Source organism: Rhinolophus ferrumequinum, chromosome 22 (assembly GCF_004115265.2).
Source record: "Rhinolophus ferrumequinum isolate MPI-CBG mRhiFer1 chromosome 22, mRhiFer1_v1.p, whole genome shotgun sequence".
Classification (NCBI taxonomy): domain Eukaryota; kingdom Metazoa; phylum Chordata; class Mammalia; order Chiroptera; family Rhinolophidae; genus Rhinolophus; species Rhinolophus ferrumequinum.
The window spans coordinates 44,910,577-45,054,755 of NC_046305.1; the positions used below are offsets into that span (position 1 = coordinate 44,910,577).

Sequence of the window (144,179 nt, forward strand, 5' to 3'; positions counted from 1 at the left end):
CTTTGTAACTCTAAGAACCGGCATTGCCTGATATTTGGGGAGCCTCCCTCTGGAATGAGGGAGGCTTATTCCTGAGCCCCTCATGTCCCTTTGTGGGTTTCCTTTTCCCCACCCCGTGACCAGCCTGGTGGTCTAGTGCTTCTGGGGAGACCACCGGTGCCCCATTATCGCAGCAGGCAGAGGCCTGTGCTCCAAAGTTACCCCCCAAGCTGAATTCCCAGTCCCTCAGGGCTGTGGTTATGCCCCCAAATTTTACTAGTTGAAGTGGGAAGTGGGGACAGACGGTAAATGGTATTTTGTGGGAAAAGGGTGACATGGTCAGACGGTTTGGGACATGCCAAGTTACATAAACACAAAGAGATTTCTTTATCACAGTTCTCAGCGTGTTCAATGTGTTAACGAGCGTCTTCCCGAGGGTCATGTTATAGGAAGAACTTCCCAAATTCACTTGACCACAGAACGACTTCCGAATGTGGTTGGGTTTAAAGCAGAAATAGGGACGGGGAGAAAGATACTGTGGAGGTGGGTGGCCGGAGGCTTACAGGAATATCTCAAATGCACGCCAAGGGTTAGCAACTGGCCTTGACTGGAAATCCCGACGTGTGTGTGTGTGTGTGTGTGTGTGTGTGTGTGTGTGTGTCCATGCACCCACACACATAGGCACAATTCCTGGCTATCAGCTCAAAGGCAGGGACCGGATTGAGTTTCATTACTTAGCTTTGAAGGCCTCTCATCGCCTAATGTTTGCTCAGGTCTCTGTGGGGACTCCCCGTTAAATAAGGCATAGCCTGCCTCCCATGGGCTCTGGGTGGTTGAGGAGGGCTAGAGTGGGGTGGGGGAGCTCCTTATCATTCTGAAAAGTCTAGGAAAGAGAAAAAGGCAGTGAAGAGGACACTTGTCCCCTTGAGGCAGGCCCTGAGCCCTGGAGGGCACTCTCTCTGGCCTGCCCCACCTCCTGAGGACATGTTGGAGGGGCCTTTGCAGGGAACGTTTCTCCAACTGACACCCTCTGTTTATTTTTGCACCCCTAATTACCCTTTCAACTTGCCATGGTTTATTTTTAGAGGTTTCCCATCCACCTCATTAACAGCTCGTAAAAGCTCCTGTCTCATATTTTTACCATTTATACCCTTAATTAAACACAGTGGCCTTTGTTATCTCTGATACAGGGCCTTGTTAGAATCTAAATGGGGTGACACACAGTTACTGCCTAACTGCTTTTTAAGCATTCCTTCCCCTCCCTCCAGCCTTTTGGTACCACAGGGCTACCTAGAGCCCTGTCTCTCCAGGACTTTCTCTGTTCCCTTTTGGTTACTGTGTTCTTTTCATAATCAAGGGTTGAATGTGTGGAAGAAGAAAGCTGGCTGCTCTGTGTTGTGGTTTGATTTTGTTTTGTTCATTTCTTTTTTTGGGGGGGCACCCTTGGCCTCCCTCTACCCTCACTCCGAGTTATGAGGGAAGACATTGGTTGGGATTATGTCAAGCTTTGCCATCCAATGTATAAACACAACGGCGAAACTTAATTAAATGCACACCGGGACTCAGGTCTCTGATCCTAAACCTGCTGATTTGCCCACCTCATCAGGGGAATTCGGCCCAAATACCTCCTCCTGCTGGCCCAGTGTATTTTCAAACCTTCTGAGTGGGACTGGCCAAATACTGAAAGCATCCATCATGGGGGGCACCAATCCCAGGTACCACCTGGCAGAGGGAGGAAGGCTGGCATGGGGCAGAAGCAGCGCTTGCAGGCTGGTGACAGTGGCATGGGCCCAGGTTTCCAGGGCATCAAGGAATATGTTTCCTGGGCAGTGTTTGGAGGCCTGTGGAGGAACCTGCACTTGGGGCCTGAAGGGCAGTGGTTTGTCCTCCGTGGCCTGGGCCAGTTGGCTTTGGGGAGCCAAGGAGTGAGATAAGGCATCCTGGAGCTTCAGAAGGGAGGAGGACAATTCCCAGGATGATAAGAAGAGCAGATGTTCAGTAATTAGATGTTTGCCTGGCTCTACAGATAGGTCATAAAAGGTTACCTCTGGTAATAACTCTTATCACGGGCAAGGCCCCCAATTTAGATTTTTCTAGGGAGAGATGCAAGTGTCTCTTAAGCCTTCAGGGTTTCAATTGCCTTCAGCTCAAAATAGTCCACATGCCCAAGTGGCACGTCTTGGGGACGCGATCAACCTGTCTGCCTCTGCGTTTGCTCTGTGGTGACAGAAACAAGGGTGTCGGCATGGGAAGCAGATGGCTCACCCTGCTGTATTAGGGACTGAGCTGCAATATCCTTGGTGGAGGGTGACGTGCAGGGCACTAGGCAGAGCTTCCAGAGTAGGTGCCTTTGCGGACAACACCCCCTCCCTGTTCAGGTGAACCATGTGCTGTCCAGGGGGTTGTCAGACAGGTAGCCAGGGGACAGTAACCCCACCCCAAGACTGTTCATGAGCACAGCCCCTGGGACCACCTCCCTGTGGAATTCAGGACACAAGCACCCCATGAGCGGGCTCTGGGTCAGGGTCTTCTTGGTCAGGAAGAGCTGGCCCACTCCAGGTAAAGACATCTCTAATTCAAGGACCAAATGCTCCTCACTGCGTGGGCCTGGACTTGACTAGAATCAGAATCATCTGCCAGCTTGTTGACATATAGATTCCTAGATTTCAGCCCAGGTCTAGGCCATCCGGATCTCAGAGGGAGCAACTTACATTTTTAACAAGCTTTTCAGGCGGTGCAAATGCCCAGTAAAGTGTGAGAGCCACTGCCGGAGACCGTCCTCAGTGACCATGACGCTTGTTTTTCCTAGGCCCTGTTTTCTGAGCTTCACGCTTGGTATTCTTCACACTTGACTCTGGTCTTGGCTCGTGTGTCTTCCCCCTTTTGGCAGTAGGTGCTTCCTCTCTGGCGGGCTCGCCACGATGGCACCTGGATACGCAGGGCAGCAGAAGGGAGCCAGACCAGACAAGAAAAAGGCTCTGATCCTGGTCACTCACGGAGGACAGGAGCACGTGCATGAAAACAAATAACGAGACAAGGCAACGCACACTGGCATCTCATGAGGGGACTCTACACCAGCAACTGCTTCCCGGGTATGGGAGGGGGAGGGTCGCTCTCCCCTGCAGGGGTCTGGGAAGGCTTTTCCAGATGGAGAGACTTGAGTTAGGTCTTAAAGAATGACTGGAATGGAGGTTTCCCAGGGGAGGGGGGGCCATCCTGCCAATGGACAATCCGCATAAGTAAAGGGGTTGTGTTTGGCTGTGGGAAAGGTGGTGGCGACCCAGGAAGGGTCCCAAACGCCAATTAATCCTTTGCCAGTTTCATGTCAGGCAAAGTCCTCGGTAATTTTTAAAACTTTATGCAAACATGAACCATTCCTTTTCCCCCTCTGGGCAAAGTCCGTAAAGAGTTTTGAGTGCAGTCATGTAGAATACGTGCTAAAGTTCTCAGTCCAGCAGGGACGTGGAGACTGGCTTTTGAGGGTTTGAGAAGTAGCTGTCCAGGGGCCAAGCCTGATTAGGTTGCCTAGCAGGTTTAAAAAACTTTTTTTTTTTAATTTTTTAATATGAATGTCTTTAGACAGCGCTTGTGTCCTCCGGTTCCCACAACATGGCCCTCAGTCTTTGTTTTACAGCCTCACACGTTTATGTCACCCGCTGGGCCCTGCAGGTCTCAGAGTTTTCAATCCCTGGAAGGTAATCCAGGAGGGAAATAATGAGAGTCAGAGAAAGAGTGGGGCCGTGAGACAACACAGAAAAAGAATCAATAAAAACAACGTATTGGCTGATGGAGAGAGAGAAGAGAGTCCAGGATTAAACCAATGGGACAGGGCTTCGGAGTTTCCGAATGCCGAGCGAGCCGCTTGGAGAGAAGTTTGCTTTTGGAAATGCTGGGTTTAGGCTGCAGCAGGACGTCTGAGGGCCTGGCAGATGGCAGTGTCTCCTGGTGCTCGGGACAGTCCTGGCAGCAGCAGCACAGAGGCGGTAGGGGGCGTGGAGGGCGTGGTGGGTGGAATTGTCCGGGGAGGGAGTAGAGAGTTGGGGGAGACGCCAAGCAGTGGGCCTGGGGGCCTTCTGACTTCTAGGGGTGTGTGGATGAGTCGGGGTGGCTGTAGAACTGGATCCCATGAAGGAGACCAGAGTCAGGCAAGGAGAGACCCTCAAGGCGGGAGGCACTGTGGGAGCCATGAAGAGATGCGTTAATGGAACACGTTAATAAGCCGCTGGCTTTGCCTGCTGGTGAGCAGGCCGTGGGGGCAAGTGTTCACGTGGCGTGGCTCTGCTCTAAATGAGGGTACTTAAGTGGTGGAATGTCGGTGTATTTGGCTTCCCCTGAGGGGCTGGCATGGATCCCTGCACCACCGGGCTCTGAACTGGACGGTGGAAGGGTGGCCTCCCCTCTGACATGTCACTGTGCACGCCCTGCACAGCGGGCTTGGCCAAGGCTGAGCTGTTGCCATTTGTCCCACGCTGGCTCCCTCTGTCCCACGCCCCAGGCAGCCTAAACACATGGCCCTTCTCTGCTCCTCAGGCCGGAAGCTGCACTCTGCCGAAGGAGCTGGAGTGGCTGGGACTTCTAAGTCTTCCTCGGCCCCTTCGGCTTCCAGGTTGGTTGAACACCAGCCAGTTTTCCATTCGGGTTTTAGTTGTTCTGCCTCCTCGCGCCCTGTTGCCAGGTCAGATTGGAGAGACTGGCCACACAGCGCTGGCTGAAAGCAGGGAAACTCACTCTGGGGATAAAGACGGGCTTTGAAATGGAAAGCTTTCAGTGCCACTTGGCTGCACATTTTCGCCCAAAGTGAAAAGCTGGCTTGCTACCCCGGTTCGTCGCTGCAGCAGTATCTGGTATTTATTGAGGATGGAACCAAGAGCTCCCAGTGGAAATTCCTGAGCCTGGAGTTCTCTGGAGCAACGAGCTCTTGGCTTGCTCTCTCCCAGTTAGCTGGAGTTCAGCTAAGGTTTTTTTCTTGAAAACTTTCAAGCTCTGAGAAGTTTGAAGAGGCACAAGTGGGAAAGCTACAGGAAAACACACTGTCTTCCTCTTGGTGTGGACACCTTGTGTTTTTATAGTTGATAGGAAGAAGGTGGGTGAAGGGCAAGGAGAATGGGTCTGGGGGGGCGCCCCCCCCAGGAGCAGCTGCAGCACCCCCTGACTCTCAGGGGTGATGGTCATTGTCTCCTGTTCCCGCAGCCTCTGGGACCTCCTGCTTCTGAAATTATGTGCCCGTGCTAACCTAGTGGGCAGAAACCAGAATTGGTGGTTGTTAGCACAAACCTTCCAGCTGCGAGGAAAAGGAATCGTGAGATATTTGACATTTAAAAAGACAGCTGGAATGAGCGAGATATCGACTGACACATTCATTAAATGTCACCACTTTTGTTTCTCCTCCACGCTCAGTGCTTAAATTATTCTAAATTAATTACATAGCCATTTGATTTATGCTTTACAGCCCAGTCCCTGCTCTCTCCCACCCTCTCCAGGCTTAGGAGCCACACAGCAGCTTAGTCCCTTTGTTCTCAAGTTACCCAGTTGTGAAAGGTGAGCAGGCCTTCAAGGAAAGAGGACATCGTGCAGGCAGCAATGCTGTGACACGCTCTCAGGGAGCAGATCAGAAGCTCAGCGCGATCACTGCCACCAAAGCGACTACGCTCCTATTTTACACATGAGTCGAATGAGACTCAGAGAGTTTATGAATTCAGCCCGGGGTACACCGGGGAAGATTGAAGAGCCAGGATGTAGCCCAGAACCTCTGGCTCTAGGCTCTTGAGTTTGCCACATGTACTGGTGTGAAAGAGATGAATCCATCCTCACGTGGCAAATCTGGCAGGAAACAGCATGCCATGTCAGGGGATGTCAAGACCCCTGGGATGAAGAGATTGGAGAATACAGTTCTACCCCCAGCTTCATTGCAGGGAGAGGGTGAGCTGGGAGCATCAGGGCAGCCACAGGTTCAAGACGAGGAGGCAGAGGAAGAACTCTGCACAGCAAGGCACACATATTTGGACCATTTGGGAGAGAAAGTTACTGGTAGTTTAAGGAAGACAGTGTGTGAAGCTCGTCTGGCTCTTTGATTTCACAATCCATTTTAACTGCGGTGCGCCATTGTCAGTAATTTCTCCAGGGAGCTGAAAGACCGTGGTACAAAGGGCCATAGCCCTTTCCACTGTGATTAGCTACTCGTCTGTCATCTCAGGACTCACATATTCCCCCAAACACTTAGAATTTCTAGCTAAGAAATTTTCATTCCTGATTGCCCCATCCCAAAGGGTCCTCACGAACCTGGCTCAGGCACAGGCTGCAAGGTGAACCACAGAGAAAAGAAGAAATTAATATCTCAGAATGCCTGAGGCACCTGCCCACATCGGCGCTCTGTGTGTCTCTGGATAATCCCCGATGTGTCACCAAACGTTCCCAATCTGTGCAGAAGACAGAGGCACCTCAGGGAGAAGAGTCACATATCTCCTCACTCCAACTCCCAGTCCTAATTTACTGCGGATTAGTTGTCATCAGCTGAGACCCCTGCAGGAGGGGAGAGTCACCACCCTGGTACTGAAAGGAAAGAGATGCAAGAAGGCAGGGTTGCTGAGCTAGCCGGGCTGAGTGAATTTGCAGGGTTCCTCTGAACCCTCTGAGCTCTCTGAGGTCTTCTATCTGCCCTCTCCATGGCAGCTTATCATCAGATTTCCCTTTTCATCAAGTCCAATGGCATAAGCTTTGCTCAGAGCTGCATATTGTAGAGGGACGAGCCCTTCTGCCCTAACTAAACTCAACAGTGCTTTCCAGCCAAGCTGCTACGTTACAGCCTGACTTCACTCTTCCTTGTATAGTCCAACATAGAACACGTTTATGGGGCTACTGGCTGCAGTTCGGTGTGTTGGGCAGACTCCACAACTCTTTAGATGTTCCTGGAGGAGTAACTGGTGTAGAGGATCAAATTAGTATGCATGACCCGTGATTCACAAAGAGGTCATTGCAGGGCTCTCTCCAGGAAGGGATAAGGCTGCAGTCTCGGAGGGTATATTTTGGGGTGCCTAAATTTAGGGCTATATGGATAGGTGCTGGGTTAGGCAATTCTTCTCTAGGATGCCTTAAATCTCTGGTATCTATCTAGCACTGCCCTTGCCACATTATAGTTTTTAATTCATGTGTCTCTCTCCTCTTAATTCTGAGCTCCTTGAAAAGCTGTGTTTTGTCAGAAGGCAGCTTAGCCTCACAGTTAAGCATGTGAGCTCTGGGATTTAATTATCTGGGTTCAATTGTGTGAACTTGGACAGGTTTCTTGACCTTTAGAAGTAGAGGGAGAATTAAATAAGATAATGGATGTAAAGCGCTTAGTACAGTGCCTGGCATATATGAAGTGCTGAGTGTATGTTAGTTATCCTCAGCCATACCATGTTACCGGATACACACTCGGTGCTTGACATGTTTGCTGAGTGAATACCTGTGTGCATGCAAAAAAAACCCAAAAATGAGCCTGCATTCACGAGAGTAAGTCCAGCTGAAGTTCTTGAGCGTTCTGGGGCTGTGTAGTGCAGGAGAGAGAAGTTGGGCTGTTGGGTTGAGTTCGGTCGGCAGGTTGGGAGTTGGGCCAGGACATTTGCAGTCATGGGAGACGACGTCCACAGGAAATTGGCAAGAGTTGAGGTTAGTGTAAAGGTCTGGTTAACTGGTCTGCCCTCCATGAAGTGCTTCATCCTGCACCAGGGATCACAACACGTGCTTATCGGTAGGAACCCTGGAGGTAAGGGTGGGTTTGCAGACAGAATGGCAGCAAATGGCACCTTGTGTCCTCAATTGTTGGTCCCTATAAAACTACCCAAAGCAATCTACAAATTCAATGTAATCCCTATAAAAATCCCAATGACCTTTTTTTTTTTTGCAGAAATAGAGTCATCCTAAAATTCATATGGAATCTCAAAAGACCCTGAATAGCCAAAACAATTTTGAAAAGGAACAAAGTTGGAGGATTCACATTTCCTGATTTCAAAACTTACTGCAAAGCTACCATCATCAAAACAGTGAATTACTGGCATAAAGACAGACATACAGACCAAGGGAACAGAATAGAAAGCCTAGAATAAATCGTCACATGTATGTTCAAATGATTTTCAATAGGGTGCCAAGTTCCCTCAATGGGGAAAAGACAGTTTTTGCAACAAATTATGTAGGAAAAGCTGGATAACGACATGCAAAAAAATGAAACTGGACACTTACCTTTTACTGTATACAAAAATTGACACAAAATGGATCAAAGACCTAAGTATAAGAGCTAAACTATAAAACATTTAGAAGAAAACATAGGGAGAAAGCATCATGGCATTGGATTTGGCAATGATTTCTTGGATATGACACCAAAAGCACAGGCAATGAAAAAATAGACAAACTGAACTTCATCAAAATTAAAAACTTTTGTACATCAAAGGACGTGATCAACAGAGTAAAAAGGCAACCCACAGAACGAGAGAAAATATTTGCAAATCATACATCTGATAAGGGATTAATGTCTAGAATACATACAGAACTCCTAAAACTCAGCAGCAACAAAACACCCCAATTCAAAAATGAGCGAAGGACTTGAATGGACATTTTCCAAAGAGGACATACAAATGGCTAATAAATGCATGAAAAGAGGCTCAACATCACTAATCATTAGGGAAATGCAAATCAAACCCACAGTGAGACAACATTTCACACCGATTAGTATGCCTACCATCAAAAACTAAACAAAACCAAAAAAACCCCAGAAAATAACAAATATTGGTGAAGATGTGGAAAAACTGGACCCCTTGTGCACTGCTTGTAGGAATGTAAAATGTGGCAGCCACTATGGAAAACAGTATGGTGGTTCCTCAAAATATCATGAGTAGAATTACCATGTGGTCCAGCAATCCCACTTCTGGTTATACACCCAGAATTGAAAGCGGGGACATGAAGAGATATTTGTACATCCATGTTCATAACAGCATTATTCACAGTAGCTAAATGTCCAACTCAAAAGTCCATTGATGGATGAGTGGAAAATAAAATGTACACACACACACACACACACACACACACACACAGTGGAATATTACTAAGCCTTAAAAAAGAAGGAAATTCTGACACATATTATAAGACGGATGAACCTTAAGGACGTAATGCTAAGTGAAACAGTCTAGACACAAAAGGACAAATTTCATATGCTTCCACTCATATGAGGTACCCAGAGTAATCAAATTCCAACTCATAGAGACAGAAAGCAGTGATGGTTGCCAGGGGCTGGGCGGGGGTGGGGGGAGGAAATGGAGAGCTGCTGTGTAATGTGTAGAGACTTTCACTTTTGTACGATGAGAAAGTTCTGGAGACGGGTGGTGGTGACGATGGCACACCAATGTGAATATATTTAAAGCCATTGAACTAACTGTACTCTAAAATGGCTAAAATGGTAAATTTTATAATATGTTTATGTTACCACAATTTTTTAAAAAGGCGTTCTTTTAAAACGCCTTTTTAAAAAGAACGTAGCCCAGGGGAAAGAAAAAGAGGCGGGCCCCTGCAAATGTGGGTGAAACTAGACTTGGGAAGCGTTTCGTTTCAGCACTTTGGATTCGCTGGTTCTGAAGAATCATTTTACGACGCTCTTGATTGATCTGTTGTTGTTCACCAGCATTTTCATCCGTCAGTTTTGCTTGGGCACACCTCCGTTATTATTCACGTCACTTTCTTTTTCCTTGACCTCTACCTGGTGATGGTTCTCGAAGAACCTCTCTTTGAGACTCTCCTTGTCGCCTTGTACCTGCGTGGCAGTGTCAGCCTCCTGTCTTCACAGCTCACTTTGGTGTGTAGGCTTTCTATAAATGAACATCTCATGTCCGACCTCTCTGCCAAGCCGCATCCTGAATTGTAGCTGTCTGCTAGACATCCCTCCTGCATCTCAAACTCAGTTTGGCCCAAACTGGGCTCATCATTTTTCCCTTTGTTCTGCTGAGTTTCTGGTTTCTATGGAAAGTGCCGTCATTTTTCTGGTGTCTCAAGGGTAAAAACATCCAACACTTTTGAATCCCCGTTCCCTCTCCCTGTCTTCCAGATCGTTCAGCTGTCAGCCCTATTGCCTTTTCTGCCTGTGATCGCCACATCCTGTACAGATGTCCTTGCTTCCCGGTGCACCGCCCATGTCTAGCTCAGCGCTTCATCCCCCCTTGAGGCTCCTGTCTCTCCTTGTGGGCTCGCCACAGCCGTGCTGGGAGTGCAGCTGTGAACCAGCCAGGGAGTGGCCAGCCCAGGTCCCTGTCCTGGGGAGTCAGACATCTGGATAGAGCTCACCTCAGAGGGGAGCAGGACACAGCACGAAATCCCAAATGGCTTGTGGCTGAGCCGTAGCTCCGGGAGGTGAGGCTGGGTACGTGGAGAGGCATGGCTTTTAGACTGATGCTCAAAGTCAGGCAGGTGCTTGTAGTTCCAGGTGATCAGCCCTTTTGGGAGCAGAAGCCAAGCCAGCAATGGAGGGAGGACAGGCAGCAGGTCCATTTCCCAGTGGAGGCAGCTGATAAGAAGTAGGCAGGGTCCAGGTCTGAGGTTCTGGGTAAGGGAAAGGAGGGCTCCTCGTGCAGAAACCCAGAGTTCTGCCTGGGCCGACCCGTGCAAGCAAGGTGGCCGGTATGCTCGAGGGGTTCATTGTTCGTCCTGGATTCAGGGTGCGTCGCAGCCCTGGGAATTCCTCAGCTCTGGGCCTTCACCTGTGTGGACCTGACATCAGCCGGGTGTATGCCTCCTTCTCACAAAGGTTTAGATCAGATACCGCTTCTTTCTCGAAGCCGTCACTCATTCTGCCCAGCTGTGATATTCTGTCTTGGACTCCTAGAGCCTTTTATTTCACCTCCCTTACTGCACTTTCCACTTTCCACCTTGGGCTATAGTTACTTACGTTGCCAACTTACAAGACTAAAAGCATTTTATGGGCTGGAGTCAAGCCTGAGGCTCTCACAGTTGTGTGCCCCAGTGGGTAGTCCCTGATTTCACCCAACAATGGATACACTGCAGTTTCCCTTTATTAGTTTCTCTGAATCGGTCATTCAGTAGCTGTCAGCCTCCACGGGTCTGCTAAGCTCACTGTAGCCTTCCCACATCCTGCTAACCAAATAGTTCCGGTTCTTCTTCCCCTGGGCGCTTGAACCCCTTATGCTTCGAGAGGCCACAGGAGTAGTTCTGCGCAGTGAACTGCGGAGGAAAGTGACGCGTGTTCCCTCGGCCCAGAGCCCTGAGGCCAGCTCGAGACCCTTCCGAGCTCTCTTCCCTCGGGCTTGGCAATTAGCAACATTTGAGATGTTGGCCGCTCTGTCATCCTAAGTCCTCTGAATAAATCCATGAGCAGAGACCCCCTCGCTGACCTGTGATGGACTCCCAGCATGAATGACAAATAAGCCTTTGTTGTTTTTCAGCCACTGAAATCTGAAAGCCGTTATTGCTGCATGACCCAGCCCAGCCGAACAGACACATTTATCCTGATGGTTGATCAGCTCTAGATACAACGAGCACATCACCGAATCCTGCTGGCTGATGGGTGACCGGAGGGGAAGGCGGAAGCAAGGGGCAGCCACGTCTTTAGGTGGCAGAGTGCTTCTGTCAGCAGTGCAGCCCCGTTGGTAGCATCTCACTGTGGAGTGCCAGTAACAGACGCAGACATGCAAGGACGGATGGTACCCTCCACTTTCCTCTCTGTGGGCTGCCTTCTAAATTAATTAAAAGCTGGGGATGAGCAGAGAGGCTATTCTATTAAGTTAGAATGTTCTTTTGAAATTTGCCAGTCTGCAATAGGATTTTCTTATCACTCAGCCAAGGCGTGTTTCATGAGAACTCGCCGGATTCCTCTCCTGGTGGGCAGAAGCGTCACACTTTCCAGGTATGAGTGGATGGCCCATTTGCCTACAGATGCTTTGGCATCTGGAGGGGCTGCTTGTTGAGTCGAACAGCTGAGGAAACAGCAGAACCCCGAGAGCCAAATGCTCTGCGAATCACCAGCCTGACAAAACACAGGTGGCTTCCAGCTCTATGGGGTATTGCAGATATTCCTTGGGCAGAATGAAAAACAGGTGGGACCTTCTGCTGTACCCTCTGATTAAAGGGAAGTCGTTATCTATGTGAAACAAAGATTCAACATAAAAGCTTGGCGGCCTCCTGTGTGTGTGCTGACTGATAAACCTCAGGAACACACGAGGACAAGAGGAATGGGTCAGGACAGAAATTTAATTGAATAAAAACTCCAGGCTGTGACAGGGACGGGAAGATGCGAAGCAGTAATTAACAACATAATTTTTTAAATGATACAATTAATTAACATTCTGAGTATGGGGGGGGTGTGGGTGGGGGTAGGCATCTTTCAGCCCAGAAACACTGCTAAATAAAGAAGGGAACACAGCATTAAAAAAAACACAATAAAAATCTATGTGCAAAGGCACTGATTATTGCGACTTCAGCAAAGCTCTCAAGAGCTACCCAAGAGGTTTCTCATGACAGAGGAAACTAACCAATGAATCAACCATGTGTTTCATTTTATTCAGGAACTTGTAATTCATTTTATTCTCATCTATGGGGGAGAGATATTGGGCTTGATAATGAAGTTGGCACACATTCAAGTTTCGTTCCCGTTTCAGGCTGAGGACCCAGAAAGCCTCCTGAGGTGGGCTCCCGGCCCATGGAAATTTACCACCTTACGGCTGTTGCTGGAGCTGGGGTGGGGGTGGTTGGGTAGGGTAGTGTGGGGGCTGAGCATAATCTGCTCAGGAAATGAATTTCCGAAACCACTGGGAGGGGCTCACTGGTGTGAGAGATGGGCTTGGATAGAAGAGGAATGTCTGAGAACTGTAACTAAGTCCGTGATTCACCGATCACACTCCCTTCTCCAAAAACTGAGAGTGGTCACGCTCGCCTGCCTAAGGGTTTAAAGATGACAGCTGCACAAGAACGTTGAGCTCACTTCTGGAAGAACCTCTTCACACTAATTTTGGGGCTCCTTATAACCCAGGAAACTCAATTGTCCCCTTCATAGATGCAGGACCCACAGCACCTGCTTGGTCATTGAGGTGGCCATCTTGGTGCGGTCAGTCAAGAAAAGTGAAGTGATGTCCTACTGTGAGTCTTGCCATGACCTTGGATTTTTTTCTTGCTCTCGAGAGACTATCTAGCCTCTGGACTGCCTAAGAAGGCACAAGACATCTGGGGAGAAAACTTGTCTTTATGCCAATGGCACAACTGCCCCTAGGCTAAGGCTTAGTACAGGGTGAAGTTGGGGTTTCTCTGCATTTACTTTTCCAAGCCAGAAACTTCTTTTGCCACAACAGCCTGTCACCTCACGCCCAACATGGTCATTTTAGGACTGGAAGGAACTATCCAAAGTTATACCAGAAAAGAAACCTGATAACTTGGCTTAAAATGAAAGTTACTTTATTGAGTTGCATCTCCTAAAGCATGTGACATATAGAAAGAGTAAGACACAGGGTGTGTGAATAGCTTTTACGTTCTTGACCTTCCATCGTTGAAAGAAGGGGTGCTTAGGCAGACTGGCCTCTTGCAAGTCACACACGCAGCTCTGGAAATTAGCATTGTCTGGTTGCAAATGGAAGTGGAAACTCACCTCCACACACATTTACCAGGGCTAAACAGACTGATGAGCAAATCAACCTAGTTAGAGGGGGTTAGTGGGAAGAGCACTATTATCTCAGTAGAAATGCACTATTACAATACAGAATAGTTTAAACATTTTTTTTTTCCACTAAACTGTATTTGGCCTAAGGTAGAAATCTAAAGGAAAAAAAAACAAAAACAAAAAACCCTTCATTACCACTGAAACAAACACATACTGAAGTACTTAGTAATTTATAGAACTAAAGTGTAAGATGAATATTGTCCCAGCATCAAGGGAGGCAGACACAGGCTTAAGCTGACTGCATTTCTATAAACATGGACTCTAACGATTACTTGGATTTCAAAACTCCCCACTCAGAAAAGAACATTTCATCTGGGTTTTTCTTTGATCCGTGCAGGCATTTGGAACAACTGCTGGATACTTTGTGGGGATTAGAAAGCCATGTATAATGCAGAAATCATTCTGGAACGCGTGTACCTCCTTTTCTTTGCCATGAAGGTTACTTTTGAGAACAAAGATCATGTTTTCCAAACAAATACGGCCATGAATTGTGAGGCGCAAGAAAACAGACGGCATGTTTGGTTTCAGCAGAATCGTTCCTAAAGAAAGTGACTAAGTTCTCCTGGGGAATACAGACATTTTCAAATTATGAAGGAAGTCACCGTAGAAGGGGAGAGAGGAACCCTGCACGACCCGCTGAAAAAAGTTCACAGACACCACAGGGCGCTCGTGATTTCAACATGCAACCTGCTAATGTCACATCAGCGAAGAGCCTCAAAGAGTTACAATCAGCCTTGGAAAGGCTCTTGGACTGGTTTGCAGCATTCCTGCAGGCCACGGAGAAAGCAGCCATAGCTCCAGCCTCCTGCCTTCTTCTCCGGGGTAGTAGAGCTCCGTGGAGACACAAAATTGCAGAATTTCAAACCCCTCCCCCCCCAAAGACAACTATGCCACATCGTATTTTATTGAACCAGCTTCTGGGCTGTCTACGCTTTTGTTTTTCCCCCCTCCCCGTACTTTTTTCTTCTTCTTCTTCTTTTCTTGACAGCAGATCCATAAAAAGTTGAAAACCACAAAAAAACATCACCGTGGGAGACAGAAAAGACGAAGACAGATCTGACCACACGACAAGTGTCTCGGCCGTGACCTACACAGGAGCAGTTAAAACTGCAGTGAGCAATGTGCTGCCGGCCGCTGCACAACACTGTTTAGAAGGTTGAACAGTTGAACGAGTGCAAAAAGAACGGTGCTGAGCCCCGACTGTCGCTTGGCCGTGCCGCTCATGGTGTCAGAGGCAGCTTTGGAGAGGGACTCGAGCTCTCGCTGTCTAAGCTGGCAGCTCGGCCCTGCCACTGTGGAGAGGAGAAGAAGCCGGTTATCGATCGCCAGGGGAATTTATAGTTCAACTTCTAAACTTATCTGGCCCATGCACTGAATGTACCTTTCCCAGCTTCTCGTAAGCTTTCTTGACTTTTGCTGTCAGCCATGCAAAAACGTACATAAAACAGCTTTAGGTCTTCTAGGTGGCAATACCTGATTTTTAAAAAAGACATACTGTGGAGATAAAGCTTTCTTCCGTGTGTGTGTGTGTGTGTGTGTGTGTGTGTGTGTGTGTGTGTGTTGTAATGAGATATGGTGACTGGGCCATCTCTGAGTGCTTCCACCATTTTTCACACTGAAAACTGGATTATGTAAGCAGCGAAAGAAGCAGTGTGCAGAGTAGACACCCTTACTGCCAAGAGCCCACGATCATGAATTATTAGCTATTTGTCTGGGAGCTGTTAGTACAGCTCAAAATCTGATACTGCTTTAGCTCTGGGCTCTGGTCTTCAGTCCGAATGCTTCCTAGGGGCGTTCATACTGCACCTGTGAAGAGGTAGGAGGTGCCAGGTGAGGCAGCCCCTCCTCCTCTCAGGTGCCTCCACCTTTGTTCTCCTCAAAGAAGGGGTTCTTCTTTGAAGGGGTTCTTCAAAGAAGAGCTGCCTGCTCTCAGCCCGGCCCTCATCCCTCTGAAGGTGGGCATAACGGAGTGAAGGATAGGGCCGAGGGTGGATGGACCCACGCTTGGACCGTTCAACCCTTCTTTAAACTGAAAAGCCAGTCAGTCACAGCTGGTGCAATGTTTTCTGGGCAAGGAGCTGACCCTGGGGGTGTTCTTGACCCATCTGGGGGCTCTAGGACTTCAAAGAGAGTCAGTGTCCACTGCTCACGCCATCCTTTTTGTAAGCTAAGGAGACCCAGTACTCTCCTAGGTGCCCACGGGACAAGGCTCCAGAGAGAGAGAGAGAGAGAGAGAGAGATTAGGGGGTCAAGATGGCCTTTCTGAACCCGAAGTGCAGCCTCTCCTACTTCATGTGAGCTTCAGGGGTCTCCACGGTGGGGTGGTGGGGCTGAGTAGAAGCTGCACCACGCGTTTGTTCATGTGTGAGGGTGGGGTGGGAAGGGATACAGGTGTCCCCTCAACACAGCTATTTCTAGACAAAGCCGAGCCACCTAAGGAAGAGACCGTTTGCCACCCCGCATCTCCGGTGGAGGAGATGGGACACTCACCACGCTGAGGAGCGCCTTCCTGCTCTAGTTCTAAGGAAAGCCTCTGTTTTCCTTCCCCAGGCTCAGGTCTTCTGGTCCCTTAGTGCTCCCTGTTCAGGCCAACCTGCAGATCTTTACAACTAACCACAGGCCGTAAAACCAGGTAGGGATGACTCCCATTATATGACTTAGACCTGAGCAATCTTAGCATGCCAGACCCGGAGGCAGGCCTGGGAGATGGTCCAGTCAAAAGCTCTTGCCCTTGCAGATAAGAAAACAAAGATACAGAGACCTCAAGACATAGCTAGCAAGGGGCAGAGCCAGGATCCGAAACCAGGTCTCCTAACTCCCAACTCAGGGCTCTTTCCACGCCACCCTGCCACCATCTTGGCATCTGGCCACACCAGGGGAAGAAGGGGACACGAGATGTAATAGACACCTAACCTCTTTGGGTCCATACCAGGTACTTACTCCTAACTCCAGGTGGCAGTCTCTCTGCTTGCAGCATCCACGTGAATGCAATCACAACCGAGGGTTTCCCTGGTGAGATAGTTTAGATAAATAAATGCCTCGCTGTGGAGCCCACTGTGACTTCTGACTCAAGGGTCTCTTAACCAGAAGGTGACATAGGACCATTACTAATGCTGTCACTTAACAGACCTCCGTTGTAGACGTTCTACTTTTTCTGTTACAACCTTTAATGTTGGTAAAAGGTACACTGTAATTACTGCCTTCTCCCCTGGGTTAGCACGCCACTTACACAACCTGATTGATAGGTCCGTTCAGAGGAGAAAAAACAAAATGGCTCTACAGAGTACCTGTTTTCTTTTATATAACAGCCCAAAAAGAAGGCATACGGAGCATAATTGTTTATCCAGGACAAATGAAGAAGGCCCACGGGCTCCCCTGCTAACCCCGAATGTTTCCTATGACAACAAACACAGGGAGGAGATGGGGTTCGTGGACAGTGGGAAGGTGAGTGATTCCGGGGGAGCTTATCACGGTGGCTGTGAAATAGCAGAGAACTGGTCCCCGGCACACAGGAAGATGGTTGTTCCAGGGTGGCTGCATTCCAGTAAGATCTTTTACTGTTCTGAAATGGGTCACATTCCAACAGAGATCTCACATCTCTGGCAGATGATCTGAAGTCGGCCCTTCAGAACAAAACCCTTTGGAGAAGGTCGCTGGCCAACGTGGGCTGTGTGTGTGGTGACAGAGATGACAAGTAACACGGGGCAGCAGCGCCGAGAGGGAAAGGGGCACAGCCGCTGCCACAGAAGGACGCTCCCCGTGGCTTAATCAATTTGTATTCATGGAAATATCCCAGCAGGGAAAAACATCTTCAGTTAATTTGTTCTCCTCAACCTTATTTAAAAACCCCAAACACGCGGCCAAGTAGGGTGCCCTCTGTTCTCATTAACAAAAAAGAAATGATCACAGCACTTGAAACTCTTGTAAAAAAGGTGCAATATAAACACAGAGTGCTTTACGAATACGATGGCATTTATCTTCCCGGGAGCTGGAGAGTAAGATTTCTTCATGTATTATACAAATAGGGAAAACATGTTCCAGCAGCAAGACTCTTGCTCAAGGTCCAGAACAGGACGGAAAAGAAGGCAGGATGTGAGCTCTAAGGATAATTGAGATGACTGTTCAAGTTCAATGCATCCCATGAATACAAAGAACGTTTACTTGATATTAGCCTGGTGGGTTGTTTGATGCATTTTTATAAAGATACTTAAACTGTGGGTGCTAAAGGTGTAAATAATGAATTTTACACACATTTGTACCGAGGAAATCCTAAATTGCCAACACGCATGTCATTTTCAGCTTCTTCAGACAGAGCTGATGATGAGCTGAGCAGAAAATGGCAGGATATGAGTGGGGGAGGGGGGCAGTCTTGGAAGCCTGGGGTTCGAAGTCAGGAAAAAAGCAAAACCCAAAGGATATAAATCAATTTATTCTCCTTTCATTTTCTACGTACGGTTACTTTCCTTTACTGTTTCATCAAATATTCATTTTCAAGGGCTTGATGCTACTTTATCTTTCTTTTGCAGTCTGGACAAGTGAGCCAGACTCACTAAAGAAACAGGATTTGGAATCAATTATTTGGCTTAATTAGGTTGTATTCATCACGAAGGACAGTGTTCAGGGGCCGAGTCTTACCATCTCCCTGCTGTCGGCACCCACCTCCAACCCCAGCGGCTGCTGGTCGGTTACTTCTGGTTTGTGCACAGTCCAGTGATGGGTTATCGCAGAGCCAAGATTAGAAAGGGGATGTAAGGTGCCGGCTCCCCAGCCCAGTCATCGTTTAGGGTCACAGCTGTCTAGAATAGCAGACATGGCAGGTGCCCAACCCCTCATTTGACTGACCAGACAACTGAAGACCAGAATGGGACAGTGAGTTGTCTGAGGCCACACAGCCCATTTGAGGCCTCTTGGCTCCTATTCCATGGTCCTGCACCTAACCCGTCCTGCACATGGTAGCATATTCTATTCTTAAATATCGCCAAAGGATATTAAAAACGGAAAGGGGCACGGCACCAGTGAGGTACACTCAGCGAGGCGCCAGATATTGTCTCCAGGTAGTCTGGAGTTCTGCTCAGTAGCTGCTGCTTGTGCAGGTGGAGGCCAGTTGTGGTACCTCACCCACACTCTTGCAGAGAGAGCCTTCTGGAAAAGAGGGGGCAAAGGCTCCCTGGGGGCTAGGAGCCAGACAGCTAAGGGACTGGCCTCACTCATGAGAGCTCCGCAGCTGTGGTGAAACCACATGGCCACCACAAGATGGAAACGGGAGGCCTCAGATCGACAGGAACTTTGCATCTGTGCCTCACTCCTCCTGGGGGCTCACAGGCCTCACCGCAGGAGCTGTGCAAAGCCACGTGCCTACCTGGGGAGGTAAATCAATTAGCCTGGCTCCGGGGAGGCTTCTCTCCCCCAGGATTCCACGAGTCCAATCCCCTGAGCTCTCTGTCTCTCTCGAGACACCTCACACTGCTAGAAACAGGTGGACACGGGCTTCTCCCCCCTGAGAAGGAGAGGGAGTCTACAGGTCCTCTGGGTTTGCTATCCACACCTTTATACCTTTTCTGTGTGGTGACTCTGCTTGAAAGCTGAGGGGCCATGTGGTGGCTTTAGGTTTTATCAGTAAATTTTCCAATTGTATACAGCTCTCTAGCTTACTGGGCTGGGAGCCTGTTAAGAGGAGTGAATGATCACCTGGCTTTCTAGGAGAGGGACTGGAGTATGAGATATTCAAAATGAGGTTGAAAGCATGCCTGGCCACTGCTATGTCCCAACGCATTTGAGAATAAGTAGGCCTGGGGCCCATCAAGGTGATAAATTACAGAAGTCCGGTGGAGGTGGAACAGACTATACATGTCACTGGAAAGGACATTTTCCTCGCAATTGAGAGAGAAATGACTGGCTCAAGGTTATACAGCAGGTCAGGAGAGGCCAAGTCTGGAGCAGCATCTCGGGACCCCCTCAGACAGTGTACTGTCCGTCACGTCTCTTAGAATCCGGCCAGAAAGTGTGACGCCTTGAAACCCAGCTCTCTTCTCCAACAATGGTGAGAAGCAGCATGCAGGAAAGCAGGCTCTGCTCTCTGGTGAGCTCCCTCCACGCAATGAAAACTGCCCTGACTGCCTGGCTGGAGCCTCAGGGAACTCACTGCTCCAACAAGGGTAGAATTTCTTGCCAAGTTCTGATCTCACCCCCTTTGGGGCCTTCTCCCCAAGGACTGCCTTGGCTCAGGGGCTTGGTGAAAGCATTACGGACCTGGCCTGGGGAGGGGAGCGGGGGCTGCTGGGAAGGCCTCCTCCAAGTTTCTTTTTTCCGTTTAGAATTCAGTGTTGCTTTTGATATGCTCAACGCCAGAGGAGTTTTGTCAGGTGGCTTCCCACCGCCTTCCTCCTTTACCTCCCTGCCTGTTACACTGGGGGAGAAGCACATGGTCCCGCACCCCCCCCGGGGAAGGACCCACAAAGGCAAGGCCTTGCAGCAGCCGACGGCCATGCAGCAAACATGCCAAGGCCAAGTGTGACCTCACCCACCTCTTTGAAGGATTTCTTTACCTCCACCAAGGAGTGCCAGTGTGCGATGGGCTTCCGGGGGTAGGCCAGCATCTCGTTCCAGTGGTCTCTGCCCAGGCCCTCGGCACTGATCCCCACACTGCAGACGCCTATGATCTCATTGTGACCCACTCTGAGGGAGAGACCAAGAGCCGGCATTGGGGACCAGACATGCTCTTAGAAAGGGAGTTCTCAGGGTCTGGGACTCTGCCCAGCGGGGCTAACTCAGAACACTGAGCTCTGAACACAGATGCTTGGCAGGGCCACAGGATGCCCGCGGTGTGACGCCTTGTCCAGCCAGCCTCCTTGGGTAGACACTGGACACAGACAGATGAGCAAAAGGTTAGAAACTCGCTTGGAGTCTCGGGAAATGGTGGGCAGATGGCCTGCTTTGGGGAGTCGGAGAATTTAAGTCTCTTCCCTCACTTGACTTGGCTCGCACATTCCACCCACACTTGAGACATCAGCTTTTGGAAATAAATCAGCCTACTCTGAGCACCATTTCTCCACGCCCCCAGTGGCTGGGATGTGATTTACTCACTCAGCAAGAACATCAATCATCACTCAGATGTGTTCACCGCGCACCTACTATGCCCAAGAACTTGTCCTAAAAATCCTGGACTGAGACTTTGCTGCGTGGTTTCTATCTCCTTCAGCCAAAGTGCCAAGTGGAGAGAGGAGTCACAGTGGTTAGAGCAGTCAGAAAACATTTTTGAGCCGGTCTTGATGGAACAGCAGGGTTTGGATGAGTGGGAGGGAAGAAATCTATCCAAAAAAGGAAAAATCAAGGGTGGACCTGCTGGGTCCAGATTATGGAAGGCATGGAGAATTCAGGGGAAGAGCCATTGATGGTTCTTGGGAAGCACTGGTCCAGGAAGAAACTGGACTTTTCTTAGGAAGGCATGCCTTTAGCAGGTTGGCTGGATTGAGGCAGGGCGTGACAGGGGCAGAGGTCATCAGGGGGCTGCACCACCATCCCCGCCCAGGAGTGGTGGCAGCAGCAGAAATGGAGAGGACGAAGAGGCATTTTAAAGGACCGATGACGGGACTTCATAGCACTTGGTGCCAGATGGAGGAATTGGAATAGTCTGGGGTAATTTCAGGGAAACTAGTGGGTGGAGCTGCCCTGGTGGAAATGGAGCAGCTGGGAAGTGAAGCTTGAGCTTCTGCTTCAGGGAACCCATGCTCTTCCTCAAACTCCTGTACTCTTCTTGGGTGGAGTCAGATTGAGGACCCCCCATGAACCACGAGGTCCAAGGTCAAGGAGCCCTGCACTGCATCAGAGAGGGGTGGGGGGTGGGGACCCGTACCTACCGGTCATAATCCATCACTGAGATGAGCAGGCTGACTTGGTCCATGTTCTCTGGAGGGATGTCAAAGATGATGGCCTCATTGTAGGTGGGATTCAGGGTGTTCTTCTTTATGGTGGTTTTCTTCTTCTTCAGTCTCCGCCCATCACACAGCAGGGACACTTTGACATATGGATCTGTGCCGATGAGGGCCGTGGGAAGGGAAGGGAGTGTGTTAAACACATGTCCTCCAACATCACGGGCAAGAGAGGGACAGAAGCCCCAGACCTCCTGGCGCTCGTCAGATGGTATCCACGGGTCGCAAAAATAAGTAAGCCACCGTGTATTTATGTAGCACACCTGTCTCTGAGGACGCCGTGCTTAATAAACTGAGTCTTTAACGACCTCAGGGTCCTTGGGAGAGCGCTTAATGGGCTTGCACTAACGGGGAAGCAGACCTGACACCTCCCCAGAGGTGTGCCGTTTCATGCCCTAAATCTCAGCTCCATGAGGGGCACTGGCTTCAAAGGGTGGTGAAACCGAACAAATACCTTTCGCTTACTTGGCGTCCTTCTCTCTGGGTACAAAGGACCCGGGGGACAAGGGGTTGTCAGCATTATTAATCAAAGGATAGGGAGCTCAAAATAGAATTCGATGACCCCCCCAAGGAAGAGCAATGCGTCAGAGTAAACGAACAGTGGCAATCAGTGCTGCTCGAGTCCTCCCCGCCTGACAAAAGGACGATGGGTCCCATTGTCCCCAGAAGCTCATTTCCACCTGGCTCCAAGAAGGGGAGTAGTGGCCTTGCTCTCTGCTTCCCCGGGAGCCATTTCCTCCCCACAGGGGAGGAGGAAGCCTGACATTCCGGGCAACCGGTTGACATTTCATTTCTCAGTGGGATCTTGGATTCTCTCCATCCCACGAGAAGACATCTTTTTACTGGACATCCCCGGGGCCGCCCATCTTTGTTTCTTCTTTAGTTTTCTGAATGGGTATTTCCTGGTCATTTTTGTACCCTGAAATTTTCTACTCATCCAAGTGAAGTGACGCCTAGTGTATCGCATAGCACAGGTGTCTCGGTCACCATCATAATTGTTATTTACGCTGCACAACTCAAGAAGTGGGAGGGCGAGTCACAGGTAAGGACAGCTTCTGAGACTCCAATGTGCTGAGACACCTTCTTGCCCAGGAGCGGGGGCTCCTGTGAATCTGTCAGGAGGTGGGGCCCGAGCCACCGCTCCCCAGTTCCTCAATTCACAGGCGTATGGGTCTGTCTCCCAGGCACCCCAGCACCCAGCAGGCCCGCGTGCTCTCTGGGCATCGTTCGGGTGGCAGCTGCGGCACACAGCTATGGGGGAGCTGGAGAGAACCGTGAAACCTGATCAGAAACTCCAAGCCTTAAAGGGATTTCCAAAGACACCCAAATGAGCCACTGACTAACCAATGTGACAGCGGCATCTGTGCCTTAACCATGGGGACTGGGTTTATGGAGGAATTGGGAGACCGGAAGGTGTTTAATCAGTCTGCGATCCCTGAGGACCCATTTGAAAGGGTCCTCTCTCCGGAGGATTTTCAGTGAAAGGGAAGGAGGCATTCTGAGAACCGCTTGGGACAGCTTTTTGGTTCTGCAGGCTCCATTCCCTATGGATATGCCTGGGATAGAGTTCAGGTCTAAGCGGAAGCAGGGAAGCTAGCGCCCAGAGCTGTCGTTAACATGGCAACTTAGAAACTCCTGACGGGGGTGTACTCCTTTGGGAAGTGTCTTCAGGCTGAGACTGCTCTTGTGCTGCCTCGACCCCTGCCACGCCTGTTAACATGCACTTCCACGGCAGACCGAATTCCCATGTCACTGGGCTTGGGAAAATATGGCAGAGCCACCTATCTAATGGGCCACTAAACAAAGGCCTTATTACATGACTGAGAGATCCTCAGCTTCCTTCCCCAACCCTATTCACTGCGATGAGGCATAGCCAGTTTATAGAATCCAGTGGGCAGGCTTCTCTTTGCAGGAACCAATGATGTCACCATCCTCCAAGAGGCTATTCTCTAGGGTTCTCTGAGGCAAAACTTTGCAGCTTTTAGTAGAACGCTGGCTCCAGGCGACCTCCGAGATCCTTTCTTCTCTAACAGCCTGTGCTGTTCTATGCAGCTGAGGGTGGGGGCACGAAGACCAGAAGCGTATTTCAGTCACATTGTCAGAGAGCCACCATGATTTGGTATTTAGTATGTGCGGGCTCTGTGCTAGGAGAGCTACATACATCGTGTCATTTCGATTCCAATTTCATCCCTGTTTTCTAGATAGAGAAACTGAGGTTCAGAGAGATGCAGAAACCTGCCTAAGCGTTGCCCCCTCGTCTGTCTAACTCCAAAGCTCACATTTTAACCACGAGACTCAGAGCAGTACAGACCTTGGGTGGGTCTCCCCACTTACCATCTCTTCGCGGCGTCCTGATCCTTATTACATTTTGTATTATCTTTATTGTTATGTTCCCAGTACATAGGCTTAGAGAACTGATTCACAGCCAGTTTAGATGCAGGAGAGTGGGCAGATCCTTGGTTTTAGAGGTCAACACCACACAAATCAAGAACAATGAATAAGCTCCATTCACTCCCTAGTTTAGTCAAACCTCAAGCCATCTGGGCTGATGGGAACATCAAACTCATCCTCAAAAACAGGAGATGTAGTTTGAGAGGCTCCTGGCATGTATGCTTCCAATGTATCACCCTCTGACAAGGTTCCTTATGCTAGAAATTCATTCATTCATTCATTCAATACACATTTATTCAACGCTTAATGTGCTCTATGCACTGTTCCAGACACTTGATTATATCAGTGAACAAAACAGACAGAAATCCCTGACAAAACGACGACCCCTGAATTTTCAGAATCAAGCTGAGATTTAACACCAGATTCCAAACCCAGGTAGAAAATAGGGGCAATTGTGAGAGGAGGTTAGAGCTTAGCAGGAGAAAATCTCTGGCCCCCAACGATGCGAAACAGCCTTAATGATTACCTCAGTGGCTTCACCACGAGCTCTCTCCCCAGCACCTCAATTTAATTACACCGGAGAAGAGAATGTGGGGACTTGGGCAGCAAAATCCTATTTCTCTCAGCAGCCTTGAGGGTCCTCAGTGAATTTCTGTCCCTGGCACGCACTTATTTTGATATTAAAATGAAATCTACGTTGGCTGTATTTTTGAAGGGCGCTGACTTACTTCTGCCTAAGAGCTTTGCACGTGTTGGCAAGGTTCCTAAGCTCTTCCCCACGTCCCAGTGTGTGGTGGTACCTTCAGAGGGAGGGGAGGCATTGGGCAGGTGCTCTCTGGGGCAGCTTTTGGCCTGGAGGCCAGAGCTTGCAGAGAGAGTAAGGGCTAGGAGCAGAGGCTGAAGGGGTGCCAAGCTGCAACAAACACTTTCAGTACTTGCGCATTTCAGTACTTTCAGTACTTGCGCATTTCCCTGAAACCGCATTTATCACCCTGAAACCTCATTAATCTAGGCCTTTGCCCTCCTGTCCTGTCAACTGCACCAGGTTGCGCCTGGGCCCAGATGTTTTCAGCTGGACCAGCCCCTCCAAGGCAACTGTGATGAAACTAAGGAGTTTTCCAGGAAGAAAAACAATTAATGGAAAAGAGAGAAAATCTTGCAGCTACTCCCATCCAAGTTCAGAGGTACCCCGGGGTTCCTTTACATTGGTAATCTGAGTCATCAGAAGAGCTCCTGGGGTGGGGGTCCAGCGAGAACAGCCAAGCCTTTTCCTACGTGCCCTTCTCTGCTTGCGGCCCAGACTGCTCCACTCCGAGTGCCAGCTCTGTGCCAGGCTCTGCCCCATTTCACTTCTCTGGATAATTTGAGCCCACAGGGCATGGAGGGGCCTGGGACCCAGGTACTCACTCCTCGGTGGTACCAAACCCAGGTACCTTCTCGGGGAGTGACCTGCAGCATCGTGGAAAAGGAGCCAAACTTTCTGACACCACGTCCAGCCTGTGGCCTCTACAGCTGCTCTCAAACTGGCATTTCCTCAGTGGCTAGAGTAGGACTTATTTTTCCTGCGGTTCCCAGCAGCTCTTCTGAGGCTGGGAGTCCTGCAGGAAAAACTGAGATACAGACGCACTGGGCTTTTTAGCAACTTTCCTCCTTTGTCTCTGTAGGAGCTGCACTCTCAAACTCGGTATAACCCTTGAAAGTCCTGGGGCCTCGTATAAACGAGATTTCCTTACTTTTTTCCTCCTATGCATTTACTCTACATATTTACTTCTTATTCTCTCCCTCCTCTAAGAGAAAGAATGATGGTAATGGCTAGTATCTAGCGAGTGCTTATTAATGTGCCTGACAAACTTCTAAGCATTCGTAGGGATTAACTCGTTTATCCTTACAGCAACCTGTGTACATTATATTTTCAGATTAGAAAACCAAAGCATTACACTGCAAGGAAGCGGTAGAATGTAAATTCAGGTGGCTCGCTTCCAGAGCTGACGCCCCTATGCTAAGACCAATTCTTCTGACAATTCTTCCCCCTTCTCTTTCCGAATCCTAATGGCGGAGTGGCTGGGAGTGGCTGGGAAGCCGCGTGCAGGCCACTTGGGGAGGAGAGGTACCTGAGTAGCCTGTGATGTCCATCGCCTTGAGGTTTCCGGCCTTGATCACCGTGAGGGTGAGCCTGCCGCTGTGGGCAGGTAGCAAAGGGAGAACATGATCTCTCCCAAATCCACGCTTTCCTGCAAAGAAGCAGACAAGAGGGCAGATGAGGGGCACACAGCCCCCAGGCAGCTGCTGCGGGGCCTCTCGGGGCCCAGGGCAAAGCCGTGTGAGGCAGAGTGCCATGTCTTTGAGGCCTGAGGGTGTGGCCTCCATGCGGGGGGAACTGGGTGTGAAAGTCAATAAGAACAGTACTTTCTCTTCAGTAGAATTTCTCCCCGTCAGCATCCCTCTCAGACTCTGGTCCTGCTCTTCATCCTCCTGCATTGGCTTGCCCGGCCCTAGGTGAGCTCCTGAGCTGCAGCCTCCGGACTACCAGCCCCCTTGTGGCCCAACCCTTCTGTCCTCCTGCTCACTCTTCTCAGTCACTGGTCCCCTTCATCGCACGCACCACCCTCACCGCCTAGTCTAAGGTCATGACAGTGACCTGCACAGGAAACAATCAGGCCATCACATGTGTCCTCTCCCAGCAGGTCTACTTCTGGCCCTCAGCTCAGGCTCCCTGGCTTGGCCACTTCCTTGCCTCTTCCCAAACATACCTAGTGCTATAAGTCCCAGGCTTCAGTGCGGAGGCACAAGAAATGGTCACTCTGTTCGGGATACGCTGGCCACCTAGGAGACGTACACGCACCATCGTGCCAGGTCTTGGACCTACTTTGTCTTGTCCCGTAAATGTGGTTATCCTTCAAAAAACGTCACCAGCACAGAACACACCCTCTGCCCCCAGAGGCATTACAGCCAAGCGTCCCCAACCTAGGAAGCTTCTGAGCAAGAGGGAACAGGAAACTTCAAGGGTGGTGAGCATGTCCGTTTGTTGAGTTAAAGAGCAGTTTGCCAGACTGTTTCGTCTTCCTGCCCCCCACGTGATGAACTGGAGTGAACAGGGTGCTTTCACTGTGCCATGGAGATGTTTTCCCTCTCTTAGGGCTCGGGGTGGAGGAGGAGGTGGTCTGGGTTTGGGGTGGCTCTGATTTCAGATGGTGCCATCCATTCGTTCATTCAGTCAGTCAACAAACATGAATTGAGTACCCAGTATACGTTAGGTGTCGCTCTGGGTGCTGAAGATACGGGAGAGAACAAGAGGCAAAAATCCCTGCCCTCGTGGAGCTTACGTTTTACTAGGGCAAAGGACAAGAAAATGGGTACATAAATTAGATAGTCAAAAGTATGAAGGAGAAAAAAGGCAAGCAAAGGGGATAGGAAATGCTCGTGGGGGAGGCCATAGTTGTTGAAATGTTAGACAGGGTGACTCCAGAGAGAGAGGAGTCAAGGGTGACACCAAGGTTTTTGTCTCTTCTCCTCACAAAGAACAGTCCTGGACTGGGGACCCTTAGAGACACCTGATACTTGGTCCCATCTGGAGAATAATCCAAGACGGCCCCACCCCTTCCAGAGTATGGGATTCCAGTGTGCTCCTCTAGGTGGCGCTGATACCCACCCTTTCTCTGGCCCAAGAGATTGGTCTTTTTTTTTTTTACCCCACCCCCCCAGTCAAACGCCAGGTGTAGCAGGTGAATCCTTCCAGCCCCCTGGAGGGATGAGGGCAGAGCTGTCCCCGCTGTGCAGCCAGCCCCCTCCCACCCCCTAGCACACAGAGCCAGCCAGCTGAGACCAACCCCCGCGAGTTCCTGAGTTCCTGAACCTCTTCTTCCAACAGCATGTCCACCTGGGCAGCTCACGGCCATTCTGTGAGGCAGGGAATACTGTCATTGTTCCCTCCACTTCACAGACATATAACTCAGTGTCTAAACTCAGGTCTGAGCTCTGCCCAGGCTGATACAGCTCGGGGGAGACACAGCTGGACCCCTCTCTTAGGGAGCGTGCTCCTTGTGCCCGGTCTCTGAGCAACTGCCAGCTCACCCAGGATGCACCTCAAGGTAACCCTGGCTCCTCTAGACCTTAGGCCACAGCTCCATCCATATATCCATTTGTCCGTCCGTTCAGATTTACCGAGAACCTGCTAGAGGCACCACGCTTTGTGGGGAATATACAATCCCCCTCAACACACACACATACAGCCTAGTGGGGTGTGACCAGTTACAGGAAGGCAACAGGATCCTCATCGCCCACAGGTGCGTCTCCTGTCACCGTCGTCCCCTAGTCCAGGGAGGGAGACACAGGAAACGGCCCTGAGACATGGTGGTGTGGGAGGCTGAACGTCCCCTCCGGTGGCAGGAATCAGGTCAGCGGTACACCTGGGTGAACGCTCCATCTCTGACTGAGGCACCGAGGTCCAAGGAGGCCCCCAGGTCCAAGGAGGCCCCCAGCTCCCTTTCTTTCCCTTAGAATCCTCAAGGTTCCATCCTGCCCAGGTTAGAGAAACACTTCCAGACTCGTAACAGCAATAAGAACGAACACTACATATCGCATGCTGACCACATGCTACTTCTGTTGCCAAATCATCTCAGGGAGTTTTACTCCAGTCCTCCGAGGTAGGGGCTCTTAGTATCCCCATTGCAAACAAAAGAAAATGACTGTTCCGTGAGTGAAGTAACTCGCCCAAGGAGGCATGACTGTGAGGGCTCTGGTCTCAAGCTTTCAGAGATCGATGCCACCTTGGCCCCGCTTCCAGAACCAAGGCCCATCTCTTAGCTTGCATTTGGGTACCCGTAACAGCTGGGTCCCGTCTTACCTCCTCACCTGGTTATTTCTCTCTATTCCTCTATGCCAACCCTCTGTTCCACTGGGCAAGTATATCTTTGATCCCTTTTGCCAAAATCCCTCCTCCTTATCTTGCCTGCACAACCCTTTGCATCTCATAGGGCCCTGGGCCACGTCCCCCGCAGGGGTCCTCGCCCAGGGTCCACCCACAGAGACATTCTCTTCCCCGCGTCCCTGCAGCACTTTCTGCCTCGGAGCCGCTCACAGGCATGATGACCAAGCCCCCTTTTGCTGCACTTGTGCCCTCCCACCAGTGCCTACTGACTGCAGGCCCCTTTGGAGCAGGGGGGCTTGGCGTCACACCTACTGGCCCCTCAGAGATGCCAAGAGGACAAGAGGAGCTACACAGATGCCCGCAGAAGTGGATGGCTGCATTTTAGCGAAAAGAACCCTTGAAGGAGTGGTTCTCAGTATCAGTGTTATGATGAAGTTAAGGCCCTGGGAAGGAGTCCGGAAGCTCCTCTGGCCCCTCTGAGGAGTGGACAAAAGGCTGCTGTCACCGTTTTCCCGCCACGGCCCCCCTCCGGACATAGCGTGGAGCTTTCCCAGGATGTCTTGTTGAAGGGTAGTCGGAGCTGATGTTTAGGGACCTGGGGGGCCTGCTGGGGAGATGAGGGCTGCCCTGGGAACTGCTCTCTAGGGACAGCGCCGACCCGGCAGGGCCCCTCTTTTCTGCAGGGGTGCCCTTTCTCCACAGGACTATGAAAGGTGGGGGCATGCGGTGCTGAGCCTGCAGTGTTGGGAGAACCCCCCACCCCACCGAACAGTGGACTCCACCCTCTATTCCTGGGCCCAGACAGGGGGACGCAGTGGGCCAAGGTGTCACTGTGACCTGGAAGCAGAGGGGACTCAGAGGCCAGGGGTCCCAAGGCCGAACCCCAGAACCTTCTGCTCTGCTGCCTGGCCAGATGGCAAGTCGGCTGCTCGTGCCTCAATGGATCCAGGGGGCTATGGTCCCCCTGCCCACACAGGCAGCAGAGGACAGGGTTATTTGATAAAGGAAAATAAATAGGTTGATTCTGAGTAAATAGAGGGATGAGGGCTGAGGAAACAGAGAGTCGGCCTCTCCTGGTAGCCAACTCCTTTTCTGGAAAGCCTGGCCCCAGCTCGCCCCCACGGCTGCCCTCCCCACGTCCTCTCTCTGCCCTGTCTCCATTTCTCAGGAGGTTAAAGGCCCAGAGCTGTGTGCCTTCTTGGCCTTTTATCCTCATTAAGGATATTTGAGACTTTGGCTTCAATAAAACCAGGAGTGTGACCTGGGCTGCAGAATAGCTGGACACTTATTGCTTTCATCTCTAGCTGCTGTCAGGGGAGGCCGCCTTAGGGCCCCTGACTGGTAATAAGCTCGGCAGTGCTGGAGAGGTCACTTCTGTCCAGAAAGCGGCAGAAACCCACGTGGCCCTCTGGACTCCTAACCCAGGGGTTGCTGGGGTGGATCCAAGCCCAGGAGCAGCTGGCTAAGGTCTTGGCTGGTGCTCGGAAGGGGTGGGCCTACTGCCAGGGGAAGGAGAGCCAGGACGGTGGCTCTTGGAGAAATCTGCCGCTTAACATGAAACCTGTCTACCTGGCATCACTGCCCATAGTAGCAGCTGATTCCCCCTGGCGGCCGTGTCTAGGCATCTGGGCAATCAGATTCTGAAAGCCCCGTCCATAGCTCAGCATTGCTTTTGCTGGGCCCCCAGCTGCCCACCTGCAAAGCTCGTGAAAGCACGTCTCTCTCCCCGATGCACTCAGCCCTGGGCATAGAAAATAAATCCCTGCTGCTGAGCTGCCCTGGAAAGCGCGGTGACCACAGAGTCTCTCATCCCTCTGCCACTAACTGGCTTGAGACCTTGGGCACGTCATTTCACATCTCTGGCTCCAGTCTCCAAAATGAAGTTGTACTAGGTGTTCTATCTTTAAGGTCCTTGCCGAGCCATAAAACCAACGATTCAAACTGGGGAATCTATCACCAACTGAGATGGCACAAGGATGCCTGACTTGTGTCTATTGCCTGCCTCAAGGAATCGAGCAACTTGGTTTTGAAATCCAAATGCTGTCTCATTCTCGCAGTCCCCACTGCCCCCCAGTGTTTTGTCCTTCTCCAGGGCTAGCTTTCTTCCTCCTAAACAGGCAAGAAATGGCATCACTGCCTCCACCTCTGTCTTGGGAATCCAGGCTGAGCGAAGCCAGAACGATGCTTCTCCATCTCTTAGAGAACACTTCTAGTCTCTTAATCATTAAGTGGCTTGTCTGATTCTCTCATCATCAGCAGAGAAGCATCTGCTACACTTTCAGGGAAGCCACAGGAGACCTAAAAGGATCTAGAAGCCCTGGGCAGGAAGTGCTGTTAGTTACCCTGGGGCGGGGGGCCTGGAAGACAGACGATGGAAGCCAATTTGGCTCCAGTGGATAAAGAAACATTCAGTGAGCTGTGGTCTGTGTAAGCCTGGGACTTGGAATTGGGGGTGGATGTGTGTCAGACGTGCAGGTGGGACACTGGGGCTGGGGCGACTCCCCTGACGTCCACCCACACAGCACCACGACCTCCTCTCCAAAGCCCAGGCCACAACCATAACTGTGACATTGATTGTGGGGATTATATGATGAATGCTGTGTTCTCACTAGATGATAGGCTCTTTGAAGGCGGGGATGGGGTCTGGTCTCACTCATCATTATACTTCTCGTGTTCAGCCAGGTGCTTGAGGCATAGTACGTGCTCAGTAAATACCAGCTGATGAGTGAATGGTGGAGAATATAGATTTGGGGTCAGGCGCTCTGGGTCAAGCTCCAGCTCTGATGTTTATGAGTGTGACTTACTTAACCTTTCATAGTCTTGGTTTCCTAATCTGTAAAATGGGGCTAATAACAGTATCTACCTCTTAGAGTTGTTGCAAACATTAAATGAAGTAATTTGTGCAAAGCACTTAGCATAGCTCCTGGCACAGAGTAAGCGCTCAGTAAGGATTAGCTGCTATTATAATTATTACCACGATATTTAACACTATAATAAAGAGCTCATGGTCTTGGGGCATGGGCATGGGGGCGAGAAGGGGGCATGTAATTAAATGATACTGTTTGGTTTGATCAGTGCTGTCAGAGAGGTGTAGACAAGATATGAAGGAGCAGAGGAGGGAATAATAAATTCTGCCAGGGGTTTCAGGGAAGGCTTCCTGGAAGAGGTGATATTCGCTAGGATCTGACAAGGTGAGTAAACGGAGTTTGCTAGCAGAGAAAAATAAGCAAGGCCTCAGTGGGCGCATAAAGACACAGAAGGAGGGGATGTGAGAGGTTCCACAGGGCTGGAGGGTGAGAGCCCCTCACCCCAGAGCACCCAGATGAGGCTGGGAACAGGACACAGCCCAGCCTCGTCTGCCTCACGGGCCATTCTTAGAAGCGTGCCGTTCATTTGTTACCCACCTACTAAATGTTCACAAATGTGGGGAGACAGTAGTGATAGGACAGACGAAATCCCAGCCCTCCAGGAGCTTGTATTCTAGGAGAGGGAGACAAAAATAAATGAATCAAGAATATCCGAGGGTGGCAAGTGAACCAGGGACCTGAGAGAGGAGCCCCGTGGGTGTGGCACACACCCCGGGAAGTGAGGGGTGACGGCAGTGCTGCAGTGCAGAGGGGAAGGGTGAGGGGAGGGAGGGGGGCGTCACGGGAGGCAGGGTCAGGTCTCGGGGGCTTGGATTTTACTCCCTGTGAAAAGCAGAGTGGTTTGGAGACCTCAGCAGGCTTGTAGAGAACGGATGGCAGGGGCAAGAGTAGAAGCCAGAAGGATCCTTGATTGTTCTCCCTCCTGTAGCTTCCACATCTAGTCAGTCACCCAGCCATGCTGTTCTGCCTTCTAAGCGTCCCCAGACTCTGACGCTGTCTCTTTCCCTCCCCTCTACTCTACCTTAGCTCCGACCCACACCCCCTCCCGCCTGGGCCTCGGAACTTTCTAACACCCCTCCGCCTCACCCCTCCAACCTAGCCTCCTTGCTGGAAGTAGGGGGTGCTCTCCGCTTCAAATCCTTGAGTGGTTCCCCTATTTTCACCTGTTCTGTAATTGGAAAACCTCTTCTTCAAGCGAACTATTATCCAGAAACCAAATATATACACCTTGATGAAAAGTGGCTCAGAGACAGGGCCAAAGCTCCTACCTTCCACCCCATCAGCCTACCTCCTTGGCGCTTCGAGGGGTCAGCTTGAAAATCACTTTCCCCCAGAATCAAGTGGCAGTCAGGTGTCTCCAGGATTTGACCTTTCCCTTTCTTGCTGGCCATTTTGTCCAGGTGCCCTATACTTCAGCCATAACTGTTAACATTTATGGGGTGTTTGCTACGTGCCACCCTGTCCTAAGTGCTTATGCATATTAAGTCGCATAAGCTTCACACAACCTTTATGGGATGAGCACTATTGTTACCCCCATTTTCTACATGGCGACACTGAAGTACAGAGAGGTTATGCAACTGGCCCGAGGACACACAGCTACTAAATGGCAGAGCTGGGATGTGAATCCGTGCAGCCAGTCTGGAGAGTCCACAGTTGAAGCCACTATACCGCCCTGGTTCTCCGTGAGTCCCCCGACCCCAAACCCTCCAAGTTCTTTTGTACCTCCATCCCGCCCTGTTCTTCCACTGCCTGAAGTCACCTCTCCCTACCTCTGCCTGTCCTGGATTGCACTGTTTCCTCCTGTTGGGTCACCTACCCTCACTCCCTTGGTCTGATTTGGGGGTGAGCTTCTGTTGCCCCCTGGATCCAAAGGCCTAGGGACAAGTGTTACAAGCACCCTGGAACAAAGGCAAGGCATATCTGGGACAAAATCTGCAGGATCTGGTGACCTCCTGAATAAGGGGGCTGCCGTGGAGGAGAGGAGATTGACACTCTGCCCGCCCCGCGCCCCCACGCTGGCTCAGCTCTCATGGGCCCAGGGTCATGGGCGCTCCTTCTTGGGGTGCTGAGAGCACCTGGCCTGGCTGATGTGGGCTGGTTCCCTGCTTCTCAGGCCAGACTTTTCAGGGCTGGGGATGGCCGAGGTGGAAGGGCGGGAAGTGTCTGTTGTGATGCTCCAGCTCCCTGCTGGGTTCTGTTTGTTCTGACTTCCATGCCTGCTTTTCCTCTCAAGTGCTGTCTGCCCCAAGGGCTTTGCAACGTTATGAATAAATGATCGAGGAGAACTGAGGCAACTTCTACAAACTCTATAGACTCCAGCAGCAGCCTGAGGTGTGGATACTGAGAGCTCGGGCACCCCATGGAGAAGACGCACACCCTCCAGCTCGCTTGGAGCTGGGAGGAGTGGGAGGAAGTGGGTGAGATCCTTCTGTCTGGGTTTGGTCTCAGGGGACCGTTGAGAGACTAAAGCACATCAGTGGGAGGCAAATGTTTCTGTATCTGAGCATCTTTGGAGAAACAGATAGTTGTATTCAGGAAACTTTTTCTCAGCCTCTCATTTGTAAGCCTTGTCCTTGAAAAAGGTTTAGTATCTCACATGCCCCATTACTTTTGGGCAAATATCCATGAGTCAGAATCACACTGGGAGGTACAGATCTCTTCCTAATCACTTTTTAAAAGGTGGGTGGACAGGGAGAGGGGTTGGGGTGGGGGGTGAGGTGGAAGGAGCTTGAGAAGAGCGGAGTTGGGAGAAGTTCTGGAGGAGATGGAGGCAATGTCTGGTCAAGCTGGAAAGTCCGCACATGGACATTCCACCCACTGGCACCTTGATTAATGACAGAGAGGAGTAAATGGCACATTAGTTACGTTAACGGTCAGAATCCGTCTTCATCTCTTGCCTCAAAGTTGTCCTGCCATCCTGCCATGTGGCTGTCAGTTTCCCTGGGGATAGTCGTGGGCATCTGACCTATGCCCCATGCAGGGCTGCGGCAGCAGTGGTTCTCAGCAGGGAAAGCTGAGGAATGTGTCTGCCAACAGGTGACCTGGGGGAGGCTAAACAGGCAGGGCTTTGGTTTCAGCCACGGGCACGCACTTGAACAGCCAGTGGCAGTGGCTTTAGGTTCATCGTTTCTTTGCTGCCCCGCAGGTCTTCACCCACCTCCCGCTCCAGACTCGCCAGAATCTCTTGGTGAGGCTGCTCTGTAAGAGCCTCTTTACAACCTTTCATAGAGTTGACCTCCTGCTCTTGAAACATCCACTTCCGTTCTCTTCCCACGTCTCCGGCTGCTCCTTCCCGGTCTTTGCTAGGTCCTCCTCCTTGTCCCTGTCTCTGCACAGTGGAATTCATCAGGACTCAGATCCGGGCCCTTTTCTCTCCTCACTCATCCATAACGTTAATACCCTGCTTCATGGTCACGACTCCAAATTTATGGCCCCTCCACAGACCCGTCTCTAGACTCCAGATGCATATATCCAACACGTGTCACGGTGGACATCGTGAAGTCTAACACTTCTCAGATGCTCAAAGGTGAAGCTTGATCTTCCCTTTACCTTCTCTTGTTTCCCCAACTCAGGAAATGGCCCCTCCATCCACCTAGTTGCTCAAGTGAGAAACGAGACTTCATGGCTGACGCCTGCCGTCCTCTCTCTCCTTCGCAGTTAATTCATCACCAGGTCCTTTCAATGCTATAATATCTCCAAATTCCATCTCTCGTCTACCCACTTCTCTCCACCTCAGTGGCCACCCACAGGGCCATCTCCACTGTCACCTGCCCACAGGCAACCACCCTGCACCGACCTCCCTGCTTTCCTTTGTTCTCCTGCCTCATTTACCACACAGCAGCCAAAGTACTCTTTCAAAATTGTAAGACAGATCACACCCCTCCTCTGTTGAAAACCCTCCAATGGCTTCCCCTCGCACTAGGAATAAAACCCAAACCCTTACCGAGACCAAAAGGCCCTACGTGATTGGGGCCCAGCTCTTCACCCTCGCTCCTGTCTCAGCCCCCTTGCCACAGTGCAGCCACTTAGATTTCCTTTCAGCTCATTCAGTGTTCCAGGTTCTTCCTTCTCCAAAGCTGAGAGACTGTTTCCTTGGCCTTCTAAAGTTTCCAGGCATTTTGGCCTCATCCAGACCCACGATAGTCATCAATAAAGAACTTTCAGTTGAGAGCCTGGTGGGAAACTGGGGTTTTGGCTCTTCATCCAACCAGTGGGAAGGGATCACAAGTCTGCTGCAAGGGAATAGTACAAACAGCCCCAACGGGGGATGCATGAGTTTGGGGGCGGAACCCGGGGTTCACATCCTGCCCTACAGCGTTCCAGGGGCATGATCGTGAAAGTCATTGAACTTCCCTGACCCTCTTTGACAAAGCATCAGGCGCCCTCGAGGTGGCCCCTATCGGGCAGCTGCTCTAAGCCCCTGATTTGCAGGCACATGAGGACAGCACGAGGAAGACTTTTCCAGCCGCGAGTCAGAAAACCAAGACGCACATAGAGCGAGCATGCAACCTGTTTGTAAGCCTCCCTCTCTCCTGACATCCTGGGGCCAGTGGTGGCCCTGAACCCACGGGGTGTGCTGTCCAAAGTCCACCAGGGCGTGACCCGGGGATGTCCAAGTCAGCAAGAGGATAAGGAGGAACAGCTGCCATGGGTGTGTCCCTGAGTGAGGACATCTTCCAGCCCAGGTTTCAGAGGCCACAGCTGCTGGCTTTAGGGCCCATGGGAAGCTGAGCTGGTTTGTGGGTTACCTCTTTCTTCCCTGCAGCCCTGAGCCCCACCCATCAACACTTTTAGCGAATGGGGTGAGGGAAGGCATCTTGTGGGTCTGCTCAGGCTCCAGGCTCCGGCTCCGGTGTTTGTAGCAACAGGATAAACGTAGGGCTAACGCTGAACTTAGAGCCAGGGGGCCTGGGTTCGAATCCCATCTCTGCTGCTAACGGTGGAATGAACGAGGACATGTCGTGGTGCCTCCCTGGGCCGTGGCTTCCTCAGCTGTGAAGTGACAGTATCTGCCAGACGACCTCACGCTCTCGTCAATAAAACAGGGCTAACCATGAGAACGAATGAATGTGTGCACTTAACCCCTTGCTTAATGTCGAGTACAAAGCACTCTTCAGACGTTCCCTTAAACGCTGAGGCCCCTTCCTGCTTTGTCCTGTCTGTGGAGCTGTGTCTGGCGACTGACTGGGTTGGCTTCAGCCATTGCCACACTGCGTTGTGACAATGCACCACTGGAAGGAGAAGCAGGCGGTGAGAGGGGAGGCTAAGGGGCCAGGGAGCATGGCTCCACCTCGCCTAGAGGTGGCCGGGGAAATACCGATCTCTGTGCGAGGAGGTTGTTCGGTACCAGGCCCCAGGCCTCCCTTCCCCCTCTGCTTACCCAGGAGCACGAAGATGAAACACCAAATTAGCTCCATTATTGTAACTCCTCCAAAAATTATAGGCCGCATGTTCTGCCAGAGGCAGCTAATGTCTCCCACTGGTGAGCAGATGACACTAATGGTTATTTCCTCTCTTCCAGGCACCGAGTGCAGAATGGCAGCCACACGGAGACTCAGGCCAGGAGGCGGCCCCGGGGGTGGAGAGGGGAGGGACCCACGGAGCCGCGGCTCCTGCCTGTCCCTGTCCCAGAGCCATGGCTCGGGCTGCCTGAGCTCCACAGCAGCAGTTCTGCCAGGTCCTGCCTACCCTCTCTTAGAGGGACTGCCTCTTGGCACTGACTGAGCCTGGAGGAGCCCAGTCTGGCATCAAGGCAAGGCCACACCCCAGACCCCGAGGCTGGGCGTCCCCAGGGTTCCTGCCACTGCTGATGTTGCTTTGCCGAGGGGCCTGCTGTCCCCTGGGTCTCACACCTCTCAGGCTCCTTCACCAAGGCACTGCCCAGCGTTTGCTTCCCTCCCACACAGCAGCCAGGGGTTCCTCTCTCACCTCTTCCTTCCTCCCTCACCCCCATTTGCCTCTCCGGTAACACCAGACAGAACCATCGCCTGTCTGTGTCAGCTTCCTCAAGGGAGTAGGCCCCAGATAGGAGTGGAAACAGCCCGTTCCCAGACAGACCCAGGCCCCTTCCTGCTGGGCCGGGGCAGTGGGAAGTCAGACTCCAAGCCCTGGGGCAGCTCCTGTAAACCCAGCTCAGTTTTTGGAAAGGTTGTCCAAGGGAATCATGTTCATGACACACACTACCCAATGTTTGGGTTTCCCCAAACGGTTCTGGAACCCTGATTAAGTAGCATGGGACAGTGCTTTATGTATGTTATCTCAGTAACTCGTTTGTATACATCTTTTTAGAAGAATCTCATTTGTCACCACAAATTTATGAACTAGGTTTTATAATTACCCCCACTTTGCAGATGAAGAAACTGAGGCTTAGAGGTGTTAGAAGTCTTGACCTAATGCTTAAGGTCAGATGTGTGCCTCCTCTGGGCTGTGTCAGGACGGCAGGGCACACAGGTTGGCCTCTCCTAACTGCATGTGACTTTCTCTCATGCATCCTTTTGCCACATTTGTATGATGATTTAAACTTATTTTTGATCGTGTTATAGGTCTTGTGTGCTAGCTACATCCTTTTTGGAGCAACACAAAGTGACAGACAAAAATAAACGAAAGTTTTGATTACTTGCTGTGCAACCTGCACAGTTCACTTAGTCTCTCTGAGCCTAGTTGTCTCTATCTGCAATATTAGGATGATGCCCCCACAAAGACTTGCTGAGGGTAAAGTGAGACACTGTGCACAAACGGCTCTGTCAATTCAATAGCTACATAAAGGCAGAGTGGACCTGTCAGTAATATGGTTATTAACAGGAAGATGGGTCCCTGTCCCTGGGACACCTGCACCATGAGTGGTGGGATTCAGGGATTGGTGAGGAGGGCCTGGCGGGCTGGGACCCAGTCCTACGTATTAGGAAGATACCCAGGGCTGCTGATAGGTGTGTCAGAATGGCCCAGGTCAGCCCTGGTTGGGGAACAGAGCTCTGCCAGACCTCATACTTCCCACAACTGAGGCAGAGCCTTACTTGAAGCTGCTTCTGCTGCACTCCCCTCCGGGGAGCCAACTGGCTGAAGAAGGAGAGGTGGTGACCCAAGGGCCACCCGGGGCCTCAGCAGAAGGTCAACAGTTCACTGTGAGGGCTCCCCAGAGTGTCTTCCAGTCTCCACCTCATCACCTGGCAGAAGAGACCAGCAGCGCCTCTCATTCCTCACGTCTCAGGGAACTCAGGGACTCACTGATGACAGATCAGCTGTGGCCGTGGCCTGTGGGGAGATGACAGGCCCAGGGTCCACCAGATCCGTGAGTCTGCACGCCTAACAGTCACCTTCCTCCTGCTTCCCACACAGATCCTTCCCTTCTTTCCAGCATTCCTCCAGAATCACTTAATCCCAGAAACTCCCAGGCCAAAGCAACAATCCCCTCCCCGTCTCCAGAGTGTCCCTGCCCCCTCACTGAATTCACGTGATTTTTCTAAGCAAGGGGCAAACTCTGGATTTCATCACAATGGTAATGGTGGTTATCTTGGGATAACTGGCTTACAGTAGATGGTATTTCTTTCTCTGTGTGGCTTTCTGCATTTTCCAAAATATCTAAAACAAGAATGTAATACTTTGCCTTGAGGCAAGGAAGGGTAAACTATATTATAGATATATAGGTTTTAAAGAAAAGCATCTCAGTTTTGGTTCTCTGTTCCATCGCTTTAAAACTGGGACTCTAGGGAATTTCCACAGTTTGCCTTGCCTATAAAATTGAAAAACTAATTTCTTACTGTGTTGAGAGGGTTAAATGAGATACTGTACTTGGAAAGTGCTTTATAAACACGCTGGGTATTACTGTTGTTAGAATCAGGGGCAATAAACTGTGACAAGAACTTCTGAAGGCCCTTTCTCACTGCTATTTTATTATATCCTCTTCACAATCTTGTGAAATACAGGTTGTTTTCCACATTTTACTAATGAGGAAACAGAGAGGTGATGTGACTTGTCTGAGGCCACACAGCAGGGGCAGGATTCAAACCCTACTCTCCTGACTTACTTGCAGGTTCTCCAGGGCGGGCACCCTGTCTGCCAAATGCCTTGCAGATAATGACTGACAGACCAGAGCTGACCTGTGGCCCTGAACAGCTTTACTCCCTTATCAGTGCCTCAGTTTCCCCATAAGTAAAACAAAGAGATAATCTTTCCCCTCCTTTCTCAACATGTGGGAGACACAACCTGAAGTGGAAGCAATTGTGCGTTTAATTCTAACCACTCATATGGGTGTCTAATAAGTTGCATAATCTTCAGGACACAAGGTCTTCTGGAAATTATTTTCCACATGCAGTTTCTTAGGGCAAAGAGGGTCCCACACTGGGAGCTGGAGTCCTCTCGGAAAGGGGAAGTGACAAAAAGCCAATCAAATGAGCTTGTGTCGGGGCCCCATTGAGTGTGTGTGTGTGTGTGTGTGTGTGTGTGTGTATGTGTGCGCGTGCGAGCTAGGGCACAGGCTGACTCCAGCTGGCTAGACTCAGGTGGGTGGGAACTCTGCTGAGATTCGCCCCTCCTGTGTCATGGAAGAGGAAACAATCGCTACCCGGCATTTCTCCGGTAAAGAACATCACTCAAATAGAGTTGGGGAAAGTAATTTTCCTTAGGGATCACTCACTCTCTTTAGAGAGCGAGGTGTCTGCCCAGTCTTAGATAGGATTTACTAAGACTGGGACGAAAAGAAAAAAAAAAGTCCTGAAAAAAGCCTTGTCAGCAGGAATTGGAATTACAGCGATGCTGGATGCTTGCCTTTTCCCCTGGCCTCTTTTGGCCACCTCTCCCCAGACCAACCAAAAAGGCCCAAAAGCAAGAAGAAAGTTTGGTCCCCTGGCTTCCCCCCTTGAAATTCACCTCAGAGCCCTAACCCCCACCTTCAAAATGCCCATCCAGGGTCTGCCCTCCCAGGACACCTTGCCAGTTCCAGAATTCTCCCGAATTACACTGCCCTTACCCCACGGCCCTCTAGGCACTCAAAACTTCGCTGTTCTGCGTCCCTGTCTTCCTGCTTCTTCATGTCTGGGCCAAGTCACAGTTAATCAGATGTATTGATTTTGCGGAGATGGTAAGGAGGGCTCCTTCAAGTGTCACTCTAGGAGGGCCGTCAGGGAGTGACTCAGGTGGAGATCAGTTCTGACACTGGGGGAGGCATTTGCATGCAGGTGCCTCCAGTCACAAAGCCAGCCTGTCCCCAACTTCTCAATCAAGGAAACGCTTATCATGGTTTCATGACACATCATGCGAGCTGTTTTTCTCCCTGGAAGTCGGACTGTTCCGAGTGCGTGGTCCAATGTGTCATTACAGAGATGTGAGTCAACCAAAGGCCCGTGGAGGAAATGGACACACTCAGGGCCCTAGGGAAGGGGCCCCACACCAGTCTGTCCTGGGGACAGCCTCTCCCCACCCCTCCCCCACAAAGACCTGGCTCCCTTATTCGGAGTAGCTGCCTTCCTGAGGGCCGTAGAGAGGGGCTCTGGAGGGAGTTTGCCAGGCGGGGAGGGGGCAGAAGCAGTAGCGCCTGAGTTTCCCCATCAGGTTCCTCCCCTGGTGACTCTTTGAAATCACCACAGACAGTGCGAAGGGCACATAGCTAGAAGACCCTGGGAGTCTCTCATCACTGGGCTCCAGCCTGGAGAGCCTGGGACAATGTCACAGGCCTCTCCCCTCCCTGGGTTTTTCCCTGGTAGCTCCCTGCCCATTTCTCGGGAGTGGCATCCTCTCATTTCTCCATATCGTGGTTTCCTGAGACCCCGGGTCCTTCCTGGTTAAGACTCCATCCAATACTTCCACAGGTCTGGGGCCTCCCACTTCGGCCTCACTTTGGTGGGAAGGGCTGTTTTAGTCTCCGCCCACTGGCAGGACTGGAAGAGTGAGGCTGGAAAGTGGCTCCCCCCATCTCAGGTGGTAAGTCCACCTGTCCCTCTCAGGCAGGGCTTCTTCCACATCTACAGGGATGGCCCTACCTGCCCCTTTATGGGCTCACAGAACGCCAGGGGCCTTGGAAGTTCTTAGGTAACAAGAGAAAACAAATACCATTGGCCACAATTAAAACCACAATTGTCTTCTCTGGAGGGGAGAGCTTAGCAAAGGCAATAGGCCAGCCTCAGGGCTCCACTTTTCCCGGAGACGATGGCCCTGTTACCCAATGGAACACCTTGTTGGGTTCTGCACGTTCAGAGATGGGGCTGGAGAGAACTCAACTGCCCAGGGCAAGGTAAAGAGGGACACTGGTTGTTTGTTTGTGATTGAGCCTTGGCATCTGGGGGGCGGTGGAGAGGAGCCAAGAGGATGATGGGGGCTGGCACTCTATGGGAGGCGTGGTGGGGAGAAGCCCTGGGGCAGGCGGCCACGGGAGGCTCTTCACTGGGCAGTGGGAGGGTCAATACCCAGTTCCCATGACAACACACCTCCAACGAAGCCCTACCACTCACTTCGTGTTGCATGGGGTGCGGGGCGGGGGGGTGGGGTGTGGAGCTGAGCTTGTGTCCGGTGACTGGGTCAGTGAAAGAAGAGCCACCAGAGGCTGAGAAGAAAAGACGGGAAAACAGAGCCAGGGGCAGCAGGAAACCACCTGCTCTCCCCATCCCAGGAGAAGCAGGACCTTGGGCAGAGCCTTCTGGACCAGCTCCTGAGATGCAGCAAGGAGAAGAGTCAGGAGCGTATGCGGTGAAGCCAACTCACCCGGGTCTGCCTCCTGGCTCTGCCTCTCACGGCTTTGTGACCTTGAGCAGGTTGCCTGAGTTTCGTCCTCTGAAAACTGGCAATAATAATGGTAGCCAGCCTCAGGGGGGTGGTGAGCATTCCGTGTAAGCCACGGCATTTAGAGCCAGCGCACAGGAGGCAGACGGGCCCCAGCTGACACCTCACTCACATCTGCAAGCGGAGCTCTGCACAAAGACAGCGACTGAGTCTCGTTCTCTCATCCATTCCCCATCTCACGTCCACTCCCTCCCACCCCACACGTACTCCGACATCTGAGTTCTGACCACAATATAAAACAGCTCCCAGAGAAGCTAGTCTCATAGCCAAGGATGTAGATGCCCTCCCTGAATTCCAAGCTGTGCCAAGGCCAGCAGGGTAGAGCTCTACCCCGACAGACAGGGAGGTCTTCTGAAGCAATCACTAGTATTTCCCAGGCCATCAAGACCGAGAACAATGCCAGCCTGCTCTAGCCAGAGAGGAATACACATTTAAACACCTTGCCCAGCCCCTCCCATTCCAGGGGCTGTCTCCCTACTCTAATTCCCTCATCCCAAGACCAAGTGGAAAGCGGACTCCATGGAAAACCCTCCATCCCAAGTTTCACTGCAGCCCTAGAGAGACCCTCAAGGTCTCTCTTTGTCTAGAAAGGAAGGCATTAAATATTCATGGGGAATAAGTGGGCGTCAATTCAGACATAAGAGAAAAATGTGGCTACAGGGGACGACTGATAAGTATGGATGAGGGCCAGATGGGTACAGGGTTGGCAGGGGAGTGGGGTGGACAGAGGCTGACTGCTGGAGACGGCACCTTTTTCTACATTGCTGCTGACACTAAAACATCACAACAATATGCTAGCAACTGGACAATGCTGACCCGACTCTACAGTTAGCCTTGTTTCCTTCCTCCTCCAAGGTACACATAGTTAGGTGCAACAGGGAGGCTTTGAGGTCAGGGGTTAGTTGGCTTAGGGGCAGAGACACTTTGACAAAGGCCTCTCGTTCCTCTTTGGCTTTCTGGCTGACGTTCCTTGCTGGTTTGCTTATCTCCAGGCTCTGTAGGGACAGGAAGTCTCTTGCACGGAAGGGACTGACCCTTGGCAGAGAGAATGTCATCTTTGCTTTGTGCCTTTCGACACTTCATGCCTTGGACTCCAGGTGTTCCCTTGGCCCTCTTCCCTACGGGACAGAGAGGCTCACCGGCCCAGAGTGAAGGCAGTGAGTAGGTAGTGGTCTAGGAAAGGAAGTGGGAGGAGGGAGTAAAAAAAACAGGGCAAGAGAATTCCCTGTAAAAACCTAAAGACAAGGAAGGCAGTAGGCAGAGCATAGGACTGGGTCTCAGGAGATCTGGGTTTGGGGTCCAGGTTTCCATGGACTCACTGAGCCACCCCAGATAGGTGCGATTCTGGTCTTAACTTGCTCATTTGTGGCAAGAGGACACTGAGCCAAATCACCTCCAAGTCCCTTTCCAGCTCTGACCTTCCCCAAATCCATGAGAACATGGAGTCACAACACTGTGGTCTGCAGGAGATTAGAAAACCCGCAGGGGCTGCCTTAGTTCTCCCGGGGCGGTTGCTTTCTGGTCATAGTTGCACCCTGTAACCCCAATCTCTGAACTGCTGCTGAGCCAGGGGACCCATTGCAATCCCTTCCTCCTGAGTGAATCCTGGAGTTGGACCGTCCTTGACAGTGTCCAGAGGGGATGTTTGGCGGTTGCTTCCCTTGTGACCAAATACTCTCTCTCCAGGAGGAAATGTCACTGCGGGTTATCAGGTGATAGAAGCCATAAGACAAGTACATACGCTCTGCACAGCAAGGCGGGGAGAGTGCACCAGTGTTAGAGGAATAGATTTGTTCATGCATGAGCTTGTTGACTAATGGTTTCCCGTTCATTCTCATGCGAGGGAAAGATTAGCTATTTATACGATTGAGGTGCATGCACCACAGACTAATGAGGGCGCATGGGGCCAGGGCAGGGCAGGCAGGGTCGGCTGGCCCAGCCAGCCTCAAGCTGCAGCACGCTGTGAGCGGAGGAGGAAGGCAGAACAGGGCCTGAGGTCTGGTTGCACTGGGAGCTGGGTTCTGCAGGAAGCCGGCCAGAGTGGGCAGTGGGGCTGTCTGGATGCTAGGAATTTAGTAAAGGTGAGAAATGAACTGTCTCCACTGTTCTGAGCCTCCGGCAGAGTCTTTGGCCATTTCCTGTGAAGATGCAGGGAAGGACCGGTTGTGAAAGGCTGAGTTTAGAAATGACTTCAAGGAGAGCACCCGAGGCCAGTCTGCTTGCATCCAGGTCAGAGCCCTGTCTGGGCCAATTAGCTTTGTTTTCTAGCACCACACCAGCAACCTTTAACCTCCTGTACCCAAGAATGGCCACTGGTCCTAACAGCCCAAGTGAGAGGGCGTGAAAGGGTCAGTGTCCACCTATCACCTCTGCTGCAGGGTGAGTGCATCTCACCTACGGTGCAGGGGCCGTGTTGCCACTCTGGGAGTGGGCGCCCCGTCTCCGGAGCTGACGTGCTGCCTGTGGGATGGGGCTCAGACCCGACACCCCACCGCTCCCCCTTCTGGGTTCTTAATGGATTTTCAGCCATCATTTTCTGAAGGAGCCTTGACGCTTTGGGTAGCCCCGGAAAAGTGAAGTCCTATTGGCTTCAGAACCTGAGGCCTGCCAGGGGGAGCCACATTCTCAGGACCTGAGCTTTGAGCAGGGAGGGACCCCTTGGGGCACCTGCTCCGATTTCTTCCCCGTCATTGTAGGACATGCGCCCTGAGGGCAGGGCTGCAGTTCTTACTCGGAAGCAGGAAAAGCAGCTCTTGGCGTCAATGTTCCCATCTGATCAACACATCCTTCCAGAGAGGTGACCAGGCCCTTCGCCTCCTCCTCTCTTCAGGGAGGAAAGCAAAGGAAAGATCCCACCCAGTTCGCCCTCTGCACGGGCAGCTGTGGAAGCAATAGACTGGCGGGGGTGGGAGGGGGTTGGCCTGGACATTCCACCCACAGGCCTGAGGGTAGAAATGCAGGAGGAGTGCTCAGATTCTGGAGGCTCAGGATAACAAGTCCAGGCCCGAGGGAGTGTGGTAGTAAAGGAACTTTAGTAGAGACAAGCAGGCCAGAGGCAGCTCCCGCTGAGCAGCAAGTAAACAGGGAGGCTTGTAGCCCTGTTGGGACCCAGGCGGTTTCTGACTCAAGTGGTGGGTCAGGCAGCCGGGCGGGCATGGCCGGAGCTCCCTCGTGCCAGGTCGCTTAAGGCCAGAGCTTCATACATTATTCAGTGTGGCCCCTGCTGACGGGCTGGGGAGCAGTCTTCATAGGTCTGGGCAGGCAGCCCAGGCCCAGCCTTGCTGCCTTCCCACCTCTTGGGGCGTCTGTGCGACCCAGATCTGCCCTGCAGACCTATTCTGGAAAGCTCTTCCTGTCTGCTTCTACCCCAGCTGGGCTGTGCCTGCGAGAGTCCAGGCACTTGGGACTTTAAGGCAGGATTCTAGGGATACTGAGCCCCAGCTACAAATTCCAGATGGAATGTGTTGTCTCGGCCTGGGTTACTCTGAGTGGGCTGGGGCTCTCACCTACTCCCCCACCACCCTCCCACCTTTTCCCCAAGGTATGGCCCATACCTGGACCCGGTCTGTGGCACCCTGCAAAGCCAGCTTTCCTAGTCCTTTCATTCTCATTTCAAGGACTCCCCACTTAAGAAAGTTTCCCTAAAATGAAACTAGAAAAGGAAGTGGGAAGTGTCCCAATCTTCCACAAATGATCTTGCCCCAAGTTGGGCTCCAGCAAAATGGCTCTTGTCGAGGCTCATTCTGGACAAAACAGTCACGACTCAGCCTGCATCTTACTCGATCCATGACGGTGGCTGTTACGGTTGATCTTCCCTCTCTCCTCCTGGAAACACGTTTCCCAGAACACTGCACTTTTCTTGGTTTTCCTCTTATTTCACTGGCTGCTGGTTGTCAGTCTCCTTTGCTGATTTTTCCTCATGGTCCCCACGTCTAAAGAGTAGAGGATCCCAAGGCTCACTCTTGGGTCCTCTTTTCTCCTCGAAACTTGGGATTTCAACTAGTCTCATGGCTTTTAACACCACGTATGTGCTGACATCTCTTAAATTTATTTATTTTTTTTAGCCAAGGCCTCTCTCCTGGACTCTAGACTCTATATCCAAGTTCTTAGTCAATGTCTCCACATGGATGTCCCAAAGGTGTCTCAAATAGAGCACATCCAAATCTGAGCTCCTGATCTTCCTCCCCAAATGGGTGCTTGCTCCAGAATTCCCAACTCCATGCACAGCGATTCACTCCTGAGTTCAGGCTGAAAACCGTGATTCTCATCTTTCTGTACACCCTAGACCCTCTACCCAATCTGGCAGAAATACTGTTCATGCTACTTTCAAAATAGATCCAGCATCAGCCACATCTTACATAGCCACCACTACCCTTGTTCAAGCCACTGTCGTCTCTTTTTTACGGCAATAACCTCCCACCTGATTTCCATGGCTTTGCCCTGGTGGTCGTCTATTTCCAGCCTGTCAGCTACAGCGATCCTTTAAACGTTTTGCTTGTGGAACCCCATTCGCCTTTCCTGCCCCTTTACCTTTCCCACCTCGTTTTTACTCTCTCCGCTCCCCGCCCCATTTCTACTTCAGCCACCTTGGCTGTTCTGGAACAAGCCAGGCGCCCTCCCACCTCAAGGTCTTTGCATATGGCTTTCTCTCTGCCTGACCGCTCTTCTTGCAGATGACTGCACGGTTCTCTCCCTGTCATCTTTCAGGCCTCCTCTTAGGGACGTCCCCCAGACCACCCACTTTTACCCTCCCACACTCCCCAGCCCCACACTCCTCCCTCAGCACTTCCCGGCCTCATGTTTTCCATGCCACTTATCACTCTCAGACATACTGTTCATCTCACTTACCCGTTTGTCTTCTCCCGTGAGAGCGTAAGCTCCGCGAGAGCAGGGCCTTCATTTCGAACCATCCCTCCTTTCACTTCCCCAGCTCGCTTCTCTTGGCTCATTCCTGCGCGGTACCCTTTGCTGGTCCCTGTTCTCATCCTTCTTGACTGTGGGTGTTCCCCAAAGCCCAGTTTTTGTTCCCTAATTCTCCAGACATCTGCATCCCCCATCCCACTCACCGGGACTCTCCCAGCTTCAATAATCACCTTTATCTCCCCCTTTTTCCTTTTAACGCAGTTAAATAACTGTGTTCTGTTGGTAACACTTTTACTTTCTCTGAAACTTCCATTCAACTGTCAGTTCCTTGAAAGCAAGGACTATGTTTGTCCCTTCTATCCCCAGCTGTTCTAGGACCCAGATATGGTCTTCGAGGGATCACCGAAGACATGCTGAATGGATGAAGATTCACTATGCTTCCCTCTGGCTCCTGCCTGCCTCCCAGCCAGGACAGAGCTGGCGGCTGAGGTCCAGGGTGGGCATTCTGAAGGCACTGGTTCTCCATCATTTTCCTGGGTGACACTGGGTGAGTCACTTAACCTGGAAGCTTCTTTTTTTAATTTACATACGGGGATGATAACAGGGATGCGGTGAGGATGAAATGTGATAAAGTTGGTTGTGCTCTTGGCTCCTGGTAGAAGCTCAAGTAATAACCCACACAGCCCCAGTAGATGGAGGACTTGAAGGGAGACGGGGGGAGGGGGCTGAGCCCTGGCTGTGCCTCGTGGGGAAAGGAGGAAGCTTGTTGGTGGGGCCTTCCTTGTGGCAGGAACCTCCTAGAGGACATTTCCCAGAGGCTTGAAGGGAGGACTGATTCCTACTGACATTTAAATGGGGAGAGGGGGTTTGTCTGGAAATTCTGCCCAGTGGCCTATAGTCCTGGGGGTTAGAGGGTTACGCCTCTGCTATGGACACCTCCCTCCAGGACTGAGCACCTCAGCTCTGCGAAAGTGACAGAGCCAGGCACTTCTCTATAGGAGAAGCTGAGAAGCTCAGAATCTCAGGACTCTGCAGCTGGTTTAATACTGAGGAACTGCAGCCCAGAGAGGGGAAGTCACTTTTCCAAGGTCACACAGAGAACACATGGCATAGTAGGAAAAGAAATAAAATAGGAATAATAATAAGCATCGACCAGCCAGGACAGGTGGTCAGGACCAAAGCTGGGAGTCAGACAGGCAGCGGTACAAACTGTGACCCACAGGCTGAGCCAGAGGGAAAAGGGGCTCAGGGGGCTGCTCTGTGACAGTGCTGTCCTAGGCATCTTGTGTGTTTTACTGAATTTACTACATAGGATACCACTAGGCACTATAGACCACTATAACCATTCCCATTTTGCTGATGTGGAAACTGAGGCATGGTTTAGCTAATGTCCCCAAAAGCTAGAAAGTGCAGAAGCTAGAATGCAGCACCGAAGCCTGAGCTCTTTGTACACAGCTCTGCTCACCTCCAGCTGGAGACTCTCTGGGGAGACACTCAAGCAGTTAGCATCATAAGGCCTCCCTTCCTCCCTGCGGACTCTGATCCAGGTTTCCTGGAAGTATACAGAGCGCTCCACTACCCCCAACACAGCCCACACATGCACACGGACCTGGCAGGGACCTGGCAAGGCAGAAAGATGGCTGCATCCATTAACAGCACCAAGCACAACACATATTTATGGCTCCAATTACGGCATTCACCTCCCGCCACCACCAAGGAGCTGGAATAGCGACAGGAATAGTGTGTGCACTGGGGTCTGAGGCCTCTGTAGCAATAACTGCAAGATTACAGAGACGTTAGCAAACCCCGGTGACGGCAGCTCTATTATAATGATAAATCTGCAGCTTTATGTAGAAATAATGAGACTGGGGGCAGAAGACGGGGGGGGGGGGGGGGGGGGGGGGGGGGGGGGGGGAAGGGAAGAGCAGGGTGATTTCAGCCAATCGAAGTTCTGGGTGGAGAGAACCCGGCAAGCTGCTGGGAACGCTCAGAAGACCACCAGGGAACCTTAGCCAAGCCAGGCAGGAGGGGGAGTATCAGAGCGTCCCTGTCTGGGATGGAGTGGAGGTAATGGACTCCCACGATTCTTTCCCAAGCCTGGGCATATTGACGAGGTGGAACAGCAGGGGCCTCCAGGGGCCCTGGCCTTCTGGTTTGCCTACTGCTCACCCTGGGGGATATAGTAGCTTATTGCTGCGAGGCTTACCCAGACATGGAGACCAGCGTCCAAGGAAGTTTCACATTTGCAATTCGCGACGAGCTAGACTCCCTGGATGTACACTCCCCTTCACTAGTTCAGTGGTTGGGAGAAACAACACGGACGCTGCAGGCTTTGCTACTTCAAACCAACTGGGGCACTGAGGCAGCGACCGGAACAAGGGACACGCCCAGTTCCACTTGCCAGGGCTGGATCTGATTCTTTGACACAAGCGCGTGGAACCGCAAGGAGACAGCATTCTTGGTCTCCGGTGACCTCAGAGACCCCTGTTCTCACAGTGCCTTCTGTCCAGCCTGTGGGTCACTTTAGTCCAGACTACCCGATCCGAATAGTTAATCTCTGCCACTGGAGACATAAACCATCTGCGTGAACCATACCTCTGAAGGAACGCACAGGCTGGGTCTTTCCCCGCCAAGCCTGGCTCTACCCATGTTCAAAGTACTACCTGACCTTCTCCAGGAAGCCTTCCTAGGTCCACGGCCCCCAACTCCATTGCTTCTTTAATAACCCTTTCCTTGTGCACCAATGCAGACGGTCCCTGACTTATGATGGTTAGATTTACGACTTTTCAACTTTATCATGGTATGTATCAAAGCTATACGCATTCAGTAGTAACTGTACTTCGAATTTTGATCATTTCCTGGGCTAGTGGTACGCACACCGTACGATCCTCTCCCGTGAAGCAGGGCAGTGGTAGCAAGCCACACTGCTTCCAGTCAGGCATGCGATCACAAAGGTACACAACTGACACTTTACATGGTGTGAGGTGATTTTGCCCAACTGTAGGCTCATCATGTAAGTTCTGAGCACGTTTAAGCATCCCTAGGATGCTTGGGAGGTTAGGTGTATTAAGTGTATTGTCAACTTAACGATATTTTCAACTTACAATGGGTTTTTCGGGACAAGATGCGTCTGTCTATAGTTGTGATTGAATTAACTAAGCCATTGGTCATTCAACAAGAATGTGCTGAGTTCTTACATGGGCACAAAACGACATGCTCAGCCCTGAGGAAAAGAATACGAGAAAGCCAAATGTGGGACACGAGCCGTTCCTGAGCCACTAGGAGGACTTTGCAAGACAGAATATGACTCAGGATACAACCGAGGGGCACAGACAATAAATCCGGAGGAACGGCTGCTGTGAGAGCAGAAGGACTTCAGGGAAGCTGTGAAAGGTGGATTGGTCTGGGCCAGACAGCGAGGAAGGGAAAAGGCCTGACTGACACGGGAGACCTGCAAAGGCAAGAGGCAGGAATGTCAGGCATGGTCGGGGACCAGCTTGCGGGGCAGAGCAGCTGCTGGAGTTCCAAATCCAGGGCCAAAACGCAGCTCTAGGAGGGGGATTGGCAGGCAGGAGAGATGGCAGCTGGCTGTGCTCATCTGTACCGACCCTCCCCCCGCCCCCGCACCACCATCACCACCATGCTGGCTGCAAGATTGCACATGCACTGAGTGCTCAGTCCTTCCTGGTGACTGTGATTTGGGCTCTCTGGCCCCCAAATAATTAGTCTTAGAGTCAGCACCAAAAAGTAGGTAAAAGCACCAGTCTTCTTATGTGCCTTTCCCCTCCTTTGCCTGATTCCTTGCCTGCTGGAGAGGTGCCCAGGGGCCTCCAGGACATCCAACTCAGAAAGACTGCAAACAAGACGGGGTGGGGGGGTGGGGGCGTGTGAGCCTGGTCAGCCGATCCTCAGCTTTGGAAACTCCTGGGCCTAGGCTCACTCTGTTCCCGGCCAGACCGCTTCCCCTTCGTCTTTGTTTGTCAAGCTATGTAGACCAGATCCTCCCCACCTAGCTTAATCCCCCTCATTCCGGAAACCTTTTCTGCTGTCCTGACTCAGGTCGTGCAACCTCACACAGTGTATATAGCATTTGCTACTTTGCATCGCTAGCTACTGCATGGACATTTCCGGTCTCGGTAATTAGATTATACATTTCTGTGGGGTGAAGAGGCTGGCTTCTATCCCAGCCCGCCTCACTCTCCAGTGCCTGGCAGTGATCTGCTTGGAAGGAGGATAATAGGGATGGTGGTAGTGTGTCCAGTGCCTTCTGGGTGATCTGCTTTTTCTAAAGCCGGGCTGAGGAAGGGGGGTGGGACGAGAGCAGGGACAGCCAAGGAGCTCTAGGATCCAGGGTCTTAGCATCCAGGTAAGGGGTGCACTTGGGGAGACTGCCTACTCCAGGACTGGGGCTTCCAGTCATGGCTGGAGCTAAAGTCCCAGGAAAGGGAACCCTCTGCTAAGAAGGGAGGCTCCTCAGATGTCTGAGGTGAGCTCTGCTCCCCCCAGCCCCTGGCCCTCACCTCTGCCTCTCTGAGGCCCTGGGTCTCAGCCTCAGTGTGGCGAGGACTGAGATGATTTCTCTACCTGTACAGTCACTCTAATCAAGCTGCTGCCTTATAAGATCACAAGGGAGGAGCTGTGTCAGATGTAAACTTCAGAGTGATTTATGGAGCAGAGCTCTTATTGCAGCCCTCCCCGTCTGCCCACCCCATTTGCTAGCCCTGCTGTTGGGGCTGTTCTTGGGGATGACATTTCAGGAAAGTAAAGGTTGGGGAGGCACTGGCACATTGGACTGGACTGGTCAAAGTCAGTACCAGTTATGAGAATGGGGTGTCCCAGAGGCCCTCCCCGTAGCAAAAGCAGGGCCCACCAAGCTTTCTTTCTTTGAACAAATCAAGATTCTTGCCCTTTTCTCACCAGAGCAGGGCTGATTTTCCCAGCCTCTCTCCTTACAAATTCAACACAGAGATATTGTGTATTGACTGGGAGGGTCTACAGTCTGAGCCAGGTCACCTCCACCCCAGAGAAATGGTCTCTGCCCCAGAGAAATATCTACGGAGACCGTCAAGCAGTTAGCACTCCAGACCCCAGTGCAAGGTCATTGTTACACTGTGGAACCGCCCCTGCCTGGGAGGGCTACGAGAGAGGCACTCCATCTACACCTGTAGGATGCAATTACACAGCTTTCTCAACACCTACCCAGTAGGCTGGAGTACTCCATCTAGACCACACCCAAGAGCTATAGATGCGGCCTTTCCCATTGTCTGTGCCAGGGCTGTCCTCCCTCCTCTTAAAAGCCAACTGAGCCTCAGCTTCTTGAAACTTTCTGGGTTAATTCCAGTTGAGTGTGAACAGCCCCCCCCCCCCCATTCCCATGTGTGGGTTAACCAGGTCTCCGGTCAGGCCATCTTTCCCCACCTCCCACACTGGCCTGGGCAGGCAGTGCCTAAGAGAAGGCTGTGCTGTGAGGTGGTCATTGAGTACTTCCAGTTCTCCTGGCACAAGGTCAGATTGTTTTGCCTTTTCCCCTTAATGTTAGGAGCTGACACATGTCTTGCTTTGGCTAATGAAATGTGAGTGGAAGTGACATGTGCCACTTCTGCGTGGACGCTTTAAGAAATAGTGCATGATTTGCCACATCCCCTTCCTTCTGATGTGGTAACTGGGAGCCCAAGTCGAGATGGAGCCTCTGTCAGCTCGGATCCCTGGGTAACAAGGTAGAGTAGAGCCCCAGCAAGGCTGCCAAGCACGTGTAATGTGAATGGAAACTAAAGCTTCGTTGTGCTATGCATCAGACCCTAAGATTGTTTGTTGCTGCAGCATAACCTGGCTCATCCTGATTAATGTGGCCTGTTCTTGATTGCCTTTTCCACGCTGCTAGTACACACCAGCGCCCATGGCAGATGCTGCTGTCTGACTCAGTCTATGAGCCTGGCCCAATCCTTACCCATGACCAAAGAGACATACAACATTCTTTGAGAGGTGGTAAACCTAAGGCCTAGTAGGTAGAGAGACCCACCCAGCACATGTGATCAGAAGCAACAGATAACAAATTCCCTTCCCTTCTCACCCACATGGGGGCTCTGCTGCCCCCCACCCCAACCTGGGGCTGATTGCAAGGATTTCCCTGGTCAGTTTCCAAGTCTCCCCTTCCCTTGCTGAAGGGCAAAGGCCCATTTGTCCCTAGGGGTGCGGGGAATGAGGACGGCCCACTCAACCCGGAACTACTGCTCCCCACGAAGCCCAGAGGGCAGGGCTGTACTCACACTCGTGGCGTACTGGATGTCCTTCCAGATGGAGGTTTCCCGGGACAGGTCGGAGGCCTCAAAGAGGTTGTCCAGGATGACCTCCCCGATCATGTCGTGGCGGGAGAAGCGGTCGAAGTCAAAGACGCTGAGGTGGAGCTTGCGGTCGGCCAGCTCCTCGTAGGGCACCGGGAAGTGGAAGTTCTCGTCGAAGGTGGGGTTCAGGGTCTTGCGGTGCACGCGGGTCTGCAGCTTGCATTTGCGGTCGGGCAGGAGGTAGATCTTGACGTAAGGGTCGGAGCTGCCGCAAAAGTCCTTGGCGGGGAGGTCGAAGGCCTTCAGGATGCGGACGATCAGGGTCTCGCTCTCGTAGTCGTAGCGCAGGCTGAAGTTGATCTTCCCGCAGCTCTTGGCCGCCTCAGATTTGGCGTCGTCCCCATCCACCGACTTCTGCTTGTAGAGCTCGGGCTTGATGCGGCCGATGCTCGTGGGCTGCTCGGCCTCCGGCGGCAGCTCGTTGCCGTAGTCCACGCTGGACACGTGCATCTGCCGGGGCAGGTGGCGCTTGAAGGACGTGTGCCTGGCGGAGGGCGGGAGGGGGTGCGGTTAGGGGGAGCCGAGCGGGACGCAGGCGGACACACCTCAGCGGCCGTGGCTCATCCTACCCACTGTGGGGCGCCCTTTTCCTCCCATTTGTTACCCGCTTCCCCTCTGCATACGCTTTGCGCGCAGGTTTTTGTGCGCCATCACATGTCTTAACATATGTAAAGTAGTTGGAATCGGGCCTGGTCTACAGTAAGCGGATAAATGGTCCCCATCGCTGTCATCACCATTTTCCCTGCTTCTCTACTATTTGCTTTCTAGGTTTCTCTCCTAGGAGACATGACTCTGGTTCCCCCATTAAACCATGAGGTTCTGAAGGCGGAAGACCATCCTTTCTTACCCTGGGTGTGGCTCCCCCTCCATTATCATCACCGCCACTACCGCCCTCACTGTAGGTAACAGTTACTGGGCTTTGTAGCCAGACGGCATAGGTTAATTTTGGCTCTGCCATTGTCTAGTTATGTGACCTTGGGCAAGTTATTTAACGTCTCTGTGCTATCAAATGAGAATAATATAAGTAGCAATTGCATCGGATTCTCGTGAGGATGAAATTAACACACGTGCATAAAATCCTTAGAACAGGGTCAGGTGTATGATAAGCCATCTATGGTTGTTAGCTCTCATTATCACATGGTTTCGTCAGAGCAACCTTGTGCATCATTAGCCCGATGTTACAGGTGGGAAAAGTGAGGCTTAGGAAATGTGAGCAACTCGCCTGTGCTCATACAATAAAGCTCTGTCAATGTGACCCCAGCATTTTCATTCCTGACCTCCTGGCCTTTGGTTGGTCCCCTGGGCACCGGAGGAGAGACTGCAGGGACCCAGGAATCCACAGGAGTCCTAGGTTTTGAATAAACACAATGCCTCACGCCTGCATGCATCATTGCTTTTAAAAGTGTTTCTGAATTTAGAGTATGTTTTTGCCATTACGTGGTGGGTGTCACTGTTGTTTGTTCAGTTAAAGAACGCTGTGCATTTAATTGCTGTCACTCAGGGGACTCTGCCACTGGTTGTAAACAAAATCTTCATTGTCACAATGATAGGAATTCTTGCCTTATCTCCCGTGCACTGCAGACTGTGAGGCTTTGTTGACATATCCCCCTAGACACCCATGCACTTTTATGCCTCCGGGCCTTTGCATACTCTCTTCCCTTTGCCTGAAGTCTTTCCCTCCCTCCAAACACCTAACACCTGCCACCCACACACATCCCAGTGAACAGCACCCCATCTCAAAGGCTCCCCTTTGCTGAAGTGTTTCCTGGTGCCCGCCTCCTAGTTGATCACGCACCATGGACCCCATCATGAGATATGTTCTCCAAACAAAGTTCACGCGTTATTATTTCTGGTCTCTGGTCCTCACAGGCTGGAATCTCATGATTGAATAAGGGAACATGGAGGAGTGGGGTTAGGGAAGGGAGCGGTCCACCCCTCACCTGGTGGATGATGCTGGCTCTGTGGTCTGTCGCTGCAGCCGCGTGTGACGCATGATGTGTTCTTTCACTGACATCTGCACCTCGGCCGGAATATCTGGGGACGTATGGCTGATCTTCACGGCTGCCTCCAGGAAGCCCAGGGTATGGGGGTCCTTCAGCTTGTCGGCCATGTTGCCTCTGGAGCTGGGGCTCTGGAGGGCTTCCGGGAGGACGTTAGCAGAAGAGGGACTGGAGGCCTCCTTGCTCCTCCAGGGCGTCCAGCACAGCTTCCAAAAAAGAAAGAGAAAAACTGCCACCAGGGCCACGCCACACACAATAAATACCACTGAGAGGAGGCTGACAGAGGTGCCTGCCAGCAGGGAGGGACAGAGACAGACAGAGGCGGGAGAAGCCGGGAAGGGTGTTGGGAGAGGGAACACACAGAAGGGACAAAGACGGGAGAAGAGAAAAGAATGGTTATGAGAAAGCCGCCCAGGGGGAGGAGAGATGGTTTTAGGGTTGGTGCTCTGTAGTCCACTTTGTAAAACATCTTCAGGCTTGCCTTCACCTCCGTCTGGTTTCTCTGGCTCTGTCCCACCCACCCCTGCCAGCTTGGGGAACACCTGGGCTCCCCTACTGCCTACTGGTATGAGCACAGGGAACAGAAAGTAATTTAAATAGCAGCCTAAGCAAATGTGCAAATTTGCCAAGCATTCACATTCGAATTGCTATTAGAGCTGTTACTATGGCCAGACTTATAGCAGAGTCATTTTTGTGTACAGCTGTCTTCCTCAGCAGGCCATGAGGCTTTGAGGACCAGAGGCTCGGCTAACTTAACCCAACCTCTTCCCTTAACCCAACCCCACTGAGCCCCAAGCAAAAGCTCAAGAGTTGAGTTGACTTGAAGTGAATGAGATGGAGTGTCACTTCCTTGAGGGCCAAGATTAGGTCTAACGCTTCTTCCATACTCAGAACTCTGCACATAGTAGGCTCAATAAATACTTGAACTAAGTTGGAATCTGATCCACACAGTTTATTTTGAAGCTAGATACAAATGATTCCCACAGTTGTCTTTTTCCCATTTCTGTGGCTATTTGAGCGCTGTGCTGTGAAACTGGTATGTTTGAATGTTGTGGTCGGTTCAGAGGTGGGCGCTCACTGCCCTATCACCAGTCCACCCCCCAGTAGGATGCCCACTATTCCAGGAGAGCTGTGAGGATGCCTCCCTTTGGGAGAAATGGTTAAGCCAACCTCCCACCCCACCTTTGAGGCCAAGGCCTCTTCTTATTCTGAGTAGAGAGGTCAGAAGGCTCGGAACCAATGGTACACCTGCCAGGTGTGCACAAAGACCTCTTATGGACAAGCCAGCAGTGGCGTCTTGTACAGCTTGCATGATGATTGGAAAGTTAAGAAATCCTACCACCGTCATCATCACACCAGATTTTGGTTACTCTGGAAAAGGCCAGATGACTTGGTATCTGGACTTACGCGTGGTGGGAACAGTGACTCCCTTTGGAGGAGTGTGTTCTCACCTGTTCCACTCCCTGTTACCGGCCTGGCCCCTGCAGGTCTGTGAGTTTGAAGTCTCTGGATTATCCTGTTCTAATGCCTTATGAATGTTAGGATTTGAGGTGAGAAACGACCTTATAAGTACTGAGGCCAGGCTGTGCTTTTACAAATGGGAACAATGGTCCGGAGAATGGATCACAGCTCAGAGACAGAGCCTGGACCAGGGTTCAGATATCTACTGCCCAGCCTGGAGCTCTTTCCACTGTCTCAGCCTGTTTGTCCCTGATTAAACTGTCGCTACTATAACCCTGTGTATTTATACTTGTCTGACTCAGGGCCTAGCCCAGAAAGTGGCCCATGAGGATGAATGGGTGAATGGGACATAAAAGAGCTGTAATTATCTCCCAACCAACATTTACTGAGCATTTGCCAGGTGCCAGGTGCTAAACTCTGCTTGGAGTGCAGAGATGCTAGGTCCCTCCTGGGGGGGATCCAGAGTCCTCTCCCAGCACACGGGCCCCAAGGAAAACTGTCCCCCAGGGATGTGAGAAGGAGGCGAGAACATCAGCCACTGACTGTCTCTGAGGCACCAGCACTGCCTCTGACTTCCTGGCTGAGGGTACTGGGCTTGATCAGCCACCACTCTCATGAATAAGGAACAATAGCAGAGACCCCTCCAGTCCTTAGCTTCCTACCCCAACCCCCGGGCCCCTGCACAGAGACACAGGAGCCTTTCCCTGGCCAAAGGAGCTGCCAGGGACCAGAAAAGCTGATTCTAAGTTAACTTCTAGACTCAAGATCTACAGTGTGGTGTGCTTGCGTCCGGAGGCACAAGAGAACAAAATATCAGATTGTTTTCGTATTTATTTATTATCTTAAAAAGAAGAAATCAAAAATTTAATATACATATAGGTTAATAGAAGTGATAGCATAAATAAACATATATTCTTTATAAATAAAAATATATTGGAGGTTTTAAATCAAAATAACTTTTGCGGTTCCGAGTCCATGACTTAAAGGGTTTGGGGGCTGTTTCTTTAGGCTCTTATGGCCCTGGGGTTCACGAGGAAAGCAACCACAGATAGACATACCCTTATCTAAGTATCTGGCCATCTCTAGGCCCTTCACAGCTGCTCTCTGTTACAGCTGTTCTGGAAGCCTTCTCTGCAATAACTCACCTTAAAACAAAAGGTATTTCTAAGGCTTTGCTTTCCTTTAATCATACATCTTACTTGCTCTGGTAATAATTAGAATTTTAATGAGGAATGAGGAAGGGGGAGAAATGGGGGAATCCAGAGAGCATAGAGTGCATTTAAATGTTCAGCCTGACCAAAAAACACACACACACAAAAAAAACCAAAAAAAAAAAAAAAAAACGAATTCATAAATGAAAAGAGAGGTGGGAGGAGGAGGTGGGCCGAGGGAATCTATTTATCCTCGGTGTGGTTGCTATTTCGAATGTTCTCCACGTGACCCCGACTGTTGTTCCCTCCAGGCAGTGATTAGGGGAGACAAAGTTAGGATTATTGGGAGCCAGCACCTGGCACTCAATACTGGTTATGTAAGGACCAGGAGGCGCTTCCTCGGCCTGGAGAATCTTTTTCCAGGCACTTCACAAGCGGGCAATGCAAGGAGAATCGGGTCGCGATGTTGAGTGGGCGCATCCTCACAGGGGATACAGGCGGTGAGCAAGACGGGTAAGAGCAGCATTAGGCCAGGGCCAGGGGTGATTGTACAGGAATTAGCCCTTTCAGATCACCATGTGTGGCCTTGAATTGAGCCAGCCCACAGAGCCTCGCTAAAGGTGCATAAGGCCGGGAAGCGTGGGCTCCTGGATGGCCTGAGGACTGTGCAAAGACCCAGAGCCCCTAAGATATGTGCCTTCCTACCCTGGGCATGCTGGGGCCAACCCACCCACGAGCGGTGCCCTCTGGAAAACCACAGGTGCACAAGTAGCCTTCAGAGCCTTTTTACCCACTCATGTCTTGTTTGAACCTCAACCCTGGGAGGCAGATAGAATTTTGACGGTCAGCTCAGCCACTTTTGAGTCCTGATCCAGTGCTCTTCATGTTCATACCATGCATTAGCTTCATGACAAGAGAGAGAGAACCTTCCAGGAAGGGTGAAAGCCCTTACCGCAGCACTGGGAAAGAGAAAGTATTTGTATTCTTCCTCCCTTTCTTCTTCCTTCTTTAGCTCCTATTCAGCCTTGAGAGAAGATTCATGGCCCAGGAGTCAGACAGGGCTCATTCAATGTCCATCCCCACTGGCTCTAAACTGTGTGACTTTGTCAAGCTACTTAATCTCAGGCTCAGTTTCTTCATCTGTAAAATGGGTACAATCACAGTATGTACCTCATAGTGTCATTGTGAGGTTTCAATGAGATCAAATGTGCTAAGGACAGTGCCTGGAATGTAGTAAGCAATATAATAAATATCACCTATTTCTCTTAGAAGTACCTAGTTCTGACCAGTCTAGTTTTAAATATACCCTAGTTTTGAAATTTGTAGTGGGTAGAATACCTGCAAGCCATGAACACTAATAAATAGGGATTGTTTTAACTTTATCATTACAAACCAGGAACAAACTTACTAGCAGAAATAATGTACTTCACATGTACTTAGGTCTCTCTATATCCCAAGACATAATGTGTACTCTATTAAAAATCTCACATCTCTAAGTTTTTCTGTCGATACTCATTTGCTTGCTACTTGTCCATTTTTTGTTGTTGTTGTTAGCATCAACAGTCAGCTGGTGAACAGGAGTGGGCTCCAAAGGACAATCGCGGAAGAGAAATCAACAATGAAGAATGTGCTATGCTTTTGCAAAATTGTCTTGGGAATTGGAAAAAAGAAGTCCATTACTCAATATGAGATGTGAAACATCCTCACTTAGGTGTCAGAGAAGTCCAGTATTCCATGGGTACTTGGTTTGGAAAAACATCTTGGCCAATTACCCAGCAACCTCAGGGGGAGCAAAATAGGCTTTCGGAAACACACCCAGTGACCTGGCATTGTGCAGGGACACATGACTTCCAGTCCAGCCCTGGCTGGGGAAGTGGACTTCACCAGGGCTCAGACACCGGGTGGACGTCTCAGGTGAGCCCCAGCTCCAGAATGACCACAGAGCACATCCATCCACATTGCTAATTGTGTGACCGAGAGCAAATTATTTAACTTCTCCGAACCTTGGTTTCTTCTTTGATTTCATGGGGATTCTAATTATCCGTACTTCACAAAATCACTGTGAGTATTAAATAAGACACAGGACAGTGCCTGGCCCATGGTGAATGTTCCCGAATGGACTCTGATATTCTTCTTCATGCTTTGCTTTTTCGGTGGGGATGATAGTTTACTGTGTACAGAATGGATCCAAAGCGGGGCCCTCTGAGGCAGGGAATGGGGACACCAGACCAGAGGCAATGCATCTGAGAGACCTCAGGGCCCTTCTTCTCTCCTGGGAAGTTAAGATCTTCCTGAACACCATCAGGGCAGGACCTGCTTGTCACCTTAAGTGAGACTGTCTACGAGGGGTGATGGTTCATTGCCTCCCTCTCTCCCTGGAAAATGCTAGGTTATTAATTAACAACCCAGGGCTTTTTTATCTCCCCAACTGACACTTCTTTCTCCAAAGACAGAGCCCTGGTGCTCCCTCCTCTCCTCTCCACCCATAGTGAGGATTCATCAGCAGTTCTTATCACTTGCTATTGTTCCTGTTTCTCTAATGGGCTTCCATGTCAGGAAAACCTATTTTGTAACAGTAACAGGCATTTTCACTAACAGATTGTAATTGAAAAGATAAACCGAGGAGAGGAAGTGAAAAGAAAGGGCCATTTTCCCGGCTCCCCCCAAAGCTGGAGAAGCCTGGCTGCAAGGCCTGGGGTTGATGCTGGACCCCCAGAAATGGGAAGTGCTGGGGGGCTGTGCAGAGAAGGAGGTGCCTCGGCTGAGGGGTTCTCATTCAGACACTGACGAAGACATATACAAGCATAACCCAGAGACCAGGCAGCGAGAAACGCAGAGGTCCAAGAGCCTGGAAAGAACAGTGCCTGGTCTGGGAAGGGAAAGGACTCTGGGCATTCTTACGACAATATGAATACAAGTAACATTATTTGTTACTTATTTCTATGTGGTCAGCATTGCACCCCTTACGTTATCTCATGTACTCTTTAAAGCCTTCCTAGGAAATGAGTATGCACCTCTCAAAGACAAATTAACTCAATGCAGAGATGTTAACGAAGTAACTTGTTCAAAGGTACATTGCATTAAGTGGAAGAGCTTGGATTTGAACTTGGGACTTTCTGATGCCAAAGTCCAGGCTCTTGAGCCAAGTCTCTGGGCGGCTTGGAGGCTGAACTGAACTGTGAAGTTGAAGGCTTGGGCAGAGACACTGGGGAGGCATTTCTTTGCCATAATCAGGAGGGGCGGGCGCATCCCCTTTGGCCTGACCCCCGGAACCTGGGCAGAACCCTGGAGACTAGGATTATGACCAACCTCCTCATCCCGCATCCTTTCTGCTTCCCTGGAAAGTGCAGACACTGAAGCTTAGCCACCAGCCACCGGGCAAATAACCAGTGACCCCTGAAAAGTCTCATGCAGAGATGTGCCTGACAAATACGTGTGTGTATATGTGTCTCTCTCTGTCTCTGTCTCTGTCTCTGTGTGTGTGTGTGTGTGTGTGTGTGTGTGTGTTGGAGGGACAGGGGCTCCTCTGTTCTGAGGCTCACAGACATGGTCCATTAATAATGAGCTCTGCCGTGGCTTGTAAATTTATTAAGAAAACCTGGTGTAATTAAAATTCGGGTTAGCAGGAGGGGGAGCAGAGAGCCCTTGCTTCCTTTCCTTCTTTCAGAGATCCAGGCCAAACTACCGATGGGGATAATTAGCAGAGTCCAAACAGAGAAGGAATTAATGCTCCTGAAAAAGCAGCAATGGGGAGAGACAATGCTGGGCTAATTATGACCGCACCAAGCTTTATGACTGGGCACTGCTTCCACCTTCATTAAGGGATTCAGAGATAAATCGGAGAGTGATGTGGCGTGTTATCGCTAACACAGCTCTGGCATTAATTTAGCAATTATTAGCATTATTGTTCTGGCAGATGGTGACTGGAACTTTCTGCCTGATTGGTCCGGCATGCGGTCCCTCTGAATGTGGTGGTCAAAGCCGTGGGGATGGGGTAGGGGCCGGTGGAGGGCCACAAACCTTCTCTACCCTTTACCAGCTCTTCCTGCTTATACTTGCAACGAGTCAGAGGAAAAGTCTGTCTGGGTTCACGTGCAAGAAAAACATATCAGCAGTAGAGAGAAGGGAGGGAGGAGATAGTATCACATACCTGGAGCGACCAGAGCTAGGTGCCCTGCTCACCTCTACTTTCAAAGGCCCCTCTGATTTCGCTTCCTAAGGGTGGCCCAGTCCTTCGGTCCTTAGAGGTCTCTTTTCCTAAAGCAGAACCAACAGGGGTGCCACCTGTTGTCCCCCATTCCAGAGAGCCCAGCACAGACCCTAAAGAAACCTGGTCTGATCCAGATGCCTCAATCTTAGTCCTACTTATTTGCAGCCACAGGCTATACTCCCACCGTGTGGACAGGAGGACAGAGTAACATTAGAACAGCCAGAAGAGAACACATCTTTTGTACAGAGCTTGGAGGGATGGAGTATTATGGATCTAAGATCCCCACTCTTGAAGTTCCCACAGTCAGAGAGAGAAGAGAACTTCTAGAACTGTAAATCCAAGGGCTCTGCCACTCCTACATACTAGATCCTCGTTTTAGAATCATGCATCTCAAGACACACCAGGGACTCAATGTATTGCCACCATGGGTTCTAACAGATCATGCAAGGATCCTCACAGGAAGGCAAAATCTGCACAATTCCTTCCTTCCAGCAAAGAGGGGGAGAGTGACTGATTATTCAGTCATAGAAAACAGGACTTTTGTGTTTTGATGAAATGCAATGCATTTATTTAATTTGCCATCACAAGGTGGAAAAATATTGCCTGTGATGCAAAAGGCCAACTTCAAAGCCAGGTGGCTGAATTACAGAACATCTCCAGAGTTATTAGGGAAGTGAACAAACATCACATACATCTCATGGCCATATGTAAGCAGGAGAATAATCTTTCCTGGCTGCCAGCCTGGGAGGGGCAGGGCAGCTGGTTCTCCCATCAGCTTCCTGCATTTTCTGGAACACCTCGGAACCTCTGCTTACTACCTCAAATCCAGAGCCCATGCAACTTGGCCTGTGGAAAAAGTTGAAAGAAAGAAAGGTGGAGAACTGCCCATCAGTGTCCCCTTGCAGGGTTGGGGATAGGGGGAGTGTATTAAAGGGGATAGCAGACCCTTTGCCTTTAGAGTTTTTAAAGAAAAAGGGGAACTTGCTTTTAGCTGAGACAGTTCATGTAGTGGTGTTTCCAAGTTGGTGCCTGATTGAGATTTCCTGTGCAATTCCTAGCACAGACCCTGGCATAGAGGAGGGTCCCAGTAAATGATAGTAGAGTCTGAATCTCAATTGTTGAATCTCAGAGTGTTACTAGAAATCCCATGAGCAAGAGACTGAGAGCAGGAGGAAACAGGGGGAAACATACAATGGTGAAGGGAACTGGGCATGCTCTAGCCACTTAGGTTTTTCATGAAACTGCAAATGAAAAGACCCAACATTCTCTGACTGAAGAATCTGGGATACAGGGAGTAGGCTGGGAGGTAGGATACCTGGGGGACTGTCCTGAACGCCACAGCATCTCCCCAGACACTGTACTCACCTAAACCCTGAAATCCCAAAGCCCCTCTCTGTCTCTGTCTTTCTTTTGCTATGATCAAGGGCCTCCTTCTGCCTCCCCCATCCCTTTCAGCCCCCAGGCTGGCCCCCGGGGCTTCCTGAGGCTTGTGACTCAGCAGCAGGAGTTACAGTCTCCCAGGGCTGACAACTCAAACTCACTTTCTGAAGCAGCCTGCGGTGAACGCATACTGAATCATCTGGGCCCGCTGGCTCTCACTCCTAAGCCTTCTCTCAGCCTCAGCCTGGCGTCCCGGTACCTGTCATTCCAGACTATGCGGTGTACCTCTCCAGTCAGAACACCAGGGCCTCCAGGTATCAGGGATGAGCTGCCCACATACGTCCCCCCCTCACCGCCAGCATTTCTGCTCAGGACAGACAGGAGGGGCAGCCTCCATCGCAGGTGGAACTCGACAGGTGTGTCCTCACCTTGAATTGTCCCCTTTAGGGTTTGAGGGTTCAGGATCAGCATTAAGGGGGCCCCGTTGGTGATGGATCATTGGAGGAAGGGAGGAAGGGTGCTGGGGAGGCAGGCAGGAGACTTCCTGACTTGGGGACAATTGTGTGTGGGGTGGTTATGGGGAGCTCGGTGGTGTAGGAAGTGATGGCACCAGAGAACCAAAGTCTAATTATACTTGCTGTGCCTAATCTATTCTGAGATTCTTCAAGAGGGAGAATCAACCTCTCCATCTCTGTACCACCTTCTAAAAGTTGTTCTTTACGTCTAACCTCAGTCCCTTCTGCTGTAGTAATCAACCCATTGATTAAGCATTGCCCAGGTGGAGGGTGGGGGGTGGGAACATCTCCCCTAGAGCCCCCACAGAGTTGAGGTGGGCTCCAAGTCCCCCAAGGCTGGACACAACCCCTCACACGCACAAGCCACCACTTGGCCCACTACCCTCCGCTCTCTCCTCTCGGCCCTCCCCCAGCGGCCCTTACGCAGGACCTACCTAGATCTCTGATCTTTAACCTCAAGTGAAAACAGAGCCTTGGAACCTGCGGCCTCTGGGAGGCTTACACCACCTGCACCCGCTTCCGGAATCGCAGCTCAGCTCCAGTCCCCGGCTTTTGATCCCAGGAGAAGCGCGTGGAGGCGAAATTCCCGCCTCTCACAGCCCCTTCCTCCCTTTCCCACGGCGCTGATGTGGAGCCCCGGAGCAACCCCTCTGGGCGTACCCCTAGGCCCAGAGCCACCGGGTCAGGGTAGGGGGACAAGGAGGGGTGGAGTCTGCAGAGCCGAAGAACCCCGGCTCGTTGGTTCCCGCAGGATCTCCCCACCCCCGCTCTGCATTCTCTCGAGGCCTCGCACTGCCCCCCGTCGCTCCCCCCGGAGGGAACGCAACCCGGTATTCCCTCCAGCTCAGGACGCTCCAGACATCGGGACCGGACAAAGAAGCCCGGCTGCAGCGGGCGAGCGAGTGGCCACACAGCGCTGATGTGGCAGGTAAATACTGGGGGCCGCTGGCCACCACGCTGCCCATCCTCCCGCGGCTCCCGCCGCCAGGGCGCGACACGCCATTCCCGCTGTCGCGACTCCCGGGAGACGCCGCAGCCGCTCGCCGGGCCCGGGGCCCGCGGGGCTCCGGCTCCAGACTCACCGTCTCCGGCGAGCTAGATTTGGTTCGGGCTCCCGCCAGGGCTCGGCGGCCGCCCCAGACTGCGTCGGGCGCAGGGGCCGCGCTGTTCGACCGCTTGGCAAAGTCGGCGAGAGGTACCGCTCAGTCGCGCACCGGCCCCGAGTCCCAGTGAGTCAGAGAGAGACCGAGGGAGCGAGTTATAGGGGCGGGGGGTGGGGAAGGATGCCGCGACACCCTCCCCCACCCCGCCCCCCGCTCCCCAGAGGAGACGCAGAAAGCCACTCGCAGTCCGAGGCACCCGGACACAAAGACCTCGCGCCAGCCAGCCGCATACCCAAGTTTCTCTCTGAGAGACCCAGGGGGTTCCGGCTGCGTTCCTCGAGAGAACAAACGGACGGACAGACCGACACACTGGCCCTGGGACTTCGACACCCCTGAAGAGACGAGTTATTTCCTCCGCCGAAGTGTCCCAGCTCCCTGCTCGCTCCACGGATCCCTCCCTTGGCGATCGCCCGCACGCAGGACGAGCGGACAGATGAGAGGGAAACTGAGGCCCCGAGGGGTGTCACATCCCGGGAACCTGGATTTCCTCGGGTCCCCGCAGAGTCACAAGGGAGGGGGCAGAGGGATTCTCTCCTCCCGGGTCCCCTTCTTGTCTCTCCGCTTGCCCTACGGGCCGTGGGCCAGGGCACTGGCCAAGGGTGGTTGCGAATGCAGAATCCTGAGCCGAAGTTCTCTCTCTAGGTTCCGAGGCTCCAGAGGCCAGAGCTTTTTGGGGGGTAGGGGCAGCCAGGGCGAGAATTCAGGGAGGAAAGGGGCCTCGGGTTTCGCGTTACCTGCGTCGACCGCGCTCGGACTCCGCTCTGGGGTCTGTAGCTCGAAGCTCTGACAAGTCTCCAAGTCCAGCCCGAGAGGGGGCGGCCGGGCCCGGCACAGCGAGGCCAGGACCGCGAGCGCCGCCTGGCACCGAGGCCCCTCGGTCCCCCACACCCCGCTCATGCCCCGGACACCCCGGCTCTCCGAGCAGCCGCCGGAACCGCGCCGTGGCCGGACTGGGGAGGGGCAAGGAGGACCCAAGAAGACCCTCCCCGCAGCGGCCCCCTGCGGCTCCGCTGGCTTTTAATCACTACCCCGCAGGGTCTCCGCCCCTCACGTGGCATCCCACAGCAGCTGGCAAGTCTGGCGCCTCACGGCCGCCCCCTCTACACTCAGGGACTGGTCTGAGTCCCGGTGGGTTCGAGGAGATGGAACCCAGTTGTCCCGCACCCTGGGGGGTGCAAGGCCCGGAGGTCTGGCTCCACGTTCACTGCCTTGTGTGACCTTGGGCCTCTGAGCCTCAGTTTCCCTCTCTGTAAAAGGAGAATAATGATTGCGAGTGCTTCACGGGCTGCCTGAGGATACAAAGATAGTGTTTGTGAAAATACTGGGTAAATCGCCACTTGCTACACAAGTGGCAACGAAATAGATAAACCCGTTACAGAGAGAAGGACGACCCAGCTGGGGGGACGTCCTGGGTGGGAGGACCTTGGCAAATGTTCCTGGTGGGAGAAGTTAGTTAGACTTGCCCCGAGTCGCAGTTTCGGAGGCAGAAGACCCTAAGACTGCGCGGCAATGCGAACTGCAAAGACTTCCTGAGCCCCGCAATCCTGCGGTCCGCGGTACCCGCACGTTACTATGGCGACGGGAGGCAGCGGCCGTCTCTCTCCATGGCAACGGGAGGGGAAAGTTTCTGGCGAATAGGAATCGGGGGCATTTCAAGAGGGCGCTCCGTTCCCGCCAGACCCACCTCCCCGCATCCGTGCAATATCACAGGGATAATGTGTTTTGCAGTTAAGCATAACAAGGGCCAGAAAGAACAAAACTAAACGGAGGATTGAAGCTAGACTTGAGGCAGAACTCCCCTCCGGGAACTGTGGCATGAGGTTCAGTAGCAGGTTGGCGGAGGGCCTCTGAGGCGCCTCACTCAGGCCTGGAGAACTATGGGCCGCCACCAGGCGCGGCCTCGCTGGGACCCTGTCACAAACGTCCCACCCACATCCTCGGTTTGTCCGTGGGTGGGCCCCTTCCTGTGTGGGGCTCACCCGGAGCTCCAGGCTCGGGTCCCTTTGCCTTCCGGAGCTGGGAAGGATACTTTAGCTGGAGCCTCCGGAAGTCAACAGGGCTGGTATGAACCGTGGTGGTGGGTTGGGGCGGAGGGTCTTTCTTCCTAACTAACACGCTAATTGGAGGTGACTCACGTTCCAGGGGGAGGAGATTCGGAGCCCCAGCTCCTGGCGGTCTCCGCCATGCACCATCTGCGCCAGCCGCACTAGCCCGCCCTTGGACTTGAGAGCCGCGGGCAGCTAGTACCCCCCAGGGACAAAGGGCCAAGGGAGGTCTGAGGGGCCCCTGGCCCAACCAGGCTGTTTTTCCTGTAGGGACGCCCTCCTTGGCTCTGTCCACGGTGCTGAAGACCCAGTTAGTGGAACCGTCGCGTGGGAACGGCGTTAGAGAAGAGGTGGGCTGAGCAATTGCAGCTTCCACCCTGGACCTATGGGGCCCGCAATAGGAGAGGGCTGGGACCGCAGGCGCGAGCGACTGAGCAGGTGTGATCCCAGCGACATTATGCAATCCAGGCCGCCTGCCTGCGGTAGATGTTCAGTTGCTGTTCCAAGAACAGGTGAGGCTGTGGAGTCCCCATTCGCCTCCCAGTGTGCTTCTAGAACCCATCTGAGGAGCCCAGAGGTCCTGCCACCTTCCCCTCCCACCCATTGCAAAGCTCAGCACCGGTGAGAGACAGGAGCGTGGAGGCCCCTTATTACACGCTCATTGGCAGTTTCTGAGGAGATAGGTTAGTGTTTATGTAAAATACAAACGGAGAAAAACCGCTCTCTGCCCATGTTTATGGCAACTCTGTCACTCCGCGGCGATTTCGCCCTCCCCCTCTCGAGTTCCTGGGGAAATTCGCAGAACAAAGCGCCTTGTTTTGCCTTTGCAGAGAATGAAAACACACAGGACCGTTTCAAGGGCCCAGGCCCGTGATGCAGGGAAATCAGTATTTTGCTTACAACGAGTGGGGGAATTTACATCTAAACGGAAGGCAAAGGAGCCTGTTCGGAGCAGAGCAGGTGGCAGGAACCGAGAATTAGCAGATAATTTCTCATTGTTCCTGGATTCAGCCTCCACACTCGGCAGGCGGTTCTGCAGCGTCTCTGACGCCCCGGCAGCAGCTCTGGACCTGGCATTTCTCAGCGGAACAACGAGAAGGAAGTTCTGCTCTGACAGGACTGAGGGAAGGGTCTGGGGCTCCGGAGTCCGTCAATAACTATTGAATTTGGAGTGTTTGAGTGAGTGCGTGTGAGAGACACAGAGAAAGAAACAGAGACAAAGACAGAGACAGGGAGACACAGAGACAGAGAGGCAGAGACACAGACGGAGAACAGAGAAAGAAGGCAGAAGGACCGACACACATAAGAAGGAGCATATGAGGGAACACTCACTGACTCACTGAGACAGAGAGAAAAGAGAAACGTATTTTTTTTTCTTACATTAAGAAAAAGCTTCACCCTAGTTGTCCTCTTTATTGCCCCCCTCCACCCCAGTCCAATTGCTGATACCTGTAGTCACATATCCAGTCACAAAGCAGGGGAAAAATATCCTCATGTAAAGATGGGAACTTTTCTTCTCTAGAATCCCTTTCTCCCATAAACCCACTCTTTTTTTTTTTTTTTAATGTTTCCTGTCTACAAGCTTTTATTTTTTATTTATTTATTTTTTTTAAATTGGGGAATACTGGGGAACAATGTTTTCCCAGGACCCATCAGCTCCATGTCAAATCGCTGTTTTCACCAGCCATGTGGGGCGCAGCTCAGCTCCAGGTCAAGTCGTCGTTTTAAAGCTAGTGGTGGAGGGTGCCGCTCACTGGCCCACGTGGGAACCAAACCGGAGGCCTTGGTGTTGTGAGGAGCACTGTGCCCCAACCACTGAGCCAACCGGCCGCCCCAAACCCACTCTTAAAACACATCTATTTCTTCCTATATGAGGAGACCACATTCAGACTCCCAGGGTCCTTCCCAGACCTGGGGTGGAGGGAAGGAGAGGACAGAAGTGGAATTATTACGTGACAACACTGTCTCTCAGACAAAGACCATTCTGAGTTTTGGTTTAGCAGTGGGAGGAAAGGAGGGGCAGAGACGGCATGGCAAAGTGGCAAACAAGGGTACAGGAAAGAGCACCAGCAGGCTGGGTTCCAGGGCTGGTGCACCACACCAGCCATGAGGCAGTCAGATCCCACGTCAGGCCATCGATGTCCTTTTCTGCAAGATGATGAGCTTGAATGAGGAGTTTTTTGAGGCTCCTTCCAGTAGCAACACTAGAATTTTACATGAGGGAAAGGGAGGAGCCTCAGGGGGGAAAAGGAGGTAGAAACTGAAACACAGTTTTTCCTGATTCTGAAGAAGAGGGTGGTGTTACAGATGTCTTGGCTCGCTTTGGGCTTCCCCTCCCCCTTTGCTTTCATCTCATCTATGACCATATCGGAAGCATCTTGAGTCTGGGACCCCCCGCCCCTGCCCCAACCAGGCCTGACTGCTCAGAAGCAGAGAGGGGAATTGGATGTGGGGTGTGAGACAGAATGAGAGGAGGTTGGAGGCAGAAACCAGCAGCCTCCTACTCCTACTCCTTGCCCTCCTCTCCTCAGAAACAGTCCAAATGCACACCTCCTACCCTCCACCCCAGTTCTCTTAGGTAGACACCTGACTGCCCTTGGACAGGTTCCCCTCCTGCTCTGAGCAGCAATGTCTTGTTGAATTAGGCTACAAATAAAATAAGTGAAAACAAAATAATAATTTCTTAAAAAAAAAAAAACCCTGCAACCTCGGTAGGAAATTGCTAACGCTGTAGGCGGGAAGAATGAGCTCTTTTGACATGAGCTGATGTGTCATATTGTCTTTCCATCTCAATGCAGTTTCTAAATAAGGAGCCCTTTCCCCATTTCCTCCTCCCCTCCAAGCCCCCAGCAGAGATGTAAAGGGAGCAATCTGACATACATGACTGGATTGTCTGACGTACAGGGAGAGACACCAAAAAATAGACACAAGCGACACATTGTTTTGCCAAGAGGATTGGAGGCAAGAGGAATCTAAGTCAACTTTACAGACCTCTGATCTTCCTTTCCCCACTGCCCCCATCTCCTGCTTACTGAGGCACATGGCCATTTTCTGCAGAGGTTTTGAATTTACTCTAAGAAAGCAGACATCAGTGAAACCTGTTCTACTGCTGGTGGAGAATTAAGTTGATGTCCTATATTGGGGAGTGGGAATAACTACACCATTATTTGGAATAAACTCTGCTATGGAATCTCTATGGGGTTTCCGCCAGAACAGCTTCATCAGTATTTCCAGCAGATGTCACCCTGTGTCCCCCACCCCCACACCAAATAGCAACTCTAGCCGAAGCTGGGTGACTAATGCAAACCGTACCATTCCAAGCCATCATCAGAGTTTTCAGGAATTCCTCCTTGCCTGAAAAGGTGCAGAAGACATTGCAGAGCCCTGAGTCAATGCCCAGTTGTTTTTGAGAGTTCAGTCTTATTTTCATTCTAGGAAAGATCCTTAGCAATTCAAACTCCCTGAGCCAGGGGTATATTTGCCTCTTTCTCATTTCTTCCCCATTTCAGAGGTCTCACCTCTGTTCTGCGCTCTGTGCTCAAGTATACAGTGTTCCAGATCAGACTTGGGAGGACAGGACAAGATTTGCTGCTTGCAGGCATCTGGGGTCTGGGGAAGCAGAGACAGGAGCAAGGTCAGAAGGCAACATCATCCCTGAAACAGCTTTAGAACTGGACCTGACCATGGTGGGTCCAGGACTCTCCCTGCATTATTTAAGAAGTGAGAATGATGGCCAGCCCGGTGGCTCAGGAGATTGGAGCTCCGTGCTCCTAACGCCAAAGGCTGCTGGTTCGATTCCCACATGGGCCAGTGCCAGATGGCTCAGTTGGTTGGAGTGTGGGCTCTCAACCACAAGGTTGTCAGTTTGACTCCCGCAAGGGATGGTGGGCTGCGACCCCTGCAACTAGCAATGGCAACTGGACCTGGAGCTGAATGGCGCCCTCCACAACTAAGATTGAAAGGACTACAACTTGACTTGGAAAAGTCCTGGAAGTGCACACTGTTCCCCAATAAAGTCCTGTTCCCCTTCCCGAAATAAAAATAAATAAATAAATTAATTAATTAATTAAAAATTTTTAAAAAAAGAAGTGAGAACGATATTGGAGGGGAAGGGCTAGAAAGAAAGCCAAGTGCACTTCTCTTCACACTGATCTTATGTAGAAGAAAGAGTGCAAGTTTTGGAGTCAGACCTATATTCAAATCCTGGCTCTATCACTTACTTTAGGCACTATCACTTACTTTAGCTTTCTGAACCTCAACTTCCTCATCTGTAAAATGGGACATATGAGGCCTGCTTTATAGTGTACATGGATTCTATGTTCGGTAATTGCAATTTTTGCAATTATTTTTAACCATTTAAGCTGCAATTACTTTTGCATCAACCTAGTACTGTGACTGATTCATGGCAGGTGTTAAACGACAGCTCCTGGCCTCTTTCTTTCATCTCTCAGATCACAGAGGGACATCCAGCAGGCACACCGTCCAGAGGTTAACCCTGACTCTTCCATCGGGCAAGCCCCTGAAGATTACCAAGAGGTAACGTTTCTCATTTAATCTTATAAAAAGCTCGAGAGAGAATGGGTGAATTTTATAGTCCGACAGACTAGGACATGGCAGAGATTTGTAATCTAAGCCTTCTGATCCCTGGTTAGTACCGTTTCCTTCTACTGGGAAGGATGGTGAGGATGTGAATAATTTTATTTCTTTTACGAAAAAAGTTATCATATTTTAAAAATTGACTTTATAATAAATAAATAAGTATTTGGAAAGAAATGATAGAGCAGTGAAAGATTTACTCCTGGGTCTCTTCACAAAGCTCTTGGCCCTCTGACCTGAACCATTCCAATTGCCTCTTGGACCCAATTGCTGATCTAGAGAAAAGATGGTGTCATTGATAAAACACAGCGCTGGGGCCAGACAGCTTCGTGTCTCAGGCCATGCTTGGCTGATTCACTCTTGACAGAGATAGGACTCCTCCAAGGGCAGCTTAGGGAGTCTCTGTTGCATCTGGGTTGTGTCCTGCAGTCAGAGCCCAGCTTCCAGGAAAGGGCCAAACCCAGATTCTTATAAAACCAAAACTCCAAAGACTGGAATTCTCTCCAAGGAGCCTGCAGAGAGTTTGCAATCTCAGAATTCTGGCTGTTGCACTAATGAAAAGAAACCAGACAAAATGCCCAAACTAATTAAAGTGACAAATCTGAAAAGGCCCTGTCAAAACTAGGAAGTCTTAATCCTTGATTTCAACAGAACCCAAGCAGGAAGAATCAACAGAGCATGTTTTCGGTCAGGGGCCTGCAGCCCCCTGTGGAAATGAGGGGTTGGAGCCCCTGGAGAGAACAAATTTGTCTCCCAAATTTTGGCCTCCTTCCATTCAGTGGAATACAAATCCTTTGCACCTCAGCCTCCAAGCTTAATCTACATTTCTGCTGTTTGGTAGAGGTACAGTAAATGATTTCAGTGAGTCAGCCCCCAACCTGTGTTAATACTCCTGTACGTTTGTAAAGCGTGGTACTGTTTACACAACACTCACATACAGCATCTCATTTCATAGTCACAGCAGCCCTGACAAATGGATGTCATTATCCTCATCTCACTAGTGAGGTCTCAGAGAGGCGAAAAATAACTGACTGGGGATTACAGTTGGCAAGTGGCAGAGCCTGAACCTGAGCCTGTCGTTTCACGTCATTCATTCATTCATTCATTCATTCAGCATTTATAAGGTCCTGTACCAGGCACGTGTGACACAGTCCTCCGTCATTCCCCCTGCACACTGACCATCACACACAATGGGCAGAGCCCTAAGAGCACAGTTTCTGTCCTGGGGGGTTGCACATAATCGGTTGTAGAGAGAGGCCACACGTGAAACTGGGTTAAATTGAGTTCTTTGACGTCTTTGCTGCAGAGTTGACCACACCCACATCCACTGGGAAATTCTCTTCTATGACGTGATTCATCTGGATTTTCCTCCCTGCCTGATTCTCTCACTCTTTCCTCTGCCTCCTCCAAACCCTTCCGTTTTCTGCAGGGTTCATCTCTCATCCCTTCTTTCTTCCGTCTCTGCACCTTCTCTCAGGATGATCTCATCCACTCCTGGAGCGTCTACCACTAAATAATGCTAAGGGGAATAGTAATACTACTAAACATTTACTGAGCACTTACTCTGCCCCGGGATCTCTGCTGCTTGCTTCGTGCGGATGAAGATCATTTAATTCTGACTGCGCCCCTATAACCATCTGCACTTTGCAGGTACCAAGTGACAGAGGCAGAATTTGAATCCAGGCAGTCTCTCCCTCCAGAGCCCAGAGTCTCAGGACTCCTGATTCTGTTTCTCTAACTTGTCTCTCCCCTGGATCTGCACATACATTTCCACATTCCTGTTCTGAACTTTACCCCTGACCTCCTAACTAACATGACCTCCATAGAATTCACATCTCCCTTCCCAAACCTGCCCGCCTCCTCAAAGGACATTAACCCAAATTAAACCCATCGTCTCAGGACCCTCCTTGATTCTTTCCTCTCTCGTGTCCACCCACATTCAGTCTGTCACAGAATCCTCTTGTATCTCCAGCATGTTTGAACCCCTGTCCTCCTCACCACTGTCACTGCCCGAGCTCAGACACTCAACATCTCATGGCTGTCACCTCAAGGGATAATACTATTATGTCATTATGTCGTAGACTTCCTGGGGCCCTCAAGATGAGGTCGACCCTCTGGGGCGTAGCATACAAGGCTTTTCCAGGCCTAGCCTCTGTCCACCTACCTGACACTCCTGGTGTCCCTGTAGGTGGCCTGTGCTGTGGTCACACAGTGCTAATTCCTGTCTCACGTCCTCACACTCCACCCATGCTTCTATGCTTTTGCTACTTGTTCCTGCGGTTCATTTTCTCCTCTGCCTGTGCCCTCTCTAGATTCTAGACCTTGGCAATGGCTTGTTTCTCTGCCCTGAGCACCTTTCCTTTCTTTCTCATCATTCAGGTGGTTCCTACAGGATGTAGTGGGGCACAGAGGTTGAGAGTGTGAGCTTTGGAGCCAGGCTGCTTGGGTTCAAATCTTAAATCTGTCATGGAGTAGCTGTGTGACCTTGGGCAAGTTACTAAGCCTCTCTGTGCCTCAATGTTCTTGTCTATAAAATGGAGATGATAATAGTTGTACCTCTCTCATCAGTTCACTGACAGTTTTAAATGAGTTGATATGCATAGAGCACCCAGAACAGGCCCTTCCCTGACTTCCAAATCTGTCTCAGACGTCCTCTTTCTTGTCAGCGCATTGCACCTAATGTTTCCCTTTGTCATCGAGTTTAGCAACAGGACACTGTTGATTGTTACTAGACTGTGAGCACCTTGGCCTTGGGGTCTGTATCTTATTCTTCTTTATATCCTCAGTGCCTCACACCACGGCCACGGTCAGTGAGTGTCTATTGCTCTGAAGAGAGCTGGATGTGTGAATGTGCGAGTGCTGGAAGAATCCCAGAGTGAGTAAAAGGGGCCAAATCAAGGAAGGCTTCCTGGAGAAGGAGAATTTTGAGTTTTTTGGGTAGGTGAGACAGGAAGGAATGGGAAACCCATTCATTCCAGGCTGCAGGGAGAGCCTGTGACAAGGTTTTCTGGCCTAAATAAGAACTTCCTGTGAAAGGGGAGTGAGGAGATTTCCTTGGCTAGAACACAGATGACGGACAAGGTGTGACAGGACTGTCAGCTGCCAGGCATCCCCATAGGCACTGCTCGGATGCTGTCCCATGCAGTTGGATTTCCATGGCGAGCCTACGTTGTCCCCTCCAGTCAGAAGGCAAGTGGAGGAAGACCCAGGCCTCGCCCTCAAGGAGATTGTGACGAAGCTGCAGGAAGCTGGGAGGAACCAGCTCCAAACTCTGTGAACACACCAGAGTCTGGGTCATGACAAGTTTCTTTAAGAGAAGAAATTGCTCATTTTTCTCACATGCCAAGCCATCGCTGTGAAGTGTGTGTGTCTGCTGGGACAGCTGACTGTTTTCCAGGATAAATTTCTGATAATAACACAGAGTCATTACTGAGCAATTAGTGCTGTTGATGGGGAATGTAGTTTCTTTCCTCCCTCCCTGCCTCCCTCCCTTTTTACCTCTCTCCCCTCTTCCTCACCCCTGCACACACATTCTTCTCTGACCTCTCCCTTCCAACCTCTAGCTGGCTGTGGGAAGGTGGGGGTGTCAGCGTGTGGATTTTCCCCGCTCACACCTCCCAAATTAACAAAATGCCTGCGGAGCTGAGAGGGGGTGGAGGACAAAAGGTGAATGAAGAGCAGGGAGAGGCTGAACATCTGTAAATTGAAAAGGGGGTGCCCAGTAGCCTGTGGGGGCAACTTGCCCTTCAGGGTGGGGAGCGGCGATCAGCCACCCTAGGGACCCTGTCTAATGCCCTGGTAATGGGGGATTAGCCCCAGCATTGGGGAGACTGCCCCATACTGACGCCAGGAACTGGCTGTGTGGGGGTGACGTTGTATTTGTTTAGGCTGCTGGGAGGAACAGCAGCTAAGCTCAATGGGAACATATTTTGTTTCATTCTGAGTAATTATGGGCCCTACACACACACACGCACATACACACACTCAGCCACACAGACATACATGCATAGGCCACGTTCAGACACGTCCCTGGGGATATTTTTCAGACATGCTCCTGAAAGCACCTGACAGATTCTCTGACAGACTCTCTGGGAGGCTACTGAGTTTTCATGAAACCTCAGTAATCTTTGCAGGATGAAGAGGGGCAATTTTGAAACTGCCGAGAAAATCGTGGAGGGGAGGCCTGGAGCCCACAGAGGCTTCTGTTCCTGAGGGGGCTTTTCACAGTGGGTTGGAAGACTGCCCACTGACCTGGCCAGCGGAAATCAACTGTGGCTGAGGGAGTCTGACCCCATTGCCCAGGGAAGAGGTTGGGCAGAAGGGGAAAGGAGGAGAATCAGGAAGGAGGAGGAAAACGGGGCAGGAGGTTGCTGCAGTGGGGACTGGATGCTGAGGAAACTTCCAGCTAAAGCAGGCGTGGTGGGGGGGGGGGTCTGGCTGCCGCTCCACAGCTCAGAGAAGCCGCACAGAGCCTGCACGAGTGTCTCCAGCCCCAGCAGGAGGCGACTTGGATGGCCTGGCTTGTCCCAAATCCAATTCTTCATGATGCTTGTGCATGAAAACTGCCAAATACCCCACAGCTGTACTCACCTGGGGTGGGGGGGTGGGGAGGGTGGCGGGGGCTTTTCATTATTCACTGGATTAACGTGTGAGAGCCAAACAGCCCGACAAAGGGAGGTCAGTTGCTTTCTCGGGAAGCTCATCTGATTGTCAGCTGAGCAGGTCAGTGAGCTGTTGTTTTGGAGGCTCACGGAAGCTTCATGCGGCTTCTGGTTTGTGAGTGGAACTTTCCTCAGGCAGTGCTTCCCGCGGTCCCCTCTGGCTGCCCTCAAACCCTGCTCAGTTCCTTAGTGCCATGCGGGATCTGTGGTCCCTCTCCCCGTAGGATACGGCAAGGCCAAAAAGGAACACCAATGGAGCCATGGATGGGGCGTTCATACCACTATAGTCTCGCTGGCGGCTGTGTTGGAGATACAGGAAACAGGAGCTACATGATGCGCAATCCGTAGTCCGCTTCTCTGCCAACCAACCCCACCAACCAACCTCCTAGCATAGCCATGGCAGTTATGTTAGTGGCTAATAGCTAACCAGTAATAGCTGATGGCCACCCAGCCACAGTGGATGGCCATCTGATCACAGCTGATGGCCATCTAATAACCGAGCCAGCACCTTTCCACATGAGGCCGAGAGCCTGGAAACTGCTCTCTGGATCTCTGTCCCCACACTTGGCTAGGAGAGCATTGCCCGTGTGCCTCCCTCACTGTGCACTCTCAGGCCCCCATGAGGCTAAGCACCCCAAACATGGAGCTTTGCCTCATTTTGAGCATCTTCTTTGGGAGGAAGGTCCCATGTTCTTAATCAGGATTAGAACTCCTAGAGCGCTGTAGTTCTCTGTCTCAACAGCCTTCAGACTTTATAGTAATTACTTTTTTAAAGATAGACCACAGGCAGTGTGAGGGCAAGCTGTGTATCTGTCTGTTCACTTTGGTATTCTTGCTTAGTGTCTGTTACCTAGTAGATGTTCCATGAATTTTAATCAAATGAATTGACTGAGATAGGAAGTTCAAAATTGGCATTGGTGTGGAGTTGTTTCTGATCTGATCGATTCCTCCTTGCCAGGGAGGGAAGGAATAGCCGCGAAATATCTGAAGACACAGGGAAGGTTTGCAGCCCACAGAATGGGACATGGGTAAGTCCTCAATTTGAAATTCCTAAAATCAGCCGCATAGTGAGAACACTGCTTTGAAGATTTACTGGCTAAAGTTTTGAGATCTTCCCAGAGCCTCAGTCACCTGAACAAGGGCCAATGTTGACCCTCCGGGGAAGCCTCAGTCTCCTTTCTCTGATCTCCCTGGGACTGAGATTAGGTGCCTCCAGAGGAGAAGGGCAGGGCAGGAGCTACCTGACTGGCTCCCCGTCCTGGCATTCCTCTTCCATGAACCAGGCACCTCATCTCTTCCCTTGTTTCACCTGGAAGCTGTTGCTGAATCTACCTGCCATCTCCAAGTTCTGTTTCCAGGGGGCAGGGCTCCATCCCCTAGTGTTCCTGCCCAAGGGAAAACTTGGTTCTTTTCCATGTACAATGCCAACCAACAATTTGAAAAAGAACCTTAAGAACTACTAAGGAAGGCCCAGAGATCCAAGATGGTGGAGTAGACAAACACTGCGCCTGTGTCCTTCTGTGAACACATTAACACTACAACTAAATTATAGAACAATCAACCTGGAAAACCATCTGAAGTCTGGCTGAACAGAAGCTTTATAACTAAGGATAAAAAGAGGAAGTCACAGCAAGACTGGCAGGAGGGGCAAAGATGCAAAATGGGCTGGTCACAAAACTCCATGTGGCAGATGAAAATTGGGAGGGATACCTCCACGGCAGAGGTTTCCCCCAGGAGGAGCAAAGGACCCCAACCCTACTCCAGGCTCCCCAGCCTAGAGTACTTGTGCCAAGAAGAGGAGCCCCCACAATATCTGGCTGTGAAAAACAGTGAGGATTCCAACCATCCAGCTGGGACCGAAGGCTGTAGGAAACCCAGACGTCCTCTTAAACAGCCCGGGTACAGACTCGCGTGCTCTTAGGCACTCACCTTGGGCTCCAGTGGAGAGACGGTGACTTGGGGGGGGGGCATCAGAAGCATATGGGGAACAGACTGAGGTGTGTGGCTACACGGCCAGGGCTGGAGGACAGTCCCATTTTCTCTGTGAGGGGTCCTGCTCCCATGCAGCTGGCGGGCGCCATCTTTAATATGTTGAGCCCTCCCCCTACACTTCCAGCTAAATCTGAATCTGATTCACCTGCTGAGCTCTACTTCCTCCATCCTGCTGACTCACTGGGACCCCACCCCACTCAACTTACCCAACACCAGAGGCACTTTCTCTGAGAGCAGCCAGCCCCACCGGAATTGCAGTCTTTCTTGAAAAACGATTGGCGTCCACGGGCCCCAGGGGAGTGACGACTGGCGTCAGTGTGCTCTGAGACTTTTGCTGAGTAGCTCCAGGCTCAGCACTGGCACCAAACCAGAGTCTACATTAACCTAGTGACCATAAGGCTTCCTACTGTAGTGACTTCCTGAGACCCTGCCTCATACAACATGCATACCGCATGAGGCTTTATCAGTGGCTGAACTTTAAGGGAGCCAGCAGGTGGCAGCAGGACTTGGGGTGTCCTGGCTTTTTCCAGAGCTACCCCAGGCCTGGTACTAGTGGCAGACATCCTTGGTTTGCAGCGTGGCCTCTCCCATGTGCCTCCAGGTTTGCATAGGCAGCAAAAACCATGGATCTCTTTGTAGCTCCTATCAGGTAGTCCACAGCTGGTCAAAGGCAGTGGGTGACCTGGACCTGTACCAGAGCCCCTCCCAAGAGGCCCCAGAACCAACATACCTGGAGGTTGGCTTCAGACCAAGGGTTCTTTACCCAGCAAGGCTATCATCTAAAATTGAAGGACAGAAAAAGTGCTTCCCAGACAAGAAAAAGCTAAAGGAGTTTATCACCACCAAACCAATATGACAAGAAATATTAGAGGGACTTCTTTAAGACGGGAAGGAGGAGGGGAACGGGAGATCAAAATTATGAATAATAAAATAGCAAAAGCTACATATCTATCAACAATTACTTTCAATTTAAATGGATTAAATGTTCCAATCAAAAGACATAGGTGGGTTGAATGGATAAGAAAACAAAACCCTTACATATGCTGCCTACAAGAGAATCACTTCAGATTGAAAGAGACTCAAAGTAAAGAGATGGAAAAAGATATTTCATGAAAATGGAAACAAAACAACAACAACAAAAAGCTGGGGTATCCATACTTATATGGACAAAATAGACTTTTTAAAAAAGGCTATAACAAGAGACAAAGAAGGACTCAGTAATCCCACTTCTGGATATTTATTCTAAGAAACCATTTTGGGTTTCAAAAAGCTACTTCGAGGGAATGTGAGCATCCATATGTTCATTGCAGCATTGTTTACAAGATGTGGAGGCAGCCTGGGTGTCTGTCGATGGAAGAATAGATAAACAGGAGGTGGTACATATATACAATGGAATATTGCTTGGCCATGGAAGGGAATGGGTTCTTGCCATCTGTGGTGGCATAGATGGACCTAGAGGGTATTGTGCTGAGTGGAATATGTCAGACAGAGAAAGACAGATGTAATATGATTTTGCTTATATATGGAATCTAAAAAACAAAATAAACCAACAAAACAGAAACACACTCACAGAGAGAAAAACGTTTTGATGGTTGCCAGATGGGAGGGCTTTGGGAGTGTGGGTGAAAAAAAGGGGAAGGGATTAAGAAGCACAAATCGATTGTTACAAAGTAGTCATGGAGATGTAGGGTATAGTATACGGAATATAGTCAATAATATTGTAATAACTAAGTATGGTGTCAGATGGGTACTAGATTTGTTGGGGTGATAGATGGGAGGGATGGGGGCAGAGTGAAAAAGGCGAAGGGATTAAGGAGTACAAATTGGTAGTTATAAAACAGTCATGGGGATGTAAAATAAAACATAGGGAATATAGTCAATGATATGGTAATAACTATGTATCGTGCTGGGTGGGTACTAGACTAGTCAGGGGGAATCACTTCTTAAATTATGTAAATGTCTAACCATCATGCTGTACACCTGAAATTAATATAAAGTAATATTGAATGTTAACTGTAATTGAACAATTAAAAAGGGAAGGGGGGAAAGGTGGAGGGCAACAAGTGGTCCAAATTTCCAGGTATAAAACAAATAAGTCATGGGGATGTAATGTACAGCATGGGGAATATAGTCAATAATATGGTGATAGCCTGGTACTGTGTCAGATGGTTGCTGGACTTATCAGGGTGATCACCTCTTTCGGTATGTAAGTGTTGAATAACTATGGTGTACTCCTGAAACTCATATAATATTGTGTTAACTATATTTTTAATAAAAATCTTTAAAAAAAAAGAGAACTACTAAAGAAGGAATTATAGATCGTATAAAAAGATTTTGGATAGTTCAAGTCTCAAAGCACAGCCATTGATCAGGGAGTCACCGCAGTCAAGCCAGAAAGAGCAGGTGAATGTCACAGGTACCTCACTGGGGTCCTAGCCTGGTGAAGTGGAGCCATTAGGGTGGGGCTGGAACTGAGTTCTCAAGAGTCACCAACTAAATGGCAGGAACGAGCGGTCCTGACATTCACCATAAGCTCGGCAGCTGCAGCCAAGTGGTCGCTTGTACAAGACCAGAGAGACCAAAGCTAAAGGCCACCAGAACTGGGAGCGGAAGCTGAGGTCCCAGCTGCAGACCCGGAATGTCAGAGGCCAGCAGGGATGGTGTCAGAACAAGATGAAAGAACTTGCAGCAGAGCAGAAAGCTTCCTTTCCTTCCAGCCACTGCCAGTCTTCAGATGAGCTAGTCAAACCATGCCGACCTCTCTGATAAAAACAGGAACTAAGATCACAGTAAACCGTTACCCAGAGATGTGGACGACCCTCATTTTTAGCCCAAGATGATTGTCAATGGGCACAACCCAGGGCAGAGTGAGAGCATGGTCTTTGGCATTAGTCAGAGGTGGATACGAATCCTGGGGATCTGATTAGTTCAATATCTAGAACCCAACCCCCCTCAGCAGCCATTTCTTCATCTGTAAAAGGGGAGAATATGGCCATTCGTTAGAGGTGTCAGGAGGATAAAATGTGGTAATACCTAAAAAAGACCTAGCAAATAGTAAGTGCTTAATAAATGGTAGCTCTGTGATTATTGTGGACTAGATAAGAGATTACTGAGTGACCTTGAATATAAGGGGATGACCTTGATAAAGTCCCCGAGTATAGGCCCTCAGCGGAACACCTTAACCTTGGAAGAACAGTCACGCACCCACAACAGATTGCTCTTAGCTTCAACAGGCATGATCTGCCCCCAGGGAAGTAGGCAGGTGTCTTTGCTGGTCTGGAAATCTCCAGATGGCCCCTTTTCCTCAATGCTAAGGTGGGCACTAGTGGAGAGGGTGAGGGGGGGTTTGCTGGTCCAATCGAGCCATTTAGACATAAATTATGAATCAGTGACCTTTTCTAGCTTAATTACTCCCACTGCTGGGAGGTCTGGGCTCTGGCACTAGGCCCCGGGGGGGAAAATTCTGCTCACAGTCAGCCAAGCCCAGGGCCCAGAGCTTCTGCTTTCATCCACTATGGTTTGTGTGGCTATTTCTGTGGCAGGAAAGTTCTCTCACTGTGAGAAAGGGCGCGCCCTCAACCAGGCGCTGGCCCCCTTTGGACTCTCCTAATCCCTGTGACCTTTGCAGAATCACCTCATCCTTCTTTTAAGCTTGATATCATTGCCAGCATTTTTTTTAAATTGAACCTGAAGGTAACTAATAAAGCTGTCTGACTAATAATCTGTGGGTTGAACTGAAACATAGAAATATACACATTCACACCAAAAGACCACAGGGCACGTCCCGAAGGGGTGACTCTCTGGGGTCTGAGGCAGAGTTTTTTAGTTTGCAGTCTCAAGAAAGGAGAATCCAAGACTGACTTTTTTTTGTATTAATAGAAATTTCAAACATGTATAAAAGTAGAGAGAGTAAAATGAATTCCCAGGTACCTATCACCTAACTTCAAAAATTACCATTTCTTACTAATCTTATTTTATCTTTTCCCTCATCCCTTTATTTTCTTAAAGTACTTTAAAATTTTTTTTTGGGGGGGAACAGTGTGTTTTTCCAGGACCCATCAGCTCCAAGGCAAGTCATTGTTTTTAATCTAGTTGTGGAGCCCGCAATTCATGGGCCCATGTGGGAATCGAACCAGCAATCTTGTTAAAAGCTCACGCTCTAACCAACTGAGCCATCTGGCCACCCCTTTCCTAAAGTATTTTAAAGCAAATTCCAGATATTATATCATTTCACCTGTCAATTCTTCTACAGGCACTTCTAACTGCTAAAAACTTTAACTACATATACATAGGGTGCCAAAAAAATGCACACACATTTTAAGAAAGGAAAAAACTGTATTAACTGTAATACTCAATATATACGTACTGATAACACAAGATGAATACAAGTCACATTTGACTTCTGCAATTACAAGAGGTGTTCAAAATGGTTACCATCCGTGTCCAGCGTCCAGACACTTCTGATTAGGGAGAGCTACTGCTTGAGCATAGATAACAGCTCTTAAAATGTGTATACATTTTCTTGGCACACAAGTTTATATATATACAAACTTACATAAGTATTTATCACCCTGTGGGGACAGAACCAGGAGTGCAGTTTCCAGGCTCTTGGCCTCAAGTGGAAAGGTGCTGGCTCAGGTAGTAAATGGCCATCAAAGATGATTGGATGGCCATCAGCTGTGGCTAGTTGGCCGTCAGCTGTAACCAGTGACGATTAGAGCGGTTGGCCACTAATATAACTGCCGTGGCTACGCTAGCAGTAAATGGGGGCTAGCAAGGGCGAATTGTGGATTACAGATTGCAGAGAGGTGGACTGCAACCAAGTGAGGTTGGTTGGCAGAGACAAGTAGATGGCAGGTTGCGGACAGTGTGGCTCCTGCTTCCTGTGTCTCCAACCCAGCCGCCAGCGAGAATATAGTGGTATGACTCCCGTATCTATGGCTCCATGGATGTTCCTGTTTGGCCTCACCATATCCTGCGTTCCTATGTGGGGAACGGGACCAGAGATCCCGCATGACACCCTGCATGACACACCCTTAATAAAAATAACAAAATAATAGTTCTCTAATATTACCTGGTCCATATTCAAATTACTGAGTTGTCTGAAAAACGTGTTTTTAGAGTTGGCGCGTTTCAATTAAGAGCCAAAGTGGTTAGCTTTTAATAGTAGCTTCTGGCTTTTTCTATCCAAGTTGCTGACTGGGAATGACCTGGAGGGCAGCCAGACATGGGGAGTCATTAGTGTAGGGTGGGGATGGGGACATAGGAAAAAAACTTACATTTTCCAAAGGCAAGGCCTGAGCCCCAGAAAATCATTTTAAGCTTGGGATGTGCCTTGGCGTCTTGGGTATAGCGCTATCCCTTTGGCGTAGTATATTAGCCAACCTCTGGGATAGGTTCCACGTGATCACTGCAAGGCGGGGCTTGGGGCTTTACCCGGGCCTTTGCGCTGCTCCTGCCTCCGAAGTTGTGGCTGTCTCTGCCATTCATGGATTTAAGGAACAGGTACTGGGCGTCTGTGCTGAGCTGAGAGCTGGGGCCAGGAGCACACACAGGCGGCATGCTGCAGGAGCTTGCCTGCAGACATCTCTTAAGCCCATTGTCCAGTGTGTGCAAAGGGCAGCAGAAGCCAGAGGGGGGAGCCACTGAGTCTGCTGGGAGCCAGGGAGGGCTTCCAGAAGAGGCCACATTTTGAACAGTTTGTGGAGGTGTGGGGGCTTCCGAGGGGCCATTGAATCAGATCTACAGATTTTAAAACCAGAAACAGACACAGAAATCAGAGAGGGAGGCAGGTAGGGAAGGAGGGGGAGAGAGAGAGAGAGAGAGAGAGAGAGAGAGAGAGAGAGAGAGAGAGAGAGAGAGAGAGGAAACATCTGCTTTATTATAGGTGAAGCTGAATTGGAAAAAACCACTTAGACTCAAGGCCCAAAGAGGCTCCCTGCTCCTCATCCTGAGAGATTTTAAATTAAATGCAATGGAGAAGCTTAGAGGATGCAGACAACAAAATGCAACACTAAAAAAACACCAGACCATTTGTAATGTTATTGTGAACAGGTCAGAGCTTCATTAGAGTGAATCCTGGAGAGCGACGTTGAGAAATTTGTCTTAGCCAGCGGGGGTCCAGAGCAGCGGTGGATCAGGTCAGAGGGGCCTCACAGGTGACGAGAGAGGCAGACTTCCTGTCTAGTCTGTGGCCTCCATGTCCTTGCTCAGGTGTTCTCTCGGCTTAGGGACCCTGCCTAAATCCTCTCAACCATCTTGTGTCCTTCACGTGCTTTCCTTCAGGACATCTTCTCTTCCATCACTTTTAGTTCGCCATGTCAGTCTTTGCAGACCTGTCCACCCCCACCACACTCAGACGTAGTGGAGGCCCCAGCACCCCACGCAGGCCCTTTCACATTATACAGATATTTGCTACTGATGCCACATCATCTCCTGTGGACTTCTGGATGTAGATCCCTGCCTTGGGTTTCTTCTGTATCCCCACGATGCTTAGCGTAAGTGCTTACTTTTGGCCAGAATCTGTTTCATTAATTAATTGATTGATTCAAGTAACAATCAAACTACTACATTAGCACAGGAGAACAAACTCTCCACCCTATGAAGCTTATAAACTAACAGAGGAGATGGATAAAGAACAAATAAACAAGTATTGTAGCAGGAAGTGCCAAAAGGGAAAATTAAGTACAGGAAAGAAAATGGAGAGTAATAGACCCTTTATTGGTAGGGTGTTCAGAAAAACTTTTCTGACATGATATTCGACCAGAAGGAAGACATTTGAATGTGCAGGGGAAGTACATTTCAGAGAGACAGAGAGGCAAGTGCAAAGGTCATGAGGTGAGAACATGCTTAAATTGTTCAAGGAGCATCAGGAAGACCCATCTAGCTGGAGCCAAGTGAGAAGAAAAAGAAGTGGGAAGCTTAGTCAGAGAGGATGTAGACTGCGCTGTCCAATATGGCAGGCTCTAGCTACCCATGGTTATTTAAGGTTAAATTCATTCAAATGGAATCAACTTTACAATTCAGTTTCTAGCTGCTGCAGCCACAGTTCAAGCGCTCAATAGCCACAACTGGCCTGTGGCCGCCATATTGGACAGCACACATGGGCCATCTCCATCATTGCAGAAAGCTCCATTGGACAGAGCTGACAGAGAGCCTTGAAGATCTTGGTGAGGATTTAGGGTTTCATTCTAAGAGCGATGGGAAGCTCTGGGAGGTTTGGGCAAGAGTAGTCATGATCTGATTTACATTTTAGAGAATCATTCTGGCTGTGTGGAGAATACGGTATAGAGGGCAAGGGTGGACGTGGAGGGACCAGTTAGGAGATCACTACAATATTCCAAGAGAGTTGATGGCAGTATGGACCAGGATGGTAGTGGTGGAGGTGGTGGGACTTAGTTGGATTTTAACGGTGGAATCATAAGAACTTGCTGATTGGTTAGATGTGGGGTGTGTGTGTGAGAGAGGAGTCAATAGTGACTCTCAGGTGTGTGACCTGAGACACCTGAGGCAGTGCTGGAGAAGATGGTGGTATCGGGGGCTACTTTTATTTTTACGATGAGCACTGTTACCACATGTTTGTACGCTGACAAGTATGACCCAGTAGAGAGGGAAAGTGATGACACAGAAGATAGAGGAGCTAGTGCGGGAGCAATGACCTTGAGTAAGGGAGGGGAGGAGTTCCAGTGCTGAGGGTTTGGCCCTTTGACAACAGCGTGGACACCTCGTTCCTTGTAACAGGAGGGAGGTGGGCTCTGTGGATTCAATGTGCAGGCAGATCGATGGATAGGGCAGTGGGAATTTCTATTTTCTCAGTGAAATAACAGGCTAGGTCCTCAGTTAAGAGTGAGGAGGGGATCATAGAGCGGTTTGAGGAGAGAGGAGAGAGTGTGAAATGGTCCTCTTGGAGAGTGAATTAACTCGGTGAGTGTCGAAGCACTGCCCGGCAGCACTGAGGGCTCACTTGAGGTTTGTGGTCATGAATTTAAAATGAGACAAATAAGTGTGTATTTTTTTTTCAGCCATGATGGTTGCACGTGAGAAGTAGGCAGAGTGGGATTTAATCGGGATCGGAATTTTGCCAAGCAAATACCAAGAATGAGACAAGGGCGAGGTCGTTTATTATAATAATGGAAGGCAGCGATTCTGTGGATGGATGTCGGACTCTAAAAAGGGTAAGGAGGGAGGCGGGACATGAGCAGAGGAGTGGAGAGTGGGGGGTAACCAAGTCAGTGGTTTGGAGGTCCTGATACGTGCAAAATGACATTGTAAGTAAAGACGAATGATGGGAGCAGGTGGCTAAGGAGTAGGAGGACAGGATGGGGGCAGTGAGCAATTTAAGGAACTGAGCAGCACGGGAAGTTTGTAATGGTTGTGGAAGTCATGAAGAATCCTGAGCAGTCGAGAGAAAAACAGTAAACCAGGTAATTAAGCAGTTAGTGAATGAAGAGTCTTCAGGAGGAAAGTAGACAGCCGCAAAAAAAGAGAGGACACTGGGTGGCATAGTCTGACAGCCTTCCAAGCAGCTGAGGACTTCTAGGGAGGAAGGAGAGAAAAATCGTGTGCAAGTGGCCAAAAGGACTGAGAACTCCGACCATACGTCCAGGTCCAGTGACGGACCCGTGGTGTGGGACTCCCGGTGCTAAGATAAGCTGTGACCCAGGCAGAGAAAGACTCTGATTTTATGGAGATTGTATTTCATTTGAGGAAGACAGATAATGTACAAGTAAATAAACATACAAGACAAGGTCAGATAATGAGACGTGTTATGATGAAAACGAACAGGGTAATGTTATTGATCTTGTCTGGCTATGAGAGTGGAGGTGGAGCTGTCTTAGTTCAGGTGGTCTCAAGGAGTTGGCCGTAGGGATCATGTCCCAGGCAGAGGGAAAAGCAAGTGCAAAGGCAAGTTCAAAAGCATGGTGTGCTTGAAGCAAGATCAGGAAAGATCAGGATTCCTCCAGACTTAGGGCACTGGGCTCCCAGTCTGAAAGAGGAACTCGGCTGAACAAAGCCCCCAAGAAACCAGGATCTGAACTGAAATCGTTTGTTCACAGCACCTAAGGATATATTAGAACTGAAAATACCATTCTAGATGAATCTCTTTGTAGCTCAGAAAAGTTACAATATTCCCAATACCGGGTTTTTTATAAAGTTTCTTTTTTCTTTTTCTTTTGCCTTTGACCAAATGTTTCTCCCTTTGTCTAAAATCGAAGAACATTTTTCATTCTGTTTGCATTGTTGGCTGAACAGTACGTCTTGGTTTTTCTCTCTCTCTTGTTCTCATTTTTTATTTTATTGTTATTCTGTGCAAAACAAAAAGCTATGATCAGAAAAAGACAATAGAGGGATGGCTGGAAAAAGCTTGTTGAAATAACCTCCTGGTGAATAGTTTTGCTTTTGCTCACCCCTAAGACTTTCGTATGCATAAAAAGGCCAGAAATTTATCACAAAATGTCAGAAAATTGCATTCCATTAATTTCAGAACCTTTGGCTCCGACAGCTCAATCTTCAAGAGCAGTCGCTTCTAGGATGTTCAAGAAAACAGAGCACATTGGAATAAAAGCTATTTTGCTTATCTGTTCCATATCTTAAAACAATATATTTCAGTACATTATCCAGAGAGATTTTTGCTCAGAATAGTATGGGTTTATTTAGAATCAGCTGGCCTGCACAAGCCCTTGACTTCAAAAGCTTAGAAACTGTGGCTGAGACTGGTGAAACAGAAGTTCTTCTGGGAACCAAATTCAGAAAAGTGAAATGCCTTTCCAAATGAATGAAATTACTCGAGACATAGACTGAAAAGAAAACTCCTACCCTTAGAATTATTACCGCTGGTATTTGTTTATTCAGCCTTTTCTTGGATTTGTCTAGTGACAAGAAACTCACTACCAACAAAGACAGACTTCCATGTTGAAGCAGTTTTGACTGGGGGAAAATTCTCTCTGTGTACGGACCGAAACGGACTCTGCAACACCCACCTCTTGGTCCTAGCTCCACCCTCCAGATTCTTTTGCACACAACAAGTCTTCCTGTATCACCAGGCAACCTTCCTGTCTCCCTTGGGACCAACATCTCTGATTCCTTCTCTTTGGGATTGCCACTTTCCAACATCGCTTCTGCTGTCCATGGCCTTCTAAAATCCAAAACGATAAAACTCCAAGATTGCAACTCATCTTCAGACATGTGTTTATTTCATTGTGTTTAGGAGACATCGGGCAGAATGACAAATGACCTGCAGAAACTAAGGGCCTGGAAGTGACTGTTCACCACTCAGTATCTCCAGCAGATGGATGGTGCTGCCCTATATAACCAGAACTTACTTATTACTTCCGTCCCTTCTCCTCCACTAGGGCTAAGGCCAAACGTTATACAAGCACGTGGATTACTTACGCTTTGGGGGAGTCATGAATCATTTTGAAAAGCTGATAAAAAGCTATGGGCACCCTCTCCAGAAAAATGAACATGCACATAAAATATTGCATTCAATTCCGTCAGATTTACCCATCCCACCCGGAATCCCATGTATGAACGACCCCTCGCACAGGTGCATTGACTCCAAGTCCAGTGCATAGACGCAGATGCAAACCAAGCGTACACAGCCCAGCACTGGGTCCTCCACAGATTTCAAAAGGGTTTTAAGTTGAGGACTTGAAGTGAGTCACCTTATCCACTCATCCACTCAATAAAATACACCAGGTATGTGTGATGTGTCACACACCAGGAGATGGCACCGAACAAGACTGCAGTCTCTATTCTCAGAGAGTTTACCTCCAGGGGCAGAAAGCGAGTAAGCAAAGGTGCTTTACACAATGATGCTGTTATAATGACCGGCATGCACAGAGTGGGGGGGGGGCACTAAGCCTGGGGGTTTCCGGGAAGACTTTTGAAAAGAGATGGCTGTATCCCGAAAACGTTTCACATTTATATATATATATATATATATATTTATTTATTTATTATTTTTTTTTTTTTAAATTCCAACTTTGGTACTAATTCAATAGGCCAACTGGCCACAGTCAGCAGAGCAGAACTCTTCACAGCAGACTCCTCGTCTGCTCCGGAGGCTGCCACCCCCTCCCCTCACAGTAAATGCTCCAAGAGCCACTTCTTGCCCATCACGCTGTCTCTTCCCTGGGACACGCAGCGGTGACCTCCCACAGCTGCTGTTCCTTCCAATCACCACTGGCCCCCAGGCAGGTACAGCTGGGACATGACTCCAGCTGCTAACGAAGAGATGATGTTTCTCTAATGAAAACAGGACGTGGTGCTGGGAGCCCACTACCGATGAGTAATTACCTCCTAATTAAACACTGCCTTTTGTTTCCCACTCATTTATTCAGGATTAAATGTGAATGAAGTTTGCTTCATGTGAGACTCAGCTCTGACACATTCCTAGGAAGTCCCCAAGAAGATATTTCTCCCCTGGTGCTTGTTATACCACTGGTGCTCTTTTTAAACACCGTGATGTATATATAACATGTGCAGGTGGAAAACTTCCCTGTAACTGTAGGTTCTCTTCAGTCAGTGGATCTGCACTGGAATTTTTTCCTGAACGAGCCTCGCTCCCAGGTTCTTCTTGGCACGCTCCTCTCCACTGATTAAATCCATTCTTCAGAATGCGATAATGCTCAGCTTCATTTATTCTTCATGCCACTGCAGCCAGGAGGGAAAGGGAAGATGTCCTTAGCTCAGTCCTTGGAGAACGCGAAGAGGGGATGCAGTCGTTTCCTGGTACCGGATAGGGCCGACTTGGGAGAGTGAAGCACAATTTTCAAGGCCTTGTAGGTTATTTCTTCATGGTTTGACTTTATCTTCTGTTCAAAAGCTTTGCAATTTCTCCAAATATTAGACATCCTCATCTTCAAATGCATTTCAGAGCTCAGATGGGATTTTTTTCGGAGCGACACAGGCTTATCTGGGCAGCTTCCTCTGGCAGAGAACATCAAGGGCTGTCTGTAGTTTGCAATGATCATGACCCCAGATGGGCCGGAGACAGCAGGACTGGTGAAAAGAAAGGAGTCAGGAGTCGTGGCAGTCATGAGTCCCATTTATCAGGTGCCACTTCCAGGTCTCCTGATGTTTGGGACCACATGATGGGTTTGGGCCAATGAGTTGTGAACAATAGTAACAAAACATGTCACCTTCTCAGACTGGAGCATTTAATTGCTGTTGTGGGAGCCTGCAGAGTGGGGAGTGTTTGAGCTCATGAAAGCTCCATCAACAAGGGTCCATGGGCACCTGCAATGAACAGACTGTCCCCTTCTACACGAGTTATATACAGGTACCGCCATAATTAGCTCACACCTCAAGGTCCCAAGAGGGATGTACTTCCCTAATGAAATGAACGTAAACCCACATTTCAAAACATGTTTCTGATCATTTCAGTTTCCTTTTGCTTTCTCTTTTTCCTTTGTTTCCCCCCAGTGTCTTGTCACATCAGATTAGGTCATCATTGTTTTACTGCATAATGTGGCAGATGCAAAACTCATATTGGGAGCAGAAATGTCAGTTCTGGCTCTTTCTTATTGCTCACTCAGGCTTATATTACTGGTGTTAACTTCAGACCACAGGAATCCTTTTAAACCATTTGTCTATTTTATGAGGGCTATTTTAGTTCAAACGAGATAACGTGCTATCGAACTCAATAAAAACTAAAGATTTTGGGAAGATTAAAAAAAAGTGCTTTGGTAAGTGAGGATGCCACATTAGCCCCTCTGGGGACAGGGCCCCCCCCCGCACCCCCCACTTTTGCCTCTGAATCTCTCTGGACCATACACAGTTCCGAACCAGCCAATGTATGGACCAAGCCAGGGCTCCGGTATCATTAAAGTATTAAATAATGCTAAATGTAATAGTTTCTTTCTTAGTTTTTAAATGATAAACTACAAATACTGCAGTTTATTGATTCAAAGGCATTCATTGTGTCACATTGTAGTATCTCTGAAATTAGGATGCATCTTACAATTGATAGCATGTCCATAGTTCAACTGGTAGTTTTCTGAAATTTTTTCTAATGTACATAACATAATGGTAATCCATGGCATCTTCAGTAAATAAAATATGGTAAATAGAAAGTCTAGCATCATCTTCTCTTGACCCACATGGTTTGTTTTATGACCACTGACTGCTCTGGATTCTTACTACTCAAAGTGTGGTTTTTGGACCAACACTGTGGACATCTCCTGGGCATGTGTTAGAGCAGCAGAATCTCAGGCCCTGCCCCAGGCCTCCCAAATCAGACCTGCGTGTTAACAAGCTCCCAACGTAATTCGTGTGCATGTTAAGGTTTGAGAAGCCCTGCTCTAGAAGCGGTGAAATTTGGGACTTGTCTCGTGGGAGTTCATACTGCCCTTGATGAGAGCAGACTTGGCTGAGAAAGACTCAAAGTCGATGGAAGGGGCTGTGAGCCGAGGAGTGTGGCTGCCTCTAAAGCTGGAAAAGGCAAGAAGACAGGTTCTCCGTCAGAGTCTCCAGAAAGGAATGCGATTTTAGTGGGATCACCGCGATTTTAGTGGGATCACCGCGATTTTAGTGGGATCCATTTTGAACTTCTGACCTCCAGAGCTATAAGAGAACACGTTCGTGTTACCTTAAATAACGAAGTCCGTGGGAATTTGCTACAGCAGCCACAGAAAACCAATACAGTCTGTCTCTCCTTATAGATTAGTGGTTCTTACTGTTGGCTGTGCACTGAAATCACTGAACTATTTAAAAGTTATAGATGCTGACGTCATCATGGCCTACACACTAGGATTTTTAAAAGCATCCCAGAGGGCAGGAGGGTACACTGGGCCCCTGACTCTGTGATCTGAGATCTTGTTAGAAACGTGGACTCTCAGGCACTCACTCAGATCTACAGAATCAAACTCTGCATTTGCACAAGATCCCAAATGACTCGTGCGAACATGAAATTTGAGGGGCACGACTCTAGCTCGTGAGCGTTTCTGGGACAGGGGCTGTCTTTCTCACCTGGCATCCCAAGCACCCAGCACGGTGGCTGGCACAGAGTAGGCATTAAGAAAATATTAAGTGAATGGATTACTGAGTTCTTCACAAACAGCTTGAATGCTAGAGTGACAGAGAAATAAACTGGTGGTTTCGGAAAGATTTAAATGATGGTTTTCAAACGTTTTTTTGAAGTAAAGGAGCTTTTTATTTTTAATTGATGTCTTATGTAGCACTTGAGTATATAATACAGATAAAAGTGACACCAATAGATTTCCCTGGCTCAGCCTGTCCCCTGGTTTCTGGAGCCCCTCCACGGGTGGCACCCTGGAGCTCAGAGAACACAGCACAACACTCTGGTTAGGGACAGGGAATGCCTAAGCAGGGTGCTGGGGACAGAAGGTCCAGAGCAAGAGCAGACGAGGTGGCAGTGTGACCCATAGCAAGTGTCGCTTCCAAGGGGTAGTTGTACAGATAAAAAGCACTTAAAGTTTCCTGGATTCCAGGGTGTCAGGTCTAACAGACCAAAGAGGCCCGGTGCAAAGTAAGCTAAGGCCAAGGTGTAGAGGTGACAACTGGGTACCGTGAGGAAAGCGGACGCAGAATCCAAACACCCAGGCAGGGCCCAGACAAGGCAAGATGGAAGGGCCCTGCCTACGTGCCTCCATCCACTAGGGTTCCCATTCACAGCTATTCTAGTCCAAATTCAAGGTCCAGGAAAAGGAGTCTATCGGCCCCAAACCATACCCAGCAGATAGTTGGGTATCTAGTGCTGATGGCAGTCAGTAGTCAAAACCAGCATGTGTCCATGACAGGCATGTAGTGTCATCTCCATTTCTCAGATAAGAAATTGAGGTTCAGGTTGGTTAGAAAACATGCCCCATGTTTCTACAGATGGTAAGTGAGGGCCCTGGGGTTTGAACCCAGGGTGGTCTCGTGCGGAAGCTGGTCCTCTCTGCAGGACAACATGTTGTCTGCTAAGAGTCTAGTGTCTGGAACTGAGGCATATTGACAGGGCAAGACCAGAAGCAAGGCCGACCAGCGGGGTGACTTAGGAGTCCCCGTGTCCCCTCTGCCAGGACAGGATCCAGGCTGAGGTCACACATGGGGCTGTGGGGACAGGGGAGGCGGCAGGGAGGGGCCAGCAAGTCAGGGCAGATGGGAGGACAGTCCTCACCACCAGGTAGCCCTGCTGATCCCAACGACCTCTGTTGTAACCAGCTGCCTTAGTTTGCAGGAGCTCAGGGGCTCCAAAACAAAGTATCAGATGGTGCCTGGGCTCCATAACAAAGTATCAGACTGTGTGGCTGCAACAACAGAAAAAGATTGTTCTCACAGTTCTGGAGGCTAGAAGTCCAAAATCAAGGTGTCAGTAGGGTTGATTTCTTCTGTGGGCTGCGAGGAAAGGATCTATTTCCGGCCTCTCCTCTTGGCTTGTGGATGGCCAGCTTCTCCCTGCATCTCTTCACGTTCTCTTCCTTCTGTGAATGCCTCTGCGTCCCAATTTCCTCTTTTTATAAGGACACCAGTCATGCTGGATTAGGGCCCACTCTAATGACCTCATTTTAACTTAAGTATCTCTATAAAGCACCTTATTTTCAAATAAGGTCACATTTTGAGTTATTGGAGGTTATGATGGCAACATACGAATTTTGAGGGGACACAATCAAACCCATAATAACCCCTTTCTTGGTGCCAGAAGAAAATTACTAGCTGGCGTATGCTTCTTCTTGACTTCAGACAGCACTGTACACAGGGTGTGTTATTCCTAGACACTTTTGGAACATCTTCTGTGCCTGGCAGGGAATTCCTGCCCTCACAGAACTGACAGGCTGGTGAGCAAGGAAGATGTGTAAATCGACTGTTCTACAAGGCATTTGGTGGCATGGTAAACACAATTTAACCAAGCGGTTAGGAGTCCAGAATCTGCCATCAGATTGCGTTTAAATGCTGGTTCTTCCACTTACAAGCTGTGTGACCTTGAGCAAGTGGCACAGTCTTTCTGTGCCTTTTCCTCACTTACGAAACAGGCAATAATATTAGTAATTACCTTATTGGTTATTACGAGGATTCGATGAGTAAATAGTCCTAAACGTGCCAGCAAGCACTGTATAAGTGTTTGTTAAATAAAACCATTAAAAGGGAGACCAGGGTGCTAAGAAAACACAGAGAAGAGATACCCAAACCAGATTTAGAAGGGACAGTCAGGGAGGCTTCCTGGAGTCTGCAGTTGTAACCTGATGGAGGCTGTTGAGAGGACAAAAGGTCAGGCATTTGTAGCAGGCATGTCATTAGAGAGGGTGTGGGGGTGATAGGATGGGGGCTTCGGCCCCTCTCTAACGTACCCTCACTCTTCCTCCAGGCACAGCAGGGGGTGCCCTCAGTTCCTGGATGGGGAAATGTCAACAGAAAAAGCACAGCCCAGCCTGAGCTCCTGTGACGCCTTCTTATTGCTGGAAGTAGGCTGGCCTGTCTCTTGATAACACACAAGTCAAGTGCAGAATTTTCATCCAGGTCCAGCTACCTGTGATCACCAAGTACAGATCTGAGTTGCATCTTCCTATGAGTCTGTGTACATCCAAGGGATAATTGGATAACCACGTGCAAAAGAATGAAACTGGACTGCTATCTGTCACCATGTACCAAAATTAATTCAAAATGGATCAAAGACTTAAGCATAAGACCTGACACAATAAACTGCATAGAAGAAAACATAGGTACTAAACTAATGGACCTTGGGTTCAAAGAGCATTTTATGAATTTGACTCCAAAGGCAAGGGAAGTAAAAGCGAAAATAAACGAATGGGACTATCTGAAACTTAAAAGCTTCTGCACAGCAAAAGAAACAAACCATCGACAAAATAAAGAGGCAACCAACTGAATGGGAGAAAATTTTTGCAAACAGTGCCTCTGATAAGGGGCTAATATCCAAAATATACAAGGAACTCATGAAACTCAACAACAAAAAAACAAACAACACAATTGAAAAATGGGCAGACGACCTGAAGAGACATTTCTCCAAAGAAGACATACAAATGGCAAATAGACATATGAAAAAATGCTCAACATCACTAATCATCAGAGAAATGCAAATAAAAACCACAATGAGGTATCACCTCACCCCAGTCAGAATGGCTATCATCAACAAGACAAATAGTAACAAGTGTTGGAGAGGCTGTGGAGAAAAGGAACCCTCATACACTGTTGGTGGGAATGCAGACTGGTGCAGCCGCTATGGAAGGCAGTGTGGAGGTTCCTCAAAAAATTACGAATAGAATTACCATATGACCCAGCAATCCCTCTCCTGGGTATCTACCCAAAAAATCTGAAAACATTTATACATAAAGAAATGTGTGCTCCAATGTTCATTGCAGTTTTGTTTACGGTGGCCAAGACATGGAAACAACCAAAATGTCCTTCGATAGATGAATGGATAAAGAAGTTGTGGTATATATACACAATGGAATACTATTCAGTGGTAAGAAAAGATGATATAGGAGCATTTGTGACAACATGGATGGATCTTGAGAGTATAATGCTAAGCGAAATAAGTCAGACAGAAAAAGCAAAGAACCATATGATTTCACTGATATGTGGTATATAAACCTAAAACAACAAAAGAACAAGACAAATAAGTGAGAAACAAAAACTCATAGACACAGACAATAGTTTAGTGGTTACCAGAGGGTAAGGGCGGGAGGGGGGTGGGAGATGAGGGTAAGGGGGATCAAATATATGGTGATGGAAGGAGAACTGACTCTGGGTGGTGAACACACAATGGGATTTATAGATGATGTAATGCAGAATTGTACACCTGAAACCTATGTAATTTTACTAACAATTGTCACCCCAATAAATTAAAAAAAAAAATCAACAAGCTAAGACGGGTGAGAAAACCCAGCCTTTCTGTAACCCTCTTCCAACCACCACGACCACCTCCCACCACTGAAATTATTTTTAATCATCCTTCTACAGCCTTCTACAGTCAGGCAGTCATTTCTAGATAAACCGCAATGCAAACAATTGTCCGTGCCCCAAGGACCGCACCCCCGAGGTCACGGATTATCAAAGGCAGCCTCAGTCTTGCAAATGGCAACCAGAGCCTCCTTTAATGTCAATCTCTCATGCCTTAATGAGTTCTTTTGCTGACAGGTGGAGAGAGGGCCACAGACACAGAGTCAGAGGCACTGTCTGCCAAAGGGGGGGTGGGGACGCTCTTTAAAAGGTTTCTCTCTGGGGTCTGCAGTCAGAAACAAAAGCCGGGGGCTCACATATGACCAAGCCGCCCCTGAATCTCGCGGTCCATGCAGAACCATTGTTACTGCTCTCTTCCCAAGTGCTCCAAGGAGTATCGATCTGTTATTGAGGCCTCTCGTTATTTCCATTTCTCAGTTTGTTTAGAATTTGTCTCTTGGTTGTGCAGCCGCAGAAATCAGGAAGTGGGCTGGCAGGGAGAGTGCCTCCCCCCACCGCCACCCCCAGCCTCTACCCATGATTTACCAGGAGGTGACATGTTGAGAAAGACCTCCCAGCCTGGAGGGGGGTGGTTCCCTCTTGGTATGTCACATGACCACGGCCTTAATGAGGCTGATGTGCAGTGAATAAGAAAATTAGTTTCTCGCCGTGTGTTGTTACTGGTGAAAGCTTGCCTATTGCTACATCGAAACTTCCACAGAGCAGCCCTTAGGTGGCTTGCATCAGGAGGTAACCACACTCTGGAGTGGCAGGTGGGAGGAGGGCTGGGGACAGTTTGTGGGGGCATCAAAGTCGCCAGCCCTACAGAACCCACGAACGTGTGGCTTCTCACACTCTCCCTGCCACCCATCCATACCCCAGAGAGGAGCAGGCAGTGCACCAGAGAGGGGTGAATTTGCATTAAAGCGATGAGGCAGCAAATGCTTGGCTTTAGCATACTTTCCCTCCTTTGCTGGAAGCTTTGCAAGAGCCAGGGATGTGTCTTTTATTTCCCCTGAAGCTGGTGTCCCACCTGATGCCCTGCCCTACCTCTGTTGGATTCAGGGCCCCGAAGGCCACCAGAGATGGCGAGACAGGGTGAAGATGGCAGTGTCAGGGATAATACTGTCACTTCCCTTTGCTGAGTGCTGACTCAGCGGGGCAGGCAGTATTAAGCACAACCCACAACTCAGGGGAGCACAATTCTTTAAGGATCCCAGTCATGAGGGTCCTCCCCGCTCAAAGTGGGGAAGGGGAACAAGCCAGGCCGTGGTGCCTGGATGTCCCGCTTCAGGCTGCAGGGGGCGTTCCGATACACATGCATTAGGATGTTTTCATTTAGTCTCTGCAGCAACCCTCAGGGGTAGGAACTATTATTATTCCCAACTTTCACGTGAGAAAACTGAAGCTGACAGAAGTAAGGAGTTTGATGAATAGCTGGTAAAGTGTAGCTCTCTGCCTGCCTACAAATCTGGGGCGCGCAAGTCTCTCCCCACAGAGATCCATGCAGGAGAGGCCCAAACACAAAGAAGGCACTGGGGTGCAGGAAAAAAGCAGACTCCAGGGTATGTTCCATCCCTGAGGGTTCTCTGGAGCTCGATAACTTTCTCTGCTGGTCAAAAATCATTATGCAAGTATGTGAGAGCCATGCTATTATATCTGTTCTATTCAAAAAGTATACAATTCCCCAAATTGGGTGCTTTAAGTATTATTAGCAACAAGTTATTTACAGCAGCCTGCACAATCGTGTAACTTACGCCTCAGTGATTCTCAAAGTAAGTGGTGCATCTGAAGCAGGTTCCTGGCCCCGCCCCACGGATTCTTATCCTGTCAGCCTGGGGCGGGCCCTGGACACCTGCCTGTTAAACAAATGTCCCAGGCGATTCTGAAGCCTATTGGTCCACAGGCCCCACTCAGAAGAACACTCCCTACAATATGCTGGGTCCATAGTCCTGGGTTCTAACCTCAGCCAGCTGATCCCATCTGTGTGGCCTTTGGCTGGTCTCTCTGACCTCAGTTTCCTCCCAGGTACTGGACTGGAGGGGAGGCTCTCTGAAGCTCCCTCCAGTTCTGTGAGTGGAGGCTTCTTGAGGTAGAGCCCCATCCAGTCCAGCCCATTGGAAGCAGAGCTGTGGCTTTCTTAAAGGCAGAGAAGAAGGCAGGGAGCTGGAGAAGCAGCTGAGGAGGGAGGAGGGTTAATGGACAGACATGGTCCTGCCACCCAGTGAGCAAGGTCCCGTGGACAGGGCTGCACCAAGATGTTTCAGAGCAGTTGAGTCACCCAGACCTGGATTCCTGGACGCTGGGTGCAACCCAGCCCAAGGAGAAGCTCACTCATTAGGGCCCCACCACTTCTGCCAACAGAGTTCAGGCAGAAGATTCTAGACCGTTCAGGTCCTCGGAAGGGAGTCTATGCAGTGGAAGCACGTGATGGCAGCAGAAGCCCTGGGTTCCCCTCGCTGGCAGTAACCCTGTGTCCTTTCCTGAGTTCCTTTATGTCTTTGGGTTTCGGGTCCAGCCACATCTTAAAATGCAGCTCTGGGATTAGACCAATTTCCGCGGCTCCTTCTCAGTCTATGATTTGATGATTTTGAGGGCGGCATCAGTCCTACCCTACAGAGACCTGTGTGTTGTAGATTATGTCACAGGCGCCAAGCGGTTGGTGACAGCCCACGCTGTTCCACAAACCAAAGGTGAATGGAGACCGAGAAGGGAGGAAGCTGTTACAGACACAATTCTCTACACATAAAATATCTAAGCTCAGAATTTCCACTTGTACCTCTGCACACGCTCAAAATTAATGTGCCATCTCTACCTGACTGCCTGTTCTTAATACTGCCGCCAAAGTCACTTTGCTTCTGAAGGCACATCAGGAGGGAGCAAAACACACTGCCAGCTGTGCCTGTGAAAATGGCTTCATGTTGGAAGGAAAATCCCCTTCATAGGCCGTGAATCTGTTCTGCAGAGAAACCGAGGGGATAGAGACAGTGTGACAGAGAGGCAAGGGTTTGAAGGGGGGCCGAGCAGCCCTCTCACCTTGGTTCAGTGGACTTGCCCCATCCCAGGCCGCTCAGCCAGCTGTGGAGGGGAGGGAAGGGATAGTGGAAGCTGTGTTGGGTCAGGTGCTCATGTCCTGTCTTGTCCTGGCTGAGCCCTGCCTGTTGGCCCTGCAGCCTTGGGGGCAAGAGCCATGAAGAAATGGGGGATCTTTCTGTCCATGTAGCACCCATTTACTGTGGGCTACAGAAGGAACAAGCTCTGTGCTAAGTGTAAGGGATGCAGAAACGTTAAACCAGGACCTGATGGGAGCAGAGAGGGGCCCAGCTCCAGGCCCGGAAGCTCTGGCCTCAGCTAAGCTCCCTGTGTGTGAGCCTGGCACAGGCACAGCAGAACCACTGCCTGACGTGCCAGCGAGCATCGGCTCCAGGAGCCCTTTGTTGATGCTGCTCCATCCTGAGCCCCCAGGGTCCTGCTCTGGGTCATACCTCAGGACATTGTCATAACTGGAAGGAGGGAGAGCCAGATCAGGAGGAACTCTCAGGTAGGGTTTCCAGGTGGGAATTCCCACCCGTTCTCAGAAATTTTTTTCACTTCCCCATTCCTGAATCCCGAGAAAAGTTGGTAGGGACATCAGGAAAATCAGCTCCTTAAACCCAGGTGGTTGGTAGTATCGGCTGTCATTTTGTGGAAACAATTCATCGTGGAGAACAGAAAACAGTTTATATCTCGGGATTCAGAAATGAGAAAGCGAAAAAAATTCCTGAGAATGGGCGGGAATTCCTGCCTGGAAACCCTACTCCCAGGGATGAGAAGGTGAATTTTCCATTAGCCTGGTGGGTGGGTGGCTCAGGTTCAGAGTCAATGATTTTAAGAAAATAAGGTAACTCCACAGTTCTTGCACATCCAATTTGGAATTTAAATTCTTGCCCATTAACCTTGATAATTCTTGATTTGCCCACAGAAATCTTTTTAAACACATCATCTATACTAACAACTGTTGGGATTGTTGATCGTTGGATCACGTTTGGGGAAATTCTGACTTCAGAACATTAGCCTCCACATCTAGGACTTCACCACCCAAGAATAATGGGTCAACCAGACCAGGTAAGAAAGACAAGAGGGGCAGAGAGAAGGAGGGGAGAGTGGGAGAGGGAGTTGGAGAGAGCACGGGAGTTGGAGTTAGAGAACAATGGGAAGAAAGGGTCCAAGAAGAGAGGAGAGAGAGAGATTAGAGGGGAGGGGACGCGTGTTCTGCTGCAGAACCCCTGGGCCAGGGCAGCACCCCACCTTACCGGTGAGTGAGGCAGACCCGAGGAGTTTACAACACCAGAAGGACGTTCTGTGAGAGTGAGGGGAGGGCTGGATGCGTGGTTGAGAAGAGGCCCAGCTCAGTTTTGAGAACAGAATCCTATCAGAGAAGAAGTGCATTACAGAACTGAGAGACCCCTCTGGACGCTCAGCGGGGGGCAGAGTCTTTAAGAGCAGACAGCAGTGAAGGAAGGACAAGGCAAAGCTGACAGCGCCCTTCCGTGAGCTCCCCTCCCTCCTCTGCCCCTTTCCTTCTTCGGAATCACTTCTCCCGCCTCCCTTCCAGGCACCCGCAGAGAAGAAGTCTTATAAACCCATCCTCATCAAGTGTCTTAATCTGTTATCTCTCCCAAAAGTCTGAGAATGTGGGGAAGGAGCAAGGAAAATATCTCTGGCTGTGGAATTTTCACATGCATTGCCTAGACAATGGGAGAGATGCTTGGAAGGAAGGGGATTGAGGATTTGGGCCAAATTCACTCTACGTCTGCTTAGGGCAAGACCGGTGACTTGCTAAAGATGCAAACTCTGACCACGGAGCTGAATAGTGACGTGAACAGAGAATCAGGAGACTAGATGTACATCTGCCTTGGCCAATGGCTGTGGGACCCAGGGCTGGTCATCAATGCAGTGCTCCTTCTGTCCACAGGGGTTGGGACTCAAAGGTTCAGTCCAGACACTCCCAACTCTAACATTCTACAGTTCCATAAATGGAGTTTAATGTAAAATACCAAGTGAAGCTTAGAACCAAATCAAGCCAGTACAGATAAGGGATGGCCATAGTTGTTTGTGAGTTCTCTAAGTAAATGGTTAGCAGTTCATTCAAGGAGCTGTACTTCGTGGTACTTTTTCTTCCAGAACAAGTGTTTCTGGGGTCACATGCACATCGGTGGAGCAGGGAGGGAGGGGAAAGTAGAGTCCGTGGGCTCTGTCTCCACCAGCACCACCACCCCACCACCGCACCACCGCACACACACAGAGAAGGGGGAGGTCTCTGGTTTCTAGGGCTTTGGGGCTGATGACTGAGACCCAGCCTGCCTCAGCCTCATTCTAGGGGAGACACCGTGACCCAGCCTTAAATCCTTTCACAGGCATTATTCCCACAACAACCCTGAGATCGTATGCTAGTCAAGACTTCTAGTTCTGAATGTCAGGAACTCAACTCAGACTAGTTTAAATTAAAAAAAGAGAATTTATTGGCTCACATAACTGGGGAATCCAGAGGTACATCTGCTTGCAGACACAGCTGGAGCCAGGAATCAAGTGATTGCATAAGGCTCTCTCTTTTCTAACCTCTGCTTATTTCTACTAGGCTCCATTGTTCAGACAGCCTATTCCCACATGGTAAGATAGATGGCGACCGCACCTCCATACTCTGATTCTCCCAGTTAGCAGGTCCAGAAGGAAAAAAAAAAATGGTCTTTCTCAATAGTCCCACCAGAAAGCTCTGATTGGTCAGTTTGAGTCAGATGCTCCTCCCTGAATCAAACTCAGTAGCCAGGGGGATGAAATTCTCTGAGTGGACAGACCAGGGTCACATGTTGCCCCTGTGACTGTGAAGATGAAGTGGGAGGTGGGCCCCAGTTGAACCCCATGGAATGGATTACCTACAGGAAAGAAAGGGATAAAGAAGGGATTCTAGACAGATAAAAAACATCAGGTTTCTTCAAATAGATTTTACAGAGGATTTTACATCCATTTTACAGAGGAGAAAATTGAGGATTGGATTGGTCAAATGACTCACCCTAGTTCACAAAACTAGGAGGTCACAGAGCTTGGCCTTGAAGCTACATTTGTTTGTCTACAAAGTGCATGCTTTTTAACTACTAAACTCTACTAGCTACACCAGGAGCTCCATTACCCCAACTCCAAATACCTGGGGCTTGTCATTCAGGGCTCCCTGAATAACTGAAGTTGCAGGTATCCTGACAATAAATTCAAGACCCTTGGACCCTCAAGGAACTTGCTGCTCTGCTCTGTTCCTCTTCCTCTGCCTTTCTCCAACTGCAAGGAAGGAACTGGAAACCACAAACATGCCGCTGATAACCGCTTCCAAGGTTGAATACACACTGTGTGGAATAGGCTGAGCCTCACCATTTAAGGCAAAAGTTCTCAACCACAGAGTGTTCACACGGGGATGGTGAATCATTTTAAATTGTCGTGCAAGCAGTTTGTTTTATTAATAGTTAACATATGGAGTTTGCAAATGATTTACCTTAAAAAAAAATAAATAAACCAGAGAAAATTCAAGGTTATCCCTATAACAACACCTAGTGCATTCACTCGTATTTTATGCTTTCTCGAGTGAGAGAGAGGTGAAGTTAAAACAAGCAGGCATGATTTTGTCATTACCCTGGCATTGGCCCTGGGAAATTTTCTTGTTTCTGTGCCCTACTGGAAAAATGGCTGGGAATTATTGATTTAAGGGAGGACTTCTGCCCACAAATATCTTCTTAATACCGACTTTCAATTCCATCAAGTAGAGATATGTGAGTTTTAAAAGCTAATGCTGGATAGGGAGACTGATCAATAGTCACTTGCATATTAGTGTGAATTATAGGACATCCTTGCTCAAGAATAAAGTATTCTAGAGATTCCAGATGAATGGAGACATTTCTGAGCACTTTCAGATAAGAAAAACTTCTGAAGGACTGAAAAAAAGACAAAGTCAAACTTTAAAGTGGAGCTTTAAATAGAGTTGAAAGCTTTGAGTTAATAGATAATTTTATGCAAAATACCTTTCACACTGGCAAGCAGCTTCCAGAGTGAGTGACAAAGTAGGCAGCAAAATTTTTTTTCGCTATTGTGGCAAAAGTGGAGCTTTCCCCTTTCAGTTCTTTTTGCTTTCTGGATATTTTTAATGTACTTGTACCATAAGACAGAGCCCGATTGCACAGCCGTATTCATTGAAGCAGCGTCATTCACAATAGCCAAGAGCTGGAAGCAACCAAAATGCCCATCGACAGATGAATGGATGAACAAAATGTGGTCTGTCCATACAGTGGAATATTACTCAGCCTTAAAAAGGAAGGAAATCCTATCACATGTTACACTGTGGATGAATCTTGCAGGTATTATACTAAGTGAAGTAAGCCAGTCACAAAACACAAATACTGTATGATTCTGCTTATACGAGGTACCTAAGTAGTCAAGTTCATAGGAACAGAAAGTTACAATGGTGGTTGCCAGGGGTTCGAAGGACGGGGGAGATGGGGCAGGTGTTTAATAGTTCTCTAGCGTTTCATATTTGCACGATGAAAATTTCTACAGATCTATGACACCACAATGTGTGTATAGTTGACACTACTGAACTGTACATTTAACAATGGTTAAGATGGTACATTTTATGGTATGTCTTTTTAAAACATTTTTTAAATGTTAAAGAAAAAAAAGGAAGAGCCAGAAAACTGGATCTGAGCTATTCAATCATTTGCGGGGGGCAGGGGGGCAGAAAGAGGGAGTGGACGGCTGTAACTAATCCCTGAACCTGATTCTTAGAACCTTTGGAAGTCAAAAGTGACAGCGATTTCCTCGTTGGTAGCATAAATGTCAAAAGAAAAATCTACACGAAGTAATTTATTCCAAAAAAGGAACCCTCAGAAGTAGGAAGAAGAGGGGAAAGGAAGGGAAAGGAGTAGTGAGAAACAAGACTACGAGGATTTGTCGTCTAAAAAAAGAATTATTTTCAATAATACACACACACACACACACACAATCATGCAGCAGTGTCATTCCCAGCATTGTACAGAGTATAAAAGTGTTGCCCCAGCTGTCACCAAACCCTCCATGCTGCTAGCAAGGAAGGAGTGCTTCTGACTAATCAAATACAATCTCACCAGTCATAATGGTGAAGTTTTGGGAGTTTAATCAGGTTGCTTTCCCCACACCTAGCATAAGAACATGGAATGGACATAAGGATAATTTGAAGGCATGGACCCCTATGAAGATAAACAGGCCAAAGCCAGGGATTCTGGGTCATCACGGGGGATTTGTGGAGATGAGAACAAAAGGGAGGTAAGAAGACAGCCACAGACCAATTTTATCAGTAGGGAAAAAAAATTTTGCCAAACATTGATTCTGCCTTCTCTCTTCCTAGAAACGAAATAGTGTTTACTTAGATTTTATGAGTCCCTGCCTTCTTCCCTTCTTCACCCTCACAGACACCGAAGGGTTGAGACAAGGCAAAGACAGACCTGCTTTGGGCAGCTGGCTCAGTAGCAGCACTGGAGCTTCCAGGGGCTGCCCGAGGCGAGCCACAAAGCACAGGCAGGAATGTGCTGGCTTATCGATGCCATGAGGTGATGACACAAAGGCAGCTTGGTGGAAACTCTGTCACACAGATGGCTACAAGAAAGCCAGCCTGGCCAGCGGCCACTGTCATTTTAATGTGTACCTTTTCTGGGCTTGGAGAAGGCTGGCTCAGGCAGAATTCCCTGAGGGAGGCTGTTTCTTGCCTGGCCCACTCTGGACACCGGGATCCTGTCAGCAGCGGTTAGTTGGTGCTCAGCTCCCGGTGAGATTCCATTTATGAAGATACTTGGAAGTGTTCTTTAATTTAGACTTCAATTAAGGTAAGACCAAGGTTAACGGAGAATGGCCGAGTCTCACGTTAGTACCTAAAGTTTACTGCACTGTTCACTTGGGAAAACTGCAGCTGGGTTCTGAGGCGATTTCCACTCCTTCCAAAGTAAGGAGCTGATGCGTTCGTTGATGTGATGTTACCCAGGTGATCTGCTTCTTCTGTTCCACCTAATTCTTTGTTCATACTGGTCAGGGTTCAGGTAATTGTCTCTTGTATCGAGGCTCTTGTTACTAATCTTTACATCTGTAATCTCTCCAAGTTCAGATTTTAAATAACAAAGGACGTATCAATTGATATCTAGGGAGGTCACCTTTTCCAATGTGTTCCACAAAATGCCTGCGCCAGATATTTGTAACCCACCAAAGGCCCCTTTCTCTACTTGCAATGTGCTCTTCTCCATTGTCACCATCTGCTTGCCTCTACTCCGCTGCCTCTGTGGTGAGCAGGGCTGGGAACGGGCTCCTTTTGGTAGCAAACATTACTTCCAGGCGGAATCTGATCTTCCCCTTTAGCGAAGAAATACAGATTCTGGGACATATCTTGAACAAACCCATTCAACAGCCCTCTTGGGCTTCAAATGGTTTAGGGTTTTACTCTTTAAGTATTTCATGTTTGTAGATGAGGGCAAGAAATAACTTAAAGACTGGGCCGCAGTGTATGGATGCGAGTTTATTCACTGCACAAAGGTGCCCAGCCAAGGAGGCAAGTAGGGCTGAATTCCAGTCCTGTAGGAAGGGATGCCTGTGTTTTGTTTTTGTTGTTGGTTTTTTTTTTTTGCACAAAAGCAACAGCTTCCCACCAAGCCATATGCTGGCAGAGTGCATCCATGTGTCCACACAGAAGGGTATCTATCCCTTTAGAATTTACACACGTTATAGGTTGGCAGCAGCCTTCCCTGAAGCAGGTGACGTAGAATGGGGAAACTGGATTTTTAAGGAGCCTAAAGAAAAGTTTACCAGGTTTGTGAATGCGGCAAAAGTCAGCACGACCATCCCCCAAATGAAAGTCAGTGATGTTCAGTCAAAAGACCAAAGATTAAAAGTCTAAAGCTCAGCTCCGTAGTGGACTCTCCACTGGGGCATTCTTCCCTCTCCCAGCCTAACTCCTTCCCCTCCCCACTACATTATTTCGAAACAGTATGAGCTGATTGTTCTGTGTGACATTGGGAGGATGAGGGCTGAAATAATGCAACAAGTACCACAGAGCGTAGTAGCCAGTTCAAAAATGCCATAACCCCACATACATATCCACTTAGCCCTGGAGGGATACTTAGATGGCTAGGGGCCCAGGAACCTGGCTGACACTCAGCGAAAGAGAGCTGTGTTCAGTGTGGCGATGGCTACCCTCAAATCTGGCTTCTCCAGCCTCAGTTCCTCCTCTTTGGCACATCGTCGCTGCTCGTGCTCTGGAATCCTCGCTGCCTCCCGGACACTGTGGTTTGCTCTGATGGATGCTCTTTCTTCTCTTCGTGTAAGTGGAGCACTGGTGAACAGAATAATATAGTCTACTCCACTCACTCCTTTGTCCCTACGTTCACTGCTCGGGCATAGCAATAAATGTGGGAACAGCCATTTTTGAGCACCTACTGCATACCAGTCATGATCCAGGATCCCAGGCCCTGGGAATACAGTGCGGTTCAAAACAGCTGTAAGTTCATGCTCACATGGAACCCATGTTCCAGAGGTGCTGGACGGTGGGGGGCAGAGGTGGGGTGGGGAAGAGCTAGGCAATAAACAATATAAGTAAAATGTGTGGTGTGTTAGGTGGTGACAAGTGTTAAAGAGAAAAACAAAGCAGGAGCACATGGAGGTGGGGGGTGCCATTTTCTACAGGGTGACCAAGAAGGCCCTCAATGAGAAGATGACATTTGACTGAAGATTTGAAGGAGTGAGACAACCGTGATGTGTCTGAGGGAAGAACTCACGTGATTCTTTTATCATTCTCACACTTCTGATTGTCTACACTAGGTTAATATTTCACTAACTCACACTAAGTGTATTAGTTATCGGTTGCTATGTATGTGACAAATCACCCCCAAACTTAATGACTTAACACAAGGTTTTTATTATGTCGCAGTTGCTGTGAATCGGGAATCTGAGTATGGCTTGGCTGGGTCCCTCTGCTTCAGAGTTTCTCACAAGGCTGCAACGAAGGTGTCAGCCAGGGCTGCAGACATCCCGAGGTTCAGCTGGAAGAGGTCCCACTTCCAAGACTAGGCTGGATGTTAGCAGGTGTCAGGTCCTCATTGGCTGTCAACTGAAGATATCAGCTCCTTTCGCTTAGAGCAAGCCAGCAAGAGTGTGAGCAAGACAGAACCTAATCTTAGAAGTGACCTCTCATCCTTTTTGCCATGTTATATTGGATGGAAGCGAGTCAGTAGGTCCAGCCTATGTTCAAGGGGAGGAGATTACAGAAGGGAGTGAATATCAGGAGGCAGACATCATTGAGAGCATCTTAGACTAGGTTGCCTACCTCTCCAAGAATAGAACAAAGGCGAGCACATCCTTTAATAGTCACCTGGACTCCACCTCCCAGTTTTCCCTAGAGCAGCCAGAGTGGTCCTTATAGGCAAGAGCATATTACTAACCTCTGCAAACCCTCTGTCACATCTTAGAGCAGCATTTACATTTGATGCCCTGCCTCAGCCTCACTCTCCCTCCCCTGACCCCACCACCCACCTGACTCATGCCACTATACACACAGGAGCCTCCATGCTCTTGCTGCAATATGCCCGACCCATTCCTGCCCTTTGCCCTGGCTGTTCCTCCTGCCTCAAACCCTTCCCGCATGGTCCTCTTTCTTCCCATTACTTGGATCTTACTCAGCTGTCCCCTCCTCAGTGGGGCTCTTCCTGACCACCCCCATCTCAAACATCCATCTATGCCTCCTAGTCTACTTTCTTCTCCTCCGATCACTTATCACTAACTAAAATTGTATATTTTTCATTTGTTTGTCTATTGTCTGTTTCCCTGACTAGAAGGTAAGATCCATGAGGGCAGGTGTTTTCATCTATTTTGTTCACGGCTATATTCTCAGTGCCTGGGATTTATTCTTTTGCCGGAATAAATGAATGAATTCATTTATGGCATTTGAGTGTATGTAAAGAGGAAATCATCTCTACCACGGCAATAATAATATTTTCCACGGGGGTGGGGGAGGGTTATTATATCCTCCGCAATTTACGAACATAATTTCATTCAATCCTTACGAAGATCCATGACGTAGGTCCTATCATTATTGGCAAGACCGAGACACTTCCCAGAAGACACCCAGTAAAAGGAAGAGCTGAGCTCTAAAAGCAGGACTGCCTGCACTCTCACCACTGAGGTATGTTGTTGCCACAGCAACAAAGCAGCAGACCACACACGGAGCCCCTGCAGGGTGTGGCCCCTGGCCCCTGAGGATGACAGCCTGAGACTATTGCTGAAACTGCTCCCTGGGAACTCCTCATGCACAGCCTGAGGTTGAGAACCCTTTCGCTGAAGAATTATACCTTACACTTCAAGACCCAGTAAAAATAATAACATAGTACCTACCTCCATCCATAATGTAACAGGACATTTATTTAATCTCACGCCAGCTTTAGGCAAAACTGTGACATTTCGCTTGCGGCTACCCAGAGATGCAACCGAGCCTCAGGCATCCCTGGCCTCTGGCCTCCTCACCCACATTTGCCCATACTGTGGTCTACTGCCTCAGGGTTCTGTGCCAGCCCTTGGGGATGCTGAGAGGACAGGCCAGGACCGCCCCCCAATACAGACTTTGCTCAGCCTCCGCTGCTGCCGCTGGCTACAGTCATGTGAACAAATGGGCTCTGACACCTCGTTTTATCCTCACCTGCCTTCTCAGCACAGCCCACAGCAACTTCACCGTGAGTGGAGCACCCCGCCCCCAGCATTCCTTGCTCCCGCCACACTGCATTTCTTTCAGTGCCTGAACTTGTCATGCTCTCTCACCTACTGGTTTAGGCCATGCTTGTGCCTGTATTTGGAACAAATTTTCCCTCTTATCATCTGGTTAAAGCCTAGTCATGCCTCCGGTCTCAGTGTAAATTCCACTTCCTCCAGGAAGACTTCCCTAACCACCTCACGTCCTGTCTGAGGTAAATATGGCTCAGCTCTACTGGCACCCAGGATTTCCTCTACAACAGGGGAACGCCACCTTGAATTCACAATTACCTGGTACTTCTGGAGAGGCTCCCTGAGGTCAGGGACTGTGCCCGTCGGGCACCTGCTGTTTCAGCGCAGCATTTGTTTCCCCTCCTTTGAGAAATTGTTGATCCAATTTACTTTGGGAAACCCCTTCCCTCCCCATTTCAGCCATGTGAGTTGTGTGGGATTGACACCAGTGCCCAGATCCTGCCATGGAGCTTAAACTAACCAGCACGCCTACCTCCATCTCCCTGTCACATTGACTGATTCAGGTTTGACATGTGACTCAGGCTGGTCCAATCAGACTGAACCTCAGGGCTCTGCCTGGAATGATGCACCCTGGCCTTTCTCCCTACTGGACATGATGTATCCTCTTAGGCTACTGGACACCACCCAGGACTGATGGGGCTGAGGCATGGGGTGGCAGAAGCTGGCCAGCCATGGAGTCAAGCAGAACTAAGAAACAGAGAGAAAGAAATGGAGTTCTGCTCACATTTGTTGAGCTCCTGGATCAAGCATTGCCTGAAATTAGAGCTCACTCTAGACTTGTCAGTTACATGGACCATAAATTCCCTTTATATTTAAACAAATCTGAAGGGTTTGTTGTTGTTGTTGTTACTTGCAACTAAGAAACAGCCTAATTTCAAATTCTGCCTTTATCACCACCATATTCCTCAGCCCTCAGCACAGTGCCTTCTACTTAGTTTGAGCAAATGAAGATGTTTCTTCATTCTTCTGGGAGATAAATCTGGGGCGTGGAAACTAGGGGAGGGCTGACACAGGGCAGGCACTGGAAGCACTCAGCTCTCTCTAGTCTGGTACCTGGCAAGGATGCTTCTACTCCTTTCTCCCTGGTACCTACTCAAAGGCGGGGAAGACCTCCCTCCCTCAGCAGCTCTGGGCCCTGCAGACCCAGGAGCCCTTCTTTCTGGCTGAGACACAAGCCCCAAGTCCTGCTCCCACCTGCAGACAGGTTCATTCAAGCCCCCAACCTGCCTTAGTGGGTCTAGTAACTCAGAGCTGGTCAGGGACCATGGGGCCACGCGAAGCACAGATTTAGGGCATTGTCCAGTTGCCTTCTAAAAAAAAATCCCAGCTGCGATTTCTTTTTCTACTCACACACTGAATAAATTCTGTGCCCTGTCTTGTCTCAGCAGCCTGTTTCTATTCCTGTCGCGAGGATCACAGAAGTTGAGAAGGAAACACAGAGGCCATCGGATTCTAGCCCAGTGCCGGGGTAGCTGTTATCACGACCACATCTCCCGCTGGGGTCTAGCCTGCCTTGGCTTGAACAAGACCAAGGACCGGCTGCGCCATCCTTTGCAAAGCAGGCATATTGTCAGACAGCTCAGATAGTTAGAAAGTTCTTCCTGAAACTGAGCTGGAATCTGCTTCCTTGTCATTCCACCTAGTCCTGAATCTGCCATCTGGAATCCCTGGCGTCAGCTTGATCCTTCCCCCACATGGCAGCCATTGGGATATATGAGGACAGCTCACATGTCCCTAACATCTGCTTGACGCCAGGCACAGTGTACCTTGTGCTCTCACTCAGTCTTCATCTGACTTAGTCTCCTCATTCTGCACCAGCTCTGGATGGACTCTAATTGGTGGTCATCCCGCTGAAATGATGGCTCCTTGAAGAGACCTCAATGGTCTAGATATGGTCTGGCCAGCACCAAGTACAGCAGAACCATCCTGAACCTGGGTTTGGACTCACCACACCTGTCCATCATGGCATATATGTTTCCAATGCCATTTTCACAGCCTCAGCATACTACTGGCTCAATGTAATGTAATCAAGAAAGAAAAAAAATTGGATTTGCCACATTTGAGTTCTACATGGACTTCCCCTAAATCTTATCTTGTGAAGTTTAGATTGGGTAGAATCACTAAGGTGACCATATCATTTATCGTCCAAATCAGGATACTTCTGAGAGTGAAAAGGGTGCTATTATTGCTATTAACCATCACATTCAGACAACAGACATAACCAAGACTGACCCAGACAACCCTGGACATAAGCCACCCTCCGCACAGTGGTTAGGACAACAGAGTCCAAGTTCAAATCCCATACGATCATTTACCAGCTCTACTTAATCTCTCAAAGTTTCTGTTTTTCCATCTTGGAAAGGGAGAGAGTATTCCTACATCAGAGGATTATCGTAAGCATTAAATGAGATTGTGTATGGAAAGCATTTAACCCAGAGCCTGGCTTACATTAAGTGCTTAGAAAATATCACCTGTTATTTTTAGCTTCTTGAGATCTTTTTGAATTTGACCAGCTATCTTGTTCAGTATTGTGTCATCTTTAAATCCGAAAAGTATGGCTTCCACAGCTTTGTCGGAATTATTGCTCAAAATAACCGAGGGCAGTGTCTAAGACAGAGCCCTGTGACATGTCACTGGTGTTCTCCTTGCAAGTCGATAATGATGCATTGGTCACTCTTCTCTGAACGTGGCTGTTAAGCCAGCTAACCCAGTGCATTAGAGGAAAGCGGGTGCAGTATCCAGTCCCCACAGCAACGCAGAGGCTTAGCAGACATGCGTGTTTATTTCTCCCTTATATAACAGTCTGGAGGTGCCCCACTTCAGCAGGAGGCCAACAGTCAGGGACCTAGGCTGAGGGCAGCGCTTTCATCTTCAGCATGTGGCCCCTTGTTGCTTTGCTGGTCACGCTTCTAGCCAACAGAAAAGGCAAGAGTTTGGAGGAGTGCGTGGGAAGGCTGGGCCTGGAAGTGGCGAGCACCACCTCTGCTCACATACCAGGGGAGAGAATCAGACACCAGGTGCCCCTTGCTGTACCAAAGGGGGGAAATGCAGTGCAGCTGGGCAGCTGGGTGCCATCCCCACGTCTTTCCCATGAAGAGGGGAGAAGGGGATTTGGTGGACCGCTAGCAATCTCCACCTCCACCACACTCCTAATGATCTCATGCATTATCATTTGGCCACATTTTCCATCTTGTTCTCAAGGAAATAAAGTGAGACTCTACCAACAATTGCCATCGGAGATCAAAGGCTTCCAGCATTCTGCTCTGCTATTGGCCTAGGAACCCTATTAAGAAAAGAAATCCCTTCTCGGGCCTTGTAAGAAGATGGCACACGGGTGGCCTGCACTGTCTCTGAAAAATGGTTTCATATTTGGGACACTGAAATCATTTAATCCTTCCATTAATCTATGTGAGGAAGAACACAGTGGAATTTAAAGTGAAATTGCAAGACTAAGAGCTTTAGGGAAGGGTCACGCACAGAAATTAAAAATTTACATAAAAATTAAAGTAATCTCATGGATTGTTCAACATTCCTCCAGGGAGCTCCTTGAACGAGGTTGCAGGACCCCGATTTCTGAGGTGAGTAACACATGCATTATGTTCAAGCTCTGAAATGTCAGCCTGGAGTTATTAAAGTCTGTGGCTCTGCTGGTCGCCCTTCCAGCTAACAGGAAGGGCAAGAGCTCGGGAGGGGCTTATGGGTGGGGCATCATTCTGTGCCCCTCGAAACTGGAGGCCTGAAAGACAAAGTATTTGGCTCTTGTTGGAAGGAGAGTTGTGTGTGGGGGGCTAGCCTTTCTCAAACTCTGTGGCATATGAGAACGACGGAGGGAAGTGGTTAAAATGCAAAGGACCAGGGACCACCATCAGACCCTCTGAATTCACATGGGGCAGGGGAGCCGAGGGGGTCCCAGAAGTCTGCGCTGTTAACAACTCCCCAGAGGATTCTGGTGCAGGAGGTGTGAGGGCCACACTTTGAGAGACTCTGCCTTCGAGAGTAGAAGGGAATGTGAAGACAGAGCAGGGAAATATGAAGACGGTGACGGGAAACGGGGAGGCCAGGGAAGAGAGGAGGATTATAGAGGAAACCGTAACCCAGATCACAAACAGCCTCCCCTGGGGTGTGGAGGCTGAAGGAAGGAAAGTGGGGAGGAGGCAGGAAATGCTCTCAACTAAATATCCAGACTCAGAACTCTCTGCCGAACGCCATGGATCAGAGGGCTTTTAATAAGATGTGATGATGATGATGATGGTGGTGGTGACGGTGATGGTGGAGGCCAGTAGGCTTCGTTAACCAGCCATACAGGGCTGGTAGGAAGCAGAGCCATCTGGTGCATATTCGGCACATTGCAGAATCTATTTTGCTCTCGCTAGTGCTGCTCAGCCAAATTTATATCTGTTTCTGGCTGCAAAATGTGCCTGGTATTGGACTAAGCCCTGAGCTCTGAGCAGGAAGCATCCCATGCCAAGGACGTGATCAGTTTCTCCCGAGCCCAGGGCATGTCTACATCTCTGAGCCTTCCTGGAATTTGAGCCCTTATTCCAGAAGGTGGGAACCCAGGAACGTCTGGTGTCACCAAACCCTCTGTCTCCTCCCACAAGAGAGGGCCGCTTTGGTCCCGGCCTCACTGCTTTTTCACATCCCCATCTCTGTTAGTCTATAGCTTCTGGGGGTTTTTGTTCATCTTTTCAGGCCAGTGCCTATTCCGTGGGAGCTACTCAGTGAGGGCCTACTAGGTGTGTGGGAGGATGAGGCAGGCAGGTGATGGCAACACACAGAGTGCGGGAGATACCGTTAGGGCTGGCCCCACTGAGGCAGATACAGACAGGAGTGATTGGCCAGCGGTAGAGGGAGGGTGGCTGAAGGTTAGGGGCCAAATACCCAGAGAGTTACCCTCCTTGAGGAGGAAAATGAATCTGCTTAAAGCTACATAGTGAATTAATAATAACACTAAAAACAAACAAGCAAAAAGAAACAAACCTGACAAATGCTCCTCCCTGCCATGATTACTCCCCAGAACAAAATAAGACAATTTGCAGGCGAGCAGGGGACGATGAGGTGTGTGTGGGCTGCTGTAAGAGGCTTTGGGGAGAGCATTTGTCTCTTTGTCATCTTTCCACTTATTTCTCCCCAGCAGTTCCAAGACCCCCTGGGGCAGAATTTCTCCTCCCCAGGCTGGGACACAGGACATCGCTAAACCTCTGCTGGGTCCTGGTGTGCGAGTTTCACATGCCCGATTTTCCCCATTTAAACTTCCTCGTCAGAAATCCTTCCTTCCACCCTGACATCTCAGACTCCCCGCTCGGCTCTTCAGCCCTGCTTGCCTTGCATCCCCGCAGCTCAGCTCAGACAGATGAGATGCTGGATAAAACCTCTCGGTGCATGGGGCAGGGACCTTGTCTTTATGTCTCATAAAATGCCGTGTGCACCTGCAGTGCTTTGTAAATAATAAATGGCCATAACAAAGAAGCTGCCTCTTTGGGGTCAAGGGTACATGTTTGCAGGAAAACAGCGCCCCTCCCCCACCAGATCTGGGTCCTCCTGGCGGGCCTGTCACCAGATCCTAAACTGCACTGCCTGGAGATTTCCAAAGGGACATGTGACCCGAAAACTTAGGGTTCCCAACAGAATAAAAGGCACGATGCCAGGATTTCTTGGCCAAGGGAGGTCAGAGAGCAGCCTGCTGACATACTATGTACTTGAAAAATAAATGTACCGTGGAAAGGCAAGATGTCATTATTATCACTTCCAGTTTTAGTGTTCTGCTTAATCTGGCATTTACAAATTACAACACCACAGGCCTTTTTAGCCAAGTACATAATCATAATAATTTACTATTGAAAGAGAGATTGACTGGAAATAACAGGTATTATTACTACAATAATGACTTGCCGACTTAGTATAAAGGAGAAGGGAGATCTCTTTCAAATGGATGAACAAGCTGAAATAGACAAAAAGGGTCTCACTAGGGGGACAATGGGAAGGACGGGGCATGATTATCACATGTCACTCACTGTGATAACCCCATGTCACCAATGCTGGGGACAGGTGGCTGGAGACAGGTGTGGGTCTCTCTCTAGAACTAAGAAACGACAGTTCACCTTCTTGACAATGCCCAGCTAAAATCTCCCCTCCTTATTTCCTGTTACAGAGCATTATCAGGGCAAGAAAAGGCCTAGCATGATGTGCCTGTCTGTCACATATTTTGGCTGCAGAAACTTGAGCACCTTCTTCATAACAATAGCAGCCTTACTGTGTGCCCAGCACTGCTTGTCACCTCCTTTAATCGTCTCCGCCTACCCTCTAAAGTCAATCTTCTTATTGTCCATTAGGCTCAAGGTATGAGAGAGAGAACATATGCTCAGCGTCTGGGGCCCAGTGTCGTGAGGACTCAAATAGTCATATTTGAATCCAGCGCCCAAGATCTCAACTGCTACGATCCACTACCTCTACAGCCATTTGGAAAATTCTCTGTGGTGTAAATAATTTACTCAGCCTAAGTGACTCAGCCTTGACAGCTCTAGTCAAAAGGGAATAATTTGCCCTCATGGGAACTGACGGACAGGACAGCACTGGCCTGGAGAATCCTGACGCGCAGACACCCAGGAAATCATTTGGATTTGGCTCAGGACGGCCTCGCGGGGATAGCTGGCAGCACACTGGTTTTCTGATTGATGTTTTTTTCCCAGGCAGGTATTCAAAATAGCCCCTGGTCTCTAAGAGGACTCTGGGTGAGTAGGAGAAGGGAGGAACTGCTGTGCATGAAACTTTCTACCACAGAAAATCCGTAAAGTTGATCATCAACGTTGATTAAATTTGCTCTTTCTAATTAGTAGAGCTGAGAGGTTGTAGCTCCTTCATACCTCTGAGACTTTATTTTCACTTTTTTTTTTTTTTAAATGAGGAAAGCGGAGGGAAAATAGAAGGGTGGATTCTTCAAATTTCCTATTGTCTCTGCCTGACCGTCTGCCCAGACTCGATTCATTCCAGGTTGTGAGCCAGGTTAAGGTGCAAGAAGGGAGAAGGCCTCAGTGCAAGGCTTGCTCTGGATCAAAGTTATTGCTTCACAAACCTTTCACCAACTTTTTATGAATCCTCTGATTCATCCCAGAACCCTGGCTCAAGCATATGAGGTTGGACAATTAAGTTTGTGAACTCATCCCAGAAAAAGTGCTACACACCTCATTGCTGAATATCACTACGGTCACCTTCAAAGTACTCCCCTTGGGAAGTTATGCACTGATGCCAGCACCTAGTCTACCTTTCAAAGCAATTTTGGAACTCTTTTTCTGGAATGGCCATCAGAGCTGTCATTGTATTACCCTTGATGTCCTGAATGTCATCAAAATGTCTTCCTTTCAATATTTCCTTTATCTTCGGGTAAAGGAAGAAGTCACTGGGAGCCAGATCAGGTGAGTAGGGAGGGTGTTCCAATACAGTTATTTGTTTACTGGCTAAAAACTCCCTCACACACAGTGCTGTGTGAGCTAGTGCCTTGTCATGATGCAAGAGCCAGGAATTGTTGGTGAAAAGTTCAGGTCGTTTTTGTCGAACTTTTTCACGCAGCATTTTCAGCACTTCCAAATAGTAAACCTGGTTAACTATTGTCCAGTTGGTATAAATTCATAATGAATAATCCCTCTGATATCAAAAGAGTTTAGCAACATCGTTGCAACACAGTTCGCGAACTTAATTGGCAGACCTCGTATTCTGCCTCTACTCTGCCCTCCTCACAAGCAGGAAGCAAGACGACTGGGGCAGCTTCGGTGCCTGTTGTGACAGGAAATATAGGCAGGTCAGCGTACAAAACTTGAGTGTAGAGGACTGCAAAGAGGGGAATTGTGGAGGAGAAGGTGTGTGTGTGTGTATGGGGGGCTATGGCTGTGGTGGTATGACGGTGATGGTGTGTGTGTGTGTGTGTGTGTGTATAAAAAGAGACAGAGTGAGTGTGAAGGCATCTCTAACAAAATAAGCTGTTTAATAAAGGAGTTTTTCTATTCCCTAGAAATTTGCCAGAATAACTTCTTTTCTGACTAAAGCTTCTGTTCAGAGGGTCTCTGAAGCTCTGGATAAAAAAGAGCAAGCTGGATCTCAACCCAACTAAATGAGTGTTAAAGATATTTTGGGGAAAAGAATGAAAAAACAAAAAAACAGTGCTAACAATGCAGCGGTTTCAGTTTCCTTCCACTGGGTGAGAAGGAATATTTAATTTTAAAACGAGTAGAGCCTCAGGCACGACAGCGGGAAGGAAATGAAACAAGTTCACACCGCCCTCTTTGTAGACTCCTCTCAGCTCCCGTGGTAGCTTCTGTTTGCCAGGTCATGGGTGGGATGCAATTCCCTGTGTGGAATATTAAGAAGGACTATGGGTCTCCTACGATTTGGAATGAATCCTGCAGAAACCATTAAAGTCACCCTGATATGGAGGTGCCATCTAGGGGCAGGAAGGGGTGGAAGGGTTGTGTCACGCTGCACACTGGCTTTCTGGAACTGAGGTCCTCCTCAGGGAAGCGTCATAGAAAGGGATCATCCAGGTGACTCCAGCAGCTTCAGAAAAGGGTAAAGGGGGGCAAATATATGGTGACGGAGGGAGACTGGACTTTGGGTGGTGAGCACACACTGGTGTATGCAGATGTTATAGTATAAAGCTGTACATAATGTTATTAACCAATGTTACCCCCACTAAATTTAATTTTAAAAAGAAGTATTTCCACTGACAGGTGTTTCCTCAAACCAAATTCCCCTGCACAGAGGTATTCCAGAGAAATGAAAATGAGGCAAATACAAGGAAAGAAGCGGAACTTCACAAGTCACAAGGAAATGCAAATGCAAACAATCAATCAATAAAGACTTGGCAAAGGTTTTAAAAATGATCATTCCAGGGTACTCTCCTATGCTGCTGGAAGAAATGTAAATTAGCGTAACCCTTCTGGAAAGCCATTTGGCAATACAAGAGCCTTAAAAACGTTTCTACCCTTTGACCCAGTTGCTAAGAAGTTATTCTAAAGAACTCACCAGAGCATAAAGATGTCTTTGCAAAGATGTCCATTGCAGTGTTAGTTATAAATGTGAAGAATTCGTGTTAACTTTAATGTCCAAAATAGGGAAGTTTTAAAATGAATGGTGGAACAACCACATGATGGAATGCTGTATAACTATTAAAAATCATATTTTTGGACACTACCAAAAGACATAGGGAAATAGTGAAGTAGAATGTGAAGTGAAAAAAAGCTTCATGCAAAAAAGTATGTGTAGATATACATGTAGAAAAACGGGTTGGAAGGATGTACATCAAACTATTAATAGCTGTTTTCTTTGAGGAAAGATTATGTAATTTTTTTTCTTTTCTGTATTTTCCATCATTTATACATTGAACATGAAGTATAATAATATAATAATATGTGTAATTGAAAAATTAAATTGCTATGAACAACAATCACAAAAACAGTAAAAGAATTCCTTTTAGTTCGAGGGAAAAGTGTTAATAGGACAATTAAGTTCGTGAACTTGTTGCAACGATGTTGCTAACCTTTTTTGATATCAGAGGGATTATTCATTATGAATTTATACCAACTGGACAGACAGTTAACCAAGTTTACTATGTGGAAGTGCTGGAAAGGCTGCATGAAAAAGTTAGATGAAAACGACCTGAACTTTCCGCCAACAATTCATGGCTCTTGCATCATGACAATGCACCAGCTCACACAGCACTGTCTGTGAGAGAGTTTTTAGCCAGTAAACAAACAACTGTATTGGAACACCCTCCCTGTTCACCTGATCTGGCCCCCAATGACTTCTTTCTTTGCCTGAATATAAAGGAAATATTGAAAGGAAGACATTTTGATGACATTCAGGACATCAAGTGTAATACGATGACAGCTCTGATGGCCATTCCAGAAAAAGAGTTCCAAAATTGCTTTGAAGGGTCGACTAGGTGCTGGCATCGGTGCACAGTTTCCCAAGGGGAGTACTTTGAAGGTGACCGTAGTGATATTCAGCAATGAGGTATGTAGCACTTTTTCTAGGATGAGTTCACGAACTTGATTGTCAGACCTCGTATTTATACTTTTCTCCTATGTGCCAGGCCCTGTGCTTGTCTCGCCTCTGTTAATCCTCACAACAGACTTGGGAGGGATGTCTCTCCTCATGCCTCCAACACCTGTCCCCTCCCCTCCCTTTTAGCCTGTGGCTTGCTTCCCATTTCACCGAGAAAATTGAACCAATAAGAAGAGAACATCCACAATCTCCTGCCACCACCTACCCTCCTACCTGCATCTGAGCGCACGAATCTGCTCTCTTCCTACTTACAAAGCCCTCACCTGTGCTCCTGTCTAAGGCCTGCCTCTACACCTGTGTTCTGAATCAACCTCCTTTCACCTGCTCAAGAACTGTTCTCCCGCCATTCCTCCCTATTTCGCAGCACCCATTTGCCCTATGTGTTGGACCATCCTATCAGGATATAAACATGCTGTATCATCTCCCACATTAAAAAACAAAAACAGAAATGTAATCAACCTCTGTTGACCGACAGCCCTTCCAGTTACATTCTCCCCGTTCTACATCCAGGTTTGCACCCAGCCCCTCCAAAGACTCGTCAATATTCGCTGACTACGCTTCCTCCTGTTCTCTCTTAACCCTCCAAAGTCAAGCTGTCAGTCACCCCACCCCGTTCCATTGGAACTGTTCTTATCAAGCTCGCCGTGGACTTCCATATTATTAAATAATGGTCCATTCTCAGTCCTCACCTTGCTCAGTCTCTCACAGGTTTTGACGTCGTTGAAAGGGTTAACGCTTCTTGAAAGAGTACCTTCATTTGACCCTGTTGTCTGCACTCACCTGGTTTCCTCCTACTCCACAGGCCACTCATTCATTCCCAGTCGCTTGCTCTGCTCTCTCCACAGTAGTTTCCTGGCTGCTCCCAGGACACACCAGGCATGGTTCTAGAACACACCTGCCTGACTTGCTTCCTCTTACCCTCAGGCGCCTGCTCAAATATCACTTTCCCAGTGAGACTTTCCCTGATCATCCTATTTAAAATTGCAATTTTCCCCCACGTCTCCCTTCCCTGCCTCATTGTCTCCGTAGCATTGATTGCCGTCTGATGTACTTTGTCCTTTACCTTTTAACTTCTTTGTTGTCTAGAATGCCAACTCCATGAGGACAGTCTGTTGTCTGCTTTGTTGTTTACTGGTATATCCCCAATACCTAGATCAGTGCCTGGCATAGAACAGGCGCTTAGTGAACATTTGTTGAATGAAGGAGTGAATGAATGAATGAATGAATGAACTCTCTGTGATTGAAAAGGACTTAACACCCTACTCAGTGCTTTAAAAATGTGCTACTAATTACAGGAACAGAAAGGAAATTGGCCATGAGTATTTCTTTTCGGTTCCCATCAGAACCTCTAATGAAACTGCATGCTTGCGTTATTCCAAAGGTAGCAGCTTTCCAGTGTTTAGCAACATGCTAAATGCTTTTACTATTTGTTTCCATTCCTTTTTCCCTAATGGGGGAGGGGATTGCTTGCTCATTTCCCCACCCTAAACACCACCAAGAGGCTGGTTTTCCCTTTGGCATTTGACTTTCCCTCTTCTTGGATTCAGCCCATCACTTGGTCAGCCGATAACATTTTTTGAGCACCTACTATGTACTTTGTGTATGGCTCTCTAGTTCTCTATCTGAATTGCAAGTCTGTTGCACAGCACAAAACATAAACCAAACATTTGTGCCACGATCTTGGTCATTTCCACTCCTAGGAATTTTTGTGCTCAGCATCTTCAGGGATAAGCATATCTTTCATTAGGAGGGCTTAATACAGCATGGAGGTGATGTACTGGTTCCCAGACTTTTCCGTAGAACCCTACATCAATGTCAAAAAATTCTCGCCCTCTCCACAGGATAGTGGTCATATATGCATTGGTTGAGGTTGAGGAATGCCCTTACTGTACACTTAGATTCATGCACCTCTTACAATAACTGAAACTGCCCGGGTCCACAGACGCACGTCACTGGAAAGAGCATTGTTCTTAGAGCCCAAAGACCAGGTCTCACTCTTGGTTCTGAACCTATGCTGTGCCGTCCTAGGAAAGTTACTCTGCTTTTCAAAGTCAATATCCTCACCTGTAAAATGGAAGTAGGAAACCTGCCTGGTTACCTGTGCTGAGATGCAGTGAGGATCAAGTGATAGACTGTTAGCAAAGGGACTTGTAAATGGATGCAGGACGAAGGATTAGTAAATCCATGTGTCTTCTCTCTCCTCTCAACACTCTCCTACACAGGTGGCCGTCACCTGATTCCCCCTTGGCCTGTCTGTTTAGAAATATTAGCTGAGGTTATGTGGAGATGTCTTTTTCTGTCTTCTTCTCTTTATTTTCTGACTTTGTTAAACATATGCTGAGAATAAATTTACTACCAGGGTGTGAATTTCTTTAGGGCAGTGACAGAGTCTCCTTAGTCCCACATCCCAGACAGGACCTGCAATAAAGCACTGGTCCCAGAGCACATCTGCTTCAAAGGAGCCCTGGGAGCCTGGAGTTGGAAGGAGCCCCCACCTGACTGAGTGAAGGCTTCCAGAAAAGGACCTGAGAGCCAGGTTCCTTCTCCAGTCACAGCTTAAGAGGAATTTTTCCTTTGGCTTCTCCAAGCAGGCTCTCTTCCTCACTGAACATTTTTGCCAGCTGCTTTCAGTCCTAATATTTTGGCAGCCAAGCAGCGTACTGTTCTGCAAAAGACTTGGGAAACTGCTAATGATCCTGCACTGGCAGCCTCTCTGCTCTCCCGGATTCCTGCTCCGAACCTGGGGTTGACAATGGGACATGGCCTCTCCTTGCCTCTGTCCTGAGCCTCATGATGTATAGCCCCAATCCCAAACGCACAGAAACTACTTATGAAGGAAGACATGGGCACCTCTGTCACTTGGGATCTGCTGCTCTACTCTGGTCCAGCACGACCCATAAATAACCTCAAATACCTTCCCTTAAAATGACACCATTCAGACCCCAGGATGATGCTTCTCCACATCTCTTGTCTTATGTCTTTGAAACAAAAAGTGAGTGTGTGGGAACATCAAGATCTGTGGGTTTTGTTGCTTCTCATGTTGGAGATGGACATTATTTCAGAATGTAAGGTAACTGGGGGAAGGGGTAATTGATATGCAGAAACGCTCTGGTAAAAAAAAAGACGAATTAATTAAAATGTCAAACCCTCCTCTGACATAGCAAGAATGCAGCAGATTCTTGCATAATGCAATCGGCGCCGCATGTCCATTTTCTTCTATTCATATTTGAATCTGTGATTCTGGAATTACACATAATCAGGGAAGTAGTCACCGCAATTGCACACAGCAGTCGAGGAACATTCTGCAATATTAAACTGTTCATATTACTCGTGTGTGTGTGTGTGTGTGTGTGTGTGTGTGTGTGCGCGTGTAGCCAGGGTTTCTCAATTTTGGCACTACTAGCATCTTAGACTGGTGAATTTTTTGTTGTGGGGACTGTCCTGTGCATCGCAGAAGGTTTAGTAGCATTGCTGCTTTCTTCCCGCTAGATACCATTAGCAAGTTGTATCAACCAAAAATATCTCCAGGCATTTCCAAGGGACCCTGGGGAACAAAATCACCCTTGGGTGAGAACCACGGGTGAAGACATAAGGTGCATAATGATCCTGCTTTTTTTAACATTGGCAACTATAGGGATATTGTGTACTAGAATTGTGGAAATAGTTTTATTTAACTTGATTTAAATAATTTTCATAAAACATTTTTGCCTTCATTAATTATAATTTGTATTTTTATCCTTAATGTTAATATATTAAAAGAAATATTACTTTTTTGAAAACATATGAAAAGTACGTGTGTACATTCAAATAGTCTACATTTAGTTTGATCTACACTCTACGATGGAAATATGCTGAGATTTTGGACGCTTTGAATACAATCACATTTTGTTTTTTTAATCCAGATTATTACCATCAATAGAACACACATGATACGAATATCTTGATTGTATAACAACATTAGTAGTGATTTTGCTAAAACAAAAAACATGAAAAATAAAATTAATGGAATAAGTATGTAATAATTTATTCATTATGCACGCTTTCATTTTATTGCTCACCCCAATGTCACGGGCCCATCAACCAGGACATACACGATAATAACTTAAGTCAGTCATCTTTCATATTTGGCTAAACTTCAGTCATAAAAACTGTAGCCTTGTACCGATCTTTTTATTTGCTATTTTGAAGATATATTTCTCAAAGTAGGAGGCGGGAATATCTTTTATGGAACAGTTTATTCACTTGGTTGAGAGCTTTATACTATTTAGACGTATGTCCGTAGGCCTCCGTTTACCCTTTTGCCAGGGGGTCGGCACACATGAGGGACAGGTCTGACCTGTGGCCTCAGTTCAGAGCCCTAAATGGGACTGTGCAGGCGCTGGAGCCGGGGGTAGAGAGCAGGGGTTGGGGGAGGTTGAAGAGAGATGGGGGGCTGGTTGGTCAACCACAGGTCTGAGGCATAGATGGGCCCCCAGAAAAATAGGCAAAGTTGATTTTTCCGTCATGGGGGCCTCCCTCTCTCACCTGAGATTCCAGGTTCCGCACACCATACTCCAGTGAGTACACACAATCCACCCCGAAACACAGCTTGGCCCATCTTTCATCTATTCATTCAACAAGTACTTGTGGGTCACCTCCCATATCCTAGGCACTGAGCTGGGCCAGGAAATATAAAATGGTCCTTGCTCTTGTGTTCATCTAGAGAGGGAGAGAGGTTTTATCAATGCCCAATTCTATCTCTGTCCCCTTTTCTCATTCTTTCTCCATCCAGGAGCCATAATAAAGGAGAGAAGTAGATATTTAAGAGTCATTGTATTTACTAAGTTCCGTGTTCACTTTTTCAGAATCTTGCTTTCTGTTGTTCTAAACAAGAATTCATGTAACTTAATTCAACAGGGATTTATTTGTTATGACCTGACAGGTATGGATCAGTCCTCAGAGCATCTAAAGATCCAGAAATACATAGGTTCTTGGCCTGAAGGAGCTCCCACATCAGTAGAGAGGCAGGCAGGTGAGTCATGCTGGCCTAGAGCCACGCAAAGGGTTTGCACAAAGATTTAATGACAACAGAAAGGGGGAAAGCAACTTTTTCTGGTGGCTTCAGGTAAAGCTTCACCATGGGGTGTTATCTGAGCTTGATCGGGCAGGGTACAGAGAACCCCCAGGCAGGTGCGAGAGAAGGACAGGCAGAGGAAGCAGCATTGGCCAGTGCACAACTGAAAGGGACAAGCATCTAAGGCAGGGACCCAGCACATGGAACACAGTAGGTGCTCTACAAGTTCCAGGTTCCTTTGATTGTATCTCAGCAGTTTGTTCACCAGCGGTTTGTTCACCGTAGAGCTTAAATCATTCCCAGAGACATAACACTCTAGTCCCAAAGAGCAATTGCTCCTAGGATTTTCTGGCCCGAGATGCTGGAGCGGTGCCTTTCCACCATCTTCAGTGCACAGAGGCAGCTGCCATCTCTGCAAACAGAGGGTTGAGGGCAAGAGCAAGGGCAAGAAGCCAGGCTGAGGACGCCCTGGCTAATTAGTTAATTCGAAGCATTAATTGGTTGCCTACCCTCCCAGGGTGGCTGTGGAGATCAGAAGAGGTGAGGGGTTGTGTGTGTGTGTGTGTGTGTGTGTGTGTATGTACACGCGCGTGTGTTTGGTGGGTGAGGCTCATTGTTCCTAGAGCTGCCAAAGCATTAGGAGACATCACTCTTCTCAGGTAACAAACACCCTTGTTGGGGAGAAAAACATGCCTGAGACTTGCATGAGAAGTGACTTAGGAACTTGGAAGGTTTGCAAACAAAGCATGGCAGGTAAATCACGTGGAAAAGATCCCCAAGGGTCAGAGGGTTGCAGGACAGGAGTGACACGTGGGTGGTTTATCTGGGTGTGCCTCCCAGACAAGACCCGCGTGGGCTGGCCAGAAGGAAGGCACGAGGTTCGGGTAGGCTGCTTATGCCCCACGGTGTGTGAGCTAGCAAGGAGTGTGGCAAGGACAGCAGGCAGAGGCGGCCAGGCCGGGCCGAGAGGCCAGGCCAACAGAGAGGCCTGCTGTGCCGAAGGGCAAGGGGCAAGGCAGAGGACAGCCATGGGCAAAAGGGCTGGTGAAGTGAGAACTGGGGTTGTGAGGAGGCTAAACCACCGGCCAGAGGAGCCTCTCTTAGAAAGGTTGGGCTGGAAACCTTTCAAGATCGGCCCCAATCCTGAGACCTCCCTGGCAGACAGAGTTCCACTCTTTTGGGTCCCCCTCTCCCCAGATGACCCAGTCCCCAGCTCCAGGGGTATACCCTGATGGGTTCCACCAATCTCTTAGCATCACCCCCCTCGGTTTAGGGTGGGTCTGGGCCAGCCAGCCGCGCAGGTGATGGGCGGGGGTCGGGAAGGCGGGCACAGAAAGGAACAGCCTATCTTCTCTTGTACAGGATGTTGATGTGTCTGGATGTGAGAGCTGGAGCCACCCCAGCTGTCTTGCTAACAGTGGGAGGATGAAGCCGGTGAAGAGAGGGACAGAGCAGAGAGAAGGACAGCACCCTGCCCTCCACTCCCTCAGGATTTCTTACTCTGTGAGATGGTAAACCCGCCAGCTGCTCACACCATCTGGGTTTCCTGCTGCCTACTGCCTGCAGTCAAGAGCATGCTAGTACCTGTCTATATCTCTTTATAATTACCCAGCCCAACAGACATGGGAAAGTATTATTCTAGACAGAAGAACCCATCAAGGAAGCATGATCTATGCAAGCAACCAGGGATATTTTAGTATGATTAACACAAGACGTTCAGGACACCTTGTGGCTAGAGATGGGACCAGAGACGTAGGCAGGGGCCAGGTCTCATGGGGACTTGTACACTTTGTTGGGGAACCTGACGTGGGAGATACTTGGGATCCACTGGTGGGAGGGCTAAGTTACCCTGAATAAAAAGTCAGCGACCCATAGGATCGAATACCTAGGCTAGTGTAGACGGGGTCAGCCCTGCACAGACATTCGAGATGAGCACTTTGGTGATGGACAGACCAAGGCTTAAATCATAGTTCTACCACTTATGAGCCACGTACTTTGCATGAATGAACTCTGAGCTTCAGATTTCCGGGAGATAGTAAGTCCCACTCCTTGGGGAGGTTGTAGAGCATAGGGAGCTCTCCCTCTAAAATCCTGCACACCTCTGGCTGTTTGACAAATGTGCACCGAGCACTGCATGGTGCCCCCTGCTGTGCTAGGGAGGGGTACAGTGTTATAAAGGGCCATTTCTCCCATCAAGCTATGCATGGCCAGCGATGTCCCGTGCTAACTGCTCAGTGGAGATAGACTCAGGCTGCAAAGACTGGTTTTTTTAAACTAATGCAAGGAACAAAAGGTCCAATGATTGCAAAAGCTCAGCAAACCGGTGACTCGTTGAGGGGCACGGAATCCTGATCCTCACCACTCACTGCTCACCACTTCTTTCTTTACTCAGAGGCCTGCAGCTGCCACATTCCGCCAGCTCCTCCACAGGACCAGCTGGAGGGACCAGCAGCCCCAGGCTTCCTCCAGGGCCCCTTTATTGGCCCACTTGTTAGGGTCACTTCTCAGGGACAGTTTTGCAGCCTGCCTCTGAGCAAGGCCTGGCATCTCTCCCAAGTCCTGTGGCCTCCTGTTCCCTTGGCGTCACAATCACAAACTTCAGGAAAGCTTTGCTATGGAACAACCTCAGACCCCTGCTAAGAGCTACACCAAACGCATGCCCAATCAACCTTCATCTGAAACAAATCCTTTCTTGGATGGGAGCTGGGCCAGGATTAGTTCTCTCTGCTCAGCTCCAAGTCATAGCCTTTTGTAAAAGATTCTAGAGGTGTCTTTGAATCGTCATCACCCCAGAACTACACAGTGGCACGGCATTCATCAGACTATCTACAAGTCTGTCACACCAGCAGTTACTGAAATTAACTCATTGTTCTGATTCTTCAGCTTCAAGGCTGCCACAAAGTTCAGGGACTCTCTTCAGGAATCCCAGTGGTCCCCTTCCCCAGCATCCAAAGGCATTCCTCACTCCTACCTTGGAAAGCACAAGAGGCTGATATTAAACACTGAACCAATTTAAATACTTATAGTTGTATAACATGTGTACAGAAAAGTACACATATCATAATGGCTCAGCTCGATAAATCATCTCAATGTGACTATCCGTGTAACCACCACCCAAGGTAGGAAACAGTGTTGTCAGCCCTCCAGGAGCCTCCTTCACGCCCTTTTCTATCACCGACCTCACTCTCCTCCTGAGAGCTAATGTTCATCCTGATTCTAACATTGGAGACGTTTTGAACCTGAGAAGCACTAAAGGTTTAAAGCAGGGAGAAAAAACAATCATATTTGTCCTTTGGAAAGCACCCCCTGGTTCAGAAAAGGGTGAGACTGTGGGCAGGGGGGTGATCTGGGGCTGGGGGAGTCCCCTGCAGACATGGTGATGGCTGGGGCCAGAAAAGGGGCAGCGAGGCCAGGAGGGAAGAAGGGAGGAGAGAGGGAGGAGAGCAGGGGTCATGAGGCCGACTTCTTCCCAATGTGTTCCCTCTGTTATGGGTTCTGTGATCTGCAAAGTGATTGAATGACCTTAAAAGCCTCTTACCCCCAACTCGGAAAGACTTTTCTTCAAACCAGTCACCTGGAAAGCTAGCCTCCCACTGGTGCTTAATTCACTCAAGAAAAGATTAGAAGAAACTGGTTACCAAGCATTGAAAAGTTGCTCATAAAATTCAGCAGGAGCCTGTAATCCTCAGAGGCTTCTATTTTTACCAAACACACACACAGAGAAGTCGGGAACTTTCAAATGAATTAGACATGAGATTGATCTTTTTATACAAAAGAAGAGAGAAAAGCAACAGTGATACTGAGTTTGAACTACTCCCCCTTCCCACGCGCCGCCCTTTCCCTAAGCTGCCTCATATAATAACTTAAGTGAGGCCTGAGCTCTGGCCCTGAGCCAGGCACAGACCACGGCGGGGGCTGGTGCCCAGAAATACCCTGTGGTGCCACCGAGACATAGAACATAGTACAGTACCACCCAGGCGGGACCTGCTTCCACCCAGGGAGGAGCTCGCCAAAATGGTGCCCTCCATCCCCACCTGAAAAATAAGAATAACTTCCACTGTGAGTGATGGTTGGTGTTGAGAAGGGTTAATATAGGACACGCTCAGGCAAGACCAGGGTGATCTATCCGGTGAGGCAGAGCCCTGAAGTCAACGATGGTTTCCAACCCCTGTTCTATGTCCAAGCTGTGGTCTTCCTCAATAGAGCATTGTCAGTTACCTATCGTGTTTCCCCAAAAATAAGACCAGCCGGACCATCAGCTCTAATGTGTCTAATGTGAGTAAAAATTAATATAAGATTCAGTCTTATATTATATTATTATATTATATTATATTATATTATATTATGTTATATTATATTAAAGACCCTGTCTTCTATTATAGTAAAATAAGACCTGGTCTTATATTAAATTTTGCTCCAAAAGACGCATTAGAGCTGAAGGTCCGACCAGGTCTTATTTTCGGGGTAACAGGGTAACACCCTTATCTTTGGCTGAGTTCAGTCAAGGACTCCTGTATTGCCTCTTATGAGCTTTGCCAAGCTTGATGTGTGGTTGTTCAATGGTGTCCAGGGAACCCCATGGATTGCCTAAGGGGAGCTCAAGAGCCCTGAGCAAGTGATACTCTGCTGGACTTCAGACAACAGAGTAACTCTTTCATAACATTTTATCAGATAGGCTTTTCTCTGTCTTCTTAGCCATAGCAGATGATTAAAAAACAAATTTGTTTATGGTTTCCCAGGTAGGAAAAGATAAACCTTAAAGCCTTTATTCTTCAAAAGGCTGCACAGAGATGACAAACTCAAATCTTAAGGAAGTCAGGCAAGTAAGTGAATGAGCAAAGAAGTCTGCTGTAAGTTAATAGGGAGTGGTAGGGTCTTTGACCAAAAGGAATTTGCATTCTTTTCACCTTCAGCCAATTGCCACCATGGAAAATGCAGGTCTGAGGTTGCCAGACCCTCAAGAGAAGATAGATATTGCAGTTGCCCTATGCCTCTCCTGATTTTTAAATATTGGTAATTAATTCGAATTTTAAAGAAACAAAAACACTTGTAGTCAAACTCATGCACAGTCTGAGAGTCATGAACTTCTGGTTTTGGTCCATTCAGGAATTAAACCAGAATGTTGGAGCAGAGAAGGGTTTTGAAGGCTTCGGACTTCAAGGATTGAAAAGGTTCCAAGGGGTGGTTGAAAAGCTAGGCACTAAGAAGAGAGACAGGATCTTGGGACAAAGGTCTATGAGGCCAGGGTACCAGATGCGACAGCTGGGAGAGTCTGGGCAAGATGCCACTGCTGGCCTGACTCTGGGGTGTCGGAGTTGCCCACAGAGCCTCCTGCTATGCCCAGACCCGGAGGGCCTGGGCAGAGAGCACGGTCAGCATCAGCCCGGAGGGACCAAGGCTTCTCCTATTCTCTGTGCCAGGGTTGTTGCCCACCCCAGAAGAGAAGGGAAGAATCCCAGAAAATTAAGTGCAGTGGACTTCCTTGAGCCAGAGTTAATTTTGTTTAGAAAATAAAGAAATGTGTCATTTCTTTCAACCCCAAAGCCTTAGAACAGTGATAAGTTATGGACCTCCAAAGGTCCCTGAGATCCTTTCAGGAGGCCCTTGAGGTCATAACTATTTTCCTAATAATACTAAGATGTCACTTACCCCTGTCACTGTGTTGACAGTTTCACTGATGGTGAAAAGCAGTGAGGAGTGAAACTGCTGGCCCCTTACAAGGATTCAAGACACCTCACTACCCTAGCAGTTATTGTGTCCTTCACCATCTCACACATGCAGGAAAACAATGGCCAGTCTCACTTAAGAAAGTTCTCGATGCTGCAGTAAAAACGATCAGTTTTATTAATCTTGACCGTTGAGTACATGTATTTTAGTTTTTTATGTGACAAACTGGAAAGTAAGCAGCAAGTTCTGCTGTATGCCGAGATATACAAGAGAAGCACTGTGTGATGGGTTTGAGTTGTGAGCTAAATTGGCCTTTTTTTTTTAATGGAACACCATTTTTACTTAAAAGAATCACTGATAGACAAAATGTGGTTATTCAGACTTGGGTATGTGGCAGAAATTTTCTAAAATGAACAAAGTGAGCCTGTCACGTCAAAGAAATCGACTGACAGTATTTGTTGCCAGTGATAGAATTTGAGCTGTGCAACAAAAAAAAAAAATCTTAAATTTTTGGAAAACTGCATCTACCACAGTGAGTTTGACAGCTTTCCAATAGTCTAAGATTTTTCAGATGAGATTGGTGGCAAAATTAATGAATAGAATTTTTAAAATATCATATGAGAAATTGTGTCAATATTTAGAAGATCTGCAGAGCTCATCGGGCCAATATTTTCCAAATGGCCAATGCATGATGTTACAAAATCATGCATGGGTAAAAGAGTCGTTCAAAGTGCACAATAGAGCAACGGGTTTTAATGTAACAGAAAATGAAAACGTCATTGATATGATTTCAGATTCCACATTGCAACTCCTCTTCAAGTAACTATTGCTTGTTGAGTGGGTGTGGTATGAAAGAACATCCATAATTATCTGAAAAGGCTATTAAAATACTTCTCTCTTATCCAACTGTACATGTGCGGAGGCTAGATTTTCTTTAAATACTTAAAAAATATATATTCCAACAGATTGAGTGTAGTAAGCCAGACATTGAAGAGAGTTGCAAAAATGTTAAATAATGCCACTCTTCTCACTTGATATTTTTTGTTCTGGAAAATATAGCTATTTTTAAATAAAAATATGAATTTATATTAACATTTAATGGGGTTATCATTTTCTTACAATGAATGTCTAAATCCATTTTTTTAAATTCTTAGTTTTAACTTTGAACATAGTAAACAACCACGACCCACATAAACTTGCTCTTTGGGGTCCTCAGTTTTTAAGAGTGTGTAAAAGCATCATGTGACTGAATTCTGAGAACCACTGTAGTCGAGAACAAGTCATACCTGTCTTCCTCTGCTTCTCTGTGGAGCCCAGAAAGATCACAACCCCTAAGAGCCACTAACCTCTACTCTAAGGGGTCTACAGCAAAGATTATGTTTTGCAATTTAAAATTCGCTTTCATGTATACAATATCATTTTATTCTCAACCCCTGTCTAGAAGGGCAGCAGGATCTGCCATTCCCAGATGAGGGACGGAGACTGTCAGAGGTAAAATACCTGGTGTCAGACTCACCTACCAGATAGACAAGGCAGGATTTGAACTCAGGTTCTCTGACTCCAAGCCCAGAGCTCTTCCTGCTCCTGTGTACCGGACCTCTGTGCCCAAACGAGCCTTGGCTCCTGTCTCTCTGATTTTTACCCTGGTTTGGTCTCATGGACAAAATGAGGCTCTCTTAAAAGAAAAACTGAAATTCTTTCTCCACTTTCAACATTCTGTCATTAACCATAGCAGCTCTACCCACAGCGTGCAGCGCTATATGCCCCCCATGACCCATCTGTCACCCATAATGACTGCCTGGGACTGAGGACCCACAGGTGGTCACGTGACCTAGAGGCAGAGACTATCCACAGATGTTCTGGGCCAGTTGGCTTTTCTCCTTCAGGAATTTGATTTGAGAGACACAGTTTGATGGAGAGTCCTGGAGCTGAAAGCTCAGACTGACTTAGGGGTTGAGGTGGCTATTTTGGGGCCACATGAAAGATAACTAAACAGAGGAAACTGCGGTGGGTGAAAACAGAGAGGGAGAGAAAGCAAACAAAAAGAAGAGGCTGTTAGAGACAGAAGGGGGCCCAGGATGCTGAGTTTCCAATCCCCATGAGACCTGCTGACCTCCTTTCTGTCCTGCAACATCCCTGACATGGCCCGTGCTATGCCAAGTTAGCCCTCCCATCCCATCCACCTTCTAGCCAATTTTTAACTTTATCTAATTTAAATAGTCACAAGTGATTAGTAGCTAATGTATTGGACAGTACAGGTGTACATAATTGTTCTTATATTTTGGTGTGCATAGCAGTTATCTGGGTACTTGTCATAAAAATAGATCCCCAGGCTGTCCCCAAAGGAATCTGATTCAGTGGGTTTGGGGGTGGCCACGGAATTTTCATCGTTAACCAGCACTTTCATTGTTAAGCAAAGCTTCTCATACAGGCTGGCATCTGGACAACACTTAGAGAGTTACTGCTATTAAGTGGGTGTTAGGGTACCTTGGGGGTTTTGATCTTAAGCCATTTTTTGACTTAGGATATTTCAGCCCCTAAGTTACAACTTGCCGAGTTAATTCTCACACTATTGAAATTCTGGAATAAAAGAAGTACTTCCACTAGACTCACTAAGATAAAAAGAGAAAAGACACTAATAAACAAAATCAGAAATGAAAGAGGGGAAGTTGTCACAGATGCCACAGAAATACAAAGGAGCATCCAAGAATACTATGAAGGACTATATGCCACCAAATTCAATAACCTAGAAGAAATTGACAAGTTCTTCGAAACATATAGCCTTCCTAGGCTAAATCATGAAGAATTGGAAAATCTAAATAGACCGATCACCAGTAAGGAAATTGAATCAGTCATCCAAAACCTTCCCAAAAGCAAAAGTCCGGGACCAGATGGTTTCACTAGTGAATTCTACCAAACCTTCAAAGAGGATCTAATACCTGCTCTGCTCAAACTCTTCCAAAAAATTGAAAAAGAGACAGTACTCCCTAACTCATTTTATGAGTCCAACATTACCCTGACACCAGAAACTGGTAAGGATAACACACAAAAAAGAAAACCACAGACCAATATCTCTGATGAATACAGATGCAAAAATCCTAAACAAAATTCTAGCAAATCGAATGCAACAATGCATTAAAAAGATTAAAAGACCAAATGGGGTTCATCCCAGGAGCACAAGGATGGTTCAACATACGCAAATCCATCAATGTGATACATCACATAAACAAAATAAAAGACAAAAATCATATGATTATATCAATTGATGCAGAAAAAGCATTGACAAGATACAACACCCATTTATGATTAAAACACTTAATAAAATAGGTATAGAAGGAAAATACCTTAACATAATAAAGGCCATATATGACAAACCCTCAGCTAATCTCATAATTAATGGTGAAAAATTGAAGCCCTTTGCTCTACGTTCAGGAAGATGACAGGGCTGTCCCCTATCACCTCTGCTTTTCAGCATAGTGTTGGAAATCCTTGCTAGAGCAATCAGGCAAGAGAAAGAAATAAAAGGCATCCAAATTGAGAATGAAGAAGTTAAATTGTCACTCTTTGCAGATGACATGATGCTATATATAGAAAACCCTAAAGACTCCACCAAAAAGCTATTAGAAACAACCAACGAATACAATAAAGTTGCCGGTTACAAAATCAATGTACAAAAGTCCATTGCATTCCTATATACTAACAATGTAATCTCAGAAAAAGAAATTAAAAAAAAAACAATCCCTTTTGCAATTGCAGCAAATAGAATAAAATACCTAAGAATAAACTTAACCAAGGATGTAAAAGACCTATATGCTGAAAACTATGACATTTTTAAAAGAAATTGAAGAAGACACAAAGAAATGGAAAGAAATTCTGTGCTCATGGATTGAAAGAATCAACATAGTTAAAGTGGCCATATTACCTAAAGCAATATACAGATTTAATGCAATCCCCATCAAAATCCCAATGGCATTTTTTAAAGAAATAGAACAAAAAAATCATCCAAAAGATTTGTTTGGAACCACTAAAGACCCCAAATAGCCAAAGCAATCCGAAGAAAAAAGAACAATGCTGGAGGTATCACACTCCCTGACTTTAGCTTGTACTACAGGGCAACAGTAATCAAAACAGCATGATATTGGCAGAAAGACAGACACATAGATCAATGGAATAGAATTGAGAACCCAGAAATAAAACCACATAAATATGGACAGATAATTTTTGACAAAGAAGCAAAAAACATACAATGGAGAAAAGACAGCCTCTTCAATAAATGGTGCTGGCAGAATTGGATAGCCACGTGCAAAAGAATGAAAGTGGACTACTATCTGTCACCATGTACCAAAATTAATTCAAAATGGATCAAAGACTTAAGCATAAGACCTGAAACAATAAACTGCATAGAAGAAAACATAGGTACTAAACTAATGGACCTTGGATTCAAAGAGCGTTTTATGAATTTGACTCCAAAGGCAAGAGAAGTAAAAGCTAAAATAAATGAATGGGACTATGTCAAACTTAAAAGCTTCTGCACAGCAAGAGAAACCATCGACAAAATAAAGAGGCAACAAACAGAATGGGAGAAGATTTTTGCAAATAGTGCTTCTGATAAGGGGCTAATATCCAAAATATACAAGGAACTCATACAACTCAACAACAAAAAAACAAACAACCCAATTGAAAAATGGGCAGAGGACCTGAAGAGACATTTCTCCAAAGAGGACATACAAATGGCAAATAGACATATGAAAAAATGCTCAACATCACTAATCATCAGAGAAACGCAAAAAAAAAAAAACAAACTACAATGAAATATCTAACCTCACCCCAGTCAGAATGGCTATCATCAACAAGACAAATAGTAACAAGTGTTGGAGAGGCTGTGGAGAAAAAGGAACCCTCATACATTGTTGGTGGGAATGCAGACTGGTGCCGCCGCTATGGAAGGCAGTGTGGAGGTTCCTCAAAAAATTACGAATAGAATTACCAGATGACCCAGCAATCCCTCTCCTGGATATCTACCCAAAAAATCTGAAAACACTTATCCATAAAGACACGTGTACTCCAATGTTCATTGCAGCTTTATTTATGGTGGCCAAGGCATGGAAACAACCAAAATGTCCTTCGATAGATGAATGGATGAAGAAGTTGTGGTATATATACACAATGGAATACTATTCGGCGGTAAGAAAAGATGAAATAGGATCATTTGCGACAACATGGATGGATCTTGAGATTATAATGCTAAGCGAAATAAGTCAGACAGAAAAAGCAGAGAACCGTATGATTTCACTGATATGTGGTATATAAACCAAAAACAACAAAAGAACAAGACAAGCAAATGAGAAACAAAAACTCATAGACACTGACAATAGTTTAGTGGTTACCAGAGGGTAAGGGGGGTGGCGGGTGGGAGATGAGGGTAAGGGGGATCAAATATATGGTGATGGAAGGAGAACTGACTCTGGGTGGTGAACACACAATGTGATTTATAGATAACGTAATACAGAATTGTACACCTGAAATCTATGTAACTTTACTAACAATTGTCACCCCAATAAACTTTAATTAAAAAAAAATACTTCCTAGAGGTAGATTTTCTGGCTTTGCGGATTTCTCCTTGGAAGCTCAGACATCTGTGCATGTCAATTTGCTCTGCTGTAAAGAAAATGAAATTCCGTCAGTGGCAACAGTTGTTCCTCAAAGTAAACACCTGAGCGCATTCTTCCCTCTCCTTTCCTTCTGCCCCAGACTGAGCTCACCCCAGTACCAGGTTCTGTGATCCTACCCTCTCCCCACATCCTGACACCTCCCGTAGAGGTAGCAGGGCTCTGGGTCCTCACCTTGGTTAAGAAATCCCTTGCCTGAGTGATTTGAGAAAATGCCTCCTGCTCTTCCTGGACACTCATTGCCAAGTTCACTTGGAGCCAGAGAGGTGGCAAGAAAGAGTGACATACCTACATAAATTCTCCCAAGTGACCCATAGCTTCCCAGTTTAGGAATATAAAACAGGGTCACATTTATGCTTATGCTCCAAATGCACAGATCTCTGGCCCACGCAAGAAGCCCTTGGTAAACTCTAGGAACTGACCTGGGAGAGTCTCAGGTTTGGCCGTAAGCCAGGCTTCCAGCTGCAGCAACCACTCAGGGATGTCTTGCTGTGCATGGTCTCTTCCTCTGGCTCCCACTCACCCATAAGCTGCTTAAAGAAGTCTTCCCAGGCCACTGAATTCTATGCAGAGGAAGGAGAATGGCACCTTCCCTCTCCCAGGCCACAATTTGTCACTTTGGTCCTAAGCATCCCAGCTTGTACCCCGAATCTCACCGAGTCTTCCATGAAAATAATTCCTTCAGTTTCAGATTTTCATCCCTCTAGAGATCAAACCCAAACGAAGGGGGCAGGTGAAGGACATAGCCATAAATCCCTGCTTTCTTCCTCCTCCAACAACAAAATATAAGCCCTGTGCATGTGAATGGATACGAATAGATGGAGGAAGATAATAACACTTGCAACAGCTGGGTTCTAGCTCACCTAAAATTGCCCCTTGACACACATACTGAAAAATGATCTGGTTAGATCATCCGAGGATGCCGGCCTTCTCTGCGGCGTTCTAAATTGAAGGTCTATAAGATGCCAGGAACTGTCAGGGTTGCCGCAGCTTGGACGGCGGGGCAGGGAGAATGGTCAGGAGGAAGTCAGGAAGCTTTCTTCTTATAAACGCAATTTGCCTGTCCTGGAGGGCATCCCCTGTATGTTCTTTTCTTTCCTTTAACTCGCTTGAAAGCACAGTTCATTGATTCGGGATTTCCATTGAGCCAGCCTGCTTTCAATAGACTCCAAAGGAAAAGTAGTTAACTCGGGCTTTGAGGCCCTCCGGGCAACGGGGCAGAGGAGACTCTCTCCGAGGCTGCTCCAGCACGGGGGAGCCGGGAGTCTATTCAGAGCACGGTTCCTGTCAGACCAGAACTAAGTTGAAAAGACAGCACCAGCAGCGTCTGCTGCTACCTGGAGGCAGGGCTTCGCTGTCAACGCAGCACAGCTACATTCCGTCCGATGGAAAGTTCCTTTCAATAAGGAGCTATCTGGGAAGGCTTGGGGAGCTAATTCCCCTGTCCTTGGATCATCTGGTCCTGCTGACCCCAGGAGTAGCCTGCCAGCCCGCTGCTAACCCCAAACACAGAGCCCGAGCACCCTGGCACCTTGGCTCCTTGGCTCTGGTTCCTTTCCAGCTGAGCTGCCGAGCTGCTGAGCGATCTCTGGCTGCCATTCAGGAGAAGACAGATGGCCTAGAAATGATTTTCTGGAGTTTCCTGACCGGATCTGTGTCGTATGTATCACGAAGCAAACCATGGCTTTCAGAGTTATCCCTGGAGGGGCAGGCAGCCACCATCGCTGCATCGAATCCTGCTTGGGTGGGAAAAGTCTGAACACTCCAGGATTTGGGTCAGAGCTTACGTTTTCAGCAGCCCATTTTCAGTTTCTGGCACCTGGGGAGGGAGGGAGGGCAGCTGGAGTGTCGCTGCTGGTAGTCAATCAAAGTGAGTGGTAGCCAAGGAGAGTAAGATCAGGTAGGAATGTGAACATGACACTTGGTTGGGACAACGCTGCCCCTTTGCACCACAGGGACATGAAGAGAAGGGCTCTGCCTCTGACTGCCCCCTCCCCCCCGCCCCCACCCCCCACCCTTCCCATTGTGCTGGCACCCTCCTGGGCTCCTTACAGAGGAGAGCTATTCCTTGTGTCTCTGACCTTAGCCATTTCATTGATAAGGACATTTTTCTCTTTGCTGACTGAGTGCTGTTCCTGGTAACTACCTCTGTCCTGTGGCTTCGATGATCCTCTTTATGTTGGCGCCTCACGATCAAGCTCCACTATCCTTCTGAGTCCCCAGGGCACTCACACAGTTGCCTATGGAACCTCTGCAGCCTCAAACTCAGCACACACTACCCATCTTCCCCTGCACCCCCCGCCCCCGTGACCTTCCCCATCTCTGTGAATAGTACTACCACCCCCAGAGGCCACGGTGGCAGACAGGGAGTCACCCTGGGTCCCTCTTCCTTTTACTGACCACATCCCACAATCACCACATCCAGTTGTTTACCTGTGAAGTGGCTCTTGGCGCCACCCATGGCTCGCCACCCCCTCCCACCCCCCACCCCCACGGCACTGGTTCGGACCCGCCTCCTACCGGGTCACCCCTCCACCCCCACCCCAGCCCATTTGCGCTACAGCTAGCGATGGTTCCCAGCCATCTGGTCATCGCTGCCTCGCTTGAAACTCTAGGTTTCCTGAATTGTCTTGAATCTGCCTCGGATGTCCTTCAAGATCTGGCTCCTGCTGCCTCTTCGGTGTCACTGTGCCACTCCAATCCTGACACACCACACTTCAGTTCCACTTGATGACTTTAATTCCCAGAGTGTGTTTCCTATTCTTTTTTCAAACCTTTGGAAGCCATTTGCTCTGTCCGGAATCCTCTTTACACAAACAGTGAGCCCCAACTCACCCTACCCTCACACCACTTGGCTCACCCCCGCTGCTTCTCTCCTTCCGGCAGAGATGGCACTTTCTCTAGGTAGTTGTCTGTCTTCGTTCCTGCCTGCTTCCTTGTCACTCTGTTCTAACCCTGTCACAAAATGGCATTCTCCCCCACTGGACTGGAAACTCCTTAAGGACAGAAACGATGTCTTGCTCACCACGGAGTCCTGAGTGCCAGGTACAACCTCTGGCACTTGGTGCTCAAAACATTTTTGTTGGGGAAGTGAATGAATGAAGAAAGAAACAAGTCACTTGCCCAAAGTCTCTCAGCAATTAGATGGTGGAGTTGAGACTCGGACCCTGTCCTGTTTGCATCAAAGCCTGTGGCCTTTCCTTTGCACTCTGATGACACAAGCGTCATCGGGAGGATTATCTAAAGCAAGGTTAGATGACCTCTGAAGCTAATACAATATCTTGGGAATAACTTCAGTGAACTCTTGAGGGTGCTTTGAATATGACATTTGGAAATCAACTCTGAGTAGTCATTCATCATCCGTCCACTTACTAGTCTGGCCTAAAACACAGGTATTATCTGTCCACTTACTATTCTGGTCTAAAACACAGGTCTTGTCCTGCTCTTTATCTGCAAATTGACAGACTTACGTCTTCATGTCACCTTTTTCTGTCCCCTCACAGGAACGCCTCAGCGACATGCAGCTTTCTTTCCGGTTTAGTCCTGTGTACTATGCCCAAGAGCTGGGAAGAGAATGAGCCATTACTGTACTTTCTTATTAAAGGAAATTGCTTGGTTTTCTGTCCCAAGATTGGGCTGACCTGTTGTTGATACAGTGTGACCAACCAGTGTTACAAAAATTCAATCAGCCTGGAAAATTTCAGCATTGGCCAAAGGGGAGCCAGCCTCCTTCTCAGCAGCAATCACTGTAAACACAAATCACAATGTTTGCACTTCCGTGAGCCACGGATGAATTACATTATCTGCTTTATTCAAATGAAGAATGGCAAGCAGCTGGGGATACGGAGATTCAGCAAAGGCCCTAGAAACCCTCAGAAGTGGGCTGGATAAGTTCTTTCCTGAAGCATGACTGGCTCCACCGTGAAAGGGAGCCTTTCGGTTGTCTTCTGAACCCTCCACTGCCTGCATGAAAGCACACTGAAAACGCCCCATTTGGATCTGATTCAAAATAATCTAGCCAAACCAAGGAGCCGTAGATTTAATAGGCTGGCATACAATGATCATTACTACATCTGACTGATGGCTACATGGGGGAAATCATTGCCATAGTCTCTGCTCTTTTGTATAATTTTGAAATTTTCCATAATGCAGGTTTTCTGTAAACGCTGCATTGGAGGATAATCTGGTATAATTTTTCTGAGGAATAATTTGGTTTTATATATTCAAAATCCTTTCAAATGTGTAAATCCTGTGACTCAGAAATTCTACTTCTAGGAATTTACCCTTAGGAAATAATCATGAATGTGTGAAAAGCTTTATCGATCGGAATATTCATCATAGTCTTGTTTATAACAGAGAGAAAAAGGAAGCAGCCTAAATGTTCAACAGTGAAGACTAGTTAAATAAGTTATGACACATATTATGCTAGATTATTATACAGTCATTAAAATAATATCAGTGCTGGTGATGGTGAGGAGAAACAGTCATTTCATATACTGTTGGTGAAAACCAAAAATTGAGTAACTCTGGAAGGTAAATTCTTATTATCCATCATCATTTAAAATGTGCATATACTTGGACCCAGCAATTAAAATTTTAAGAATCCTTTTCCATTAATAGACAAAAATGTATATACGAGGATGGCTATAGCATTCTTTATAGTAGTGGAAAAAAATTGAAACAATGTAGATGTTCAACAAATGAAGACTGGTTGAATAAATAATCGTACACCATACAATGGAATACTTTGCAGGCATTATTTGTACATAATTATAATTATAGCTCATATTTTTTAAAGCTTATTATGGGCCAGGCCCTGTTCTAAGTGCTTTCTACATTAATTTATTTAATGTACTGATATGAAAACATCTCTGTATCTGTTAGTTATTGCTGTATGACGAACTGCTCCAAAACCCAGTGACCTAAAGCAATGAGCATTTTTCAGTTTGGTTGACCTTTGGTTGACTCTGTTGCTGGGCCTCCCAGGCAACCCAGAACCCTTTATGTCTGCAGCACCTCATAGCTAAGGACAGGCTGAGTCACGGCAGAAACTATTGTTCTGCAAAGTAGACCCCAAACTGACAAAGCCCGAGCATCTTGGCTCATGAGAGAAATGCACAAATTCTGTTCCACAGCGAAATCCTCCTTGCGTTAGCTTCCCTTCCATGGTATGATGTGGAAAGATTAGAAACATTTTTTTGTCCTCACCAATCTGACACCTCAGTCAGGCTTTGTGACAACCCTATTTATTGTGGAGCACCTGTCCCAGACTACTTATGTCCTGACTAAGATACATTTCTGCTTGGGGGTCTTGCTGTTACATGGCCAATCTTTTTATATGATATGCTGAGTCTTGTCATTCTCTAGACAATTGGTATTGATGTCATCTGAAAATACTGACAAGTTAACATATTTCCTCTCTCTCACAATAAACTTTGGACACAGTGCACTAAAAAGGCCTTCAAAATGCTGTGCTTCCCATTTTCCTCGGGTTTTTCAGGATGGACCAGTCTCAATTTTGAGCAATTTCTGAGAGAACATACCATCTGAGCCTCCTCAAATTAATCAATCATTGCAAACAACGCATTTTCTTTGATGGATATTGTCATATATATTTCCCTGTTTTTAGTTAACAAAAAGGGCGGGGGGGAGACAACTTCCAGAGGAATTTGACAAATTCCACAAAATCTGTTCCATCATTTGGGCAACTTAAGTAGAAAACTGTATCCTCTAACTGGGACTGTAATAGCCGGTTTCAGGGATTAAACTGTCCTCTGCAAAAAAAAAAAAAAATAAATAATAATAATAATAATAATAATTCTCTCCTTGAAGAATGAATAAACTCAACTGGGTGTGAAGTTTTTAAAGCTCTGCTTGAAATTTTAAGGAAAGTTATTTTTGCTATGAATTTAATTCTCTACAATGAAACTTACAATTTTTGAAAATTCAAGCTATCAAGGCCAGCCCTCTTTCTTACACATCATGGCAGAACTCTCTTTGGAGGGCTCCGTGTTTTTCAAAACAGAGATTTTTGAATAAATGTTCCAAAAGTCCACTCCTGGTTTAGTGAGTGGATTAGTTAAATTTAACACTTATTCAAATTCTTTCTACCATTGAAGCTCAACTGTTCCATATTTTTTCATGTTGATGTCATTTGCTGGCAAGTGTCCCCTTCACACCCACCCGGGCACAAGGAAATGGGTAATTATAATAAATAAGAGTAAATGGTGATGAAATAACCGAATCCCAGGAATGCCTCTCCCCCAGGTCATTTCCTCCACATCCTGCCAGCCTCAGGGCTCACCCCTGCACTGGGGGCAATTCTTGTCATCCTGCTGGAGGCAGCCTGGTCACCTCTGGTAGGTGCCAGTGTCCCCATCCATCCTCTGTTCCCTGGCCACGCCTCTGGGCTCACAGTCACCATACTGAGGTGGCAGAAGTTTCCCTCTCTTACCCAGGGTAACGATGCTTTTTTTTTTTTTTTAAAAAACCCCACTGTGGGAGATTTCACATTCTAATTTTCTTACAACACTCCAGTATGTTCAACCTTTTTATGTGATTTGCATTTCCAACGTCATAATGTTGAAAATATTGATAAGCTTCTTCAGTGTGCAATAAGCCCTTTTTAGCTGCCCAGACACAATGTTAAGCCCTTTTCATGGATTATCTCAATTGAGCCTGACCATGCAAGCAGCATTCTTGCCTGCTTCCTTGTGGCTAGGAACAGGCACTTTGGAATCCAGCTGTCTGGGTTCCAATTCCAGTCCCGAGATCTCGGACAAGTTAGAAAGCCTCTCTAAACCTTTCTGTCCTCAACCATAAAATGGGGATAATAATAGCCTCTATCTCAAGGTGCTATTAGATGAAGTGGTACATGTGGAGCATCTAGCAGAGTGCCGAGCACACAGTAGGTGCTCAGTAATGGTAACTGACCCAGGTCTCTCCTGGGAGTATCCCCAATCAGGTGACCCACAGATCCCCCGGACTCAGCAGTCTCCTGCCCGGTGGGAGCCACTGCACACTGTCTCCCCCAACTCCACTCCTATTCCCAGGACTCAGCGGGAACACTGAGTCGCTCCCACTTCAGAATGAATTTCCTTCCTACCTATGAAGATAGAAGGCCAGCCCCCACTCCTCTGCTCTGCTTTAGTCACAATTTACTCACTGACAGAGCCCCTGGCAACGGTCCCGCTACACCCAGAGCCCTGGGCCAGGCTCACAGACTAGGACCCTCCTCCTGTGTGGTCTGAAATCACCCAAGGTCCTCACAAAATTCTTCTCACATCAAATTCTGGATTTCACTTGATACCTTCTCTGTTCTTAAGAGAATGGAACGATTTCTTTTTCATTCCTTGTTTGGAAAGAGCCAGCACATCCTGGCGCAGGGCCTTACGCCTAACCTGAAAGCTGCCGGGCCGGGAGGCCTCAGTCTTACGGTCCATTTGAGGCCCCGGCTGCCTAGGGACTGAAACTACAGATATACTCTGCATTTGCAAATGTACACGGATGCTCCTGCGATTACAACAATACAATAGACTTTAGAAGCTTTACTGAACCATGGTACCTTTCATCATGCCTGCATATAAATTCTGTCATCAGTAGGTACTAAAAGCACAGCTTTGATCATACAAGACTGTTCCATATACGTGACGGTAAGAAAGGGGATCTTTTTACTTTAAAAAGCTGGAAACTCGTGGTGTCATGAAAAGAACGCTGGAAGGGAAGTCAGGGGCATTGTCAGGGAGCATTTGTGATGCTGCACAAATCCTGTCCCCTCCCGGGAACTCAGGGTGCTCATCGGCAAAATGGGGGGGTGGGTTGGAAGAGATGGCCTCTAAGCCTCAGCGCTAACATTTTATGAGGCTAAAATCACTCTCTCCTAGCTACGTGAAGATGAATATTTATAGGAATGACTGACATTTTTAAAGGGAGACAACGGTATAGATTTACTCTGTCACCTCATCAAATGAACAGCAGGTTTGTATCTGTTAGTTTTTCTACCATACTTTCTTTTGGCTGCTCACACCTCTAACAGCTCCGCTTTGCCCATTGTCACTGGCTGTCCCCTCCTTCGTCTTCAGCATGCTGTGTCTGTCTTTCAAGATTTGTTAATGTTGGTATTTTCTCAGCGATTATGAGGTGGTTGTTATTGCCTCTCTCTGTTA

At 48.7% G+C, this 144,179-nt stretch overlaps 1 protein-coding gene across 1 annotated transcript; it reads right to left on the reverse strand.

The window, feature by feature from the left end:
- Nucleotides 1-12,451: 12,451 nt before the first annotated feature.
- SYT6 (synaptotagmin 6) lies at nt 12,452-65,662 on the reverse strand. Its single transcript, XM_033092016.1, is given in 8 exon segments — nt 12,452-14,952; nt 20,185-20,335; nt 21,517-21,688; nt 26,091-26,159; nt 26,162-26,210; nt 53,613-54,171; nt 55,628-55,976; nt 65,487-65,662. Coding segments are annotated over 7 exon segments (1,242 nt in total). The 5' UTR covers nt 55,798-55,976; nt 65,487-65,662; the 3' UTR covers nt 12,452-14,880.
- Nucleotides 65,663-144,179: the final 78,517 nt, after the last annotated feature.